The sequence below is a fragment of the Callithrix jacchus genome, chromosome 12 (assembly GCF_049354715.1).
Source record: "Callithrix jacchus isolate 240 chromosome 12, calJac240_pri, whole genome shotgun sequence".
Taxonomy (NCBI): domain Eukaryota; kingdom Metazoa; phylum Chordata; class Mammalia; order Primates; family Cebidae; genus Callithrix; species Callithrix jacchus.
The window spans coordinates 92,604,403-92,727,715 of NC_133513.1; the positions used below are offsets into that span (position 1 = coordinate 92,604,403).

Here is a 123,313-nt window from a genome sequence, read left to right on the forward strand (position 1 = left end):
CAGTTGGAAATATTCATGAGAAGATCTTGGAGAGGATTTTAGGCACTTGAATTAAGCACCCCTAGTGACTAATTGGATGGAAAAGGAGAAAGAAAATTAGAAGAAAGATATTCTAGAATGACTCCCATACAGGTTCCTGCTCTGGTGAATCACAGGATATTTTGTCAAAATGGAGAATATATGGACAGAGGAGATTTGGGTTGATATGATGAGAGTAGAGAGATAATGAGTTTACTTGGGACAATGGGGTGCCTGAAAGGGAAGTGAAGAGAGATGGGTAAACTTGGAAGGGAGAGTATAGACCACATGACACTCCTCCAAATTCCTTTAGAGGATAGGGTAGGATGGAGTGTGGAGGGAAGGAGAATTCACAATGGGTAATGAAGCAAAGCAAACAACTGGCACTTAATATGGGACCTGTTGGGCTGACTTTGCTCTGGGCTGGGTATCAAGCACTCTGGAGAAAATTGCAAATGTAATTGTAAGGCAAGCCTTTAAAGAGCAGTTAAAACCCTGTTTTGAAACATAGGTTTATATAATTTGTTTCAACACGTTGAGTTATAGCAAATGAAATAGAGAAGTAGTCTCAGTGCTTTTTAATTTGCCCTGCTGACTGGAAACCGCAGAACTCAGCCCTATGAGCTGTTAACCAGATAAGCATTGCCGGTTTTTGTAAAGAATCATGTTTTACAAATGCTTGAGAGCATATGGATTTATTGAAGGAAGTATCATCCAAACCAGACTGACAAAGAAAGCTTTACAAAGAAAATACAATGAAAAAATGTTGAGATTAAAATGTAGGTCTTTTCTGTTTTATGATGTAGTTATAAAATGTAAATTAGAGGATGTTTCAAAGAACTTTTGAATTATAAATTAATATAGTTCATACACCATGTGAATTAATTACTATTTTAAAAAATAGATAGGAATTATACTTTCACTCAAAAACACCTATTTTATGGAACACTAAAGTTGGAAATTAGATTAGACTTAGAACTCACAGAAGGCAACCGCAAGAAATTTAAATAAATTACTCCAAAACATTTTTCTAGTTCTTTCCATGTCTATTTTGTTCTAGGAACTGAACTGGGTTCTGAAATAATAAAAGTAACTGGTATCTGTATAATTTTTTGCTTAATCCCAACTTTATGCAACTATTCTACTCAATGTGGTTTCTGGGGGTCCAGATAAAATATAACACTTGAAGCAGAGTGGGGATTGAGGGATAGAGAAAAAAAAAACTGAGAACATAGAATTGAAGAAGAAAGGTGAATTAGGAAGTTCAACAAGGTTAGGAGAGTAGTGGAGCAAAAAAAAAAAAAAAACCACAAAAACAAAAACAGTAGTCATGAGAACTGAATATAGAAACTGGACAATGGCCAGATCTTATATGACAATTAGAACTCTGACACACAACCTCAACAGCAACCAGCCCAGAATAATCAGGCCTTGGTCAATGACTGTCAGTTTCCCTGGTTTTTTGCACCCTCCTTTCTTCAACTCAGGACCCACTAAAGACAGCCAAATATGCTACCCAAAATCAATCACATAAGGGACTCTGCTTTTGTTAGTCCACCTCCAGCTTTCCCATGCTAATACCCTAAGTCAGAGCACGCATGAAACCTTCCCTTTTTGTTCACTACTAAGCTTTCCTGGCCAGCTGCTCATGCCTATAATCCCAGCACTTTGGGAGGCTGAGATGGGAGGACTGTTTGAGCCCAGGAGTTCAAGACCAGCCTGGATAATATAGTGGGACTCCATCTCTACAAAGAATAAAAAAAAAAAAAAAAATTAGCCGGGCATCGTGGCATGTGGCTGTAGAGCCCAGGTGGGAGGATCACTTTCCCAGGAGGTCAAGACTGCAGTGAGCCATGATCACACCACTGCACTCCAGCCTGGATGACGACAGAGTGAGACCCTGTACATAAGTAAGTAAATAGTTTTCCTGCTGTCCTGACAGGCTTCGAGTTGGCCAAATGTAAGTGATGGTGACTGACTCCCTTGTCATAGAAAGCTTTGGATAAAAGCATTTGGGTGGTCTTCTTCCCCCTACATTCATTTATTTGTTTATTAATGATATATTAGTTGTGTTTTATCTGCCAGACAGTGTCCAGTATTGGGAATATTGGAAGCAGATTGTCCCTGCCTTCAACGGTATTCTGTCTAGTGGAACAGACAAATACATACGTTTAATTGTAATTCAATGTGCTAAGTGAAACAATAGCCATGTATAAGGAAGGTGTAATAGATCAAGTAGGGCTTTTAGGGGAAGGTGACCCTTAAGTGTGCTAAGGATGAGTAGCAGGTGATTTGGCTACGAGTCAGAGACAGTTGTTCAGGGCAGGTGGAGGGGCAGAATGAGCAAAGCCTGAGGCCAGAAACCACAAGGCACATTGCTGGATCGTGGTAAGGAAGTCGAGTAGCGCGAGAAGATGCGGTAGGGCGGATCGTGGACTGAAATGGATGTGCCACGTTGGAAAGACCTTGGACTTTATGCCGTCCTCCTGGAAATTAGATAACGGCTGGTTTAAGCAAGAAACACACACACATACACACGTGCGCGCGCCGTTGCCTTTGTGTTACTGTAGGGTCCAGGAGGGCAGCCACACAGAAACTCATAGTCGGCATAAGTAGACCTTCAGTGAATGAATGAATGAACGTAAGCACTTTGGTGTAAACGTCATTGTCTTCAATTTATGTTTTTTAAACAGGACAAGACAAGGAGTTCTGGGCATCGGTTGGGAGGTGATAGGAAAGGTTTAAGGTGGGAGAACTGCCCTTCTGGTGGGGAGGGTTATTGGGCACGAAACCTCCAATAGGTTAAGGGCAAGGGATGCGCTTTGGTCGCGAACACCCGGAGACCAGCCCACCGGAGCTACTCTGTCCCGGGAACGGCCGCAGAGAAAGTAACCAGCCGAGAGTTGGCGCTCCCGAGAGAGTAGCGGGCGCAGGACCGCCCAGCACCACTCACCTGTGCGCTTACCGTGAGCCCTGCAGGCGGAGCCTCCGTACGACGCCTTTCCGATTGGGCGCGGCTCGAAATCCCGGGGCGGGCATTAGAGGCCGAGCGCTCTAGGGGATTGGCCACCCTGGCGGACGGACGTGCTGCTGACGGAGCTGGTTCGCCCCCGGCTCGGCTCGTGGCGGGCCAGCCCCTCTTCGTGGGTACTCTGTCAGTCATTGGCTCCCTGCGGTTTCCTTGGGGACGTGGCGCCGCCGCCGGCCCGGGCTCTCCTTCCGGCTGGGCTAGGGGCCGCGGGGAGCAGCTCGGGACTGAGCCCAGCGCTGTCGAAGGAACCGGCGAGCCGCTTGATCCCGTGAGTGTGGGCGCGAGAAGGCTGTGGGACCCCGAGGGACGGGGAGAGGAAGCGGGACCCACACCCCGCCACCTGGGGACGACTAGTTCCTAGAGGACAGAGCTGGCCCACGAGAGCGCCCCGCTCCCAGGATGCCCGGGTAGGGTCCCCTGGGCCTGAGGAACCAGAGCAGACCGAGTGGGAGCCTGGGGAGGAGGTGGGAGCCGTGGAATTCCCGTGGTGGTCTCGTCTCGTGGGCTCAGTCGGACGGAAGCCTGAAATCAAATCTTTCTAGGCTGCAGACGTAGGAGATGCCTGGAACAAGGAGGCCACCTTCTCAGGGCAAAAGAAAAAGGTGACAGGCGTTGAGCCTACTGAAGGGAACCCATGGCTAGGTAAGACTGCACACTTTCCGGTTGGGAGCACAGCAGAGGATGGCAGGCAGGTTGGGGGATCCTGGGAGGCTTCACAAGTGAGGTTTACTCTGGAGCTGTACTTGGACTTTGTACCCTGGTCAACTGGATGCAGAGACGATCAAAGTTGTGTTCTTGTGAGGGCTGATAAAATAATATTTTCCAGCCCACAGTCCAGGGGTGGCAGAGTGAGTCCGCTTGCTCAGCTCTGTGAAGTGCAAGGTTGTAACGTTCTTTAAGATTTGCATCTGAGCGAGGGGAGGTGCCACTTGAGAAGGTTAAACAAAGAGGTTTTTTGTTTTTTGTTTACAATGAACTTTAAAAGCAGACAGACTGAGGTCCTTTTGAATCAATATAGAAAGTGAACTTCACAGATGAATACACTTATGCATATATTAGAATACCCTGAAGCTTTTAAAAAAGATTAATGTGGATCTACTTGTACCAGTAAGGGACAATTATCAAGTACAGTGGGGGAAAGATGCAGAAGAGTAGGTATGGTGGACTACCATTTGTGTAAAACCAAGGGAATGGACACACACACACACACACACACACACACACAGATATAACTGTAGATTTATTGGTGTATATGTATGCTTGTGTATCCGTAGAATATCCTTGGAAAAATACACAGCAACGGCACAGTGCTGTGGCTCATGCCTGTAATCCCAGCACTTTGGGAGGCTGAGGCGGGTGGATCACCTGAGGTCAGGAGTTCGAGTCCAGCCTGGCCAACATGGTGAAACTCCGTCTCTACTAAAAATACAAAAATAGCCGGGCGTGGTGGCAAGTACCTGTAATCCCAGCTACTCGGAAGGCTGAGGAAAGAGAATCACTTGAATGTAGGAGGCAGAGGTTGCAGTGAGCCATGATCACACCACTGCACTCCAGCCTGGGCAACAGAACAAGAATCTGTCTCAAAACAAACAAGCAAACAAAAACACACAGCAACTGGGTAGCAACGGTTGCCTCTAAGAGTGATTGTGGGGTAAGGGCAAGAGTCACTTTTCACTATGCAATACATCCTATTAAACTGTTTGATTGTCTTTTACTATGCACATGTATAATCTGGTAAAACATTTTTAAAATCAGTTAAATAAATTTTCGGACCATCCCGTTTCTTTTTTTTTTTTTTTTTCTGAGACGAAGTTTCGCTCTTGTTACCCAGGCTGGAGTGCAATGGCGCGATCTCGGCTCACCACAACCTCCGCCTCCTGGGTTCAGGCAATTCTCCTGCCTCAGCCTCCTGAGTAGCTGGGATTACAGGCACGTGCCACCATGCCCAGCTAATTTTGTGTATTTTTAGTAGAGACAGGGTTTCACCATGTTGACCAGCGGACCATCCGGTTTCTTACAGCATTCTTTGCTGGGAATATTGTAGTTACTCTGATTCTTCAATGTTATGAGGTTGCCCAGGGAGACAGTGATCTTTTCATTAACATGAGATTAAGTCTTTAAATTGCACTCAAAAGTGCAGTTTGGAAAAAGGGCAGATAAGGCTTTTCTGATTTATATAGTAGAAGCACCATGAACGTCTTCTAAAATTAGAGACTAAAATAACATTTAGACTTCGGTTGGCATGGATTTTTGCCTTTATTAGGGGGCCTTTTATCCAATTTAAAAATGATTTTTAAGCACTCAATTGTAGACATGTTTCAGACTTACTAATGTTTGTCTAATTTCAGGATCAGTTTTTCCTACCTCTGCCCAGCCTCCTGGTACTTCACTGTGCCCACAGTGAGTCCATTTCTCCGTCAGCGGGTGGCATTCCTGGGACTCTTCTTCATATCCTGTCTCCTTTTACTTATGTTAATCATAGACTTTCGACATTGGAGTGCCTCATTACCACGAGATAGGCAATACGAAAGGTGAGTCAGCTTTAGATCACTTTGATCAGCTTTGGCACTGAAGTCATAAATACTTTCATAAACTGTTTAACATACTACTAACTTTGACCCTTTTGGGGGATACTGTACTTTTATTAGTAAAATTACATGCCATTGATTACATAAAGAAGATCTCAAGCCCCATTTTGGCAATGTTCAGTTTTGGTACAGGAATACTTAAACTGCATTTTAACCATGAAAGGCAACTTTCTGTTTTCTTGTTTTGGTGTGCTGAGACTTATTGTGTATATAAATGTTTAGGACTGTAATATACCTTTATGAATTGACCCCTTTATCATTATTAAATGATTATTTTTATCCTTGACGATATACTTTGCTCTGAAATCTAGTCTGGTATTAATATAGCTATTCCAGCTTCCCTTTGATTAACATTAGCATGACAGAGATTTTTTTCTATACTTTTAGTTTTAGCCTATTTGTGTCTTTATATAAGTGGGCTTCTTATAGGCAATGTTTGGTCAAGTCTTGTTTTTTATCCAATCTGACTATCTCTGTGGTTAATTGGAGTGTTCAGGCTATTTACATTTAATCTAATTATTGAGTATGTTTTGTTTTAATCTTGCTATTTGTTTTTTGTTTGTCACATTTCTTCTTCTTTTTCCCCTTTTCCCCTCTTTTCAATTGAGTACAATTTTTATGATTCCATTTTATCTCTCACGTTGGGTTATTAGATACAACTTTTTCTCTTTTTTTCGTGGTTACTTTAGGGTTTATAGTACCATCTTTAATTGTCACACTCTCCTTCAAGTAATATTACCCCTTTTCACATCTAGAACAAGAACCTAAAATCAGTATACTTTCTTTCTTCCCTTCCCTGGGTCTTTGTGCTATTGTCATATATTTTATTTCTACATGTTTTAAGTTCCACAATATATTGTTATTTTTGCATTAGTCAATTATCTTTTGAAGAGGTTTTCAAAATAAGGAAAAAAAGCTTATATATTTAACCATATTGTTGCATGAAAGGGTGATATAAGCAAAGTGACCCTTGAATGCTGAAGGGACCGAGAAACCAGAGGCGCAGGCAAATTGTTCATTGGTATTGATTGATTTATTGAGAGAACTTGCAGACAGGTGTTAGCAGACAGGTGGGTAGCTGCAAAACAGGTGTTACTTCACAGTGTTATTCCTGACACCTGTGGAGACAGGTGTTAGTCCACACTGTTACTCCCGAGACCCAGGGCTTATATACTCCAGGGAGATGGGGTATGCGCCCTGTGCAAGACAATTAAAGACAGCCCTCCAGAACAGGCAAGAATGCTGCATGTGCCATATTCTATCATTTGTGTGCCGACACCAAGTTTGACATGTTCTTACACTAGTAAATAAAGCAGGAATCGAGGCATTCACGAGACTGGGGCTAGTCAGAAGTCAATGTGGTGGGTTAGCATCCAAGATGGAGTCACTTTTGTCTATATTTACCATTTCTGGGCTGCTTCATTCCTTTGTGTAGATCCATATTTCCATCTGGGCCCATATTTCCATATTTGCTTTTACTTCAAGAACATTCTTTAGCATTTCTAGTAGAGCAAGTATGTGGGTGATGAATTCTTTCAACTTTTGTATGACTGAAAAAGTCCTTATTTTGCTTTCCTTTTGAAAGAAATGTTCATTGGGTATAGAACTCTAGGTTGATCATTTTTTCCTTTCATTACTTTAAAGATGATGATTCACTGTCTTTTGGCTTGCTTTCTTTGAGATGTCTCCTGTGTTTTTAATCTTTGTTCTTTTTGTATAGAATGTATCTTTTTCAGCTGGGTGCAGTGGCTCACACCTGTAATCCCAACACTTTGGGAGGCCATGTGGGTGGATCACCTGAGGTGGGGAGTTCGAGACTAGGCTGACCAATATGGAGAAACCCTGTCTATATTAAAAATACAAAATTAGCCAGGCATGGTGGTGTATGCCTGTAATCCCAGCTACTTGGGAGGCTGAGGCAGGAGACTCACTTGAACTCGGGAGGTGGAGGTTGCAGTGAGCCAACATCATGCCATTGTACTCCAGCCTGGGCAACAAGAGTGGAACTCCATCTCAAAAAAAAAAAATAAAAGAATGTTGTATCTTTTCCCTCTGAATACTTTTTTTTTGAGATGGTGTCTCCTTCTGTCGTCCAGGCTTGAATAAGTGGTGGGATCTTGGCTCACTGCAAATTGTGCCTCCTGGGTTCAAGTGATTCTCCTGCCTCAGCCTCCCAAGTAACTCCACACCTGGCTAATTTTTGTATTTTTAGTGAAGACGAGGTTTCCACCATATTGGCCAGGCTGGTCTTGACCTCCTGACCTCGTGATCCACCTGCCTCAGCCTCCCAAAGTGCTGGGATTACAGGTGTGAGCCACTGCGCCCAGCCCTCTCCTCTGAATACTTTTAGAATTTTCTGTTTATCACTAGTTTTAAGCAATTTGACTGTAATGTACTTTGATGTTTTCTACATGATTTTTTTTCCCAATACTGTCTCTCATCTCCCAGGCTGCAGTGCAATGGTGCAATCATAGCCTACTGCAGCCTCAATCACCTGGGCTCAAGCTATCGTCCTGCCTCAGCCTCCTGAGTAAAAGAGACTACAGGCATGTGCCATCATACCTGGCTAATTTTTTTTTTTATTTTTAGTATGGGTGAGGTCTCACTGTGTTGCTCAGGCTGATCGTAAACTGCTGGGCTCAACCTGTCCTCCCGCCTCGGCCTCCCAAAGTGTTGGGATTACAGGCATGAGACACCAAGCCCGGCTTGCATGATTCTTGTGCTTGTGATTTGTTGACTATTGGATCTATATGGCTTTGTAGCGTAATGGCTCAGAGCTCATTGTTACTCCATGAAAGGTTCTGTATATATTGTCAGAAATGACCATTTGTCATTAAACTTCACTCAGGGCAGCCTCCGTGAGTCATTTAGGAGGCAGACGTTTGTTGAAGGTTTGCTGCGTCCATGACACTATGATAGCACTGGAGTACAAAGATGACTAAGCATAGGCCCCGAACTCAAGGAGTTCATGATCTATCTAGGTAGAGAGGCAGACATAAAGGAAAAATTATCTCCCAGTAAGATAATAGTTTATGTACAGTTGTATAGAATCAGGAGTGAAGGATCAGGAATTATATACAAGGTTAAGAATTAGGAACCAAGTTAAAAATCAGAAATTAAAAAGAAGTTCTTGAGCAACCAAATTTGATATCACTAAGTTCATGTGCTAAAAGTGCCTGTACTTTACTGATAAGATAGACTCTCACATAAAGCCTGTTAGCTTTTATTTTATACACTGTTCCAATTTGCATGGTTCTCTCTTGTCTCAGAACACAGTAGATAACAGCAAATTGGAATGGTGGGTGGGGTGTGTTGTGAGATGTGGGCATATTATGACAATAATCAGTTATATCTGACATCTTGACAGTGAAGCAGGAGAGAGCAAATTTAATAAAAATAGACTCAAGTCAAAATTTCTACATTTTTATAGTAGTAAACAGTTCTACATATGTTGTTAAAACTGTTTTATTATATAGTTGAAAAATTTATGTTAAAGATTTTTTTTTTTTTTGAGACAGAGTCTCACTCTGTTGCCCAGGATGGAGTACAGTGGCCTGATCTCAGCTCACTTCAACCTCCACCTTCAGGTTCAAGCAATTCTCAAGCCTTAGCCTCCTGAGTAGCTGGGATTATAGGTGCGCACCACCATGCCTGGCTAATTTTTGTATTTTTAGTAGAAATAGGGTTTCACCATGTTTGTCAAGCTGGTCTTGAACTCCTGGCCTCATGTGATCCATCCACCTCAGCCCCGCCAAGTGCTGGGATTACAGGTGTGAGCCACCACGCCTGGCCATTAATGATAATTTTAAATCAGAGGTTTTCAACCTTTGTGTATCTCAATCACTTGGGGACCTTTAAAAAAATGCAAATAATTGGGACTCTTCCTTTAGGTGAATCTGATAGGCCACCTGGCTTAAGAAAAACTGCTCTAAGATTCAGTTACATTTACTGAAGATATTGTGATGTAAGAGAAAGAGTATTAATTTTAGAGTTGATCAGCCCATTATTTGCTAATTGGGTAATCTTGGGCAGGTTTCTTAATATCCTGGAATTACATTTTATTTATATATAAAGTGAGTAAAAATAGCTGTCTTGTAGTGTAAGAAGAGTAGAGCATCTAGGAATGTCAGGTGCATGGATTGACTAATCAAATGTCAGTCTATTATTATTTGAAATAATCTTTATTTTTCTGTTTTCCAATTCTCTTCTCTGCCCTGAAAATACACACTGAAGATAATGGGCATTATAATCTCTATTTAAAATTTTGCTTTTATTTGGTTTTTGTAGCAGCTGCTACTGCTTAAGTGCTGATGAGCACTACCTAATGATGAAATGATTAAGCAAGTAACTAGGAATCAGTAGAAACAATTACCACTTAGTTTAACAGCTTAAAAAATTTTAAGACAAGTGTTTGTAGTTGTGATTTATTCTATTATATTCATATATAGACATATTTTTTCTATTAAAATATTCCTAATTCACACAGTGAGATTATATCAGTGTTTTGTGGTGTCCCTCTGAAAGTGTATTGGCTTCCAGGAACCCACTTAACACTTGTCTTCATGGGAACAAATTTGGAAACCTTTGATCAGGAAAATGTGCCTAGAGAAACAGTACATTCATTCTTTATTTTATTTAACTTTTTTTTTTTTTTGGTAGAGACACGGTCTCCCTCTGTTGCCCAGGCTGATCATGAATTCCTAGGCTCAAGCAGTCAACCCACCTCAGCCTCTCAAAGTGTTGGGATTACAGGCATAAGCCACTTTGCCAGGCCCATTCATTCTTTTTACTTTATTTATTTATTTATTTTTGAGAATAAGTCTTGCTCTGTTGCCCAGGCTTGGCAGTGGTGTGATCTTGGCTCACCGCAACCTCTGCCTCCTAGGTTCGAGCAATTCTGCTGCTGCAGCCTCCCAAGTAGCTGGGACTACAGGTGTGCAGCACCACGCCCAGCTAATATTTTGTATTTTTAATAGAGACGGGGTTTCACCATATTGGCTAGGCTAGTCTTGAACTCCTGACCTCATAATCTGCCTGCCTGGGCCTCCCAAAGTATTGGGATTATAGATGTGAGCCACCGCACCCAGCTCCATTCATTTTTTTATGGTCTTGATAAATGAGGCATTGCTTTAGTTAGAAATGATAGTCTCTCTTGCACAGTGCATCTTTGTATTTTAGTATGTATGAAAGCAGTTAATGTTTAAAAATATTTTAATTACTTTTGCATTGAAAACAGATATTTCAATTTGAATTTTTTTCTAGCCATTGGTAGAATTTAGCATATCACTTCTCAGGGGATATTAAACAGGACTTTAGAAGCAAACTAAAGACTTATTTTTTTTCTTTATTTTCAACACGTATCCATATTGTTTCTGGAAAGAGAAAGTAGGAGGTTTGCATCAGAACTAGAATTTATTTGATGCAAAAAAAGTAAATTTAGAGAGATGGGGTGTCAGTAAGGATAGAATCCAAAGCTGTGGTTTTTAATTTTAATAAACTTTTTTTTAGAGCCCGTTTAGTTTTACAGTTCATTTCAGCTGTAGGTGTAGAGATTTTCCACATATCCCCTGACCCTACACACACACAGCAGAGCTGTTTTTGAGAATAATACATGTGTTAGATGTGTGTTTTTATCCACTATTTTTTCTAGCATGTGTCACATAAGATATGTTCCAGGCCGGGCGCGGTGGCTCAAGCCTGTAATCCCAGCACTTTGGGAGGCCGAGGCAGGTGGATCAGGAGGTCATGAGATCGAGACCATCCTGGTCAAAATGGTGAAACCCCATCTCTACTAAAAATACAAAAAAATTAGCTGGGCATGGTGGCACATGCCTGTAATCCCAGCTACTCGGGAGGCTGAGGCAGGAGAATTGCCTGAACCCAGGAGGCGGAGGTTGTGGTGAGCCAAGATCGTGCCATTGCACTCCAGCCTGGGTAACAAGAGTTAAACTCCGTCTCAAAAAAAAAAAAAGATATGTTCCAATATTTTCTTCAGACTTAATATGTGTCTATACTATAGTGTGAAATAGGGTAGTCACTACCCACAAGTGGTTAATTAAATTTAAATTAGTTAAGATTAAATGAAACAAAATTAAGTTCCTCACTTGCACTGGGCATGTTTCAAATGCTGAGTGGCCGGCCACATGTGGATATATGGGACAATGCAGATAAAGTATTTTTATCATTTCACAAAGTTCTATTGACATTGCTAAGTGTACCATGTTTGAGGTTCTGCTGTGGATACTGGGTAATTGTTAAAATTTATTAACTTTTTGTATAGTCATGTGTTATATGATGATGGAGATATGTTCTGATAAATGCATCATTAGATGATTTCATCATTGTGTAAACATCGTAGAGTACTTACACAAACCTAGATGGTCCACCTACTACATACCTAGGTTGTATGATGTATATGCTTCTAGCCTACAAACCTATACACATGTTGCTGTACTGAATACTGTAGGCAGCTGTAACACAATGGTAAACATTTGTATGTCTAAACTTATCTGAACATAGAAAAGGTACAATAAATATGGTATAAAAGACAAATTGGGCCTGGTATGGTGGCTCAAGCCTACAATCCCAGTATTTTGGGAGGCCAAAGTGGGCAGATCTCTTGAGCCCAGTAGTTCCAGACCTGCCTAGGTAACATGGTGAACCTCATCGCTACAGAAAATTTTAAAATGAGCTGGGTGTGATGGTGTATGCTGTAGCCCCAGCTACTTGGGTGGTGGAGTCGGGAGAATCACTTCAGTCCAGGAGGTCAAAGCTACAGTGAGCCATGATTGCTCTGTTGTACTCCAGCCTGGGCAACAGAGCAAGACTCTGTCTCAAAAAAAGAAAAGAAAAATTGTATACCTGTATAGGGCGGCACTTACCATGAATGGAGCTCATAGAACTGGAAGTTTCTCAGAGTGAGTGGTGAGTGTGAAGGCCTAGGTCATTACCGTAGACTTTATAAACACTATATGTTTAGGCTACACTAAATTTATTTAAAAATTATTAAAATTTTCCTTTTTTCAATAATAAATTAACCTTAACTTACTGTAACTTTTCCACTTTCTAAGCTTTTAAATATTTAAAACCTATTTGACTGTTTTGGACTAACACAACTTAAAATACAAACACATCGTACAGCTGTAGGAAAATATTTTCCGTATATTCTTATTCTATATGCTTTTTTCCATACATATTTTATTGCACTTTAGGTTCTGGGGTACATGTGCAAAACATGAAGGATTGTTGCATAGGTACACACATGGCAATGTGGTTTGCTGCCCCCATCCCCTCGTCACCTACATCTGGCATTTCTCCCCATGTTATCCCTCCCCAACCTCCCTACCCCCCGCTGACCCTCCCCTATGCCCCCCTAACAGACCCCAGTGTGATACTCCCCTCCCTGTGTCCTTGTGTTCTCATTGTTCAACACCCGCCTGTGAGTGAGAACATGCAGTGTTTGATTTTCTGTTCTTGTGTCAGTTTGCTGAGAATGATGGTTTCCAGGTTCATCTATGTCCCTACAAAGGACATAACCCCATTGTTTTTTATGGCTGCATAGTATTCCATGGTGTATATGTGCCACATTTTCCCTGTCCGGTCTATCATTGATGGGCATTTGGGTTGGTTCCAAGTCTTTGCTATTGTAAACAGTGCTGCAATGAACATTCACGTGCATGTGTCCTTATAATAGAACGATTTATAATCCTTTGGATATATACCCAGTAATGGGATTGCTGGGTCAAATGGAATTTCTATTTCTAGGTCCTTGAGGAATCGCCACACTGTCTTTCACAATGGTTGAACTAATTTACACTCCCACCAGTGGTGTAAAAGTGTTCCTATTTCTCTACATCGTTTCTAGCATCTGTTGTCTCTGGATTTTTTAATGATCGCCATTCTAACTGACCTGAGATGGTATCTCAATGTAGTTTTGATTTGCGTTTCTCTAATGACTAGTGATGATGAGCATTTTTTCATATGTTTGTTGGCCTCTTATATGTCTTCTTTTGAAAAGTATCTCTTCATGTCCTTCACCCACTTGAATGGGTTTGTTTTTTTCTTGTAAATCTGTTTTAGTACTTTGTAGATTCTGGATATTAGCCCTTTGTTAGATGGGTAGATTGCAAAAATTTTTTCCCATTCTGTTGGTTGCCAGTTCACACTAATGATTGTTTCTTTTGCTGTGTAGAAGCTGTGGAGTTTAATTAGATCCCATTTGTCTATTTTGGCTTTTGTTGCCAATGCTTTTGGTGTTTTAGTCGTGAAGTCCTTGCCTACGCCTATATCCTGAATGGTTTTGCCTAGGTTTTCTTCTAGGGTTTTTATAGTGTTAGGTCTTATGTTTAAGTCTTTAATCCATCTGGAGTTAATTTTAGTGTAAGGTGTCAGGAAGGGGTCCAGTTTCTGCTTTCTGCACATGGCTAGCCAGTTTTCCCAACACCATGTATTAAACAGGGAATCCTTTCCCCATTGCTTGTTTTTGTCAGGTTTGTCAAAGATCAGATGCTTGTAGATGTGTGGCGTTGCCTCCGTTGCCTCTGTTCTGTTCCATTGGTCTATATCTCTGTTTTGGCACCAGTACCATGCTGTTTTGATTACTGTAGCCTTGTAGTATTGCTTGAAGTCAGGTAGAGTGATGCCTCCAGCTTTGTTCTTTTTGGTTATAATTGACTTGACTATGCGGACTCTTTTTGTTCCATATGAAGTTTAAGGTGTTTTTTTCCAGATCTGTGAGGAAGGTCATTGGTTGCTGGATGGGGATAGCATTGAATCTATAAATTACTTTGGGCAGTATGGCCATTTTCATGATACTGATTTTTTCTAACTATGAGCATGGAATGTTTCTCCATCTGATTGTATAGGAATATTATCTCACAATCTTATGTGATCACTGTTGTGCATGTGGTTTGCTGCTGACTGAAACATCATTATGCAGTGCATGACTGTGTAAGAGGAACTTCTGGCATGTATACTTAGTGTGCAAGATACTATGGTAAATGGTTCTTTCATGTTTTATTTAATACCTTTCCTTTTTCACATTTGTGTTTAATGTTGTTCACTTTTTGGTAACCTCACTATTATCTTCATTAGTGGGTAAAATTTTGTTTGGTTGAACTATTATCTGAAGAATGTCTTTTGTAGCTATTGAAAGGTGGTGCTTTCATTTTCCTCTACCTTCTGGAAATAACTGAATGAGAGTTTCTATGTCAGCAATTGGCACGGTACTGGCCTTCCATAGGTGTTTCAATTCCGTTTAAATAAAGCAAGTCAAAGAGAGGCATTACTTTTAGTTAGAATGCTCTTCTTATGTGTAATAGAACAGAGATTTTTGATGGTGAAATTTAAAGCATTTATTCACATTTATTTTATTTTTATTTTTTAGACAGGGTCTCACTCTATTTTCCAGGCTGGAGCATAGTGGTGTGATCATGTCACTGCAGCCTTGGACTCCTGGGCTCAAGATATCCTCCTGCCTCAGCCTTCCTAGTATCAGGGATTACAGGTGTATGCCACTGTGCCTGACTAAATTTTTTTTATTATTAGTTTTAGAGACAGGGGTCTCACTAGGTTGCCTAGGCTGGCCTTGAATACCTGACCTCAAGCAGTCCTTCCAATTTGGTCTACCAAAGTGCTGGGATTACAGGCATGAGCCACTGTGTCTGTCCCACATTTATTCAGTTACTTGATTTTTTTTTTTTTTTTGAAACAGGGTCTCACTTTGTCACCCAAGTTGGAGCGCGGTGGTGCAATCATAGCTCACTGCAGCCTCAACCTCCCAGGCTTAAGCAATCCTCTCACCTCAATCCCCCAAGCAGCTGAAATCAAAGGCACATGCCACCACACCCAATTAATTTTTATATTCTTTGTAAAGATGGGGTTTTGTCATATTGCTCAGGCAGGTCTTAAATTCCTGAGTTCAAGCAAGCCACCCACTTTGGCCTCCCAAAGTGCTGGCTCACAGGTGTAAGCCACTACTCTCAGCCCATTTATTTGGTCTTAATGGTGTTTGTAGTGTTTTGAGCAGGACTTTAGATTATAGATGTTCCTGACTGCTCTGATTAATCCTGTTAGGAGGTAAGCAGTAACCTTACAAAATGCTTTTCTGGGAATGTACTACTATCATCAGTCATGCACAGCTACTTAACTGTAGTGTCATTATATTTGGTTCTGAGCTTTGAACAGAGTTGAAGAGTATGATGACATTCAGCAAAGAATTAATAGCCCCATACTTATGGGGCTACTTCAATTGACTTTTTTCCCATCGCTGAGCTCTGTTTGAACTTTAAAGTGGTATAATTAGTTTTGATTTTGTAAGCTAGGTAATGGTTTTCTCAGTTGCAGCTCTAATGGTGTTAATGCTTTTAGGATAATGGCAGTGAAAAGCCATTGTCTTCCAGTTCTACCTTGGGTGATGTATTTGTGGGTAACTTTCTTTTCATTGACTCAGCAGTGACTAGAAGGAAATCATGTTTCTCAAACAGAGGGGGTGTGTGTATGTGCGATGGTGAATCAAACCTCTTTCCCAAAGCTTTTCAGACTTTTCTCTTGGGCTTTTGGTCCTCTTTAGAGATTGGCTAGCGTGGCATCAGCAAAACAGGATGGTCCAGCAATGTAAGTAATTGACCATGATGGCTAAAGTCAGGACTACAAATTATATATGACAAAAAAGAAACTATATATGAAAAAAATGCAGAGAAGGTCTGGTGATCCATTCATGTTAGGAGCCTAGATAGAGGAACGCTCTAGGTGGTTGAAAGTTTAAGAAGGCTGATTAGGTCATAAGAGGTCAGAGTTCCAGAAAAAGGTAATATGGTTATTGCCCAGAGGGAAAAACTGTTCTTCAATTATTTGTTTGTATGCAAAATAAGAAATAAGGAGACTTTATACTGCACAAATGCTATTTAGGCTTACCTTCCTCTCTAGTCATCTAACATCAGCTGACATTTTAGCCATCTTTCAAAGCATGAAGACTTCTAAAGATAAGTTTAGTTGCACCAAAACCGGAGCTGTAAAGTTGCTTATTTTGGTAGGAATCAGAGAGGATAACAAGGTACTTTGCTTGGAAAGCAATTAAAACTTTGTAAGAAAGAGACCAGTTAATTTTGGGTACAACTGTACAAAGACATGAAGGAGTTAACAGACCAACAGCTCCATTTTGTGAGTTCTAGGATCAAACCAGTCAATATTGTTTGATACATGTTTTGGGCAGAGAAATATGAGAAGCACCGTGACAATATCAAGGTACTACAGGAAACATACTTGTTCTTGAGAAACTTATAGTCTCAACGGAGAGGTACAGCAAGGAAATAGGAAAGAAATCTTAGGGGCTCATACTGAAATATAAACAAACTGCTTAAAGGAAATATTGACATCCACATTTTAGAACAGAAGGAAAAGAAATCATTTCAAATCATTGTGGATACTACCAGAGTCAGCAATGTTGAGTAGAGGCTTCTGAAGAACTGAGAAGCCATGTCCAAGGAGCCGGGAGAGGGGAAGGAGTAGGCAGAGAAGCAGGTGGATGTTAAAGAGGGAAGGAAGGTTATATTAGAGCAGTGGTTCTCAGAGTGTTTAGTAGCCCTTCGGGAGTCTGTGAGGGTGAAACTATTTTTAAAATACTAAGATGTTATTTTGACTTTTAAAACTATGGTTCAAAATGTATAAAATTTACCATTTTTAGTTGTACAGTCATTAGTATTAAGTATATTTACATTGTTGTAAAATAAATCTCCAGAATTTTTTCTTCTTGCAGATCATAACTCCACCCATTAACCAACTCTCCTTTCTCTCTTTCGAGCCAGCTGCTGGTAATTACCATTAAATTTTCTCTTTCTACTTTAGATACCTCATATAGGTGGAATCATATACAGTACTTGTCTTTTTGTGCCTGGCTTATTTACTTAGCATCATATCCTGAAGATTCATCTGTGTTGTAACATATGACAGGATTTCCTCCTTTTTAAGGTGGACTAATATTTCATTGTATGTATATACCACATTGTGGATCCATTCATCTATTGATGGACATTTGGGTTGCTTCCATCTCTTGACTGTTGTGTTATTTGCCTTTTTCACTGAGTTGATTGGTATTTGCTTTGGTGGTGCAAAAGCAATGGCAGGTAAAACTGCTAATAATGCTTCAGCACAAATTACACAAATGTAATCAGCATCACATTGTACTAGTAGTTACTATATTCTTCATTGTCACACAATTGCATTGGAAGAAAATATTCAGTTCCACTTATGAATATCTTTTTAATATTCTAAGTGATGAAGGGGGAAATAGGCATTAAGCACTTCTGCTGTATACTGAAGTTGTCTAGAGTAAAAACACTTGGGCAGTTTTTTGAGTTATGAGGTAAACCCAGCTGCTTTTATTGTGGAACACTATTTTACTTAAAAGAATGACTGCCAGAAAAGCTATGGTTTCAGACTTGGGTATTTTATAGACATTTCCTTGAATATGAATGAAGTAAATCTGTTACTTCATGAAAAATAGTTTTCAATATTTATTGCCAATGTTAAAATTTGAACTTCCAAGTGAAAATTAGTATTTTGGAAAACTGTATCTGCTGTTGTGAATTGGATAGCTTCCCAATACTTAAAAGACTTTTTGAGTAAGATTGGCGGTGATATTAATGAATATGGGGTTTTTTTTAAAGTATTGTAGAATGAAATGTGTCAATGTTAGGAATATTTGCATAACTCAGTGAACCAATATTTTCCAATATATGATGTTATGAAATCATGCTTGGATAAAAGCCATTCAAAGTACATGGTAAACCTATGGATTTTAATAGAGTATGAAAAGTTTTTAGATAGGGTTTTAGATTCTAATTGCAACTAATCTTGAAGAAACCATACTTGTTGAGTTTTAGTATACTATCAAAGAAGAATATTTGTAATCTGAAAGGGCTGTTTAATAATCCTCCTGTTTCCAACAGTATGTCTGTGTGAGGCTGAATTTTCACACAAATGCTTCAACCAAAACAACATGATTGTAACAGATTGGATACGGAAGTAAATCCAAGAATCTAGGGTCTTCTTTTAGTTTGCCTACTGAAGATATTTGCAAAATTATAAAACAATGCCACTCTTCTATTTTTTTGTTTTAGAAGATATGTGTATTTTCATAAAAATTATTAATATGTAATGATTTTGTTTTCTTTAAATGCAATGATAAATATTTAACATTTTTATGTTTTATTTTCTAATATAGTAATTATAGATAGATATAACCTATGTCTACGAAAGCTCTCTGGGGCTTAATAAGTTTTAAGATTGTAAAGGAGTCTTAAGGCCCCCAAATTTGAGAACAAGTGCACTAGAGAAAAGTTATTTATTATGCAGAAGGGGATGGGATCCAGAATCTTGCAAGAGACAAGCAGAGTGGGTGGTTTTCAGAGAGGGAGAGCAGGAAGATTTTGTGAAGCATATGAAATAGAAAGATTGCTATGATGGGAAATGAAAAGTCACTTTGGAATGGGGGTGGATTATCTTGCCTGTTTCTTTTTTATCTGTGACCTCTTGTGAGGTCAGTATTTGCAGGAGTTCTGTGACTTGAACCCAGACTTTTGCCCAGCTCTCAGGTGATATAAATGAGCTGTTACTAGTTGATTGGTGGATTCTAGCCCAGTTCAGCCCAGTGATTTGATTAGAATGGGAAAGTATGTGGTGAAATGGAATCTTTAGGATTAGAAACTTTCTGTTATATAACAGATTTTTACCATCTGCTTCATTTCCCTTAACTGACTACCATTTCAGATCCAGGAAAAAAGTTCTCTGAGAGAGAGTACCCCTACTCTGAGTAATAATTTACAACATTATATTGAGGCTCAATTCTGTGTTCTTCTCTTTTTTAAAAAAAAAAAAAATGCATTTTGCATTGTAGTATAGGAAAGCTACTCTACTTTTTGATTTCAGAATTATTTCTACATGTTCTTTTCATCAAGTTTGCTTTTTTGCCCAGATAAGGAACTGTGTTGTCTGTATAAAAATGTGAAATCACCAGTAAACACTGGCTAAATTGGTTTCAGGAGTGTGATGTGTGGTTTATTGTTCTGATTGGAGGTGGGTTTACTAATGATACCTATACCTTAAAGCCCCTCACTTAAATGGGCTTTTTTTTTTTCTCTTTGTAATGCTGAATCTTGTTTTTAAAAGAAGGCTTTCCAAATTCTGTTCGCTTCAGACATCACAAAAACTGGTTCTGAGGGGTTCTGAGTAAGAGCCTTGGAGATCTAGGAGTTGGCTTTAAAAACAATGTTGGATGTGCGGGGCAGATATCTTTTAAAGAAGGGAATTCAGCTATAGTGCTTGAAAAGATCACAGCTTTACTCTCAGGGGATTTATTTAGATAATGATTAGCTCAGTCTATAGTAACCACAAAATTTTAAAGCATTTAATAGACAAGATGTTAATGCCTACCATGCAGTATGCATTCTTAGCCCCAGTAAAGAGCTTTTCTTTTCTGGATAATAAACTAAAAGTCCTTCTCACTGGGCTCTGCTTCAAGTGAAGCCTGTGTAGAGAATTTAGTAATGTTTCTATTTTTCAGACCCTTGATTATGAGGGAATTTTAATATTAAAGCCTCAGTGCTCAGAAGGTTTTTTTTTTTTTTTTTTTTTTTTTTTGAGATGGAGAGATGGATTCTTGCTCTGTCACCCAGGCTAGATTGCTATGGCACAATCTTGGCTCACTGCAGCCTCTGCCTCCTGGGTTCAAGTGATTCTCCTGCTTCTTATTCCCAAGGAGCTGGGATTACAGGTTTCTGCCACCATGCCAGGCTAATTTTTGTATTTTTAGTAGAGATGGTGTTTCACCATGTTACCCAGGCTGATCTCAAACTCCTGACCTCAAAAATCTGCCCACCTTGACCTCCCAAAGTGCTGGGATTACAGGCGTGAGCCACTGCACATAGTCAAATGCTCAGAAGTATTTTAATCAACTCTTAGTCTTTTTCATTTTCTGAACTTTTAAGCCTTTTTCCTCAGAGAGTGTTCTACCATTTGCTTTCCCAATAAGTATTCTGTTAACAGCAGCAGCAGCACAGTTCTGCTACATGTATGATCTCTGTGAGGGTAGTTACCCTTCACCCTCCTTATTTTACGAATGAGGAAACAGTCTGAGAGAAGTTTATTAAGTTGCCTAAGGTCACACAGCATAGAAAGCAATAGAGCTGAGATTCAAACCTTGATGTGTTTGATGGAACACCTTTACTTGTTTTATCTTCCTGATGTCAGCCAGCCAGATATCTTGGAATGAGAATCTGAAAAAGTCCCAACATGAAATACTAATGTCCTAGGACAAAGAAGCATTTTTTTAAAAGTATAGTTTATTTTTTAAAATTGATGGTAGGTACACAGGCATTTGTTTTATTGTTATTCTTTATACCCTATACATATTTTATGAACATTCTTTTTATATTTATAAAATATTTTAAAAGATTATAGAAAAGAATAATTATTGTTTTTATGAAGTACATTTTTAGTTACTATAATTCTAGCAATATAGATACAAAATAAAAAGCAGAAAAGCAAAACCAAAAAGCCCAATCAAAAATATCACCACCCAGGCCAGGAGCAGTGGCTCATGCCTGTAATCCCAGCACTTTGGGAGACTGAGGCAGGAGAATCGCTTGAATTTGGGTGGCAGAGGTTGCAGTGAGCTGAGATCACACCACTGTGTTCCAGCCTGGATGACAGGGTAAGACTCTGTCTCAAAAAAAAAAAAAAAAAAAAAAAAAAATCACTACCCAGAAACACATTCAGTGAGAAATCATTCTATCATTCCACAATATTCTGGATGCAGCTATACAGAAAGGAAAGATAGAAAAGAAGTGATTAAGATTGTCTCAGTTATCTAGTGGGCATAACAAGCTACCCCAAAACTTTGTGGCATATAACAAAAACCAGTTATTTATTCAGGCCTACAAGCTCTAGTGCTTGAAGAAAGATTGCTGCCTCAGCCAGTTTCAGAGCTGCCCCCATACTTGGGGACATCTTTCAGTCATCTAATTTCAGTGGCCTCTAGACAAGCGAACCAGCTGTTTCAGGCACTAAAACATATCAGTAAATATGTCAGTATTACTTCATTCATTAGTTAGGACTGGTAGTCTCATGTGCTTGGCACATGTAGGCACTTAATGAAGATTCATGAACAGATGAAGTAAGTGAGGGTGCCTTTCAAGGACCTGACTGCTTAGCACTGATTTCTCTTTTGGCCTAACTTAGGTATTTGGCTCGAGTAGGGGAGCTTGAAGCTACTGACACTGAAGACCCAAATCTGAATTATGGACTCGTTGTTGACTGTGGCAGCAGTGGTTCCCGGATTTTTGTTTATTTCTGGCCAAGACATAATGGGAACCCCCATGACTTGCTGGACATCAAACAGATGAGAGACCGCAACAGCCAACCAGTGGTTAAAAAAATCAAGCCAGGTACTAATTAGAATATATTTTGTTGTCAATCTCTTTTAAGGCATGAAAGAGGAAAGAGAAAAAGGAGAAAGCAAGCTACCCTTTTTTTCTTGAGAGTCTGGGTAATGGGAGGGATATTTCATTCATTGTCACCCCCTACCTCTCAAATAAATGTTTAGGACCTTAAGGAGACCCTAATAGGGTATCAGTTTCCTGAGTCTTATGTAATCTGCTTTTTAAAGAAAGTTTTCTTTTTGTTTTTTTTTTTTGTTTAAACTCAAGGAATCTCTGCAATGGCAGACACTCCAGAACATGCCAGTGATTACCTTCGTCCTCTGCTGAGCTTTGCTGCTGCTCATGTGCCTGTGAAGAAGCACAAGGAGACCCCCCTTTATATCCTCTGCACAGCAGGCATGAGGCTTCTCCCTGAGAGGTGAGATGCAGGGTGCAGGGAACATAGGAAAACGGTGGCACAAGAGATGAAAGGCCAGTTTCCTGCACTGTCCTCTGTGGTTCCCTGGTCTATACCCCTATGCCAATTATGACACAATCTGTCATTCCCAACTTCATGTCATTTGCTGCTTTGGGATCAGTATCTATCTGAGGTGAGTATAACAACAAACAACAAAAACCTCAGCTATATATGTAGGACTTCACTGCTTACATCAGATATGCAGACAACATAACATGTAACAGCAATGCTTCTTTCAGTGGACTTTTTTTTTTTTACAGTTACTGGTTTACTGTCAAGAATAAGACTATTTATATAGCCATTTATCAACACAAGAGGCTTTTTTTTTTTTTTGAGCCAGAGTGTCACTTTGTCACCCAGGCTGAAGTGCAGTGGTGTGATCTCAGCTCACTACAACCTCCACCTCTTGGATTCAAGCAGTTCTCCTGCCTCAGCCTCCCAAGTAACTGGGATTACAAGTGTCTACCACTGTGCCTGACTAATTTTTTGTATTACTAGAGATGGAGTTTCATCATGTTGGCCAGGCTGATTCAGAACTTCCGACCTCAAGTGATCCACCTGCCTTGGCCTCTCAAAGTGCAGGGATTACAAGTGTGAGCCCCTGCACCCAGCTAACATGAGAGGTTTTTTAGTTCCTTATTACCTCATACATTTTGGTCTTTAAAAATTTTTTTTGTTTTGTTTTTACTTATTTTTAAAACCACACTTTAAATATTGTTAACTGCAACTTTACCTCATTAAAGGAAATTTTTTAAATGAACAAAACCAAACAATACGACTTAACAACCCTGCTACCCCATCAAAACTGCTTCACGTTATTGTATTCCCTTCTCTCTGTTCACATATATGTAATGTTCACAAAGTTGAAATCATACTGGGCATGCAGTTAAGAATTTTTACTTGACATAGGTGATATTGTTCAAAAATTTTAGAAACCATGGGAAGAGTATAGATGGCACAAGAGCAGGTGCCACAGCATAAAGCCTATGAAAGGCCAAGGAAAGGGGAGGGAGGCCAGAGAAAAAGCTGACTTGGAGGTTAAAAAGGCAGAATTGACCATCTGAGCTGGGCAGAGGAACCTGCTTGGTAGTTTGGCTCCCGTTAGTGTGTTTTGAGCAAGAGACTGTTGCCTCCCCTCCTGGCACTGTTCAGCATTACACCTGTCAAAGAAGTTTCCATCCAAACAAAACCCACTGTGGAGCTCCACCTTATTTGTCTAAGATGTTGTCCTTGTGGAAACTCTGAATACTAGTATTTATTGCATTTTAAGAACTTTTAAAGAAATTTGCCTTTTTTCTGTCTTTCAACTTGATTTCTGGTCACCTCTCTAAATAATGCATACATCTGTTCTGGGCTTATAAAATCATTGCTGCCTCAAGTCCAAGCTAGTTGTTGGCATAAATGTGACTATCAGTATAAGAACCTATTTTGTATGATTAATGCTTTGCTAATTTATTAGCATTTGTAAGCAGATTCAAAATAGGGTTGAATCAGTTAGACTATATTTTGAATTTATTAGCATTTGGTTTTATTTCTTTGCCAAAGGCCTGGACTAACAGACTTTTTTCTACTTCCCTTTTATTTTGTAGTTAAAAAAAAAAAAATCCCTTGAAAAATTATAGGATAATACAAGGTGGTGTTTAATAAAATAATAATTTTTATTTTAGGAAATTGCACATGTGTATAAAAGTAAAGAGAACAGGCAGTGAATCCCCATTTACCCACCACTCAGCTTTAACAATTATCAACATTTTGCCATTATAAAAGCATTTTAAATAAAGAAATTATATTGAATTTTAGAAAATGAAAGTTTTATCCTGTCCCTATGTATACATGAATGATTTGAGTTTTTTTTTTAAATTTTTTATTGGATTTTAGGTTTTGGGGTACATGAGCAGAGCATGTAAGACAGTTGCTTAGGAACACACATGGCAGTGTGCTTTTCTTTCCTTCTCCCCTTCACCCACATTTGGCATTTCTCCCCAGGCCATCCCTCCCCACCTCCCCCTCCCACTGGCCCTCCCCTTTTCCCCCCAATAGACCCCAGTGTTTAGTACTCCCCTTTCTGTGTCCATGTGTTCTCATTTTTCATCACCCACCTATGAGTGAGAATATGCGGTGTTTCATTTTCTGTTCTTGTGTCACTTTGCTGAGGTTGACGTTCTCCAGATTCATCCATGTCCCTGTTTGCGGATTCAACGAGAGCTCCCTTGAGTTTTTTTTTAACATAAATGGAATCACATTATACTGTTTTGTAAAATATATTGGACATCTTTTCTTTTCACGTCTATATATGTAGATATAAATTGACTTCATTTCCTTTAACATCTGTATAGTATTACATTGCATGGCTGTGCCTTAAGTTATTCAATCAATCACTATGGTATGGTATTTCCAGTTTTTTATTGTTATAAATAATTTTTATTGTTACAAATAATGCTGCAGTATTTCTCTTCTTTATTTTCTTGTCTGGCGATTTTCTTGGAATTAATTTCTAAAAATCTAACAGCTGGATCAAAGGTCAAATACATTGAAAATTTTTGAAACACAGTCCTGGATTGCCCTTTCGAAAGGTTGTACTAGTAATTTATGTATTTGTTTGATGGAGATGGAGTCTCCCTCTATCGCCCAGGCTGGATGGAGTACAGTGGCATGATCTCGACTTACTGCAACCTCCGCTTTCTGGGTTCAAGCGATTCTCCTGCCTCAGCCTTCTAAGTAACTGGGATTACAGGCACCCACCACCATGCCTGGCTAATTTTTGTATTTTTGGTAGAGACAGGGTTTCACCATGTTGACCAGGCTGGTCTCAAACTCCTGACCTCGGGTAATCCACCTGCCTTGGCCTCCCAAAGTGATGGGATTACAGGCATGAGCCACTGCACCCAGCCTGTACTAGTAATTTACATAACTAACATCAACGTAAGTTGGTGCCCATTCTTCCACATAATTGCCAAAACCAGCAAACCCTTTCTTTGAGGAGTTTAGAAGCATATCCAATACAGAGAGAAGAATACCCCTTCTTGGTCCTCATGTGAAATTCTTATTGCAAGAATTTAATATGTGTAACAACAAACTTCTTAAGAAACTGTTCTTGACATTATATTGGAAGATTATTACTTCAAATATAGATCTTCACTTTGAATTGCTAACAACATTCTTCAAGTCATACTGACAATTGTCTGAGCCAGTAGAATATTTTTGTAATGAATAATTTTTAAAATCCAAGATAATTTGTTTTATTTTAACTAACATTTTCTCTAGATTCATATTATTACTTCTAGCTGTGTTTCTTTGCTTTCCTTTGCTTCCTAATATTGATGACATACTTAAAATGTTAGAGGAAAGATAACCCTATAGATGTGAAATTTCATATGTTTTCCCCAAATGGGAAATGTTATGTCCTCTGTATTTTGATCCTGACCTGGGCTTTTCAAATGGTAAGATTTTTACAACGAAAAAAATCAGCCCTTGAAATATGGAAAGGGAGATTAAAAAGTTAATTGTGGCTAGGCACAGTGGCTCACGTCTGTAATCCCAGTACTTTGGGAGGCTGAGGTGGGTGGATCACCTGAGGTCAGGAGTTTGAGACCAGCCTGACCAACATGGTGAAACCCTGTCTCTACTAAAAATACAAAATTAGCCAGGCATGTGTGGTGGTGCACACCTGTAATCCCAGCTACTTGGGAGGCTGAAGCAGGAGAATCGCTTGAACCCAGGAGGCAGAGGTTGCAGTGAGCTGAGATCATGTCATTGCACTCCAGTCTGTGCAGCAAGAACCAAACTCCATCTCAAAAAAATAAGTAAATTATTAGCTTATGTAAGGATTATATTAAAACTTGTGGAACCAACAGTACATCTTGTGTGGTAATGTGAAGCCTTGTTTCTGTGTTGTGTAAGATTTGAGGATGAAATTGTGTTCCTGCCAGGCGCAGTGGCTCACACCTGTAATCCCAGCACTTTGGGGGGCTGAGGCGGGTGGATCACAAGGTCAACAGATCAAGACCATCCTGGTCAACATGGTGAAACCCCGTCTCTGTTAAAAATACAAAAAATTAGCTGGGCATGGTGGCACGTGCCTGTAATCCCAGCTACTCAAGAGGCTGAGGCAGGAGAATTGCCTGAACCCAGGAGGCGGAGGTTGCAGTGAGCCGAGATCATGCCATTGCACTCCAGCCTGGGTAACAAGAGCGAAACTCCGTTTCAAAAAAAAAAAAACCATAGTCTCATCTTTTAACACTCCTTTAATAATAACATCATATAAGGAGAAAGCATTACTATTACCATGTTGCCTTTTAAGTAGGAGGCTATACCTGCAGGCAGTTTAAACTTTTAAAAATCAAAGGCAGTACCAAATAGAAGCAGGGCTAGACAAGTAGATGAGGTAGTTGAACAGTGAGATCATGACAAGGCTAAGTAGAAGGGCAAGTTGAGGCAGTTTATGAAAAGAGAGTTTAGTGACTAACTTTGGGATTTTCTGTTCTTTCTTGCAGAAAGCAGTTGGCTATCTTGGCTGACCTAGTGAAAGATTTACCACTGGAGTTTGACTTCCTCTTTTCACAGTCTCAGGCAGAAGTGATCTCTGGGAAGCAGGAAGGTACTGGGTCTTGACGGGTGCAGTTGGTTCACCCTTAAGCCAACCATGGCATAGCCTCTCTAATGGGTGTTTAGAATTACTCTATATATCTGATTTTAATTTTTCTGCCAATAATTTTCTTGATTCTGCCACATAGTTGTTTTAATTATTTGCATATTTTGCACCAGTATCTGTTTTAGAAATCTGCTTCTGGAAGTCAAAAATGTATGTCTCTTTTGAACTTAGTGCTAAGCACTATGTTTGTAAGAATGCATTAGCATTTAATGATTTCACCTGGATATTTGGTTAACTATACTTTTGAAAACATACAGTTCTAGAAGTTGTACTGAGTTTTTGTCAAAGTCATATGTAAGGTAAATTATTAAAATAAGGAGAAACTTTAATTTCAGGAGATGATCAGAATGAGTTACTTTTCTTTTGTTACGGTCTCTGCCTTTATTACAGTTACTGTGCAGTACTGATAATTCCCTGAAATCTCACACTATTGGGTTTGTACTTTTAGAGTGACTATGTGTTCTCACACAGCCAAATGTGGCCAGTTTGATGAATTATATTTCCATTTCTTATAAAAGAGAAGGAGATCTTATATGTCTTCTAATTGCAGACATATACATGAGAAAAGATTTACCTTTTAAAATTTCAGTATTGGATTTTTAGTCTTAAAATTTCTATTTCGATCTTAATTTTCTGTTTCTTTTCTTTTGGGTTTCTTTGCTGAGACCTTCTGTCTTTCCATTTGTAAGACTGCTCAAATTTCTTGGTTATATGGCTGCTCTAATATCTTTGATAATTCTAATTATGTGTGTCATCTCAGAGTTGGCATCTTTTGATTGTCTTTTATGAGTTGAGATTCTTCTGGTTCTTTGTATGCTAAGTATTTTTATATTCTATCTTGGACATTTTGAATATTTATTATCTTATGAGACTCTGGGTCCTTTTTTAATAAAAGAGAACATTGATTTTTTTTGTTTGTTTGTTTTAGGAGGCAGTTGATCTTAAATTCTGACCTACCTTCTGTGGACCATGATTCTTTTTTTTTTTTTTGAGACAGAGTTTCACTCTTGTTGCCCAGGCTAGAGTGCTATGACACAATCTTGGCTCACTGCAACCTCTGCCTCCTGGGTTCAAGCAATTCTCCTGCATCAGTCTCCCAAGTAGCTGGGATTACAGGGATGTGCCACCACACCCAGCTAATTTTGTGTTTTTAGTAGAGATGGGGTTTCACCATGTTGGTCAGGCTGGTCTTGAACCCCTGACCTTAGGTGATTCACCCACCTCAGCCTCCCAAAATGCTGGGATTATAGGCATAAGCCACTGCACCCAGCCCGTTATTCTATTAGCTCATTTTTCAAAGCCTTGGCCACTGCTATTTGGATTTGTCTTGTGTGTCAGCCAGTGGCTAATCTGGATCCTGGGCAGTGGCCTAGCCTGTAGGTCAGTTCTCAGAGCTGTTTAGGGTCAGATCTATGTATGTGTAGTGTGGAAGTGAGCCCAGGGATTCATACACAACTTTGCTCCCTACTGTCTGTGATCCCCCTGACACTTTCTGGTTCCTTGGAGCTCCCTTTCATGGTTCTCTGTCAAAATACCAGGCTTTAATTTGCCTACTCTCTGCCATGCACTTCTCATGATTGTATCTGCTTCCAGGGCCAAGTGTTGGGAAGACAGAGGCAGACAAAATAAGCAGTAGAGATTTGTCTCACACTCTTGAAGCTACAGCTTCTCTGGTCAGAGAAAAGACCAGACATATAAGACCAGACATCTCTCAGAATTTTAGGTACCTGCCCAACTTTTACCTCTGTTGCTGGAGGTTAGAGAGAACAAAATAAGAAAAAAAAATTAAAAGTAGGAGATTTATCCTATTTTCTCTGAACTTTTGACTTTCTTTTTCTGTTCTTTGGACCAGAAAGTGAGTTGAAGTTCTTCTGTTCACACCTGGTGTGTACTTTCATGTTTCAAGCTGCTCTTGAGTCTAGACCAGGTAATCTCTGAGGGGGAAAAATGGGACACTCACTACTGGCCTGTGGTAGTTTAAATCCTGGTCTCTCCTGGTGTGTTCATTATCATTTACTTTCAAAGTTTCTGGGAAGCTGCTCCATGCATTCTACCTAGAGTCTATATTTGCATGCAGTGGGGAGACAAGATTGCCCAGAACTAGAACTCCAAGATTGACATTTTTTTCTTTCTTTTTTTTTTTCAATCTTCATGACATTCAGATGATTTACATTTTTAAAAACATTTGTTATACAATTAATTTCTATTCATTGAGGAAATTTAGAAGATGCAAATAATTTTAAAAGGGGAAAAAAATCACAAGATGAAAGATTTGAAATTTATACATTGATAGTATAGAATAAAATACTATGATTACTTTTTTCCCAAGAAAAAGGGGAAAGAGAAGCCCTAGGGAGAGGTGTATACATGGCATAGCAGTAGAGAACTAAGTGAGGACTTTTATATTTCTTACTTAGGGGTTTATGCATGGATTGGAATCAACTTTGTTTTGGGAAGATTCGACCATGAGGATGGTGAGTAATACTGTCTTCTTATGACAATTTACCTAAGGGCTGAAGGTTTAAGTCATAACTTATCAGTAGCATGTAAATGCGATCTTTGAGTTGTTTTTCTTTTTTCAAACATAATATGCTTCATTTTCCAGTCCAAATATACTTTCTTTTATTTCTTTTTATATGGAAAGTTTAAACATTCTTAAAAGTAGAATAAATAATTTTTTAAAACCTTTGATATATTGAGGGAGATGGGGGAGAAATGACAAAATGTTAGTAAATATTGAGTCTGGGTAATGAGTTCATGGGGGTTCATTTTTTCTTTTTTTCCTCATTGGATTTTTTAAACAGCAAACCCCAGACATGTAATTTTTATTTTCATGCGTGTCAGTATATATCTACAACAGATGAGGAGTTTCAAAACAAAAAATACATCCATAATGCCATTTTTAAACTTAACAGAATTAACCATTTCTAATATTATACAATACCCATCCTAATACCCATCCTAGGTAGAGATTTTCTTGATTTTCTGAAGAATGTTTATTTGTGGTGGGCTTGTTCAAATCAGAATCTGAACAAGGGTCATGCATTGCATTGGTTAATACGTCTCTATAGTCTCTTTTAATATATGATGGTTAATCTTACCACCTCACTCCCTTGCCTTTTGAAGCAAGAAAAAATTGGATCACCTGGTAGAAAGAATTTGCCACATGCTGGATTTGATTGACTGCATCTTTGTGGGTTCACATGTTTTTTTTTAACATGTTTCTTATCCCCTCATATGTCCTTTAAACTGGAGGTCAGATATAGATGTTTGATTAGACTCAGATTCAATTCCATCTGCAAGACTAAATCACAGAAAGTGCTGGGTGTTTCCCACTACTCACATCAGGAGTTTTGTAATGGCTGGTTGACTCACTTTTTGTTGTGTTCAGACTGATCAGGTATTGAGGGTTCAGGTATTATCAGCCTGATCTAATTTAGTATTAAAATTCCTTATCTGCCTTTCACAGAATGGTTGTAATAACCAACTGTGATCATTGCTTAGATGTTTTTTCATTAGAGATCGCAAAATGGTGATATTTCTAATTCTGTCATTCCTTATGCATTTGACAGCTAGAATTTTTGTATAATGAACTTTCTTGATCAACTCTGGATATACTGACATGTAGTTCTTATGGGAAAGACAGAATAAATCCTTGATTCTTATTCTTTATGTATCACATTTCTGAATAATGAGTTGGTGACTGAATAACTTCCAAAGGTAACCAGTGGGGAAAAATGTTTTTTATTTTGTGTATGTGTTTGCTTGTGTGTGTTTTTTTTTGTTTTGTTTTTTGTTTTCTTGTTTTTGAGACGGAATCTTGCTCAGTTGCCCAGGCTGGAGTGCAGTGGCATGATCTCAACTGTGCGATCTCGGCTCACTGCAACCTCCGACTCCTGGGTTCAAGCGATTCTCCTGCCTCAACCTCCTGAGTAACTGGGATTACAGGTGCCCTCTACCCCCCTGGCTAATTTTTGTATTTTTTAGTAGAGACAAGGTTTCACCATGTTGGTCAGGCTGGTCTCAAACTTCTGACCTCGTGATCCACCCACCTCAGCCTCCCAAAGTGCTAGGATTACAGTTGTGAGCCACTGTACCTAGGAAAAAAAAGTTTTAATTATTTTTATGAACTCATGGATTTTAACATATTAGATGGATGAAAGGCCCATCACATCATTACTAGGAGCGTCTTTAGGTTGGCTCCTATATCCTTTTTGTTTTTTTGTTTTTTTTTTGAGACAGATTCTCATCTTGTCACCCAGGCTGGAGTGCAATGGTACAATCTCAGTTCACTGCAACCTCTGTCTCCCATGTTCAAGCAATTCTCCTGTCTCAGCCTTCTGAGTAGCTGGGATTATGGGCACCCACCACTATGGCCAGCTAATTTTTGGTATTTTTAGTAGAGACAGTTTTCACCATGTTGGCCAGGCTGGTCTTGAACTCATGACCTCAGATGATCCACACACCTCAGCCTCCCAAAGTGCTGGGATTACATGTGTGAACCACTAGGCCTGGACTTGGTTTCTTTTAGTAGAAGATGGTATTTAGAGATCATTGGTCCAGATACCACTGGTGCTCATTACTCCTGGGATATCATTGCTTCTAGGCCTTTCAGTGAACAGAGCTAAGAAATATGTATTTTTTAGAAAGAGAAAAATAAATCATGAGTTTGTAGTCATATTTCTGATTCACATTTAAGATTATAGGGTTGTTACTTAATTTATTTGATTTTTATACCTATATTCTTGTTTTTTCTGTTATGCTGAATCTTTATTCCTAAAGATATTGACATAAACATTTGTTTTATTCCACAATATATTTCATAATTTTTAAATAATAAAGCCAGGCCAGATGTGGTGGCTCATGCCTGTAATCCCAGTACTTTGGGAGGCCAAAGCAAGTTGATCGTGAGGTCAGTAGTTTGAGACTATCCTGGCTAACATGGTGAAACCCCGTCCCTACTAAAAATATAAAACTTAGCTGGGTGTGGTGGCACGTGCCTGTAATCCCAGCTACTTGAGAGGCTGAGGCAGGAGAATCGCTTGAACCCAGGAGGCAGAGGTTGCACTGAGCCGAGATCGCGTCACTGCACTCCAGCCTGGAGACAGCAAAACTTTGTCTCAAAATATAGTAGTAGTAGTAGTAATAATAATAAAACCAACAATATTGTTAACAAATATAAGACTACTTGAATGTAGCTTAAGATATTTGTTTCTTTTGTTCTTAGGCTGTATCCCACTAGGAATATGTAGTCCAAAATGTCATATTTAAGTAATTTGCAAGAATTATTCTTTGTGCAATATACAGTTGATTCAGTTAGTATATTTGTTTGCTTTCTTTTTTTTAATCTTAAGACAGGTTCTCTGTCACCAAGGCTAGAGTTCAGTGGCATAATAATAGCTCACTGCAGCCTCAAACCCCTGGGTTCAAATGATCCTCTGGCCTCAGCCTCCTAAGTAGCTGGGACCACAGGTGTGCACCATCATGCCGAGCTACTTTTTTGAAAAAAAATTTGTGGGAGTGTCTCACTATGTTGCCCAGGCTGGTTTTGAACTCCTGTTCTCAGGCAGTCCTCCCACCTTGGCCTCCCAAAGTGCTGGGATTACAGGTGTGAGCTATAGTACCTGCCTGCTTTCAATTTTTTAAGGGATTGCTGTTTTGGATGTTTGACTTAATTTTTTTTTTTTAATTACTAGAGCCTTTTTGTTCCCTTATTTATTTCAGAATCAGATGCTGAGGCTACCCAGGAATTGGCAGCAGGACGGAGAAGGACAGTAGGGATACTGGATATGGGAGGAGCCTCTCTCCAAATTGCTTATGAAGTTCCTACCTCAACCTCTGCCCTTCCCGCAAATCAGGTATTTTACTTTTAGGGAAATAAATAATAGCTAGGAATGCTAGTATTTGAGAAGGAAGGACACTGTCTTTGGACTTAGAGCAACTTGCCTGGCTCTAAATATTTGTTATCTTGAGTAGGTTACCTCTCTGAGTCTCAGCTTCCTTGTGTGAAAAAGAGATAATAATAGTATCTACTTCATAAAGTTGTGAGGATGAAATGATCCCATGTTTGTAAAGCATTTAGCAAACTGCCCAGCATACAATAAGTGTTTGATACATTTTAACAGTTACAGTTATACTAGGTATCTCCTGCCATTGCCTGAGGATAAACATAATAATGCATTTAAATTCTGGAGCACAATATTTGATACATATCTATTGTTCAATAAATGTGATTCTCTTTCCCTTACTGATGATTCCATTCTAGGGCTTCTAATAATCTTTACCCCACTAGAATGTAAAGAATGTCTTTAGAGGAAGAAGTTTCATCCTAGATAGACACTTTTTGTACACCTACTATGTGCACCTATTATGTACACCTATTATGTGCAAGGAATAGAGAATATTATATAAAGGAATAAACATGTTAGTTACACTGTCCCTAAAAAGTTATAATTTATGTGTCAGTGGAGACAGCTTGTGACATCAGGCAGACCATAGCGGTGCTCAACTTGATCTAAACCAGGGCTTTTCATCCTTGGCACTATTGACATTTTGGGTCAGATAATTCTTTGTTGTCAGGGGTTGTTCCATGTATCATATGATATCTCTTTTCTCTATCAGATGTCAGTAACAACCCTCCCCCTTCCAGTTGTGGACAATAAAAAGTGTCTCCAGACATTGCCCGATGTGTGAGGCAGGGTGTAAATTGCCCATAATTGAGACCATCTCTTTTAAATAGCGCTTGGGCAGTGTGGGGACTGGCAGGGCCAACTCAGTTTGCAAAGTTGAATGGGAGCCATTGTGGCTTCATAGAAGGTAAAGTATTTACCTGGGCCTTGGATAAGAATAGGCTTTTGCATAGTGGAGGCTGAGGGAAGGCCACCTGTATGGAGGGAACACAAAGGCACAGAAAAAGCAGCAGAGAGGTCAGAATGCCCAGGGAATGACAAATAGCCTGTTGCAGTCTAGGATTTTCAGGCATGCTAGATAAGGCTGGGAAGATAAGATGGAGCTAAATCATGAGCGATATTGAGGCCTATCATAGGGGGACTGGCTTTTATTTCCATAGATAGTGGAGAACTAGCAAAGGTTTTTGAGTAAGGCAGTCACATGGGCCTCAGTTTCATCATTTATAAAATAATTAAACTGTGAAGGTCCTCCCCAGCTCTGAATTTTATGATGATGTTAATTATGTGACTGTTATCTGATCTGTTTTTTGTAGGGAAAGAATTTTTGTGTCAGTAGGAGAAAGAATATAGGTCAGGGAACCTTGAGTGAGAAGTAATAAAGGGCTAAATTAGACAAAGTGGAAATGAAAGGGAGGGGATAGTTTGGAGTGAAAAACCAATATAATTGAGCAATTGATTGTGGTAGTGTGAGTAGGGTGGGAGGATGGCCAGCAGTGCTGAGGATCTATCCTAGTTAACCATTAACCAGAAGAGTGAAGAACCCAGTCACTGAGAGAAGAGCCACAAGGGGAAAGGGCAGTGGTGATATTAAGCAAGCAGTATTGTCCTGAGAGATCTGGATGAGAGCGTCTATCTGGTCTTCTAGTTCAGAAGTCGTAAAACTAATGACTTCAATTTTGGGTATGTAGATATCCAAGGAACATATGTGTCAGAATATCCACAGGACTATTGGAAATGTGAGTTTAGCAATCAGCAGAGAATTTCATTCTGGGGTTGGAAATTTGGGGGACTAACTAGGTTGTGAGACTTTTTAGTCTATATTTGTTAGTATGTATTCAACAGGTAAAAGAAAGGCATGGTTCTGATACTAAGAAATAGGTGACAAGTGGCACCTTAAATGACTTTTTCGTGTGTGCAGATTTAGAAAGCGACTTTGTTATGGAAAGCAACACTGGTATAGGATGCATACTTGCAAGCAACAAATTAGATTTACATAGAGCAGGCTGGGCATGGTGGCTCACGCCTGTAATCCCAGCACTTTGGGAGGCCAAGGCAGGTGGATTACTCAAGGTCGGGAGTTAAGTCCAGCCTGGCCAACATGGGGAAACCCCATCTCTTAGTAAAAATACAAAAATTAGCCAGGTGTGGTGGCATGCACCTATAATCCCAGCTATTCAGGAGGCTGAGGCAGGAGAATTGCTTGAACCTGAGAGGCAGAGGTTGCAGTATCACACTACTGCACTCCAGCCTGGGTGACAGAGTGAGACTCGTCTCAAAAATATTACATGTAGCAATATAATGGCTCTTCAAGATGAATCTTAGTGCTTGGTAAAAGTGAATGAAACTGTAAGATAATGTGATAGCATTTTTAAAATTTTGAGTAATCCTAAATGCCTAATATCTTTTTTTGTACAACTCACAAAGTTATTTACATTCACAAAGTTGTGCAACTATCACTATTGCATTCCAGAACATTTTCATCACCCCCTATATTCACTCCCTATATTCACTCCCCACTCACCGTTAGCAGTCACTCATCATTCTGTCTTCTCCCGACCCCTGACAACTATTAATCTACTTTTTCTCTCTAGTGGATTTGCCTATTCCAGACATTTTGTATAAATGAAATCATACAATATGTGGTGTTTTATATCTGGCTTCTTTTGTTTAGCAAAATGTTTTCAAGGTTCATCCATCTCATGGTATGAGTATTTCATTCCTTTTTATGGCTGAATAACATTCCATCGTATGACCAACCATGCCATATTTTGTTTATCCATTTATCAGCTGATGAACATTTGAGTGGTTTCCCTTTTTGGCTATAATGCACAATACTGCTGTGAACATTCATGTACACATTTTTGTATGCACATAAGGTTTTTTTTTTTTTTGAGATGGAGTTTCCCTCTTGTCACCCAGTCTGGAGTGTTGTGGGGTGATTTTGGCTCCTGCAACCTCTGCCTGCTGGGTTCAAGCAATTCTCCTGCCTCAGCCTCCTAGTATCTGGGATTACAGGCATCCACCAACATGCCTGGCTAATTTTTGTATTTTTGGTAGAGATGGGGTTTCACCATGTTGGCCAGGCTGTTCCCAAACTCCTGACCTCAAGTGATCCTCCCACCTTGGCCTCCCAAAGTGCTGGGATTACAGGTGTGAGCCACCATGCCTGGCCCAGTTTTTGGATCTCTTGTTATATACTTTGGAGTGAAATTGCAGGGCACAATGACATTTTCACAAATTAAAAATTAATTGAAAACAAGAATCTTCATTTTATAACAATACATATATACAGTAATTATACATAAGCACATTACAATGGTTGCCTATGGCAGAGAGTGGGAATGGGAATAAGTATGATGATAAAAGGGAATAAATAAAGCAAAAGAGAGCCTTTGCCATGATAAATGTGGCATGAGCTGAGGAATATAATTAATTCAGCCTCTGCCCTTGGGGTTCAAGAAAAAGATATAACACATTTTCATTGGAGGTACAATGAAGTGGAACTTTCTCAATCCCCAAACCTGTCACAAGGAACCTTACGGCTTCTTGGATAATTTTAGAAAAGGCCACAGAACTGGGCATGATGCTTCACATCTGTAATCCTGGCACTTTGGGAGGCCAAGGTGGGCGGATCACGAAGTTGAGAGATTCAGACCATCCTAACCAACATTATGAAACCCCATTTCTACTAAAAATACAAAAATTAGCTGAGCGTGGTGGTATGTGCCTGTAGTCCTAGCTATTCAGGAGGCTGAGGCAAGAGAATCGCTTGAACCCAGGAGGCAGAGGTTGCAGTGACCTAAGATCACACCACTGCACTCCAGACTGGCAACAGAGTGAAACACTGTCTCAAAAAGAAAAGAAAAGGCCATAGAATAGATCTGATAATGATCCATGGAATTCCTTAAATGTGTTTTTATTGAAGGATTTTTTTTCCTATTTATTAAAATAAATTCCCATTGTGGGGAATTGGAAAATACAGAAAAATACATGTGAGAAAATGATATCTGTAGTAATTCTACCTCCTATATAACTGCAGATAGTGTTTTGGTCTGTAATTTTATATTTAGTTTTTAATTTAGTGTGTAATTTGTACCTTTTGGTGCAGTCTTGTCATTTCGTGTCTTTGTTTAAAATATTGCCATGAGGATGAATGAATGCTTAAGATATTTTAAAGAGTAGTCATAGAAATGAAGCCTGGTATATTAGCAATGTCATAGCTTTCTAGAAAGCACCCAAAACTAAAATTCTCTTTTTTCTCTTGGTGTCTTATTACAGGAAGAAGCTGCCAAGATCCTGCTGGCTGAGTTCAACCTGGGCTGTGATGTGCAGCACACTGAACATGTGTACAGGGTTTACGTCACAACTTTTTTGGGTTTCGGAGGCAACTTTGCCCGGCAGCGCTATGAAGACCTTGTTCTGAATGAAACTCTTAACAAAAACAGGTACATTTGACATGGAAGCTGAGTTTCTGAAATACAGTGTCCAGCTGCAGATATTAGGAAGAAATATTCACATCATCTAAGATAAGTCCTTGCTTCCTCCTCCTTTCTGACCACCCCTGCCAATGGGGTAGCATCTCTTAAAGACCTTTCCTGGTCTGGGTGAGGGTACATTCTGAGCTTTGTTAGGACTCATAATGTACGGCAGCTTATTGTGATCTCTTGCTGTTTCCCATATTCAGACCTGGCATCACAGGATAAGGGAGATGAATTAAATTGCCAACTTAAAATATACAATATGTAGTGTAGCTGCTAACAGTTCCTTCTGCATGGAAGTGTTCATGACATGTTTGCAGAATCACAGTGCAGTTGCATCTTTTGTGGGAGTTCAGTTCTGTAGTATGTCTAAAAGATAAAAAGCACCCGTAGTTAAAATTAACTTTTAAAATGGTCTCTCGTCAAATTCAGAATAGTTCGTTTTGCCTTTAGGATTCGACAGATCACAGATTCTTCATTCGAGTACCAGATGAAGTAAAGTAGTTAGACCATAATATTACAAACAGTTGTGGGGTTTCTTCTTTTTTTTTTTTTTAAGTATGTAAAATTATTTATTTTATCATATGCACATTAAAGGAAAGCATAAGAGAAAGCAGAGTTCTTTTCCACCACAAAATTTACACAGAATTTTGGAGTGAAATAACAGTGTAATTGGGTGATAGATTGTGGTAGTATAGGTAGGGAAGGGAGGATGGCCAGCAGTGCTGAGAGTCTAGCCTAGATAACCAGAAGGGTGAGGAACCCAATCACTGAGAGAAGGACCACAGGTGAAAGGGCAGGGCTGATATTAAGCAAACATGTACACTTAACCATTTAGCTAGAAACACTAGCTTGAAGAGATACTGGTATATCCCATTTGTAATAATTTATCCACAGCAATCAGTTATCTTACATTTATAGCATGTTGAAGAAAATATTGTCCCATAAGTCTTTTTTGTTTTTGTAAGTCTTAGTCTCTAGAAGTTCAAGGTGCTTTGGGAGAATCCTGGTGCCCTGGATGATTGACAAATGCATTAAAATCAAGTGAAGTGGCCATTTTGTGAAGAGTCGAAGACTGAGCGGTTGTCTCCGCATTGCCGACCTCCAGCAGCAGTCGGCTTCTGCACGTAGAACCAGGGAGTAGGAGACTCAGAATCGAATCTCTTCTCCCTCCTCCCTCCTGTTTTCGGCTTTGTGACAAACCTTATCATCAAACACAATGGCCAGCAACGTTACCAACAAGACAGATCCTCGCTCCATGAACTCCCGTGTGTTCATTGGGAATCTCAACACTCTCGTGGTCAAGAAATCTGATGTGGAGGCAATCTTTTCGAAGTATGGCAAAATTGTGGGCTGCTCTGTTCATAAGGGCTTTGCCTTCGTTCAGTATGTTAATGAGAGAAATGCCCGGGCTGCTGTAGCAGGAGAGGATGGCAGAATGATTGCTGGCCAGGTTTTAGATATTAACCTGGCCGCAGAGCCAAAAGTGAACCGAGGAAAAGCAGGTGTGAAACGATCTGCAGCGGAGATGTACGGCTCCTCTTTTGACTTGGACTATGACTTTCAACGGGATTATTATGATAGGATGTACAGTTACCCAGCACGTGTACCTCCTCCTCCTCCTATTGCTCGGGCTGTAGTGCCCTCGAAACGTCAGCGTGTATCAGGAAACACCTCACGAAGGGGCAAAAGTGGCTTCAATTCTAAGAGTGGACAGCGGGGATCTTCCAAGTCTGGAAAATTGAAAGGAGATGACCTTCAGGCCATTAAGAAGGAACTGACCCAGATAAAACAAAAAGTGGATTCTCTCCTGGAAAACCTGGAAAAAATTGAAAAGGAACAGAGCAAACAAGCAGTAGAGATGAAGAATGATAAGTCAGAAGAGGAGCAGAGCAGCAGCTCCGTGAAGAAAGATGAGACTAATGTGAAGATGGAGTCTGAGGGGGGTGCAGATGACTCTGCTGAGGAGGGGGACCTACTGGATGATGATGATAATGAAGATCGGGGGGATGACCAGCTGGAGTTGATCAAGGATGATGAAAAAGAGGCTGAGGAAGGAGAGGATGACAGAGACGGCGCCAATGGCGAGGATGACTCTTAAGCACAGTGGGGTTTAGAAATCTTATCCCATTATTTCTTTACCTATGCGCTTGTCTAAGATCAAATTTTTCACCAGATCCTCTCCCCTAGTATCTTCAGCACATGCTCACTGTTCTCCCCATCCTTGTCTTTCCCATGTTCATTAATTCATATTTCCCTGCGCCTAGTCCCATTTTCACTTCCTTTTTGACGCTCCTAGTAGTTTTGTTAAGTCTTACCCTGTAATTTTTGCTTGTAATTTTGATACCTCTTTATGACTTAACAATAAAAAGGATGTATGGTTTTTATCAAAAAAAAAAAAAAAATCAAGTGAAGTGTTTGTACTCTGACAGTACTCCTAAATCTATACAAACATTGCTTGGGTTGAGGTGCTCAGATGTCTCCTGCAGCCACTGTGATGTCTGAAGAACATCTGTTGTGAAAGTTTCACACTAGTTTTGGTTTTCCTTCTTCATTAGCTGCTGTGCTTCTTTTCTATTTTCTCCTTTAGTTGTTCTGCTGCTCTTTTTTCTATCTGTTTTCTTCTGCCCCCAAACTACTTCTTGCCAGACTGCATCTTCTTCTTCCCATGCATTGGTATTTTCTTGCCAAGTAGCTAAGTTACTTCACGTGATTGATGAATAAAAGGCATATCTTGTGTAGCTGCCAGTCTACTAAAGAAACCCGTTTCCTGGGGTGGTAAAACGATCATTCTCTCTTCTCAATAACTGTTTTCTGAGTTTTCCTTACAGTTGGTGTCGCATCCTTAAAATACTTGGTTCCAGTTGTTCTAAGGTGTCCTACTGTACTCGCCTTCAGTCTTTACACTTGTGGGTGCATCCTCATTCTGAGAACTCCACTCTTCAATATCTGTTTAGGAACTGATAATTAACTGCAATTGGCAAAGTTGTTTGGAGCCCAACTTAATTTCTGTCCTTGGCCAGATCTTCATAGTAATCTTTTTGAGGAATGAGAATATGGTTGCTAGGCAAGTATAAACTCGAAATAACTGGAACTGTGTTATGGCCATGGTGGGAATTAAAGCTTTCTGCTCTTCTCCCCGTTTTGAGGTTCCAGGTGGCTTCCTGCAGCTGGTGCTTTGCCTGTTCTGTTCCAGCACTGCTAATTCAGAGGCAGGCATGGGCTCCATCACCATTGCCAGCCATTGCAGATGAGCCACTGCCATGGTCCACTCTTCAGGAATCTCTCCTCATAGCCCTTCCCACCTCACCCCCTACCATAAAGCAAACATCAGACTTACCTATGTACTTATCTATGTACACTTAAGCTAGAAACACTAGCTTAAAGAGAGATTGGTATATCCCATTCCTAATAATTTATCCGCAGCAATCAATTGTCTTATATTTACAGCGTGTTGAAGAAAATATTGTCCCAAAAGTCTTTTTTGTTTTTGTAAATCTTAGTCTCTAGGAGTTCAAGGTGCTTTGGGAGAATCCTCGTGCCCTGGATGATGACAAATGCATTAAAATCAAGTGGTGTGTTTGTACTCTGACAGTACTCCTAAGTCTATACAAACATTGCTTGGGTTGAGGTGCTCAGATGTCTCCCACAGATACTATGACGTTTGAAGAACATTGTTGTGAAAGCTGTATATTTAAACATTAGAACCACACTCTGCATGATAAGGTCCTTGCACTTTTAAGAGGTATGTGGGAATGAAGACCAGATAGAGAACAGCAGATTCACATCTCCAATTTCACTACACCCTAGGAAATGAAATACACATGTTGACTAAAAGGTAGAACAGAACCGATCACCATGTTCCTCTTTTTTTTCCCCTAAATTTAATTTGCTTAAGTTAAATGTGTATGTGATGAATTTCCATGGTAATACTGCACTCCATCCTCATTTCTAGGAATATCATAAAAACCAGTAGCAAGATATTTATGAAGCACATTGTGTTTCTTAGACTACGTTGAGTACAGGCATGAATATTTTCTTTGTTTTTGTCATTGTGGCAGATTGCTGGGTCAGAAGACAGGTCTGAGTCCCGACAATCCATTTCTGGATCCCTGCCTGCCTGTGGGACTCACAGATGTGGTGGAGAGGAACAGCCAAGTGTTGCATGTCCGAGGAAGAGGAGACTGGGTGTCTTGTGGGGCAATGCTGAGCCCCCTGCTGGCTCGCTCCAACGCCAGCCAGGCCTCACTCAATGGCATCTATCAATCGCCAATTGACTTCAACCACAGCGAGTTCTATGGCTTCTCTGAGTTTTTTTACTGTACAGAGGATGTGTTGCGCATTGGTGGCCGCTACCATGGGCCAACATTTGCCAAGGCTGCTCAGGTAAATTATTAACGATAAACATGGCTTATGCTGGCTGCAGCCATTTATTGAATGCCTCACTCTGTGCCAGGCGCTGTACAAAGGGCTTTGCATACAGAATCCCACTTGTTCTTTGCTGGAGCCCTTTGAACCCTCATTTTACAGATGAGGAAGTGGACTCACAGAACTTAAGGATCTAGCTATGCTGTACTGCCTTCTAATTAACTAAATGTAGTTTTCATGGATGTCATATCACCCAAATTGTTACCCAGGTGTGAAATTTTTGTGTTGGCTAATGGTTTTTCTTCCAGCTTTCCAGTAGTCTTGTTTAATGCTTATGGCCAAGAAATGTCACCTCCAGTATTTTTCCCCTTGCTGGCTATTCTCTGTTGTAATGTGCTTTTGGAGGAGTAAAATTTCACTTTGATCATATAGACTTAAGCATCATGTAAGGCTTAAATCATTGGTTACTTGGACAGGTAAAAGTTTAGCCAGCTTTCTATCATTCTCTGCTTAATTTAGGGCCATCTCTTTGAATTGTTGTGTATCTCTCTAATCTGTCTTTTTCATAGAGAAATTAATGGGAGAATCTGTCCTCATTTTTCTTTTTCTTTTTTCTTTTTCTTTTTTTTTTTTTTTTGAGACAGAGTGTTGCTCTGTAGCCCAGGCTGGAGTGCAGTGGCAAGATCTCGGCTTGCTGCAACCACCACCTCCTGGGTTCAAGCAATTCTCCTGCCTCAGCTTCCCGAGTAGCTGGGATTACAGATGCCCACCACGATGCCTGACTAATATTTGTATTTTTAGTAGAGACAGGGTTTCTCCATGTTGGCAGGCTGGTCTTGAACTCCTGACCTGAGGTGATCCACCCACCTTAGCCTCCCAAAGTGCTGAGATTACAGGTGTGAGTCACCACGCCCGGCCTATCCTCATGTTTCTTATTCTTTCTTTCTTACAATTTTCTAGAGTTCTCTTGGTGTAAGACTTCCAATTGAATAATATCTGCAGTATCTGTACTTTTCTGTTCCCAAAAAGCAGTCCTTAAGAAATATTGCAGAACACCTGGTTTGTATTTACTCCTTTCTCTCCAGCCTCCAGGATGACCTTCATGCTCCCTTTTTTTCTGTAGCCCAGAGCTCCCTAACTGTCCATGGCCTGAATCTTTCTCTTATCTCAGAACTTCTTCAAATTCTATCCCTTGAATACCAAAAGGCTCAAGTTATTGCTTGCCGACATTGCTAGTGGCTTAATGTGTTATCTTTCCCAGGTAAAAGAGATGATTTTGTTCTTTTTAATTTTTTGACTCAAACGTTATCTTCCCAGAGCCACTTCTGGGACCACTCTCTCCAAAATGACAACACTCTCCATATTACCTATTGCCCTTTCCTGCTTTATTTTTCCCCAAGCATTTATGTCATTCAGCATAGTGTGTGGCGGCGGGTGGCGGGAGTGTCTGTCTCTTACCACTAGAATGTAAGCTTCCTTGAAGACAGGAATTTTTGTCTGTTTTATTGACTGCATGATTCCCTGGCATCTAGAACAGCACCTGGCACATAGCAGACATTCAGTAAATGTTCGTTCACTGAACAAACCAAAAGGAATGATTCTTCTGGTGAGAATTAGAACACCGAGGGAGGCCAATGACAGGTTTATAACCCTCCTCTTTCATCTGTTCTCCCTGCTCATGTCAGTCCTATGTGGAGTAGAATGAAGCTGTCTTTGGCTTTTGACATTGCTATTCCTTAGTCCTAACCTCAGCCCCTCTGAAGCCTAAGAGGCTCAGAAGCCACATCAGGCTTGCTTGGTACTAGACCAACCTGAGGTGACAAGAATAAATGGGGGTATGTCACAGTGTTTATAAATATGCCGTTTCTGTTTTCCTTTGTCAGTTGGTAGCCCACAAGTAACTTTAGAAATAGAACAGCTGTGACTGAGGGGAAGGTAGAGAGTTTGCCTCCAAACTCATGTTGCACTATTTTCTCTGCGGTTGATCCAGGATTACTGTGGCATGGCTTGGTCGGTACTAACTCAGAGATTCAAGAATGGCCTCTTTTCATCACATGCAGATGAGCATCGACTCAAGTAAGTCATTTTCCTTTCCTCCTTAGATGTGGCCTTAAAAATCTAGATGGCAGATTATAATGCAGGAGGGACAGTGAGCAATAGTGCAGATTAGATTTCATGTTGAGGGGGCATTTGATTAAATTTTTTTATTTTTTGAGACACGGTCTCCTTTTGTCGCCCAGGTTGGAGTGTAGTGGCACGATCTTAGCTCACTGCAACCTCCACCTCCCAGGTTCAAGTGATTCTCCTGCCTCAACTCCCCAAGTAGCTGGGACTATAGGCATGTGCCCCCATGCCATTTGTAGAGATGAGGTTTCATCATGCTGCCAGGCTGGTCTTGAACTTCTGAGCTCAAGTGGTCTGCCTGCCTTACTCTCCCAGAGTGCTAGGATTACAGTCATGAGCCCCTGTGCCTGGCCAAAAGTGATGATTGTTTTTCAACTTTTATTATAGAAAATATCAAACATACAGAAAAGTAGAGAGAATAGCAACATAAACCCTCATGTAACTATCACACAACTTCAACAAATAACATTTTGCCAGTTTGATTCATTGGTCCTTTCATTTTTTAAATGTTTTAGTTAAAAACTGTTTAACATAAACAAAACTAGAATAGTGTGATAAACTCCAGTGTACCTGTCACCCTGCTTTCCTACTCTCAGTTATTGGATCCTGGCCCATCTTGTTTTTATCTGTTTTCCCACCCACGATCCCCTTCTTGCTACAACTAGGTTATTTTGAAGTAAATCCCAAACATCATCATATAATTGGTCTCTGAAGATAGCAACTCTTAAAAAAAAAAGAAAAAGAAAAACACAGCCTCAGTATCATTATTGCCTTTGTGATAAACACAAGATAAATAGGCTGACTTAGAAGTAACCCACTTAGAGGTGAGGAAGGTGAAGCGGGAGAAGGTAGGTTTTTTAATAACTGGCAGGAATATGGAATGGCTTATTGTAAAGGAAAGTATTATAATTCTTTTTCTTTTTTAAAAATTCAATTATTTTTGTTACACAGATATCAGTGTTTTAAATCAGCTTGGATGTATCAAGTCTTACATGAAGGATTCCACTTTCCCTATGACTACTCAAACCTGCGGACAGCCCAGCTGGTGTATGACCGAGAGGTTCAGTGGACGCTGGGAGCCATTCTATATAAAACACGATTCTTACCACTCAGGTAAAGTAAGACTGACCAATCTGGAATCTTGAGCTCAGGGTATCAGTTGATGTCTCAGAACAGGTTTTGTTTTTTTTTTTAAACTGGCTTAGAATAGATCTTAAGTGACCTTCCTCCCCACCTCCTCACAAGAACAAATTCCTATTACTTCCATGTGAGCCAGTATTACTATCAGGCATGCTCAGAGAAGGTTGAGCATTACTGATTTGGAGTTTGTTACTCAGCTTTGCTACCTCAGAAATCCAGCTTTATTTGTTTACCCAGCTTTAGGACTGAGCTCTTACTAATCACTTCCAAGATGCTGACAAGCTAAAATGTCATTCTTGGGTAACCCTGGAAAACACATCTGACTAAAGAACAGGGGTAGGATGTCTAGAGCAATCTTTCGTAATGGAGAGAGGCACTCCAGAAATTGTGTCGTTGACTTTGAAGGCTCTTTTGGTGGGTCAGCATTAGAACAAAGGACGTGAGATGTTTTTAGTAGGGCTACTTTCAACAAACTCTGGTAGCCTGATGCCTTACTTCCATGTACTGTAAGATATTTGGGACAGTTTTTAGGTACTCTGTACCCTGGACTGTTTCAGATAAACTCAGATGAATTTTTCATCTTTGATGTCTGTTTCTCTAAACTCAATACTGTCAGGAGCCAGGGAAGTGATAGAAGTGAGGGAAGTGGGCTAGGTGAGGGTTGCCCACAACTAGAAAGTATACCCCAATTAATGGGCTGGTTATTGTCACGCACAAGTGCTGTCCCAGCATTGCCAGTTCTCATCAGTCCAGAAAAGTTGGAGATCCATATTTTTTATGAAGTCTTTCAGTTTAGAGATTCACATTATAAAAGAACACTGCAGGTCAAACAAGACAAAACTAGATCTGGGATCCGGATCGCTGAAGAGTGGCTTCTGTTCTAGCCAAGTGGACCATTGCTCTTGGTTTTCATATCTTATCGTTATTTTTTCAGACTATAATATAGTTGATCAGGTAACTGCTTTATTTAGACATATCCTAGATCCTAAGAAAACACAGTAACTTTATTATTATTTTTTTTTTGAGACAGGGTCTCGCTCTGTTGCCTGGGCTGAGTGTGGTGGCAGTGCCATGTTCGTAGCTCACTGCAACCTTAAGCTCCTGGGCTCAAGTGACTCTCTCGCCTTAGCCTTCTGCGTAGCTGGGAGTACAGGTGCTTACCACCATGCCCAGCTAATTTTTAAATTTTTCTTCTGGAGAGATGGGGTTTTATTATGTTGACCAGGCTGGTTTTGAACTCCTGGCTTCAAGTAATCCTCCTGGCTTGGCCTCCCAAAGTGCTTCGATTACAGGCATTTGCCACTGTGCTCAGATGCATAGCAACTTTAATAAAAGGATTCAGACATACTCTGATTTCTCTATTGGATTTAGGGGAAACCATATTCTCATTCATACTATATTTATAAACCATATTTTAAGATAAATGTTACAGAGGGCCAATCTAGCCTTTCTGTTAATTTTTTGAGCTTCAGTTTCAAAGGCCTTCCCATTTTACCTTAGATTCTGGAGGGGATAAGCCTGCAGGTCCCTTTTGGAGGCCGTGGGAAGGAAGACACAGGAGGGATCTTGTGGCAGCCCTGGGGCTGGGGATGTTCTTCAGCTTTGCCTGCTCTGTGGAGCTGGTGTCATAAAATGTTTATGTGGATGGAATAAAACTACAGGGCCTTTCAAATCAGAGTAAATGTCTCTCTCTGAAACTAACAGTTTTTTCCACCTACAAATTCTTAATTCTTCCGTAGGGATCTTCGGCAGGAAGGTGTCCGACAAGCCCATGGTAGCTGGTTCCGTCTCTCATTTGTATACAACCACTATCTCTTCTTTGCCTGTATCCTGGTGGTGCTACTGGCTATCATCCTATACCTTCTACGGCTACGCCGAATTCACCACCGACAAACGCGAACCTCAGCTCCATTGGACTTGCTGTGGCTTGAAGAGGTGGTGCCCATGATGGGAGTACAGGTGGGGCCGTGAGGCTGGGCCAGGACTAGAGAAGCTTGAGCACCCCCAAGTTGCTGCTCATTCAATTCCTCCACTTTCTTGTTTGGCCTCAGATGCTGTGATGCCTGACCTTGTGGATATCTGCCCTTGGAATTTCTACTTTACTTTCTACCATGATTCCTTCTAAGTACCCAGGTCTTCTCTGAGAGAAGCTATAATTTAATCTGTGAGGAACTAAATGACAGGAGATTGGTGCTAATATGGGGGACCAAGCTTTGTCCAATTGAAGCAGGCTTTGACTCCTTCTTCTGAGAGGTCTGGTATGTTCCTGGGATCTCATCTTTTCTTCCCTTGCTGAAGCATGAAGTTTGGCATTGGGCACACTGGAAGCCTGGTTGAAATAAAACTTGTAGCATCTGACTGATAGAAAGCCAGAGACATTCTAGAAAGTGCAGCAGCACCTTCCTTCTCTGTAACAGAGATATCATTTATGTGGAGATCCACAGACTTTAATACGGATCCAAGATCTTTGCAGTTCAATGGACCACATAGGAATTTCCAGGCACCAAAATGATATAACTTCCTTGCTTACTTGACAAAGAAGCCATCATGGGTGTGATTCAAGATCCCTGTCAGAGTATTGATGTTAGAACATGATTTTAAAGGTTAGAACCCCTTCTAAATGAATGATCGGTAGAAGATTTTAGTATCTTATCTGATGCCTGGTATGACCAGGATAGAACATTTTTCCATGTCTATGTGCCTCACAGGCTGTCTGGGCATTAATTTTGCTTTTTGAGCCTTAAGTGTGTTAGTAGGATGGAGAAGCTGTGATGGGGACTGGGAACCTGGATTTGTCTGATTTTCGGTTACCGCCCCCTAGGCCTGTTTTTGTGAGCCTTTAGACAGGAAGATTCAAAGACAGTTTTTTCATTTCACTGCAAGATTAATATGTAGTTTGGGGAATGTATTTGGGTTGTTTTTAAAAGAAGGAGAACAGAATCAGGAGAGTGGGCAAAGGCAATAAAATCAAAGTTCTTAACTGTTTTAAGAAATGGAAGTTTTCTTAATTTCTGACTCTCGGAATGTCGGAAAGGGAGCAAATTCTAAACTTTGGAATAGATCAATCTGTTCATAAGCCGCCTGGCAAGTTTCAGAACCTCTATTAAGAGACTGCTCAGTCATAAGCAGCACTTCCATTAATGAAGTGAGAGGAAAAGCCATAATAATTACATTTTCACCCACTACCCTTCAGGAGCTTTGCTTCTCCTCTACATTTAGCCATTAAATTGCATAAGGATTTCTCTTCATTAGCTCTGTATGGCGTCTGTCTTATATTTTACCCTTTCCTACATGCAGCCTTGAATGTCCTGTCCACGAATTTGCTCTCAGGGCTAGGAGCATTTTCTTTTCTTTTTGTCATCTTTGATTTCTGAGATTAGATTAATAGGGGGAAAAGTCCCTGGCTTTAAAGAAAAAAAAAAGTAGAACTCTTCAAACATAAATTTTACACTGGGAACAGAAAGGAATCAAATGCCTTATAAAACAGAGAAAAAGAAATTAAGATCTTCCTAGAAATAAACTAAGATAAAAATAAGTATACTGACCCTTGGTTGGTAGATAAAAAGATGCCCAGTCTTGTATTGTTTTAAAATGAGATAAGCATGGACTAAACATACGGACTCTGTTCCCTTTTTTTTTTTTTCCTTGTTGGCAGGGCCTCATGCTGTCGCCCAGGCTGGAGTGCAGTGGTGCAATATCATGGCTCACTGTAGCCTCAACCTCCTGGGCTCAAGCAATCCTCCCACCTCAGACTCCCAAGCAGCTAGGACTACAGGTATGCACCACCACACTCAGCTAATCTTTTATTTTTTTGGAGATGGAGCCTCACTATGCTGGTCTCAAACACCTGGGCTCAAGCAATCCTCCCACGTTGGCCTCCCAAAGTGCTGGGATTATAGGAATGAGCTACTGCACCTGGCCTCTGTTTCTTTGGAAATATATTACCTTTTATTAGGGCTTCTTTCATAGCAATTTCCTTTGGTTTTTAGGACTTCTACACTGCTTTGATTTTCTTTTAGTACCGGTGCTCCATGAACCTTATGAATGCTGCTTAAAAATAATGTCAAGGCCAGCCATGGTGACTTTGGGAGGCCAAGGCAGGTGGCTCACGAGGTCAGGAGGAGTTCAAGACCAGCCTGGCCAAAATGGTGAAACCCCGTCTCTACTAAAAATATTTAAAAATTAGCATTAGCTGGGCGTGGTAGCACCCGCCTGTAGTCCCAGCTACTCAGGAGGCTGAGGCAGAAGAATCGCCTGAACCCATGAGGCGGAGGTTGCAGTGAGCTGAGATCATGCCACTGCACTCCAGCCTGGGTGACAGAGTGAGACTCCACAACAACAAAAAATGTCAAAATATGTTTTAGCTAGCTATTGCCTACTCAGTTAACATTTTTCTTTTGCCCTCATCTTGGTTTCCAAATACTATCTTTGGTTTTCTTGTTAGAGCTAATCAATGATCTAGTCGGAAACTACTTGACTGGCTAACGGTGATCATATTCATATGCTAAAAATGAAGTTGAAACAGGGAAGTAAGGAATTGGCCCAATTTGAAAGCTCTTATTAGTATTCTTCATCCTGGCTGTAATAATAACCATTATTTGTTAAGCCTTTGTTATGTACCAAACACTGTTAAGGATTTTATGTGTATTATTTAGTCATTACAACAACCTTTCAAACTGATATTACTCTGTTCTTTTTATAGTTGAGAATCTCAGGATATCTAGATTTATCACTTTTTCAATATATACATATTTCTTATTTTATTTTGCAGTATTTAATGTGTTATATCCGGTTCATTACTTTAATATTATGGGATCTAGGCTTGTCTTTATTACCATGAGCAAGGCTTCCAGGAGTTCCACAATACTGAAGGAAAATTTTATCATCCCTCAGAAGAACTGAATATTTACTGTTGGTATTGGCTCCTATGCTGCTTCTCTTCTCCCAATTAATAGATTTTAAATGAAATCTCATTAGCTAGAAACAAAAACCACTTATTCCTTGCTAAGGGCCAATTACTTAAATATATTGCTTCCTTATAATAAAATAGCTTAGAGGAGCAGAAATCGATCTTGCCTTACCCTTTGGTTTTTAAAGATTTCTATTTGCATTTTTGCACTTTGGTGATTCTCCCAGTGAAGATAATTATGGTGTCATAAAATTCACATTCCACTGGTCCTTTGAATCTTACCAACCACTCTTGTTAACAGAAGCAATGAACCTGAACTGTTTTAGTAGGCTTGTTATTACTGAGACAGGCCACAGATGTCAAAGCAGGAGTCAGTGGCTTGTAGTGATGCTTTTTAGCATAATCCATCACTTTCCCCAAATTCTTGTTACTAGAACATAATGAATATATGTAAAATATCCATTTATGTAGCATTTCATTCACTTAAGTTGCAGTTAACTCTAAGCCAAATTATATTCCAAGCCATTTTTTCTTCTCAGTACTTTAGTTCCTTGAATTTCCTTGGCCTGGGAAATTTTTGTTGAGATTGTTGTTTTTGTTTTTTATAAATAATTTCAACTTATTTTAGATTCAGGGGGTACAAGTGCAGGTTTGTTATATGAGTATATTGAGTGATGTTGAGGTTTGGGGTATACAGATCCCATCACCCGGTGGTGAGCATAGTACCTAATAGATAAGTTTTTCAACCCGTGCTCTCCTCTCTCCCTCTCTGCTCTAGTAGTCCAGTATCTCTTCTGGTCTAGGAAATTTTCATCGCTCTCCACCAATCTTCTATTTATTCTCCCAATAACTTCCAAAGTATCCTGCCCCACCCCCTCCTCATCCTAATAGATTCCTTTAACTTTAAGATCTTGGCCAGCGATTGCTGAAACGTGGCTGACTAAATGCCTGCCATGCACTTGCTAAGCTAGTCTTTTTAGGCATTAACATTTATTATCACATCCATATTTACATTTTTGAAATAAAATAATTTAACACTTCTCACTGGTATCATCTACACAGATGCTTCTCGCAGTTTTGTGTTTTGCTTTTTGTCAGGGATGGAAGACAAGTGAGTGGTATCACTTAAGGGAAAGAACAGTAAGTAGGCTTAATGAATGGGTTCTAGCTTTGTCATTTACTAGCTCTGGTACCCCATGCAAGTCACTTACCATCTCTGGTTTGGTTCTCATCTATACAACAAGGTGGCTAGACAAGATTAGAAACTAAAGGCAGAAGACAAGGTAGAAAAGTCATATGGATTTGGGAAGAGCATTTTGTCCTTTGGTTTAGAAGACCAGGCTGCCCAAAAGAGCCTCCTATTTTATCCATAACCCCTGATAAGGTTGGTAGAAATGGAGTTTCTAATACCAATCATAATAAATTTCAGAAGAGTTTTAAAGCTGGGATTTTAAAGGTCTTCTGGCCAACCCCCTTGATTTGTATGGATGATGAAACTGAGGCCCAGAGCAGTTGTAATATGTGTAAAGTCACAGTGACTGGCCTCCTAGGCCCCAGGTTTCTCTGTAACACAGACACCCCAACTACTTTGTCAGCTACAGTGAATGCTCATTGAAAGAATCGTTCTGCAAGTATATGTAAACAGAATCTATTCTTTATAAAACAGCTGGCCACAACTAACCATGCCCAATCTTTAGAACTGCTTCTGACATTCATTTATGACTGCTTTGCTCGCATTTAGGAATAAACTCTGAAAAAAATGCTTTGTTTGAAATAGTGCCAAGTTTTCACTACATCTATTCTAGTTTCTGTATTTTAGTACTTTTAAATTTCATACATCTTTTTAAAACAATTAATTTTACACAATTTTCTTTACCAAAGCATCCAAGCAATTAATTAGATGACTACAGCCTAGATGAAGGTATAAATGCCTATTACATCTACCTCGTTAAAGAACTTCGTTGTTAATTCTTGGACAGTTTCCAGACTGTTACAGGAACAGAGGGCTGTTTCTTTTTGTTGTCTTTAAACATTTCAAATTAATTCAAAACTAGTATCTAGTTGTCCTTTTCGCTGTGGTATGTGATGTAAATGTTGATTGGGAATAAGAATTATGGTAGAAGTAGCAGATGTTTCAAATTCTTCCATTTTAGTCTCTTAGGAACACTAGCTCCAGAGTGCAGCCCCTGAGGCAATATGCTCTGTCAAACTTGTGAGGATTTTGTTGGTGTTACAAAAAATATTACTGTTAAAAAAACTAAGACTCAAGACCAAAAGTTTTGATTAATAATAATAGGATTGTTAGTCAATATTTTGATTAATACTATAAAATAGCAAACTGAATATACCTCAAATCGAACACTTAATAGGTTGTGTTCTTCGCCTGCTCTCTCTCATAACATGGATCTAAGTTGAAAAGCTGTGGCACCTTGTTTGTGTGTCCCATCTACCCTGTTTTCTGTTTCTGCAGATGGCTTGTTTAAGCTTCATTTTAAGCCTGCTCTGTCCACTTACTTATATCCTAATAGACTTCTCGTGTTATTACACATTTCTCTTTTGCTCTAATATTTCATTATTTTCCAGTTTGTCGGTACTATTATTAGAGGGACAGGAAAGGAATAACACACTAGTTGACCATTTTGTTTCTCTGGAAATCTGAGCAATAGGAGATCCTTTTAATAAAACTGAATCATTACTAATACTACAAGGGCTTTCACTTTTGAGATGTAATCCATCATTTCTTGCCATTTTTATGAAAACCAAAGTTGAAAAATTTTTCTAAATCACCGGCTATGTATAGCCACACATACATGACTTCATGTTAGCATAAAGATATGTATGTTAGTTGGCTCCTGATCCTCCCTTTTAAAGTAGGGCAGCCACTGGTATACCCTCTAGTGGCCCACTCCTCCTTCTCCACTCCAAGGAAGTTCTGGTACTTTCCTAAGTGGCCCCTCCTACAGAGCACTTGCCAGCATTTGGCTGCTGCTGGTGAAGACTGCCCCGAATTAGCTTCATAAGTGTCTTTCTACAAGCAGGAATCCCAGACACACACTTTGGTTTCTAGTATTCTGTTACTGTGTTGTATTTGAAGTTCTCATTCTACAATTCCCTTTTAGTTGAAGCCCTGAAGTACAGGCCGTGTCTTCCCCATTATTTCTACCTTGATCAATAGCCTCTGTGGGGTGTGGTGAAAGACATCTTTTGATTATGATCCACAACTAGACACACCACACTTTAAAAAAACCAAAGGCTGCCTTTATTACATTGCTTTGGAGAGCTGTTACGACTATGTTTTTTTACTGCTTCACATTAAACAATAATTTTGCATTCTTAACATTCTCACTGACAAAACATAAGTCAGTGTTGAGGAAAATGTGCAATAGAGAGGTGATGCATTCTCCCTTATGCAGGGACATGGGTATATGTGTTACATATGCTGATATATAACCCACCATTCATCCCAGGACCACAAGTGTGGCTATAGATAAACTGGTTATCCTAAAAATGATCATCAGTGTTGTTCTCTGCAACCAACATTGCTTTAGGGAGTTGCTAACCATTACCCCTGCTACAAGAGATAGTATTTGTCAGTCTAAGTTACAGACAAAATATTCTAAGTTGACTGATTTAGAAAGCCATGTGTTTTAATTTCCTTCATGTTTTAAAAACAATGGACAGAAGCGTAGATAAACTTTTGAAAATACTAAGGGAAATTCATTTAATCCTATAGGTATATAATGACTTTTTGGGAAAAAGATATTTGGGACATCAAACATCAATCTGTAATTGTCCATTTTCCATTCATGCATTAACTCATTCAATGTTTGAGATGTGTCTGGCAGTGCTGGGAATAATAAATATAAAAAATAAGATAATCATTCACTGGGAGCTCATAGGTGGCATAATACAGTTATATAAATAAATAAATGCAACCAGTTGTTTTTCCAAATGTACGCATCATCTGTAATAAAGAAAAATGAAGTAAAACATCTGAAACTTTATTCACCAGTTGCTACTTCCTTGGAGGGAACTGTAGAAGCATTAATAAATAAATGGTTCTTTGGGTTGGGTCACACTGCCCTCTGCTGACTCACTTATTAACTAAGGACAACCTGGGTTTGAGGATCAGGAGAGGATGGTGTGGGAACCTGCCTCAGGAACTAAAGTTCCCTTTCTCTAAAGGAGTCTATCCAGAAGAGACCATATCCTACTAACATACTAACAGGATCAATATAGCAGATCAAATGATAGGGTGGGGTGGAAATTAGAAGGGAATGGGCATAAGCTAGTCAGAACTTTCTAAGGTAACTAGTCTATTAGGACCTAAGCCAGTGGTCCCTAGACTTGTCTGCACATTGGATACCTGGGGAACTTTTAAAATATGCCTTTTATTACCTCCAGAGATTGTGAGTTCATTGGTCTTAGATGAGGCTTGGGTTTTGGGATTTTTCTGACATTCAAATAAGAGAGAAGTTGGGAATCTCTTCTAGGCAATAGCATAAGCCCATCAGGGTCTAGGATTTATGAAAAATTGACAAACTGTTTTGCTAAGAATCACCTGTGTTAGTCTGCTTGCATTGCTATAAAGAAATACCTGAGAATTTTTATAAAGTAAAGAGGTTTATTTGGCTCACAGTTCTGCATAGAACTGTACAGGCGGCATGGTGCTGGCATCTACTTCTGGTGAGGGCTTCAGGAAGTTTACAATCATGGTGGAAGGTGAAGGGGAGCCAGTGTGTCACATGGTGAGAGAGCAAGAGAGAGAGGAGGAAGTTCTAGGCTTTTTTTGTTTTGAGACAAAGTCTTGCTCTATTGCCCAAGCTGGGGTGCAGTGATGTGATCTTGGCTCCCTGCAACCTCCACCTCCTGGGTTCAAGTGATTCTCCTGCTTCAACCTCCCAAGTAGCTGGGACTACAGGCATGCACCACCACGCCCAGCTAATTTTTTATATTTTTAGGAGAGATAGGGTTTCACCATGTTAGCCGGGATGGTCTCAATCTCCTGATCTCATGATCTGCCTGCCTTGGCCTCCCAAAGTGCTGGGATTACAGGCGTGAGCCACTGCGCCTGGCCCAGTTCCAAGTTCTTTTAAACAACCAGCTCTTGCATAAACTACCAGAGTGAGAACTCACTCATTACTATGGGGATGGCACAAAGTCATGCATAAGGGATCCACCCCCAGGACCCAAACACCTCCCACTAGGCCCACCTCTAACACTGAATGTCACATTTTGAACATGAGATTTGGAGGGGACAAAACATCCAAACCACATCACCACCTGAGAATGGCACACTACAGGTCACACAAACTTACGGAGTACTCGAGTTGAAAAAAATGAGATCACCTAGTTCAGAAATTAAAAATGGGAAATGTTAGGTCATAGATCATTTATGGCTCACAGACATGTTGAGCCTGTATAACATTTTTAAAAATCTTGAAATTAGTTCCCAATACTTAATTGAGAGCTTTCACATAAAAATCTAGATTTTTTAAATCTTTAAAAAAAAAAAACAGATTTGGTGACTTAAATGCTGTAAAATTAAACATTTATATCTGAATCCAGCATCTCTTTTTGCTTTGTAAATGAGGTCAAGGATGAAATCCAGATGTTTGTTTTCACTTTGTATTTGTATTGTTACTGTATGGAATAGAAGTATATCCAAGGATAACTAAAGATAAACTTATTTTCCTTATTTCAAAAAGCAAAACAAAAACCCAGAAGATCTAACAACCCTGGACCTGTAGAGTGGCAGCAACAGACCAGAACTCAGCAGTAGTTTAGCTTGAACTGGCGCACCTGCTCGCCAGTGTTACAGTCTCCACTAGCCGGACCCCAGCGGTCATTTGATTTGGTCTACCTACTCTTGCCTTCTACAGAACTAAAACTAACTTCCTGCAACTTTCACCCATTGCTCCCAGCTCTGCAGCACAATGGAAGCTCATTCCCTCTTCTGCATGAGAGGGCTTCAACTTCTAAGGAAAGGAATCTTGCTCTCTCCCCAAATGTTCTCTTCTCCAGTTAAATATCCCTAGTTCCTTCAACTACTCCCTGTGTGATAGGGGTTCTGGACTCCTCACCATCCTGGTCTCTTCTTCTGGATATACACTTAATGTTAGGGGTATTCTGGCTATGGCTGTGACACGTCTACTGAGAAAACCTGAAGTACCACTAATTTTTCTGTTTCCATATAATAATAACATGAATTCTAGCTGGTTCATTTTGAATCTGAAACCAACTGAAATCCCCAAGTCTTTCTTATATGAAATGATATAAAGCCCAAACTTACACAACTTATTTAATTTAAATGAATGTTACATTTCTAATCTGTTTAATTTCATTTTGATGGGGTCACTCTGGGACTGTTTTCAGTTGCCACTGTCATCTATTATATTAGCAACATTGGGTTGCTCCATCCTCAAATCACATATTTCCAATGCCTTCATCCAAATCACTGATTTAAAAAATAAAGTTGAATAAGACAGAGCCTTATAAAATATCAATAGAGACCAAAATCACACTAATTCAGCAGTCAACAATTTGTTTAAATATCTGGATAGATGTCCACGTACTACACCATCAAAGCCATCTCTTTCTTATTACAAGGCTGTTAGGAAACCCTCTCCGGAACCAATTCATACTGATTGCATTCCTCTGACTTATACTGCTATTTTTTTTTTTTTGTCTTTTTTTTAATAAGACGGAGTTTCACCATGTTGGTCAGGTTGTTCTTGAACTCCTGACCTCAGGTGACCACCCGCCTTGGCCTCCAAAGTGCTTGTAAGCCACCACGCCCGGCCTGACTTAGTAATGTTAACAGCCTTATCAAAAGAGGAACTAGCCAGGCGCAGTGGCTCACACCTGTAATCTCAGCACTTTGGGAGGCTGAGGTGGCTGAGGCAGGTGGATCACTTGAGGTCAGAAGTTCGAGACCACCCTGGCCAACATGATGAAATCCCTTCTCTACTAAAAATATAAAATTAGCTAGGCTTGGTTTGTGCCTGTGGTCCCAGCTACTTGGGAGGCTGAGGCATGAGAATCACTTGAACCTGGGAGGCAGAAGTTGCAATGAGCTGAGATCAAGTCACTGCACTCCAGCCTGGGCAACAAGAACAAAACTCTGTCTCAAAAAAAAAAAAAAAAAGAAGAAGAAGAAGAAGAAGAACTAGGCTGGGCATGGAGGCTCACATCCATATCCCAGCACTTTGGGAGGCCAAGGGCAGATCACAAGGTCAGGAGTTTGAGACTAGCCTGGCCAATATAGTGAAACCCCATCTCTACTAAAAATACAAAAAACTAGCTGGGCTTGGTGGTGGGTGCCTGTAATCCCAGCTACTTGGGAGGCTAATGCAGGAGAATTGCTTGAACCCTGAAGGCAGAGGTTGCAGTGAGCCAAGATTGCGCCACTGCACTCCAGCCCAGGCAACAGTGCAAGACTCCATCTAAAAAAAAAAAGAAGAGGAACTAGGTTAGTGCTTGAGAAATCCAAGTGGGTTTTGGTGATTACCTCCTTTTCCAAGTACTTACAAACCATTTTGCTACATATATACATTAAGCTTCTCAAAGTCTGTAACTTCTCCATTTTTGAAAATCAGGATATTAGAAGACATTACCTATTTTTTTGCTGAAGATCACTGGCTACTTTGGGGTATGCTAATCCTATCCTTTCAATCTTCACCTAAGTGAAGTTAAGATCATAAAGAAATTCTATTTAGGCAGAATTAAGGACTCAGGAGAACAAGGAGATAGAAATTATCCATGTAGAACCAAGAGCTTGCCAACACTGAAAACCTGACACAAAACCTGTTAAACAGCAAATGGCAGACATTTCTCTCTACATTAAAACCGATTTTCAACATGAAAAGCAGATTTAAAAAGGAACCTTTAGGATAACCATACTTAATGCATTCTTGATCCAGTGACGATCTCAAAATAGGAAAAGATTTTAAAATAAGTTGACCATTTGGAAACCACTTGGTATGTCAAGGTCATCTCATACAAAAGCCCCAGTTCTTATGCTCTCTGATGAGTTCTCAAAAGCACAGTTACAGTCCCAGGAAGCTGGTCCTCTGAGAATCATTTTGGGACTCTTCGGAGTTCATTCATCAGCCAAAGAGCACCAGTGAGCAAAGCCAAGGATCCTGACTGGTGAGTGGCAGCCAGAGGAGTCGGGACGTACATCAGCAGTGTGCTAATGCCCAAGCCCACCTGTCACAAAGGAAAGAAGGCAATAGGAAAGGCAGTAGCCAAAAGTTCACACTGAAAATCACCAGGCTCCGATAACCACACCAACCTCCTCATCCTCCCATCAGGGCAGTGAAAATATACACATTTTTAATTTCACAAGCAAATATGCTACAATGAAAGAAATTTGAACAAAATTGATAAACCTAAAATTCCCCTTAATTATCCTTCATTCCATCCCAATTCCCCAAAATAGTCAACTGTTACAAGTTTTATACTTATACTTCAATATGTTCACAGAGACATACATAGTTTTGTGCTTTTGAAAAAACACATTGTTCTGTGTCACTTGTTTTTTTTTCCACTTAACAATATACAGTATGTTTTGAGATCTTTTTTTTTCTTTTCTTTTCCTTTTTTTGTTCTAAGAACTAGAGATCTTATTATTTAAACTGCTGTACAGTATATTCCACAGTATGGATATACTATAGTTGTTTAACTAAGTTGTTTCCAATTTTTCACTATCACAATTCTATGATGAATTTCCTCATACAAAAGATCTTTGTGAATTAGACTGTTTCTAGGACAGACACTAATAAGTCCATTTGCTGGGCCAAAGGATTATCCATTTAACTTTTAAAAGATCTTGCCAAATTCCTCTCTGAAAAACACTGTACCAACACATGCTGTCACCAAGAATATTTGAAAGTATCCATTTTCCTATGCCCATGGCAATACCTAATTATCATTTTTTTCCAATTTGACAGGAACAAAATGGTACTCATTTTTAAAAATATGCTCCTCTCTGATTATCAGTGAAACTGAACAGCTTTTCATGTTTACTGGCCATTCATCATTCTTTTTGTGGTAATTGTGTACTGATGTCCTTTACTTATTTTCTGGTTATTAATCTTTTTTGTTTTTTGAGACAGAGTCTCAGTCTGTTGCCCAGGCTGGAGTGCAGCGGCACGATATTGACTCACTGCAACCTCTGCCTCTCGGGTTCAAGCAATTCTTCTGCCTCAGCCTCCTGAGTAGCGGGACTACAGGTACACACCACCACACCCAGCTAATTTTTGTATTTTTAGTAGAGACGGGGTTTCACCATATTGGGCAGGTGGGTCTCAAATTCCTGATTTTGTGATCTACCCACTTGGGCCTCCCAAAGTGGTGGGATTATAGCCGTAAGCCATCGCACCTGGCCTAATCTTTTAATTTATTGTAAGTATGGAAAATATTTTCTCCTAGTCTGTCACCTTTTCTTTCTTCTTTCTTTCTTTCCTTCCTCCCTCCCTCCCTCCCTCCCTCTCTCCTCTCTCTCTCTCTCTTTCTTTCTTTCTTTCTTTCTCTTTCTTTCTTTGTTTTTAACAGACAGGATCTCACTCTGTTGCCCAGGCTGGGGTGCAGTAGTGTGATCTTGGCTCACTGTAACCTCAACCTCCCTGGCTTGGGTGATCCTCCCACCTCAGCCTCCCAAGTAGTTTGGACTACAGGCACACACCCACATACCCATCTAACTTTTGTATTTTTGGTAGAGACAGGGTTTTGTCATGTTGCCCAGGCTGGTCTCAAATTCCTGGCTCCAGTGATCTGCCCACCTAAGCCTCCCAAAGTGCTGGGATTACAGGCATGAGCCATTGTGCCCAGCCTCTTTTTAACTTTGTACTGGGGATACTGTCAGACCAAAAAGAAGTGGTTTATACCTGTGTATACGCCAAAGCCAGCAGAGTCATTGCTGCCATCTTGGTCCTTCTAGGAAGGGGAATTCTCCGGGAAAAGAAGTACAGCACTGTAATGGCAGTGACTGAAGTGATTCCCTGCAGGAAGAAAGATTCTAACACATTAGAAAGAAGTGCCAGGTTTCTATTCACCTTACATGTATCTCCTCTAGAAACCACTCAGCAACCAAGAAGTACCGTCCTGTACCAGTCACAGAGAAGATCCCTGCAGTTCCACCCTGATTCCTCCACTGCAGACTGTCTCTTCCACTGTCCTCTTCTGCTTGCCACTTAAATGTTGGTGTGACCCAGGGCTCCACCTAAGTTTCTGTATGTACCTCTTTATATACCCTCACTCCCAGTGATCTCATCCACCTTCCAATGTGGGTGTTCCCCTCATATGTAAGTCATTCTTTGCATGCTTATCCCTAACTGTAGCTCTAATTCTATATTCTTAAAGCAGGGCTGACCCCAGCAGATGAGGGTTATCTTCCTGGGCTAGGAGTGGAGAAAGTGGTGGTGCCACCTGCTGGTGCTAAAAATGACCTAATATCTCATTTTCATTCCTATCCCTTCAGAACAAAGGTCCAGGACTGGCAATAAGGTCCCCTTCCTCTCCCACGATATCAGGGAGAATGTTTTCTATCATATGTCTACATTTATTTCACTTTGTTTCCTTTTCAGAGCTTTCCACACTGACAATTTCAATCAGGCTTGCTTATGCCAAAAACTGTGTGCAGGTGGGGACTCAGTCCACAGCAGGTAATGGTGCCTCTGCCCAGTCCCTGTTGCACAGCTGAATCCTCTGGCCCTCTCTCTCTGTATGTACTCTCTTTCATCTCACACTCAACATGCCTCCATCTGATGACATCCTCCCACCTCTAGCTTCACACTCATTTCGATGGTCCCATTCCTGTTGGTCATGTTTTAAGCATGCTGCAGACAGCCAATCTATTAACTCACTCCTCTCTCTCTCTCTCTCTCTCTCTTCTTATTTTTAAATTTAACTTTTTAAGAGACAGGATCTCACTCTGTCTCCCAGGCTACAGTACAGTAATGTGATCACAGCTCACTGCAGCCTCAAGCTCCTGGGCTCAAGCAATCTTTTCACTTCAGCCTCCAAAAGTGCTGGTATTACAGGTGTGAGCCACTGTGCCCAGGCTCTGTGTTCCTTTAAATTCTCTCTCAGATGTATCATTCTTCTCAAGTTCCATTCCCACCATGTAGCCCCCATATCTCTCACCCTCCTCGGCACTGTGCAGTGGCACTATGCTTTTCACAGTCTCCTTACTGCTGATCTTTCCCCACTCCAATTCATCACACCCAGTCCTCCAAGCCAATCTTTACATGGCCCATAGCAGACCCTCACTACATATTAGCTTAAATAGAATAAAAAGTACTGGTGAAGCTCCTGGCTCCTGGCTCCTTGAGGTTCTGGTTTAGCTGCAATAGCTATGTGCTCAGCAACTATGGTCTCCACATTCTTCTCTCTACTCAACCTCATTTCTGCTGAAATGACTTTCTAGGTATGTGCAGGATTGAGGGAGGTTATCACTTGCCAAGTGGTAAAAGGCATATTTGAACTTTAAGAAGCTGGTAATGCCCTGAAAGCTAGAATTTGGCTGGGGTGGGTGCTGAGGGACAGGGGTGAGTAATGAGGACAAAAACATTACATCGGAGAACTAGTCCCAAAATTTCTTCCAAAGAGAGCAGGAAATATAGGTCCTGCTCTACCCTGTCACTGTTGCCATCAGTGCTTCACCGATGACACCCCAAAGCCTATGATAGGCTCCTGTGCTCTCTGGCAGGTAACCACCAGCTACACTTACCAGAATCCGGTGATCAAACTGCACCATGGTGGGATTCTCAAAAACATTCCTCAGGATGGGGGAGAAGGTAAAGAGGTCCTCCGGGATCCAGGATTCTCCCATTTTGGGAAAGGAGTTGTAAACAAGCCCAGCATCTAGCCCTGCCACAAAAGCCCCTGCATTCCAAGGTAAGTGGTATTTATTAAAATGAGAGGAAGAAGAGACCAGATATTAGTTCTGACATAGAAAAGTTCTGTTATCCCAGAGTTAAACTAAGGGAATAATCAGAGAATAATAGAAAGATCTACAACAGGAGTTCTCCAACAGGGAAGATCCATCTCAATCACCATAGAAACTTCAAATCTCTGCATCCTTACCTGCTCCCACCCCAAGATTCTGCTTCCTCTAGAGAAGTGGAGTAGAGGCTCTGGTGTAGCAGGAGGAGGAGAGGCTTATTAGCTTAGAAAAATTCCCTTAGTGATTTTGATGCCCTCCTCACCCCCGACTGAATGCTACTGATTTATTTTAGAAATGCTCTCCCACAGATGTCTACATCTTGGACATCTTGTCTACATCTTGGAAGTAAGGGAGATGACTCCCTTACTTCCTCAGCTTCCACTCAGATGTCCTTATCAAAGAGATTTCACTTGATGATCCCATGTAAAATGGCACTCCCCTAGCCCATTTTCTCTCTCCTAACCCTAATTTATTGTTCTTCATGACATCTAACACATTATGTTTCTATTGTGCATTATCTGTCTTCCCCAAATGCTCAATAAATGTTTTTTGACTGAACATAGAAGTTAGAAAAATCCCAAAACTTATAAATGAAATCCTGGATAAACAAATAAAGAGGGTATTCATGAATGAATGGATGACTGATCCATTATTTATTATCAAAGAAAATCCAGAAATGTTTGGGTCACCCTCCCTTTTTTTTTTTTTTTTTTTTTTTTCCTGTTTTTGAGTCAGAGTCTTGCTCTGTCACCCAGGCTGGAGTGCAGCGGCATAATCTCAGTTCACTGCAGCCCTGACCTCCTGGGCTCAAGCAATCTTCCCGCCTTAGCCCCTGAGTCGCAGGGACTACAGGTGTACAACATCACACCTGGTTAATTTTTGTATTTTTTGTAGAGACGAGGTTTCACCATTTTGCTCAGGCTGGTCTTGAACTCCCTGGCTCAAGCAATCCACCTGCCTCAGCATCCCAAAGTGCTGGAATCACAGATGTAAGTCACCATACCCAACCCACTCCATATTTTTAAATACCTCTTATGAAGTAAAAATTCATGCTCTTATGCCAAAAATAAAAGTGTTGAGTAGCTCATTGGTTTGAATCAATATTATTTTTATTCCAGAGCAGTGCTGTCAATAGAACTTTCTGTGAGAGTGGAAGTGTTCTGTATTTGTGTCGTCCAATATACTAGCCACTAGCCACATGTGCCTATGGAGCATCTGAAATGTGGCCAGTGTGACTGAAGAACTAAATTTTATTTAACCTTAAATTAATAAGTTTAAATATCCATACGAGGCTACAGATTCCTCCACTAGATAGTGCAGTTCTAGAATGAGAGCAGCAGAGGTGCTGTGGTTTAAAGAATGAAAAAGGCTGGGCTTCTGGCTTATGCCTACAATCCCAGCACTTTGGGAGGCCGAGGTGGGTAGATCACTTGAGGTCAGGAGTTCCAGACCAGCCTGGCCAAAGTGGTGAAACCCCGTCTCTACTAAAAATATAAAAATTAGCTGGGCGTGGTGTTGTGCACCTGTAGTCCCAGCTACTTGGGAGGCTGAGGCACAAGAATCGCTTGGACCCAGGAGGCAGAGGTTGCAGTAAGCTGAGATCATGCCACTGCACTCCAGCCTGAGCAACCGAGTAAGACTCGGTCTCAAAAAAAAAAGAATGAAAAAAATCCTATGTTGGTCTCTCTGTGCCAATGAACTCTCCACCTGTAACCATCTGTGAGGGCAAGTCTTTTGTCTGACCCATCTTGATGTAATGTGATAACAATAATGTTTATATAATAGTAACAGCTAACACTTATATAGCCTTTGCTTCATACCAGGTACTGTTCTACACATTTCACATTTACTACTCATACTGTTGTCATAATCTCCATTTTACAGATAAGGTCTCAAAGTCCCAAGAGAGGTTACAGAGCTTGCAAAGGTCATACAGTTCACAGGTGGCGAAGCTAGGATTTGAACCTAGGCAGTCTGGATCTAGGTACATGTTCAAAATTTTTGTTCAATTGACAGGAATGTAGAATTTTTGGAAGAGAGAAAGGAACAGGAAACAGGGTGAAGATGGTGGGAATGTGAGAAGCAGATGTGAAAAGGAAATATAAAGATGCAGAAGGAAGGGGCAAAGCATCAGGCAAGAGGTCCCACCTTTGAGTACAATGCTAACAGGTCATTTCCGATGAGCTGAGTCCTACCTGAGAGAGCTGTAAGGAACACCAGACCTGCTGTTCCATGAGCAAATCGTCTCAACCGTAGGAGCTGACGGGTTTCAGGCAACTAAATAAGAAAAAAAAATCAGTTAAACTGTGTTGCAGGAACAATGAGAGGCAGCAAAGATCTCCAATGCCAAACCCAAGTGACAAATTAGGATCAGATCTTCTCTGACTCCTAGACTAGGTTTAGTATTCCCAGCAGATATTCTGTTCCAACGTGCGCTGGACTTTATTATAATTATATGTTACTATCTGTTTTCCCTGATACCCCGTTAAGTTTTGTGAAGGCAGGAACTGCCATCTTTCTTACAACAGCAATCTTAGCTTAGTGATTGGCGCATAGGTACTCATTACATATCTGTTCAAAAACTGAATGATTTACATTATTCAGGAAAAAATGCTTCATCACAGCTAAAAGGATATAGCTTAAGATCAGGACTGGATTTTTCATGTGTGTCATATCAGTGTTTAGCAAATACAGTCAGAATCAAAATTGCATAAAATGCTTAGAGATTTCTGTGTTTAGTGTTTTTGATAAAATCAAAATTTGTTTTTATTCTTACTACAGCCAACTTCTAATACTAATCAATGAATCATCAAATATTTATTAAGAGCTTTATAAAAAGGTGACTATAAAGATACAAAGGAGTTATGTCAGAATGCTACCCTCAAATAGCTTACAATCTACTATATGAAAAGTTAGATATCATTGCTAACATATCATAGAACTTGCTGTGATGGAAAAGGACTATCATCTACCTAAGAAGAGCTTGAAACCTGGCTAGTATGACTGAAAATTAAATAAAAAATTAATTTAAAGGTTAAGTAAAAAAAAGTTTACTTAAATAAAGTTAATTTTATTAAATTAATTAAAAAAAATTTTTTTTCTTCCTCATTCTGTCACCCAGACTGAAGTGCAGTGGTGTAATCTTGGCTCACTGCAACCTCCAACTCCCACATTCAAGTGATTCTCCTGACTCAGCCTCCCAAGTAGCTAGGATTACAGGCGTGTGCCACTATTGCCTGGCTAATTATTTAATTTTTAGTAGAGATGGGGTTTTAACATGTTGGCCAGACTGATCTCGAACTCCTGACCTCAAATGATCCATCCACCTCAGCCTCCTAAAATGCTGGGATTACAGGCATGAGCCACCGTGCCCAGCCTTAATTAATTAAAATTTAAATAGCCATATGTAGCTAGTAGCTAATGTGTTGGACAGCACTGCACTATATGGCTCATTGGCTAGCATCTCAAATCCTTTTTGTAATTAGGTGAATCTAAATATACAGAGAAAAACAATTAATTGATAAAGTTATCAGTAACCTTTAAGAGTACAATTTCAGCAGTGAGAGTATGTGGGTTTATGTGTGACTGTGGGTAAATGTGTGACTGTGTATGTATTGGGTAGGGTGGGGAAGATAATTACAGGGATTGAAAAGAAGGAATAGGTTGTCAGGAGGCAGCAGCTATATATGCAGGCAATTCATTTTAGAAGTTTGGCTTTGACTGGTGTGGTGGCTCACACCTGTAATCCCAGCACTTTGGGGAGGCAGAGGCAGAGGCAGGTGGATCACCTGAGGTCAGGAGTTCGAGAGCAGCCTGGCCAACATGGCAAAACCCCATCTCTACTAAAAATACAAAAAAATTAGCTGGGCATGATGGCTTGTGCCTGTAGTCCCAGCTACTTGGGAGGCTGAAGCAGGAGAAGTGCTTGAACCCGGGAGGCAGAGGTAGCAGCGAGCCAAGATCACGCCACTGCATTCCAGCCCGGGCAACAGAGCGAACTGGAACAAACAAACAAACAACAAAAACAAAAGAAGTCTGGCTTTAAAAGTCAGGAGAACAGGAATTATTCAGACGTGGTTTTCTAGTACATCGATATTTCAACCCAATTGGCTTGTCTGTGGGAATGACTGCCCAGACAACATCTTCAGTCCTTATCGGGATCAAGCTGCTTGTTCCAAGTACCTAACAGATAATTCAGCTCAAAAGTCCTGCTGTCATCTCAAACTTTTCTCCAGGAACAGCTTACTCAGGTCAACCCATGATTTCAATACCTAATATAAGACTCTTTTTTTTTTTTTTTTTTTGAGACAGAATTTCACTCTTGTTCCCCAGGCTGGAGTGCAATGGTGCAATCCGGCTCACAACTTCCACCTCCCAGGTTCAAGTGATTCTCTTGCCTCAGTCTCCCAAGTAGCTGGGATTACAGGTATGCGCCACCATGCCCAGCTAGTTTTGTATTTTTAGTAGAGATGGGGTTTCTCCATGTTGCTCAGGTTGGTCTTGAACTCCCAACCTCAGGTGATCTGCCTGCCTCGGCCTCCCAAAGTGCTGGGATTACAGGCATGGGCCATTGCACCCAACCAAGACTCATGTTAAAAACAATTCTCGGGGAAAAAAAATGTCCTATAAGGGTGCAGTGTCTTGAGACCTCTATTATTAATGAAGGTCTCAAAAAAATGTTATACCTTGCTTTTAAATCAAAGCATAAAATGAAAAACTAGCATTCTCCTTTAATCAGCATACAGAAAAATACTTCAGACAAAATCACTAAGGTTTCCTATATTATTAGACTTAAGTGGTAGGTCCCTGTTTAATGAACAATACAATATGGCTCTTATACACCCCAGAAATTCAGAAACACCTCTGTTCTGATCTTCCTCACCTTGCCATCTACCATCCCTTCTGGGAGTCGAAGGTAAAGTGACAGGGATATCTCTTGTTGTTGGTATTCCCTCCCACTCTATTTTTCAATTTGTGTTTCACCTTTCCCAGTAGAAAATGTTGGCAAAATATTCAGCTCCCATGTGATCCAGTAATTCTACTTCTAGATACATATCCAAAAGAATTTGAAAGCAGGGTCTTGAAGAGATATTTCCACACAACTCACCTTGTGTGGAGGCAGTAGCAGTGAGAGTGAGGTCCATAAGCTGGCACAATAAAGAACCAGGGCTGATCCCAGGTGAGCAGCGAGGCGGTACTGACTGACCCGAGGGATGTCATGGGCGTCTGGTTTTTCTTCTAGTCCGCTTTTCACCATATACCATCCCAACAGACCCTAGAACCCCCAAGTGACAAAGCAAACAAAACCAGGTTAAAATGATCTGTTCAACTTTACTGAGGAAGTGGGCTATCAGGAGTACTCGCTACCCTCCCCCTTCTCTTTCCATACCCTCCCCAATATGCACTGTCCCAAGATTCATGACTTATTCACAATTCTTCATATATCACCATTAATACTTAACTACTATTTAGATAAGAAGTATCCAATCTTTTGGCTTCCCTGGGCCAAACTGGAAGAAGAATTGTCTTCAGCCATGCATAAAATACGTTAACGATAGCCGATGAGCTTAAAAACAAAAGGGTCCATGCATATGTCTTATAAAACTAGACCGAATACTTTGGAGAAACTTAATAAAGGTAAATGCTTAAAAATAACTACCATCAGAGCCGGGCGCGGTGGCTCAAGCCTGTAATCCCAGCACTTTGGGAGGCCGAGGCGGGTGGATCTCGAGGTCAAGAGATGGAGACCATCCTGCTTCAATGAGGTGAAACCCTGCCTCTACTAAAAATACAAAAAATTAGCTGGGCATGGTGGCGCGTGCCTGTAATCCCAGCTACTTAGGAGGCTGAGGCAGGAGAATTGCCTGAACCCAGGAGGCGGAGGTTGCGGTGAGCAGAGATTGTGCCATTGCACTCCAGCCTGGGTAACAAGAGCAAAACTCCATCTCCAAAAAAAAAAAAAAAAAAAAAAACAACTACCATCAAGTTAGGTTGGAGTAAGACAATTATAAAAGTTTCAGGGGGAAATCATAAAAATCAGTAAGGTTTTACATGCAGATTGCTTTGCAAATATCTGTTCCCACTCCTCTTAAAGCAAAATCATAGTTTATGGGGATATAAGAAACCTGCAGTTGAATGCTAACCTGGGGATGCATAGCCAAAGAAAAGGCTTTAGCCCTTATTTTTTAAAAGTTGGTAATGAAAATACAGATTTAAGTTTAAAAGTTTACGGTATGTATCATATTCTATGATTCTCTGCTTTTTTTTTTGAGATGGAGTTTCCGCTCTTGTTACCCAGGCTGGAGTGCAATGGCACGATCTCGGCTCACCGTAACCTCCGCCTCCTGGGTTCAGGCAATTCTCCTGCCTCAGCCTCCTGAGTAGCTGGGATGATTCTCTGCTTTAACTGGTTTTTTCAATTAACCAAACAATTATCAGTTCCAATCATACGAGATAAGACATAGCCCTTTCACCCCCACCTGCCCAACTCAATAGAATCAGGCCAAAGAGGTGGATTCTGCTACTTCTTCTAAATACATACTCTTCCGGAAATCCTTTTGCGCATTTCTCTCCCTTTTCAAGATTACCCTGTATATTCTAATTACCTTGATTTCACCTGCATGAGACACTGAAAGATGAAGACGTACACAGTGTGATTCACTAGCCTACTTTCTTCTCCCATAGCTTATCTGACATCTTCAATTTCTGCCTCCAAATAGTCTGTTGTCAGTGTTAGTTTTTCTAATTCGAAAATGTTAACTTTCATTTTGTTCTATGTGCCTTTCTCTGGTTACTATTAGACTGATTAATGTCTAATGATTACCTGTTTCTGCTGCCTCATTTCTTCTCTCTCATCTCCCTCCTTAATTCCTTCTTTCTCTCTCTTTTTTTTTTTTTTTTTGAGATGGAGTCTTGCTCTATCACTCACGCTGGAGTGCAGTAGTGTGATCTCAGCTCACTGCAACCTCTGCCTCCTGGGATCAAGCGATTCTCCTGCCTCAGCCTCCCAAGCAGCTGGGACTACCGGACCATGCCAGCACACCTGGCTAATTTTTGTGTTTTTAGTAGAAACGGGGTTTCACCATGTTGGCCAGGCTGGTCTGGAACTCCTGACCTCAAGTGATATGCCCACCTTCACCTCCCAAAGCGCTGGGATTATAGGCATAAGCCACCATGCCCGGCCTTAACCCCTTCTAATTGGCTCATTTTCTTACTGCTTCTGACTTAAATTAACCAATTAGCTTCTTCCTAGTCAAATTTTGATGATGTTTCTTTGATGCTCTGATAATCTCCTTCAGGATCTCTATACCTTGACCCAAATACTCCTATGTGTCTTCTCCCTTAATTCCTGGCTCTCAGTTTCACCCAACTTTTTTTTTTCCATCATCCTAGCAGCACTAACCTGTTAACTGTGGGAGTACTTCCTTAAGCGGAGCTCAACTTACATGATTTTAATTGCCATTTATATCTGACTATCTCTCAGCTACATCTGTATTCTACAGTCCTTCATCCCACAAAATGCTTCTCTTTTGGAATCTTCCTGTATGCTTCTGTAGCATTCTAGCACAGGGATCCCACTTTCCTACAGCAGGTGAGTTAGAAAAAGGGAAGAGACAAGAACTTAGGGAGATACCCATGATGGGAAACAAACTCTACTTCTTGCCACACATGAAAATATACTACTGAGTGCTTACTGATTCCAGGCACTAAACTAAGTACTTCAAATATGGATTATCTCATTTAATATTTACACAACTGTACATGCTGAGCACTATTATCCCCATTTACAGGCAAAGAAATCATAGCTTTCAGAGGTTAGGTTATTTGCCCTACTAAGTGGCAGAGCTGGGGCTTGAAGCGAGGCCTGTGACACTAAAATGCATTCTCTTACCTACTCTATTAAAAGTGCCTCAGAGATTATTTCCTTAAAAACAATGTCAACTAGGAAGCTCCTGGGAGCATTTCTGGTTTCTCAGCCTTGAATAAATCTTACCTGGAAGCAGACTAGGCCACAGAGGGCAAGAACACGTCCTTTCATGCCACGGCTGAGCCAGCCCTTTCTCCAAAAGTAGGCAGCAGGCAGGATGTATGCAAGGCCTACAAGGCGACCCCACATTCGGTGTGAGTACTCCATGTACCAGATGAACTTGAATTCTGCCAATGTCATATCATGATTCAAGCTGGGTGAAATGGGAAGTCAAAAAAGAAGAAAGAGGAAACATCCTTCTGATTTTTATTTTTTTATGGAATGCAAAAACTCTCAGTCCTGCAACTTGGTAGGTCTGCCCTCTTCCTCATCAACGGCCTCAGAATGACTTTAGATTTAGAGGCTTAGAATAGGAGCTCACTAAACATAACTGAACCAAAGATCATGAAATAACCTAACCATTCTGAAGGGTTTAAGTGCAAAAGATTAAATAGGCCTACTGGGATGTTTACCTAATTTTCTCTAACACTTACATTTTAAATTCTGGAAATTGCTGGTATCTTTGGAATTCTGCTTCCCATTCCTCTTGGCTTGTAGGTGGCTTCATCTCCTTTATTAAATGCCAATCTACCATTGAGAGGCCAGACTCTGTCAACCTTAGGATAGGAAAAAAATTTTGGGGTGTGTGCATGAGGCTGGATTACTCACAAAAGGTTTACAGCAACAAGTGGATCTGAACTTAACGTCATTCAAGGTAAACACATTGTTTCCTTGTTTCCTCTTTTGAGACATTTCTTTCTCACTGCTTATAATTTTGTCAGAAACAGCTGCCATCAGGTGCAAATTTATTTACCCTTACATTCTCTCAATCCTTTTATTCAAGTCTCCCCAATTACTTTTTTTCTTTTTACTCAATTCCTAGCATTCCCTGACAGGCAAAATCAATCCCTACAGCCAAAGAAATGTGTTCTAAATGCATAACCAACATTCTTTACCAGGGAAAAGAGATCTGTTTATATGTACACAGGTTTAGATTCTTGGGTAAATTTATAGACAATAAAATTCAAATTTGTTGCACTTGCTCATAACTTATATAACACATAAGGTATTTTTAAATAAGGGACGTGGAATGTGAAGAGAATCTGAGGAAGACACATTTGATTAAAATCAGAAACGTTTTCACCAAAAGGAGTTAGGATTCCTAAAGTAAAAGGCTGATTTTAGGCCTGAGGCAAGAAATGTACAAGGTGAGCTTGGAACATCTTGTCATACTAGAAAGGAAGCTATCAAAGGTAATTAGGGCCCTGCCAAAAAGTCACTAGAGCCAATTTCAGGAGATGCCCACTGACTCAAGATGGGACCATTTGAGCAAATCATTAACACCATCATCACAATGGAATAAAACATATCAAGTGTGTTTGAACCTATGAGCTCATAATGAGCCTTAAAAACTCAAATGCTTTATTTGTTGCTTTTGGAGGATTTGGGGGACCAAATTATTATTTTGAAAATGGTAAATAAAGGGAAAGAAGAATCAAGTATTTATCCTGCCTTTCCTATATAAACTATAGCTTGAGACATCCAAATTGTTGATGAGGGAAAGCTTTTTAGAGTTGAGCTAATAAAATATTATAATTTTGCTATGCTAATGAAATAATGGATCTAGGCAATAGTAATCAATGGTTGTTAACATCTGTAATAGACACCAGATATTCATGAATGTTCTGTTCACCTATTGAAGTATTTTGCTCCCTCATCCCCAATTTGAATCTGATCAAGCAACCGTCCAGTCACAGGAAAGAGAGGGGACAAAGGGACATGTTAAACATCAACAGTTATATAATTGGCAAAATCTAGACTGTGCAAAATCATAGGACAAATGATTTATGTTTCCTCAGCAACTAAAAGAGGGAGATGGAAGGAGTATCTAAATCTATAGTCTCCTCATAGATTTAAATAAACCTAAGAAACATGAACCAATTGTGATGTACGGAACTTCTTTAGGTTTAATTCAAACAAACTGTAAAAAAAGTTTTGAGACAAACTTGAACCCTGATTGGAAGAAAAAAGATACATAAACAATGCACAGGTACTAGTTAAGATGTAAACCAGTGTTTCTAGAAGGCTCCTACTAACAAAACACTCAACTGTTCTATGGCAGGGCAAGCCATCAGACATGTTCCTTCTTTAAGGCCTCGGTTTCTCCATCTGTACGATGAGGGAGCTAGACTAGATACTCTGTAAAATTCCTTTAGCCAGCTGCATGCAGTGGCTCATGCCTATAATCCCAGCACTTTGGGAGGCCGAAGTGGGCAGATCACCTGAGGTCGGGAGTTTAAGATCAGCCTGGTCAACATGGTGAAAACCCATCTCTACTAAAAATACAAAAATCAGCTGTGCATGATGGCGGGCACTTGTAGTCCCAGCTACTTGGGAGGCTGAGGCAGAAGAATCACTTGAACTTGGGCGAAGGTCACAGTAAGCCAAGATAGCACCACTGCATTCCAGCCTGGATGACAGAGCAAGACTCTGTCTCAAAAAAAAAAAAAAAAAAAAAAAAGCCTTTCTCCTCAATCATCCTGTGTTTCTACTAATGATCCTAATACTCAACTCACTATGAGCAAATTACTCACCTAGTTACTCCACCAAGAATAACTGCTCCAGCCACTGTTCCACTGCAGACAAGGAGCCATCGGCCCACCACCCGCTCAGCAGCCTTTGAGGGAAGGGACACTGTACCCCTTCCAGACTGCAAAGCTACTTCAGAGATGGTGCTGTATTGCTCTGGCCTCAAAGGGCATCTGATGCAATCACACTAAGGATCAAGATAGACAAATTACAATTGGAGAAACGGAATGGCTGCTAACCACACTCAACCCCATTCTGATTAGGGTGAAGTACCCTGTACGGCTGCATCCCCACAGCTACGCCTTGGTAAGTCATGATCCCTTATTACTGCATCAACCTTTCAACTGGTTTTCCAATTGGTTTTCAAGTCTGCCTCACTCAAGCCTATCCCAAACTACATCAATCTTCTCATCTCTGCATACAGACTTCACTCTGCTTACAGATATGAATTATTTTCTTTCACATCTAGGTCATTAAACATTTCTCTCTGGCTGGTACACTTCCTGTCCCCTGATTGATAATACCTACTGCAGATCTCTGCTTACATGTCACCTCCTCTGGAATGTGTTCCCAGGCTTCTCATGGTCTGCAATAGGTCATTCCCACAGTATACTGAATGGCCCTTAATACACTAACATACAGTCAAGCATCCCTTAACAACAGGGACATGTGTTCTGTGAAATGCATTCTTAAGCACTTGCATCATTGTGTGAACCTCATAGACTTACACAAATCTAATGGCTGGGTGTGGTGGCTCACACCTGTAATCCCAGCACTTTTGGAGGCCAAGGTGGGCGGATCACTTGGGTCAGGAGTTCAAAACCAGCCTGCACAACATGGTGAAACACTATCTCTACTAAAAATACAAAAATCAGCTGGACATGGTGGTATATATTTGTAGTCCCAGCTACTTGAGAGACTGATGTGGGAGAATCACTTGAACCTGAGAGGCAGAGGTTGCAGTGAGCCATCGCGCCATTGCACTCCAGCCTAGGCGACAAAGCGTAACTCTCTCAAAAAAAAAAAAAGTACTTATAGAAATCTAGATGGTATAGCCTACTATATCCCAGAGCTATATGGTATGGCTTATTGCTTTTAGGCTACAAATCTGTATGGTGTGTTATTGTGCTCAATACTGTAACACAATGGTAAATATTTGTTTATCTAAACATAGAAAAGTTACAGTAAAAATACGGTATAAAAGATTTTAAAATGTGGCCAGGTACAATGGCTCATGCCTGTAATCCCAACGCTTTGGGAGGCCAGGAGTCTGAGACCAGCCTGGGTAACATAGCGAGACCCCATCTCTATTTTTTAAAAAATTAGGCACTGGGCCAGGCATGGTGGCTCACACCTGTAATCCCAGAACTTTGGGAGGCTGACACAGGCGGATCAGAAGGTCAGGAGTTCAAGACCAGACTGGTGAAGATGGTGAAACCCCGTCTCTACTAAAACTATAAAAATTAGCTAGGCTTGGTGGTGGGTGCCTGTAATCCCAGCTACTTGGGAGGCTGAGGCAGAGAACTGCTTGAACCGGGGAGATGGAAGTTGCAGTGAGCCGAGATTGTGCCACTGCACTCCAGCCTGGGTGACACTGTTAGACTCTGTCTCAAAAAAAAAAAAAAAATTAGGCACAGTGGCACATACTTGTAGTCTTAACTATTTAAGAGACTGAGGCAACAGGATGGCTTGAGACCAGAAGTTCCAAGTTGGAGGCTGCAGTGAGTTATGATCATGCCACTGCACTCCAGCCTGGGTGACAAAGTAAAACCATGTCTCTAAAAAAGAAATTTAGAGAAAAAGATTTTTTTTTAAAAAAAGGTACACTTGGAAGGGCAGCTCCATTATAATCTTATGGGACAACCACTATATCTGTGGCTGTTGCTGATCAAAATGTTATTATGCAGCACATGACTTTGCAGCACATCTGTCTGTATCTCCCACTAAACTATGAGCTTTGGGATGGCAGTGTCTTGTCAGTCTTGCTCTTTCTCTCTCCTGCTACTTTGTTTCTAACATCATTTGTTTATATAATGAGACCATGATAAGGATTTCATAACTGAATAAACGGTGACTTCCTCCAGGGCAGGAGTCTTGTAATATTTATCTTTCTTTTTCCAGTACCTAATATATAATAATAACCACTCAATAATTACTAGTTAAGCAAGATACATGCCCTCTTCTGACTATACCCCTACAAGTCCAAAGATCCATGCTCGGTTTCCTAGTTCTGATTAAATGGTCACCTTTAGAAAAGTTAACTTTAGGCCTCAATTTCCTTCTCTATAGAATGCAGTTATACTTCCTCACCTGACTACTTGGAACTTTTTAAGCAAAAATAAACTATACGGGTAAAAATTACTCAGCTTTTACCATGTGCTAAAGGTCTGATGTATATTAAAGAATGTAATCCCCATAACAAACCTTAAAGTAGTATTGTTATCCCCATTTTACAGAGAAGGAAATTGAAGAACAAAGTTTAAATCACTTGGCCAATACCACACAGCAGGTCAATGGTCCAGTTCTGAACCTAGGGGCTCTGAACACAAGGAAATGAGTTGTGAGTACACTGTAAGGAGCTCCGGAAACGTGATGTGGGGGCTCTCCATTATCTTTATCCTGGCCCTTGCACTCCATCCCCGCTCCCGCGACTCGGAGTCTGCTGCAGTGCTGTACCTGTGCTCGAGGCGCCGCCCTACGAGCCAGGAGCCGCAGATACTGCCTCCCCATCAAGGCTTTCAAGGGCGGAAAGAGCAATCGCTGCATACTGACGACAGTGCACGGCCACCTCTTCCGCAACCCAGGGATCCACCGTCTCCTTTCTCCGCCACGGATAAGAGAAGCACTTCCGGGTCGGATAGCGGGAGCCCTGCCTTCTCCGGGACTGGGGCAAACAGTAACTGCGTCTGCGCTCCGCGACTCGGCTTTCGCGGGGGCTGCTGGGGCGTAGGCGTCGGGGCCGCGCGCAGAGTAGCGCGCAGCTGTTGACGCGCTTCTCTGCTCCTGCGCTCCGGAGCCCAAACTCCTAGTGCAAACTGCAGGCGCACGAAGGAGGAACGCGTGGAGTATGAAGAGGCAGGGGGCCTCCTCTGAGCGGAAACGGGCGCGGATACCGTCCGGGAAGGCCGGTGCGGATGGTGGCGGGGGAGGGGATGGTCGGCCGACTCGGCTCCCCGGGACGGGCTGGCGGGAGTGGTGGTCAGTGGTGATTTGCCCTGGAGTCGTTTCCTCAGCTCCTTCTAATCCCGTGGGCGGCACCTTCTATCTTTGAGGCTTTAAAGATGTGAAAACCGAGGGCGTGACGAGGTGCAGGTAGCGAGAATGGCTCAGCCGTGAAGCCATGGTTCGAGTTCCAGGGTCCCGACTTAACGGCCGTGCGACCTTGTGCGAGTTGGTTAACTTCAGCTTCATGTTTTTTCTGTCACCACTCGAGGATGCCAGTATCCATCCCCTCACCTGGCACCAGCAGCCGGTACCCCGCTGGGATGGTTAATTGTCGAGCGTGGAGCCCAGTTCCTAACCTGCAGTTACCTGTAGTTGCCACGGCAGAGACCGGGCTTATCCCCAAAACCACGCAGCTACCAAGTGGCCGAGCTTGTGGCTGCTCCAAGTCCCGAGTTCTTCCTTGGTGCCAGAGAATTTGGCAAGTCCCTCCTCTTCCTCTGTGAACTCTTGGATCCTCCAAACTTTTATCTCAGTACTCCTTTACCTTCCTAAAAGTTATCGAGATCCTCACAGATCTTTTCTTTATATGGATTACATCTATCGATTTTGACTGTATTAGAAATTAAAACAAATTTTTCTTTAGGAGGCTAAGGTGGGCGTATCACCTGAACTCAGGAGTTCGAGACCAGCCTGGCCAACATGGTGAAACCCGTCTCTACTAAACGTGTAAAAATTAGCGGGGTGTGGTAGCACATGCCTGTAATCCCAGCTACTCGGGAGGCTGAGGCAGGACAATCACTTAAACCCAGGAGGCAGAGCCGAGATCGTACCACTGCACTCCAGCCTGGATGACAGAGCAAGACTCCGTCTCAAAAAAATAAATAAAATTTTAAAATATTGATTGATTAGAAAATAACCATAGTAAACCCATTACATGTTGACATAACATTTTTTATGAAAAAGAAATGTTCCTAAACAACAAAATAGCAAAAGAATGGCAAATTTTATATTTTTGCAAGTTTCTTCAATATGTTTTATTGGAAGACAGCTGGATTCTCATACCCGTTGCTTGTTTCAGTCTAACGTGTCAAGTAGCCTCTTGAAAACGCCTCTTCATGGAGGTTGCAGTGAACTGAGATCCTGCCACTGCACACCATCTTGGGTGACAGAGTGAGACTCAGTCTCAAAAGAAGTAAAAAAATAAAACGCCTCTTGTGAGAGATCAGAATGAAAAAGGCAAATAAAGTCTTAGTATTATTATGAAAATGGTTGTTACCGTACAGACTCTGAAAGAGTCTCAGAGGCCCCCAAAGCTACCTGGACTGCTACACTTTGAGAACTGCTGCTGCTTCTCCTTTGGTCTCTATAACTTTGTTGCTTGGGACAACTGCCTATTCTGCCTTCTGTCATAGCCGTTTTTGTACATCTCTCCATCTTCTGGCTGGGGTTCTTTCTTGTGTGAAGCAAATAGTCCCCCTGCAGCATGGGCCAGTGCCACTGATCTGACAGCTGGTCTGGTAGCTATCAGGAAACTCATGGAGTTAACAGTGCAGTGCTGTTGGTTAAGAGCATAGATGGACGCTTTACTCTTTCAGTTTGGAACTGATAGTCTTAAATGGGCAGTTGCAGTTTGATGTTAGCAGATGATAGGTTTTTGTTTTGTTTGTTTCTCAAAGTAAAAATTCATTTTTTAAATTATAAAAGCAATATTGGGTAGGAAAAAAGCAATAAAGAAAAGTAAAAAGAAAATAAAAATAATTTCAAATCACACCCCACCAGGATTGACCATTACCAGTATTTGAGAAACATTCTATTAGGTCTCATTGCATGAAGTGTGCATTGTTTTAATTTTTTTTTAATTTTATGCTTACAGAAAAAACTCAAAACTCTGTTTACATCACATTTTGTAATAGAAATACATTAATATTTATGAAGTTATAATTATTCAGACTTTAGTAATATTTGATTATTCTGTACCATGGTAGATACTGTTCTTGGTATGGGTGATAATAAAGATTTCTCACATGAATACCTTACTTAGGAGACCAGGCGTGGTGGCTCACACATGTCATCCCAGCACTTTGGGAGGCTGAGGCTGGTGGATCGCTTGAGTCCAAGAGTTTGAGACCAGCCTGGGCAACATGGCGAAACCCCATCTCTACATGAAATACAAAAATTAATCAGGTCTACTGGCATATACCTGTAGTCCCACCTACTGAGGAGGCTGAAGCACAAGAATTGCTTGAGCTTGGGAGATGGAGGTTGCAGTGAGCCAAAATCATGCCACTGCACTCCAGCCTGGGTGACAGAGCAAGACTCTGTATTAAAAAACAAAACAAAAACTAAGGCACTCTAAGTCAAGTAAAAGTGATCAGACATTTATTTGCATAAATAATAAATGGTAGAAAGTAATTCATGTTTTAAGGAGGAACAATTGGGGTTTTATAACTCACGAAGAGTTAAATGAGTTCAAAAGAAGGACATAAAATATTGTACTTTGGGAGAGAATAAAAATCATGGAAATATTCCTTGGGAGATTTTATTCAAAGATGAAGCCACAAGGAATTCTGGGTGGAGGAGAAGGCATTGAGGAGGGACTGGGGAGATCTGGAGACATAAGAAGGAATGACATCGAGTCTTGCTCTGTCACCCAGGCTGGAGTGCAGTGACGTAATTTCGGCTCACTGCAACCTCTGCCTCCCAGGTTCAAGTGATTCTCCTGTCTCAGCCTCCCAAGTAACTGGGATTACAGGCACACACCACCATGCCTTGTTAATTTTTGTATTTTTAGTAGAAATGGGGTTTTACCATGTTGGCCAGGCTGGTCTCCAGTTCCTGCCTCATGTGATCCACTTGCCTCAGCCTCCAAAAGTGCTGGGATTACAGCCATGAGCCACCATGCCCAGCCAAATAGCTAATATTTTTTGTTTCTTGAGACTATACACTTTACATGCATTATCCCATTTAATCCTCACTACTCTGAGGTAGATATTAAAATCTACCTTGTTTTATAGATAACTAATCTAGGATCACACAATAAATAGTTGGTGAGACATGGAGTTGAAGTCTGTCCTACTTTTAAACATATATTCCTTATAAAGAAGTTTAAATATATTCTGCAGGCATTGAGATGCATTGTAAAAATCTTAGCTGGAATGTGATGATGAGGTCTATGTTATAGGAAGATTAATTTGGCATTTAATGTACATTTTCCCAGTATAATTTCTTATATATATGTGTGTGTACCTATTTGAGTCTAGAGGCATCAATTCAATAATTAATGTGGTATTTTATTGCATTCATGGGCGCTAGTGTACTTATCTATTTACCTATTATTGAACATTTGCATTTTGGCAGCAAAATGTAAACTATTTGTGGTAAATTGGTCTGGATAGATAGAACCTTTATGAACTCTCTTTGTTCTCCATGTATTTTAGGAGCAGCAAATGGATTTCTAATGGAAGTCTGTGTTGATTCAGTGGAGTCAGCTGTGAATGCAGAAAGAGGAGGTAAGAGAAATTAGAGAATGAATGACAGTTGGCTACCCTTTTAAAAGTCTGAAAATTAATCCTGGGAACTTATCTCAGAAGACCTTGTGATCTCTAAGGATCCTCATAATGCTTTCAGAAACAACCAATTAGAAATCCTACTGGAAAATTATGTCCCTCCCTTCCTCTTCCCAAGTGGGTCACATTTGAAGTCAAGTGTGGACAATAGTGCTTACTCACTGACTTCATTTTTTTTGTTGAACTTAGCAAAATTTTAATTTTTTTAAACCATTGACTTAAAGATGACTTCAGAGACTTCATGAGGAATTTTATTACCTTTTTTACTTTTGAACATTATCTATTTTTACCTCAAAATTTCTGTTGTACTCTGAACTCGTTTTAATAGGAAGCACAGACTTTTCCATCATCTCAGGTTCAGAAAAATTTTTTTTTAATTTTATTATAAGCATACACAAAAGTACAGCAAATAAGGTAAACCCCAGGTACGCATCACTAATCTTCACCCATTTTCATCACATGGCCAGTTTTTCATTTATTTCAGGGGGCGACAAACTTTTTCTGTGAAGAGCCACATAGTATACATATTTTCAGCTCCGCTGAACACATTTGATCTTTGTCACTTTATTTTTAAATCTTTTGAAAATGTAAAACTTGTCTGGGTCCTTTGGCTTACATTTGTAATCCCAGCACTTTGGAAGGCTGGGGTGGGTGAATTGCTTGAGCCCAGCAGTTTCAGACCACCAGCCTGGGCAAAAGGGCCAAGCCCTGCTTCTACAAAAAAAAAAGGAAACATTAGCCAGGCATAGTGAGCACCTGTAGTCCCAGCTACTCAGGAGGCTAAGGTGGGAGGATCACTTGAGCCCAGGAGGCAGAGGTTGAGGCCAGTCACACACCTGCATTCTAATGTAGGCGACAGAGCCAGATCTTATCTAAAAAAAACAAAAAAGTAAAAGTTCTTGCTTTAGCAAAAATCCAGTGAAAGAAAATAAAACATATGTTTCCATTTATGTGAAGTGCCTAAAATAGGCAAGTTTATATACATAGAAAGTAGTTTAATAGTTCCTTAGGGCTGAGAGGCATGAGAAGGGTAGGTGACTGATAAAGGGTGTAGGATTGTTTTGGGGGTGGTGAAAATGTTCTAAAATTACTTGTGGAGATGGTTGCAAAACTGTGTATATACTAAATACTAAAGAGTACTAAATTGTACACTTTAAATGGATGATTTACATGATGTGAATTTTATGTCAATAAAGCTGTTGTTTCTCAAAACGAATACAAAAACATTTTAGTTTACAGGCCAGGGCAAAAACAAGGTGTGTGCCTGTGGCCTGCAGGTCATAGTTTGCTGACCCCCGATCTATAGTACTACCTTCCTCTCCTATCCTCAGCTTACTCTGAAGCAAATCCCAGACTTCGCGTTATTTCATTTTAAATATTTCAGTGTGTGTCTCTAAAAATAAGGAGTCTTTTTTCATTGTTTCAGTTCTTTATTGTTTTCAAAGGCCTAGTATGTATCCATATATAAGAAATCCATAAATAATGTGGAATTAATGTGTGTGTGTACACATAACACACATATATATATATATGTGTACACACACACACACATATTTTGGAGACAGAGTCTCACTTTGTTGCCCAAGCTGGAGCACAGTAGCATAATCTCTGCAACCTCTGCCTGCTTTGTTGCCCAAGCTGGAGTGCAGTAGCATAATCTCTGCAACATCTGCCTTCTGGGTTCAAGTGATTCTCCCACCTCAGCCTCCCAAGTAGCTGGGATTACAGCCACCTGCCACCATGCCCAGCTAATTTTTTTTGTATTATAGTAGAGTCGGGGTTTCACCTTGTTGCCCAGGCTGATCTTGAACTCCTGACCTTGTGATCTGCCCACCTTGGCCTCCTGAAGTGCTTGGATTACAGGCGTGAACCACCGTGCTTAGCCTATGAATGTATATTGTTTAAGATAAGGTCCCTTTTAAAGAAGAAACACCACAGTTATCACTAACACACCTTTTAAAAAAATCATTTTTTAATATTATCAAATAACCCAGTCAGTTTTCAGATTTCTCCAGTTGACTCATACAGGGGTGGATGTGTGCATGCATGTGTGTTTGCATGTGTGTGTGCGTGTGTGTGTATGTGTGTGTGTGTGTGTGTGTGTGTGTACAGTTCTCTGAATCAAGACCCAAATACTTTGTTTTATATGCCTCTTAAGTCTCTTTAAATCTTTAAGTTTCTCCTGCTGTTTTCTTTGTTTACTTTCTTATGATTTGTTAAAGCAACTGTGATATTCATCTTTTACAGTATCCCATAGTCTCAATTTTGCTAATTATATGTGTGGTGTCATTTAACATAGTCCTCTGACCACTGTATTTCCTGTAAAGATAGTTAGCCCAGAGGCCTAATCAGATTCAGATTTCAGTTTTGAAAACTTCTTTATAGGTAACATTATGTACTTCCTGTTGCTTCGCATCAGGAGGACATAACATGTTGGGTTTTTTCTGTTTTTGTGATATTAAGATTGATGAGGGAGTTGTTCAGGTATTGCCAGCCTAGTCTGTCCTTAAGGTTTTCTGTCAGCTTTCACCTAATAAATTTAGCAATCCATATTTTAATAGGAGTTGCAAAATTGTGACATTTATTTTTCACTTATGAACTAGAATACTTCTGTAAAGAACTTTCCCTCATCATCTGTTTGGTTATGGAGAAGTTCAGTTTGTACAAGAAAGGCAGAATAAATGCTTGCTTCTTTTCTCTTATTTGTCATAATTTTTAGAATAATGCATTTTAATCCATTGTAGTTATTCTGCTTATTGATGGAAAAAATGTTCTGCCTTTGGCTAGTGAGAACTTCTTCAGACTGGTTCCTGAGATCTTTTGATGTGACCTTGGTAGCCCAATAATTCTTTTGCTTTCAGCATTTTCTTATTCTTGAAATTATCTTGGTTTAGCTACTCAAAAGTAGCATTGTGTTTTTTAAAGCTTAGAATACTAAAGACCCTTTTGGAAAAGATTATGTTATTTTCTTATCACCAAAGAATCAGTATTTCACTATTGTAGTCAGTTTTAAGAAATGTTTTTATTCTTTGTTACTTTCTTGTACATAAAGAGGCAACCCTATAATACAAAATTTTAAGAGAACTAGCTTAACTTTAATTAACTCTTTTTTTTTTTTAATTGCATTTTAGGTTTTGGTGTACATGTGAAGAACATGCAAGATAGTTGCATAGATAGGTACACACGTGGCAGTGTGATTTGCTGCCTTCCTCCCCTTCACCTATATCTGGCATTTCTCCCCATGCTGTCTCTCCCCAACTCCCCACCGCCCGCTGTCCCTCCCCTATTTCCCTCAACAGACCCCAGTGTGTAGTGCTCCCCTCCCTGTGTCCATGTGTTCTCATTGTTCGACACCTGCCTATGAGTGAGAACATGCGGTGTTTCATTTTCTGTTCTTGTGTCAGTTTGTTGAGAATAATGTTCTCCAGGTTCATCCATGTCCCTATAAAGGACACAAACTCATCGTTTTTGATGGTTGTATAATATTCCATGGTGTATATGTGCCACATTTCCCCTGTCCAGTCTATCATCCATGGGCATTTGGGTTGGTTCCAGGTCTTTGCTGTTGTAAACAGTGCTGCAATGAACATTCGCGTGCATGTGTCCTTATAGTAGAACGATTTATAATCCTTTGGATATATACCCAGTAATGGGATTGCTGGGTCAAATGGAATTTCTATTTCTAGGTCCTTGAGGAATCACCACACTGTCTTCCACAATGGTTGAACTAATTTACACTCCCACCAGCAGTGTAAAAGTGTTCCTTTTTCTCCACATCCTCTCCAGCATCTGTTGTCTCCAGATTTTTTAATGATCGCCATTCTAATTGGTGTGAGATGGTATCGGACCTAATCAAACTCCACAGCTTCTGCACGGCAAAAGAAACAGTCATTAGAGTGAATAGGCAACCAACAGAATGGGAAAAAATTTTTGCAGTTTACCCATCTGACAAAGGGCTGATATCCAGAATCTACAAAGAACTAAAACAGATTTACAAGAAAAAAACAAGCCCATTCAAAAGTGGGCAAAGGATATGAACAGACACTTTACCAAAGAAGACATACATGAGGCCAACAAACATATGAAAAGATGCTCATCATCACTGGTCATTAGAGAAATGCAAATCAAAACTACATTGAGATAATTAACTCTTAAGTTTGAGTATCAGTAACACAATGTGGCTGCAGAGTATAATTGAGTTAAAAACAGTTTTACTCTAGTTTTATAATTTGATTTCTCTGAGATTATTTATAAGACTGTTATATATATGGAAAAAATATGTATAAACAGGTTGCTGTTTAATAAGAGCTAATTTTTTAAAAATGTGTTGAGCAATGCATTTATATTACAGGTGCTGATCGGATTGAATTATGTTCTGGTTTATCAGAGGGAGGAACTACACCCAGCATGGGTAAGTGTCCATTTTTTCACAGATTTTCTGATTCGAGTTCATAGAGCCTGGAAGCAATTTATAATCAGTTTCACTGGGGTCCTTTACTAATGCCATGTTAACTATGTTATGGATGTTGTATCAGAAATGTTTATGGTTGTAAAAAACAAAATCAAAGATTTGATCAAACACATTTCTTTCTCACATTGAAAAACTGAAAGGTAGGTAGGTAATTGTTAATACTGGTTCAGCTGCTCTGCAGTAACATCAAGGATTAGGCTTTTTAAAAATGTTTCCATGCTGGCTTCCTCAGTATATTGAAATCCCCTCCTGGTCTTTGTGCTATTGTTGTCATACATTTTACTTATACATATATCAAAAACTCCATGCTATATTGTTATTTTTGTTTGAAAGGTCACTTATCTTTTATTAAATAAGAGATTTAAATAATAAGAAAACAATCATGTATTTACCCATATGCACCCATATTTCTGGTGTTCTTCATTCCTTGTGTAGATCCCTTATTTCTATCTGGTTTCATTTTCATTCTGCCTGAAGTACTTCCTTTAACTTTTTGTTGTTAACAAGTATACTAGTGATGCATTCTTTCAGCTTTTAGATGTCTAAAATAGCTTTCTCCTTTATTTTTGAAAGGTATTTTTGCTGGGTATAGAATTCTAGGTTGACAGGTTTTTTTCTTTGAAAATGTTTTTCCATTGTCTTTTTGCTTGTTTTGTTTGTGACAAAAAGATCTACTATCAACCATATCTTTATTTTTCTCTGTGTAATATGTCTCATTTTTCTGCCTACTTTTAAGATTTTTTCTTTACTACTGGTTTTAAAAAATTTTCTAATGCTGTACCTGAGTATAGTTTTTTTCTTGTTTCTTGGACCTGTGCATTTATACTTTGCATCACATTTGGACAATTTTTAGCATGTAGTGTTCTCCACTCCCTCCTTCAGAGACTTCAGTTATATTTAAAATTAGACTGCTTGAAATTGTCCCAAAAGTCACTGGTGAGCTTCTCTATTTTAAAAAATCTCCTTTCTGTATTTCATTTTGCATAGCTCCTATTGTTTTGTTCTTGAGGTTACTGACCATTTCTTCTGCACTATCTAATCTGCTATTAGTCTCACCTAGTATATTTTCTTCTCATACATTGTAGTTTTCATCTTTAGAAATTTGAGTTTTTTTTAATATCTCTGATGTCTCTTAACTTTTTTGAACATATGGAATAAAGTTATAATAGCTGTTATAATGACCTTGTCTGCTAATTCTAACATCTGCATCAGTTCTGGGTTTGTTTCATTTGATTTATCACCTAAGAATATATCTTATTTTCTTGCCTGGTAATTTTTTATTAGATGCAAGACATTATGAATTTTACTTTATTGGTTACTAGACATTCTTGAATTCCTACAAATGTTCCGAAACAGTTTGATCACTTTTGGGTCTTGCTTTTAAGATTTGTGGGGCGGGCCGGGCACAGTGGCTTACGCCTGTAATCCCAGCATTTTGGGAGGCCGAGGTGGGTGGATCATGAGGTCAAGAGATCGAGACCATCCTGGTCAACATGGTGAAACCCCGTCTCTACTAAAAATACACAAAATTAGCTGGGCATGGTGGTGCATGCCTGTAATCCCAGCTACTCAGGAGGCTGAGGCAGGAGAATTGCCTGAACCCAGGAGGCAGAGGTTGCGGTGAGCCGAGATCGCACCATTGCACTCCAGCCTGGGAAACAAGAAGGAAACTCCGTCTCAAAAAAAAAGATTTGTTGGGCAAGTCTGGGGCAGTGGTTAATACAGAACTAATTATTATTACTGAGTCAGGATTCTTCTGTGTACTCTACCCAGTGCCCATGAATCTTGAAATTTTCCTGGCTGGCTGGTGGAACAGGCATTATTCCCAGCTTGGTATGAATGACAGGCACATTATTGCTAATCCTTTTTAGTGGTTCTGTCCCAGGTCTTGCATAGTTTCTTTGCATGCATGCACCAGTCAGTACTCAGCTGAATATTAAAGGAGGTTCTCTGCAGACCTCCAGAGTTATCTTCCTTCCTTTCTTCTATTTCTTCCTTCTTTTCCTTTTTCTCCTTTCCTTTCCCTCTCTCTCTTTTCTTTTCTTTCTTTCTTTATTTTTCCTTCCTTTCTTCCCTTCCCCTCCCCTCCCCTCCCTTCTCTTTTGACAGGGTCTCACCCTGTTGTCCAGGCTTGACTGAAGCGGCGTGACCGTAGCTCACTACAGCTTTAAACTCCTGAGCTCAAGCAATTGTCCTCCCTTAACCTCCCAAGTAGCTAGGATTATAGGCATGTGTCACCACGTCCAGCTAAATTTTTTGGTTTGTTTGTTTTGGTAGAGATGGGATCCCACCGTGTTACCCAGACTGATTTTGAACTCCTTGGCTCAGGCAATCCACTGTCTCATCCTCCCAGAGCACTGGGATTACAGGCATGAGCCACCATACCAAGTCTAGCTTTAAAAAAAAAAATACCCTTTTATAACCATTTAGTTTTTGCTACTCCAGTGTTGTCTTTCTGTCATCCCTGTACCCTCTCCTACAAACTCTAGCTACTTCAGTCTTCCTGAACTCTCAGCTTTGTCTCAGGGAATTCTTTTGTTTCCATGTAGGTCCCCCATCCCTGTGCTTTGGCTTAGAAATTCTCAAGGCAGTAAATTGGGTCAATCAGAATTGACTTATTGACTTCATTGTTTACCACTTTCAAGGATCATTGCCCTTCACTGTCCAGTGTTGCAAACCACTGTGTCATATATTTTGTCTTTTTAAAATTTTAATTATTATTGTTATTGGTGGGAAGGTAAATCCAGTCACTGTTACTCTGTCTTGGCCAAAAGCAGAAGTCCCTATATGAATTTTGGTCTCCTAAGTTATGCTACTCTGTGGTAGATAATAGCATAATTTAATGTAAAAGGTTTGTATCTGCAACAGCCTTTTGGAATCTTCCCACTAAAAGAGGGCATTTCTGGCCATTCTAAAATCCCTAGAGCATGTCTGTAAATTTGAGTACAATCTGTTTTTATAACACCAACTATAATTCATTGCTTCTTATTGGACAACTGCTATTCTATGCAAAATTGGGGTTCTTTTAGCAAGAAAAAAGGAAATCATGCTGGGTAAACAACTGATGGAGGTTGTCACAGCCTTATATTATTGATGGTTTATGAGCTAGCCACATATTATGGCATGGTTAGGTGCTTTTATGCATAGATCTCTACATAAAATCACAAGTAGAACTTTGCTCCTTTTCACATATCTTGTTCAAAAAAAAAAGGTTTTGCTAAATCTCTTTGTCTGTTAAAGGAATATGAACTTGGAAGCTATTTAACCATCTCTCTAGTAGGTTTTAAATAGAACTGTAATGAATTAGAAAGAAGAAATTGAATCTTGGGGAATAATGTACTGGCAGAACATTGAGCCTGGTAGTTATTGCACTTTCAAATGTCACATACCAATAAAAGGGTTCTGAGTCATAAGGATTTTTGTTGAGTCAACTGACAAGTGCTTTTAAATTATAGTATCTTCTGTTTTCAAAATTGTTCTTTTTAACCCTTTGCTATTACTTACCTTCTACCATATATACATTTTTCTTCTCAGTGTCCTCCTTCCTTTTAGAGCTGTCTTTCTCTAGTTTCCTTAGTCAACTCTACCTTTTTCTTTTGGAGGTAATATACAAGAGCAAATATAAATGACCAATAATATACCATTGGCTTCCTTAAGCTTTTAGCTCACATAATTTTAGTCTGCTTTCTTTTCTTGTAGGTGTCCTTCAAGTAGTGAAGCAGAGTGTTCAGATCCCAGTTTTTGTGATGATTCGGCCACGTGGAGGTGATTTTTTGTATTCAGATCGTGAAATTGAGGTGATGAAGGCTGACATTCGTCTTGCCAAGCTTTATGGTGCTGATGGTTTGGTATTTGGGGCATTAACTGAAGATGGACACATTGACAAAGAGCTGTGTATGTCCCTTATGGGTAAGAATTTGTATCTAGGACCTAAAAGCCTCTAATGATAATTGTATTTATGCTCCCAATATAGAAAAATATCATCACAAAACTGACTTTGCAGTCATAGCTACAGGCACTGATACTAACCTAAGTATTTCAAATAGTAGTTATTTAGAGGTTTGGGGGGGGTGTATGTATGGCAAAGCCTTCTTAACTCACCTTAATTGCTATAGATTAGGTTCTGCTACTGTTCTCATAGAGTAGAAATTTAAGGGAAATTTACCATGGTTCTTTTAATTACTGCACCAAGAACTTCAAAAGCTATTATAGCTGATGAATGGACCACCAAGTTGGCACATGTGAAGAGGACAGAAGCAAACTACCTATATTACTAGGCCAAAGTATTTCTTAAATGTCCTCAGAAGGGCATGTAATAGATGTAATGCTGTCTTTATGGTTATCAGTTTAAATTATTTTCATTTGGTGCTAAGGCATAACCATTTTTTATGTAAAAATCAGAGATTTGTGGAAAGATAAGACATTTGAATTTTTAAGGCTGCCATTTTATTATTATGTGTTTACTCTTTTGTTAGGAGAAGTTATTAAAAAGTTTCAGCTAACATGGAGAATTCTGTATGTAGTAATCAGTGATGGCATCTTCATTCATGTTGTTATGTGACTTTCTTTTTATAGCTATTTGCCGTCCTCTGCCAGTCACTTTCCACCGAGGTGAGTCATTTTCATTTTAGAAGTTCTATTGAACAGTGTTAGTTTTCTGATTTCAATAACTGCCCCTACCTTTGGGAACACAATTCTGTAGTGCTCCAAGGTTACCAACTGGTTTTTTTAGATTCTGGGACTAGAAGTTATAAAAGTAGAGATGTGCAATTTCTAGAAAATTTGAAGCCTTGGTTATGAAAAGTTGTTAAAAGTGGATGGTGGTGGTGGGATGTAATAGAGAGAGGGATGGAATAAGTATTGCCTTCAAGTGCGTGTACCTATCACAGCATTCCAAGCAAGAATCCTGAGATTCATTTTAACTAAGATTGTATTAGGTCATGTGCAACCCCAAAAGAATAAATCATTGTCGCTGGTGAAATGAAATGTACTACCTATCTTAAGCCAGGCAAAATTATCCCTAGGGTTAGCAGTGACTTGAAGTTTCACAGATATAAACTTCCTAAGGGAAGGGAAAGTTGGGGATCTGGAGAAAAATTGGATATTATTAGGAAGGGAGAAAGGAGAAACAGACGATGTCTAATATAACAGATGTCCACTATGATATACAAATTGTTTTTCATTATAGTTTATCTGCGTCACAATGATTTTTTAATGTGACAGTTTCTTATAAAGAAATACTTCCTATAAAAAATCAGTTAGTTTTAATTTCTTTTCTTTTCTTTTTTTTTTTTTTGAGATGCAATCTTGCTCTGTTGCCCAGGCTGTAATGCAGTGGCACAATCTTGGTTTACTGCAATCTCCACCTCCTGGGTTCAAGCAGTTCTCTGCCTCAGCTTCTACCCCTGGCTAATTTTTGTATTTTTAGTAGAGACAGAGTTTCACCATCTTAGCCAGGCTGGTCTTGGACTCCTGACCTCATGATCCACCTACTTTGGCCTCCCAAAGTGCTAGGATTACAGGTGTGAGCCACCGCACCCAGCCAAAAAATCAGGTAGTTATAATTTCTATGTCCTTTGGCTACATCTTGGTTAAACAGAAGAACAAATGTCTATTTTGCCTTCAGAGAGTACTGCCATTGCACATGAAAAGAAGTCTACAGTAAAAAAAAAATTTTTACTTCAAATTTCTATTCTTTTCTTTATTCCAATAGGTTTAGCAAAAATATTTTCCTATTTTCAAAATTTGTAGAATTTTTGGGTTCCACATTTTTTTCACTCATGTATTTAATGATGTAGCATAATAATATTGTTATAGTGGTGAGACTGCCACCGAAACAGGTAGATCCTCTGTGGTAGATTTAGTTGCCTACATACACTAAAGGGTGAAATGAAGGGGTCTATCTCAGAGGACCACTACCACCTAATCCACCACAGGTTAGAACTTCTATATCATGTAGCGATGTGAGAACCAAAGCAGAAGGAGGTTTTCTGTTTTCGGTTTCCTGGTACCACTTTACTCTTTGAGGGCTCTGAGGAGGGTAGAAGTCTCTTAGAAAGTAGGATGGAATTGAAACTTCATATAGTTGTTGAAAACAGCTATCCTTATGCTGTGAACCTTGAGTATGTGGGGTTAATAGATTAGTCCAAACTATTAGTCAGTAATGAGAATGTGAGCCAAGGCTTTTTCTAGAACTGCTGAGTACAGTGTTTCATTCTACCTAGTCCAGTTTTTCTGAAGCCTTAGAGCAGTTTCTTAAATTGGACTCACCTGCTTATCACATTTAAAATTTTACCATATATGAGTGCTACCTGTGCACATTTATTTAATGATTTTCTTTAAATAAAATCTTAAGTATGCACCCATAAAAAAGAACAAGATTATGTCCTTTGCAGAGGCATAGATGGAGCTGGAGACCATTATTCTTAGTAAATGAACACAAGAACAGAAAACCAGATACCACATGTTCTGACTTATAAGTGGGAGCTAAAAGGTGAGAACACATGGACACATAGAGGGGGACAACACACACTAGGGCCTTTTAGAGGGTAGAGGGTAGGTAGACAGAGAGGATCAGGAAAAATAACTAATGGGTACTAGGCTTAATACCTGGGTGATGAAATAATCTGTACAACAAACTCCCAAGACATGGGTTTACCTGTATAACAAACCTGCACTTGTATCCCCGAGCTTAAAAAGATGTGAAAAAAAACTTAAGTTATTTTCAATAGAAACTTTCATAACTACTGTAAATTGAAAACGTTTCCTTTCTTATCTGCATTTAAATAAATATACCTCTTTAAATGTGTACCATTATTAAAATCATCGTGCACAGTGGTGGTATGCAGACTGTGGTGTGCTGATAAACTTGCTCTTAGAAAAAAGAGCCCTGATTTGTAGCATTTTAAAATTTCTGTGGTTTAAATACTCTACCTTCACTAATTTTTTAAAATTAATTTCTATTTTTCTTTTGAGACAGGGTCTTGCTGTGTCGTCCAGGCTTGGGTGCAACGGTGCAATCTCAGCTCACTGCAACCTCAAGTCCCTAGGCAGTGATCCTCCCATCTCAGCCTCTCAAGTAGCTGGGACTATAGGTGCACACCACCATGCCTGGCTGATTTTTGTATTGTAGATATGGGATCTTGCCATGTTGCCCAGGCTGGTCTCAAACTCCTGGGCTCAAGTGATCTGCCCACCTCCCAAAGTGCCAGGATTATAGGCATGAGCCACGACACCTGGCCCTACCTTCATTAATTTCAGGCTGCCAGTAGGTTAACAATCTGACTTACAGAATTATTGAGTGTTTAATAATTGGCCTTTGTAAGCCACACAAGCTAGGTCCAGCCTGCCACTGCATGTAAGCTACATTTTGGGAAGCAGTGCATTAAAGGATATCTGTTCGGAATTCACATCAATTTTATTTATTTCAGCCTTTGACATGGTTCATGATCCAATGGCAGCTCTGGAGACCCTCTTAACCTTGGGATTTGAACGAGTGTTGACCAGTGGATGTGACAGTTCAGCATTAGAAGGGCTACCCCTAATAAAGCGACTCATAGAGCAGGTACATGGAATTTCTTTTTTTTCCCCTAAGACTCTGTTGTGGTTACTCCTGACATTCTGTTTAGCCAGTTTGTAATACTATATATTACTGACTTTGTGGTTACTCTGTAGGAAAGAACAAGTAGGCAATAATGTGTATCATTCTTACTTCTTTCACATGAGCCTTTTTAATAATCAAGGCTTTTAATATCAAATTACACATCAATAGTGCCTAGAGATCTGATCTAACTTGGATAAGCAGAGCAGATTTTACCTTTCCTCTCCCATTGGCATTACAGTTACATTTCTTAGTTTAGATACAAAGTCTTGCTATGTTGCCCAGGCTGGTCTTGAACTCTTGGGCTCAAGCCTTCTGCCAATCTTGGCCTCCCAAAGTGCTGAGATTACAGGTATGAGCCACTGCACCCAGCCAGCATTGTAGTTTTAAGCCACATCTTTTCATTATACAGCCCGTGTATATTCAGGGGATCCAATATGAAATTATCATCTGGAGATAAATTCCAAAACTAAAATTATAGTCTTATTTCTTCCTATCTGTCAATAAAAAAGGAAATATATGTTTCTCTTTTATGAGTTCTCCTGGTAAGCTGGCATCATTTGTAGAACACTCAGAGGGTGACTTTATAATTATAGTATGTCTGTGTTTTTCTGACATCAGTCCAGAGGCATTATAAATTAGTGAATATAGGCTTTGAGATAAGAGAGTCATGTGTTTGAGACTCAGGTTTGACACTTGCTATGTGATGTTGAGTTGAGTAGGTTAATCTTTATGCCTCTGTTTCCCCTGTGTGAAACTGAGATAAGTTTAATACTTCTTTTGTAGAGTTTCTCAGAAGATTGCTAGAGATGAGATATGTAAGAGGCTTAGCACAGTGGTTGGTATATAGTAGGTCTTAATAATGTTAGTTTCTATTATTGCTGCTTTTTTTTTTTTTTTTGGATTATCAGGAAGCAAACATACCTTTTAATTATTCTTTCCCATGAAGGTCAAGAAAGAAAACATTACTAGCACCTCTGAAGTCCTGCCTCTTCCATCTTGCAAAACTGTGCCTCCCTAGTCCCCCAAAATAACCACTTTCCTGATTAATACTATCATAGATTAGACTTGCCAGTTTTTGAATTTTATTTAATTTAAATAAAATCATATGTAGTATTTATGTCTAGCTTCCTTGGCTCAATAGCAAACCAGTGGGAATTATCCATGCTGTTGAATGTGACTATATTTCATTCATCTTCATTGCTGTATACTATTTCATTGTATTGCTGCTATTATTAATAATAGTATTAATGTTCCTGTGTAGACATCTTGTTATTTTCACTTTTTATAGCCACGAAAATAATTTTCAGAAATTTCTCCCAAAGAGCCAACGTGACTTTGCTATTCTGGGTTGTAATGGTTTGACAAACATTTATTAAACATATATATTAGATGCAGGACATTCATACTGTGGTAGTAACCAAGGGGCAAGTGTCTGTGTGTAGTCACTGCCCTTACCATTTAGTGTAGAACAGGCACTTCTAATAGAGCAGGCAATTTTAATAGAGCTCTATTTTTAAAAGGTACTGTAGGAATACATCGGAGAGGAATTAACCCCAAATTTAGGGAAATGAAGGTTGGCAATAATTAGAGGAAGCTTCCCAGAAGAAAAGATATTCAGACTGCAGTGTTATACTCATTTGAAGGATGTTTGAGAGTTATCTGTGTAAAAGTTGGGGCAGTGGGGAGTGAGGGTGAAGTTGGGTGTTGGAGGAATTGTTTCATACAGAAGAAATAGTATAAGCAAAGGCTATAAACAAAAGCAAGCATAACTTAAAATACTGAGGAATGGACGGAATATTGAATGTGGAGATAATGATATCCAGAGCCTTGAAAACGTTATTAAAGTATTTATTTTCCTGGTGCAGCTGGAAGGCCTAAAGTGTTTTAGAAGAGCTGATGAATTCGTTTTCCAGTTTTAATAGGTTACTCACTAAGGAGTAAAGAATAAGATATAATTGCAATAGTTCAGTGTGTGTGTGTTTGTGTGTGTGTGTGTATTTGTATGTTAATCATTGGTTAGTAGGAAGAACTACTCAAATATTCTCATACATTAACTTTACTGAAGTCACTACCTGACAGTGTAACATACTAGTTAAAGCATAGGCTTTGTGATTAGACAGTCTGTGTTTAAGCCCTGGCTTTGACACTTAGTAGTAGTGACCATGGACACATTACTTGACCATTCTAAACCTCAACTTGCTCTTCTGTAAAGTTAGGATAATAATGGCACCTACCTCCTAGAATAACTAGGAGGAATTTCTTCAGGTTATAGCACTTAGTAATTGTTCTGTATTATTAAATCTGACACTTAGTAATTGCTCTATGTTATTAAATCACTTTGATAGTCTTAGGTAAGCATATACTTCTAAATAATATTGTGTGGAAGGCAAAAAGAAATGATAGAGTTTATTTCTTTTTTTTTTTTTTTTTTTTTTTTTTTGAGACGGAGTCTTGCTCTGTTGCCAGGCTGGAGTGCAGTGGCGCAATCTCGGCTCATTGCAACCTCTGCCTCCTGGGTTCAAGTGATTCTTCTGCCTCAGCCTCCCGAGTAGCTGGGACCACAGGCACGTGCCACCACGCCCAGCTATTTTTTTGTTTGTTTGTTTGTTTGTTTTTAATAAAGACGGGTTTCACCATGTTGGCCAGGATGGTCTAGATCTCTTGACCTCGTGATCTGCCCACCTCGGCCTCCCAAAGTGCTGGGATTACAGGCGTGAGCCACCGCGCCCGGCCAGAATTTATTTCTTTAAAAATATTATTTCTCTCTGTTTTGGAAAGCCTTGATTTGGAAGAAACGGGCAAATGTGACTTTTTTCCATTCTGCAGTGATTTCAGCTTTTTAGGTAGTCAGTGTTTTGTTTTAAGGATGCTTTGTTCATATCATTTGAGAATATGAAGCATCCTTGTTCCACTTATTTCTTTAACAATTACTAAATTCTGTGAAATATCCACTCCCCTCTTTCACTCGCTTTCATTACCTTGCTTTATTTTTTCTTTGTTATACTTATTGCTACCTGGAATTTTATTGTATAAGTATACCTGTGTATTGTCTCGTCTGCCTTGAATGTGTAAGCTCCATGTGAGTAGGAACTTTCTCTTATTCACCATGTCAGGGCGGAAAAACTTTTCTTCTATCCTCAGGGTTTGTTATTTGGGGCCTACAAATTAAAACGACTGAAGGCAGAATAGCAGGAGCAAAAACAGATTTTATCACATACATAAGTACATATATATATATATATCAGTACATACAGATGTTCACAAAGAAATATGATTTAGAATTGGGGGCTTATATACCATTTTAATAGGTGAAGGGAAGGGAGAAAATGGCACTTACTGGGAGAAAGTGACTTTTCCGAAAAGATAACTTTCTAGGGACAAATTTATTATGCTGGACATTTTACTTGTCCAAGATCCCAAAGGAATAGAGAAGGTCTAGTGAAAATTAAGCATTTATAGTAATTTTAAAAATTTAATATATTCTGACTCATGTTTCTATTCTCACTGCCTTATTATCCCATTCAAGAGAAAGATATTAAAATTTATTTTTTTTTCTTTTTTCAGGCAAAAGGCAGGATTGTGGTAATGCCAGGTATTTATTTATCTATCAATTCACTAGCATAACACTGAACTGTAGTGGAAGAAGAGCAAACGAGGCAGGAAAATGTGAGAGAGAGTATTAGTACATTACATATTAGTACATAATCTTCAGAGAGAATATATAGCTTGATTAAAATACTTAAGACTGGGAGATCTGTGCTTGAATTTAAAAATTTAGATAAGAAGGAAAATGTTCTAATAGGGATTAGCTCGAAGAGGAGCAGATAAGGAAGCAGATAGAGATTGTGGTTTCTCCATATTTGCTCTCCCATTATATAGAATTTTATGAATTTAGATGTTCGTCTCTGGTGAGGCACATCAAATTTGATGCTGCTATACTGTGTTTGAGACAAATGTCCTAATGAACAGGTTTAAGCAAAACTTTAGGCAACATTCTTAGGTAAAATATAATACTCTCTCAGTTCCTGAAAATCTCTGATTGCCAAATTATTTCTTGTAACCAGAATTGAATGTGATCCTGATGATAACCGTAAGATTAGTTAAGTTCATAATGGCTAACTAGAAATGAACAGTTGGAGCAGTTTCTAAAGAATTAGAATTAAACAATACAACCTAGAAGAGTGAGACAAATATAAAGACGATCTTAATTTTTCTTTTTATTAAGTTTCTCAAACATATAAAAAAGTAGAAAATAGCATTATGAATACTCATATGCTTGTTCCCTAGATTTAACATTTTGCCAAATTTGTCCCATCTTTTTCTATCCTGAGTATTTTATGAAAGTTAAATTGAAAGCATCATAATATTTTATCTTTAAACATCTCTAAAAAGGGTGGGATTTTATGATAACCACAGTCCATTGTCACACCTATCAAAATAAACATTTAATACTCAACTTTCTCCAGTTGTCCCCACAATGGTTTTTATAGCTGATATGTTCAAAGTAGGATCCAGTCAAGAAACAAGCATTACATTTTTGGTTATCTTTTGTTTGTTTGTTTTTAGAGATGAGGTCTTACTATGTTGGCCAGGCTGAACTTGAACTCTTAGCCTCAAGCTATCCTTCCACCTCAGCCTCCCAAATAGCTGGGACTAGTTGCACACTGCCATGCCCAGCTCTATTGTATTTTAAAATATCTTTAATATAGACGTTTTTCCTTTTATTTTTCTTGCTTTTAAAAAAGTTACATTTACAAAGTTTGGGCTGGGCCCGGTGGCTCACACCAGCAATTTGGGAGCCCAAGGCAGGCAGATCACCTGAGGTCAGGAGTTCAAGACCAGCCTGGCCAACATGGTGAAACCTTGTCTCTACTAAAAATAGAAAAATTAGCCAGGCATGGTGGTGTGTGCCTGTAATCCCAACTACTTGGGAGGCTGAGGCATGAAAATGACTTGAACCAGAGAGGTGGATGTTGCAGTAAGCCGAGATTGCACCGTTGCACTCTAGCCTGGGCGACAGAGCAAGACTCCATCTCAGAATAAAATAAAATGAAAAGTTTGGACTACTTACCCTGTAAAATGTCCTACTTTCTGGGTTTATCAGATTGTTTCCTCTTGATACTGTTTAGCTTGTTCCTCATGCCTCTGTATACCCTATAAACTAATAGTTAAATCATAAGGTTTGAATAAGTTAAATCATAGCTTAGACATTTTTGATAAGAATACCTTATGGGTGATTCTGCATACTTATATGACATCACATCAGAAAGTATTCAGTCTGATCATCTCACTACTAATGATGCCAAGACCGACCAGGGTTCAAAATAGTGACACCTAGATAAAGAATAACTTTTTAAAAGAGGCCTGGGCAATATAGTGAGACACTGTCTTTATCAAAAAGTAAAAAAATGAGTTGCGCATGGTAGTGTGCTCCTGTAGTCCCACCTACTGTGTTGGCTGAGGTGGGAGGATAGCCGGAGCCCTGAAGTAAAGGCTATCATCATACCACTATACTCCAGCCTGGGCAACAGAGCGAGCCCCTGTGTCAGAAAAAAAAAAAAAAAAAAAAGTCTATGTAAAGGGGTATTGTCAGATATTGAGGAAGCCTTTGACCTGTAGCAAGTCCTTAAAACAGGAACAGATAGAAAGTATATATTATCTGTCAAATCGAGGTCCTTTTTGGTTTATCAAGGAGTATTCAAAAGACTTTCTGAGTGTTGATACTTTTCCATTTAGCACGAAATGTATATAGTCTTGACAAATAATACTTAGACAGTTGTTGACATTAAGAGTACCTTTGTTTAATATGCAATTGTTACCTGCTGTGTGCAAGGCATTACCTGGGATGCAAAGCTACACAAGAAACTACTTTCTCAAGAAGCTGACTCAGGTCAGAAGATGTTACATACAAAAATATTTGTGATTAATTTCTTTAACAAACCTTACTAAGCAAATGTTAATTATATGACAGTTATGTATATTATATACTAATTGTGTAACAGTTATGAAAACAGAAATTAAATAATCAGTCCTACTTGGGGAGCTCACAGAATAGACTTATGAACAAATTTATTAGAATTTCATGTGAATAAATACCATCAAGTAAACTCTTAGGTAAGTCATTCTGAATGCCTAATAAGTATTCATCACTGGGAAATATAAAGAGGTAGTTACCCTCTAGGAACTTGCATAATGAAGCCTACAACATACTTAAGCTCTGGTTTCTTCATCTATAAAGAGAAGAATATTAAACTAGTTCTGTGGGGTTCTTTTTAATCATAAAGCTGTGTTAGTCTGTGTCTGGAAAAATGTATTACCTATGTACTTAAGTTGCTAACTGAGTAACATGTGTTTCAGTGGACAGATGTTTTGTTATTTGTTAGAAGGAATAGAAGGAAATAATATATTTATCTTATAATCCTTACAATAAGCTTATGAGGTAGGCAGTATTACCTCTTTTATTGGCGAAAATATTAAGGTCAGTGGATTTAAGTAGTTTATCTGAGATCACATAGCTGTGAAGAGCTACAGTGATAAAGTCAGGATTTCAGTCTAAATCTACTCAGCTTTTGTGTTTTCTCTTTGTTTCTTTCCTTCCTTCCTTCCTTCCTTCCTTCCTTCCTTCCTTCCTTTCCTTCTTTTCCTTCCTTTCCTTTCTTCCTTTCTTCCTTCCTTTTCTTTCTTTCTTTCATTCATTCATTTTTGGAGACAGGATCTCATTCTGTCACCCAGCCTACAGTGCAGTGGTGCCATCTCAGCTTACTACGACCTCTGCCTCCCAGGCTCAAGTGATCCTCCTCCCTTAGCTTCTTGAGTTGCTGGGTCTACAAGCGCCCACCACCACATTCAGCTAATTTTTGTATGTTTTTATAGAGATGGGGTTTCACCATGTTGCTCAGGTATTGAACTCTTGAGCTCAAGTGATCCTCCCACTTCACCTCCCAAAGTGTTGGGATTACAGGTGTGAGCCACCACACCCAGCCTTTTTTCTATTTCTTAAGGCTGAGTGATATTACTGTACCACTAAGGAAAAAAAGACAAGTTAATGAGTCACAAAGAGTGTGTAAAGATAGTTTATTTCAGCAACTTTAAAGCTTGAGATACAAAGTACATATATTTAAAATATTGAATACATCCTGTAGTGAGATAAGGATATAAAGATGAGTAAACCAATTTCGTATTTATAATCTGGCACCAATTCAAAATATGATTCTTTATATATATATATATTTAAAAGATTGTTCATCAAAACAAATGTCATCATAAAATATTTGGTGGTACAGTTTTAATAAAGTAGAATTAGATTCTTCTGTGAAATAAAGTATAAAGCTGATATCATAACTCATAACCTGTATAATACCTTGCATTTTTCTGTTTCCAATGAAGTCAGTGTACTCTTTAAATCCTGGGCTAGAGACAGAGGAGAGGTTCTCTTTCAGGCACATCTCTGAGGTTGTGCTTTTGTAGATTTTTTTCCTCAAACCTGTACTTACCTTTCATTTTAATTTGATTTTGCTTTAATTGAGGGGCGAGCAGGGATAGCATTGTTATGTTACCCAATGGACAGACAAGATTCTATCATACATGTTCTATAACCTTAATGGTACTTCCCCAGAGTCTATATCTCTTTTATCACTTTTCTAATGTCATTCTAGCTTGATAGGGAGAGACTAATTTTTGAATCAATGAGAGATTCAGTTTGGGGATTCCAAGCAAAGCAAGCAATCATTATTCATTAAATGTTATGCAAAATACTATTTTACTTAATGTGTTACTTATTTTTTCCAACAGGAGGTGGTATAACAGACAAAAATCTACAAAGGATCCTTGAGGGTTCAGGTGCCACAGAATTCCACTGTTCTGCTCGGTCTACTAGAGACTCAGGAATGAAGTTTCGGTAAAAATGTATTCTGTGATTCCAATAAGAAGAATGAGATTAATTTTCACCTTCTCCGAAATAGGAAAAGATGGTGACATTATTAATCAATGGAATGTTGTGACTACTACATAAGTATTGTAGTTGTTTTTGTAGTTGAAAAACATTTCTGATATGGTTCTTGTCCTGTCTTAAAGAAATAGGCTCTTTTGAACATAGTTGAACCTTGCATTATAAAGGCATTGCTGAACTTAGACCAGTTATAATAAACAAATTTCACAGTTGAGCTTCAAATGAGTCAGCTATGAACATGTGCCCATTTGTGTATGATTTCCTGTAGCAAAGTTAATAACTATGGTGTAAGGATGGAAGAGTCATAGTTATTTTTCTCCCTCCTACCTTGAATACTTAGTCTTCCCTCATATTTTTCTCTGTTTTTAGTTATTTTTAAATTACCTTAAGAAATCATAACTATTATGTGGGATTTTTTAAATACTTAAGAGGATTCTTATAATTTAGTAGTAGTTGAATGTTTCTGTTTATAAACTGGGAAAAATACAATGTAAAAGAAGCAAGATGGCTGGGTGAGGTGGCTCAAGCCTATAATCCCAGCACTTTAGGAGGCCAAGGCTGGTGGATCACTTGAGGACAGGAGTTTGAGAGCAGCCTGGCCAATATGGCAAAACCCCATCTCTACTAAAAATACAAAAAAAGTTAGCTGTGTGTGGTGATGCACACCTGTAATTTAAATTTTAAAAAAAGCAAGTGCCTTGGAATTTTACAATTCCAGATATAAAATCAAGTATACTGCCTGGTGGATTCAGCTACTAGATGTTTCAAGTAATTAATTAATTAATGAAAATTAGAGAATATAGTAGTCTAGCATACTTGACCTACCCTTGTATAATGAAATAGTCTATAAAATGAAGTGGCAGTAGGAGGACTCATTTAATAACGTGATTGATTATTCCTTTATTATTTCTATTACAGAAATTTATCTGTTGCCATGGGAGTCTCACTTTCTTGCTCAGAATATTCCCTAAAGGTAGCAGATGTGACCAAAGTTAGGACTTTGAATGCTATTGCGAAGAATATCCTGGTTTAGCCAGACGTCTCTGAGAGACACGGATATCACAGGATGAAGGTAGAAGTATAATCTGCAATTCTCTGTGACACAGCTTTAACCTTCTCTGGCCAGGACAGTCACAGTCTTTGTTTTAAGTTTCACATGGCCACGGAGAATGTACCCAAGAAGAAAAAAGAGTTTGAAACAGAGATAGAGTCACTTCCTTAATTTAGTCTTACCAGCAATTGTCATCATGGTTAAAGCTGGTCTGTACTTCTACAGACAGAAGCTTTGTCTGTTTTCAGTGGAATTAATTGATGAACTGGGAAAATTCAACTGCATGGTATGAATTCACAGTGTGACTTAAGGGTCAATTCAGTAGCAGTATTTTGCTTTTTAATTTGTAAAATAAAAATTTCCACTCTTAAAGTATAGTCTCTTATTCTTGAACTGAATACAGTCTGTAGCCTTCAAGTATGAAAGGAAAAATGCTGTCTTACTTTTTTCTTCACTTTCTCTTTTTATTATGTGCTCGTTGGATATGCTGCTTTGGGCAAGATAATAAGGGTACAGAGTAAAATGGTGCAGTGTGAAAATTCCCAGACTTGGGAAGCAGGATATCAAAGTTCCTAGACTTATAAAGACAGAAGTGGTCTCTGGCATTCATTAGGTTACTTCTCCTGTAATCGGAAAGAAATGGCTTAACTCTTAAGATCCATCTGACAATTTACAAAGACCTATAGTAAAAACTGTAGGGGGTTAGGAAAGTTATCAAAGTAGCAGTTTTTTCCAACTGAAGTCACAGATGGGAAAGATGGATTTTTTTTCTTATGAGTAGGTCCCAAATGTTCATCACTACCTGTACCTATCACTTTCATGTTTGTAATCTCATTTTACACAAAGAACACACTGGTAATAGAACTGCTGTTTCTATCCTAGCAGAGTAACTGAAGCATGAAGAGCTTCCTCTTGGTTAGGAAGCCTCTGAATAACATGCACAGATTGTGTACTAATGAATGTTTATGTGAAGAGTCTTGCCTTTATTTATTTATTTATGAGTGTTTATATGAAGAGTCTTGCCTTTATTTATTTATTTATTTATGAATGTTTATATGAAGAGTCTTGCCTTTGTTTATTTATTTATTTATTTATTTATTTTTGAGACAGTGTCTGACTCTGTCATCCTGGCTGGAGTGCAGTGGTGCAGTCTTGGCTCACTGCAGCCTCTGTCTCCCGGGTTCAAGTGATTCTCCTGCCTTAGCCTCCTGAGTAGCTGGGATTACAGGCATGCGCTGCCACGCCCTGATAATTTTTTGTATTTTTAGTAGAGACAGGGTTTCGCCATGTTAGCCATGCTGGTCTGGAAATCTGGCATCATGTGATCTACTTGTCTTGGCCTCCCAACGTGCTGAGATTACAGGCTTGAACCACCATGCCTAGCCTAGATTTTAGGGACTTGGATCTTTCAGGATTTCAACATTCAGGATTATGGCATTCAGGATTGCGTCTTTGGGGATTATGATCCAAACCCCTCTTTATGCATAAAGCACAGATATACATACAGTTTGTAACAAATACACAGTATATCCAGGGCATTAAAATTTCAGTAGGGAAGAGGGTTTAGGGAAAAGCAATGGTGGAAAAAATCTCCTGAGATATAATGGTCAAGAAACACTGAACCTAGGATAAGGTACTGAGGCAGGAGAAAGTCGTGGTTAAAGGAATAGTCATAGTTAAAGCTAAAGAAGTAAACGTGATATAAAATGGATTTAATGTGAACTTATTTTGCTTAAAATGTGTAGTATTAAGGAATACATCATTGTATGAACATTATCCAGAAGTACAAACATAATACAGGTGTTTTAAGAAATCCAAATATTGAAATAGGATGGTATTCACATCTTTTCCTGCCTTATAAAGAATTATTTATATTAAATATATATTAATCTTTGGGTGTTTTTTGGTATAATGAGGACAGTGGCTGGAGAGAGGAAAATTGGAAAAAGTATAGAGAGGCTACTTGATTTATTTGAAAAGGGCATAGAGCTACCTTGGGAGGAAAAGAAGAGACCTAGGAGTGATAGGGGTGGGGAAGTAACCACAGGTGAGCTCAAATGGGCTCAGATCTTTTAGGAAAAAGAAAGGAGATTCAATGATATGAGAACTTTGGAGAGAATGGCAAGCAAGTTTTACGGACGGTTTGTTTTTGGTTGACATTATCAGATGTTATAATTACCTATTTGCCATCTCTTCAAAATACTTGAATAAAAATTTTATAATATTTGCAAAAATTTTGGAGTGTGACAGTGTTGAAAGTAAACATGAATATATCATTATATAAGAGCAGTGATTTAGAAATTAAAAGAACATTGATTGCAGAGATCTCTAAATAGAGCTAAAGATTTTTTTCTAAAGTAATGTTTTTGTTTTCTATTTCTTAGATCAGCTATTTTTCCCCCAAGTAGTAGAAAAAGCCCATGTAACGTGTGTGGGCTTGTTACTTTGCAAATTATTTTTTCTACATACCCCGGCTGACAGTTTAAGCAGAACATTATGTTTGATCTTATATTTTGCCAGCCAACTGTTCTCCTTTACTATTTGTCATTCCATTCTTCTGCCAGGAAACTACAAAGTATCCTCATTTATCAGCCTTAAATCCTAATTGACATGCATTCACCATCTTTTTTGTTTAATCTTGGTAAATCAAAAATCAATCTGTCCCTGGATAATTGTATCTATTACAACAACTAACAGGAAATATATTCTTCTGTCTTTGGAGAAATACAAGTTAAGATTACAACTTAGCACGGGTAAGTACAGCTAATCTCTGAACAATGAAGGCATTAGGAGTGTTGACCCCCTTATCCAGTCTAAAACTTATGTACAACTTTGACTCCCCCAAAACTTAAGTTAAATCCTGTGAAGTCATGTACAACATCTGGACAGTTTTCTTTAGCAGGAATTTGTTTTGAGCTTGATGGCTTTTATGAGTTTTTTTGTTAACAATAGTGACATCTTCAGTGATGTCACACCTTCAGATTTTCATGATGTTCTATCAGGGTTCTCTTCCATAGTGCTGAGAGGACCATGTGTAATGATCCTTAAAGGTTCTTAAGACCCCTTGATCTTGAGGCTAAATTAGAGACATTGTGTTTGGAAGCATGTAGACCACTTTGATGCCTTCGATGTTGAACTCTTGGAGTTCTGCATGGCCAGGGCATTGTTCAATATCAAAAGAACTTTAAAAGACAGTACCTTATTGGCAAGGTCCTTCTGACTTAAGGGACAAAATGTCTTAGTCCATTTGTGTTGCTGTAATGGAATACCTGTGGGAATTTATAAAGAAAAGAGGTTTTATTGGCTCTCGGTTCTGTAAGCTACATGTTCCATGAAAGGGCCATATATTCGAACCCACCCCCCAATGCTGAAGGAGTCAAGAAAACAAACAAGGCAGACAAATCCAATTTGTCAGTATTGTGTGATTTATTGAGAGAACTTAACAGACAGAAGCATGGTTTTGGGGGGCTACAAGACAGGTAGATCTCTGCCCCATAACCCCCCAGACCCAGGGATTATATCTTTGGAAAAAGCATAGGTGCTCTGGTAAGAATGAATAGGTGCCTATAGGAATCACAGCATATGATTTCTGCAACACAAGGATTGTTTTGGAGGAAACTTGCAATGAATAGATGTTCCTACATAAAGAATAATAAATCAACTAAAATTTTGGAGGTATTCTTGGACTCAGGGTTAGCCAGGAGGATTAGCATTTAAAATAAAGTCACTTCTGTCCCCACACTTTACAAGGAGCATGGTACCAGCATCTGCTTCTGATGAAGGCCTCAGGAAGCTTCCATTCATGGCAGAAAGCAAAGAGGAGCCAGAGTATACAGATTGCATGGCATGAGCAAAAGCAAGAGAAGGGGGAGGAGGTGCTAGGCTCTTTAGCAATCAGTTCTGGGGAAACTAATAGGGTGAGAACTTAGTAGCAAGGAAAGCACCAAGATATTCATGAAGAATCTGCTGCTTTGACCCAAACATCTTAGGCTCCCACCACTAACACTGAGAATCAGATTTTAACGTGAGGCTTGATGGGGTCAAACAAACCATATCCAAACTATAGTATTCTGCCCCAGGACCCCCAGTCTCATGTACTTCTCACATTGCAAAATATAATCATCCCATCCCCAAAGTCTTCACTTGTTCTAGCATCAATTCAAAAGTCCAAAGCCTCATCTGAGATTCCAGATAAATTTCTTAGAGCTGTGAGCCTATGGAATCAAACATATTGTTTACTTCCAAGATACAGTGATGGTACAGGTGCTGAGTAAACATGCCCATTCCAAAAGGGAGAAATCAAAGAAAGTGGGTAATAGGCCCCATGTAAATCTGAACCCCAGCAGGACAAACATTAAACCTTAAAGTTCTAAAATCTCCTTTGACTCTACATCCTACAACCTGAGTGCGCTGGCATAAGGAGTGGGCTTCCAAAGCCTTGCGCAGTTCTGTCCCCACAGCTTTTCTGGACACAGCCAAGTGAGCTGCTCTCATGGGTTGGAGTTGAATGCCTGTGACTTTTCCAGGCTGAGGGTGCATGCTGCTGATGGTTCTACCATTCAAGGTCTGCAGGGCAGTGGCCATATTCCCACAACTCCATTAGGAAGTTCCCCAGTGGGGACTCTGGGGGGTTCCAACCCCACATTTCTGCTTTGCAATGTCTTAGTAGTCTCTTTGGGGACTACCCCTGTGGCAGGCTTTTGCCTGGGCACTCCCGGCTTTCTAGTACTCCTGAAATCTAAGTGGAAGCTGGCACATGCAAGCCATGACTCTTTCATTCTGTGTGCCTGCAGACTTAAGATGGAATTCACCAAGGTTTACAGCTTACATCTTCCCGAGAGGCTGGAGCCAGAGCAGCTGGGTTGCCGGGAGCAGCATCCTGAGGCAAGAGCAACACATAGCAGCGGAGCCTAGGCTTTTCTATTCAAACTATTCCATCCTCCTAGGCCTCTGGGCCTTTGAAAAGAGGAGTAGCCTTGAAGATTTCTGAAATGCCTTTGCAACCTTTTCCCCAATTGTTCTGACACCTGGCTCCCTTTTATTGTTGCTAATCTCTCTAGCAAGTTATTGTTCCTCTTGGCCATAGTCTTGGATTCCTCTCCAGGCTTCAAATTATCTAAGTTTTTATTCTCTGTTTTCCTTTTAACTTCCAACTTTAGGTCATTCCTTTGTTCCCATATTTGACTGCAGGTTGTTAGAAGCAGATGAAGCAGCCACACCTTTTTTTTTTTTTTTTTTTTTTTTTTTTGAGACAGTGTCTTGCTCTGTCACCCAGGCTGGAATGCCGTGGCAGAATTATGACTCACTGCAGGCTTGATCTCCTGGGCTCAAGTGATTCTCCCACCTCAGCCTCCCAATAGCTGGGACTACGGTCACATACCACCACACCCAGCTAATTTTTTTAAAAAATGTAGAGTTGGAGGTCTCACTGTGTTGCCTAGGCTGGTCTCAAACTCCTGGGCTCAAGTGATCCTCCCGCCTCAGTCTCCCAAAGTGCTGGGATTACAGGCATGAGCCACCATGCCTGGTCTTGCCACTTATTGAACATTTTGCTGCTTAGAAAGGCCTTTACTGTCTATATTTCTGTCAGCACTGTGGCCACAACCACTCACAGAGTCTGTAATAAATCCCAAACTTTCCCTTATCTTCCTGTTTTCTTCTGAACCTTCTAAACTCTTCCAACTTTTGCCCATTACCAGTTCCAAAGCCACTTCCACATTTTCAAGTATCTTTATAGCAACCACCCTATCCTTGGTACCAGTTGTCTTCCTTAGTTCATTTGTGTTGCTAGGAATACCTGAGGCTGGGTAACCCAAAATTTTATTTGGCTCACATTTCTGCAGGCTCTGCAAGAAACCTTGTGCCAGTATATCCTAATCACAACATCACTGATTGCAGCAATCCAGAAAAAGGGTTCTGATTGTCCAGGCCCTCTTATGCAGTCAAAAGACTGGCAGCTAGTGTTTATCTTTTCCCTTCCAGGCTCAGGGGTAGCTGCTATGTAGATAAGGTCTATCCTGATAATAAACCTGACTGCGTTTGCACAAAACAGTAGAGTTAGCTTCTCTCTCTCTGCCTTAAATCTTGATGCTCAGTTCTCTTCCTTACTAAAAAATGTGTTTTGTGGCATTTCTTCTTTACTGAGAAATGTGTTTTGTGGCTTTTTTTTTTTTTTGTACAAACTGATGCAGACAGAAAACCAAATACTACATGTTCTTATAAGTGGGAGCAAAACATTGGGTACACATGAACATAAAGATGGGAACAATAGACAATGAGGGGTACTAGAGTGGTAGAGAAGGAAGGAGGGAAGGGCTGAAAAACTACCTGTTGGGTACTGTGCTATCTACCTGTGTAATGGGTGTAGTCATACCCCAGACCTCAGCATCTTGCAATATATCTTTGTAACAAGCCTGCACGTGTATCCTGATTCTAAAAAGTTGAAAAAGCCCTTGTAGGCTGGGCATGGTGGCTCATGCCTGCAATCTCAGCACTCTGGGAGGCCAAGGTGGGTGGATCGCTTGAAGTCAGGAGTTCAAGATCAGCCTGGCCAACATGGCAAAAGCCCATCTCTAGTAAAACAAACAAACAAACAAACAAAAAAGAAACCCACAAAAATTAGCCAAGTGTGGTGTGGTGCATGCCTGTAATCCCAGCCATTCAGGAGGCTGAGGCAGGAGAAATGCTTGAACCTGGTAGGTGGAGGTTGCAGTGAGCCAAAAAAGAGAGGAAAAAAAAACCCTGTATTAAACTGGTAAACATGTTTCCCTGAGTTCTGTGAGCCACTCCAACAAATCGATGAAACCCGAGGAGGGGGTTCTGGGAACCCAGATTTATACTTGGTCAGTGAGGAGTACAGGCAAAGTAATCTGGGGCTTGCAATTTATGTTAGAAGCTGGCTGCTGGGCGGGGAGTGGAAAGTGGGGGGACAGTCTTGGGGACTGAACCCTCAACCTGTGGGATCTGATGCTATCTTCAGGTAGATAATGTTGAGATTGAATTATGGTACACCAATCTGGTGTCTGCTGCAGAAGTGATTGCTTGCTTGTTGTGTGTGTGTGGGAGACTCCTCACTCCCCGCATTTGGTAATAAAAGTCTTCTGTGTTGACTGTTGTGAGAATAGAAAAAACACTTTGAGTTTGAGTTCTCCAACTCACGGAAAGATCAGTATATGAAATCAATTGTATTGCTTTATAGTAGCAACAAACAATCTTAAAATGCAGTTAATAAAAATTCAATTTATAATAGCATAAAAAAGGATAAAATGCTTAGGAATAAATTTAATCAAAGAAGTGTAAGACAAGCCAGACGTAGTGGCTCAAACCTATAACCCCAGTACTTTGGGAGGCCAAGGCAGTGAATCATCTGAGGTCAGAAGTTTGAGACCAGCCTGGGCAACATGGTGAAACTGTGTCTACTAAAAAATACAAAAATTAGCCAGGTGTGGTTGTGGGCACCTGTAATCCCAGCTACTCAGGAGGCTAAGACAGGAGAATCACTTGAACCTGGGAGGTGGAGGTTGGAGTTAGCCAAAATCACACCACTGCACTCCATTGCACTCCAGCCTGGGCAATGGAGCAAGGCTCAGTCTCAAAAAAAAAAAAAAAAAAGTAAGAAAGTATACTGTATACTGACAACTACAAAGCATTGTTGAAAGAAATTTTAAAAGACTTAGCAATGAAGAAATAAATGGAAAGACATCCCATGTTCATAGATTGGAAAACTTCCTACTTTTAAGATTCCAACATTCTTCAATTAATTTACAGAGTCAATAGAATTGCTAGCATAATTCCAACTGCCCTTTTGTGTAAAAGTTGAAAAACTGATCATAAAATCCATCTGGAAATGCAAATGACCCAGGAGAGCTACACAATCTTGAAAAAGAAGAACAAAGTTGGAAGACAAACTTCCTGATTTCAAAACTTACTCCAAAGCTATGGAAATCAAGGCAATGTGGTACTGGCATAAAGATAAGTTATTTAGCTCAATGGAATACAATTGAGAGTCCAGAAGTAAGCACTTACATTATACTCCATTGATTTTTGACTAGGATTCCAAGACAATTCAGTGGGGAAAGAATGGTCTTTTTAATGGTACTAGGACAACTGGATAGCCACATATAAAAGAACAAAGTTGGACCCTTACACCAAAGGCAAAAATTAAAGGATCATAACCTAAATTTAAGAACTAGAAAATCTTTCAGAAGAAAACAGGAATAAATCTTTGTGACCTTTGGATTAGGCAAAGCCTTCTTAAACATAACATCAAAAGCATGACTGACAAAAGAAAAAATTGGATTTATCAAAGTTGGAAACTTATGCTTCAAAGTGGCATGATAAAGTGAAAAGACAACCCTCAGAATGGAAGAAAATCTGCTAATTGTATATACAATAGGAGTCTTGTATCTAGCATATATGTAAAGAACACTTACAACTCAACAATAAAAGATAACCATTTCTCCAAAGAAGGTACACAATTGACCAACAAGCACATGAAAAAATGCACATCATTAGTCATTAGGGAAATGCAAATTAAAGCCACAATGAGATGCCACTTCATACCCACTAGGATTACTGTAATCCAAAAGTCTGACCATATCAAGTGTTGGATAGAACATGAAGGAACCACAACCTTCATATGGCACTGATGGGAATGTAAAACGGTGCCACTGCTTGGTAAAACAATCTGGGAATTACTCAAAATGTTAAACACAGAGTTGCCATATGACCCCCCAATTCCACTCCTAGGTATATACTCCCAGATAATTGAAAATATATGTCCTCACAAAAAATTGGTACAGCTGAGGCAGGCAGATCACTTGAGCTCAGGAGTTTGAGACAAGCCTGGGCAACATGGTAAAACCCCATCTCTACAAAAAATACAAAAATTAGGCGTGATGGTGCACACTTGTAGTCCTAGCTACTGGGGAGGCTGAGGGGAGAATCCCTTAAGCCCAGGAGGTGAAGGTTGCAGTGAGCCGAGGTCACACCACTGTACTCCAGCCTGGACAACAGAGCAAGACTGTCTCAAAAAAAAAAATTAGAAAAGAGTTGTATAAAATATTTATATAGGTGTGTCATTGGAGCCCTAGAGGAGAATGTTTTTCTTAAGTGTGAACAATTGATTTGTATACAGAATTATATAATTATAAAGACATTATTATTATTATTTCATCTGCGTAGCTCTTTTCCTTTCTGAAGCTGCCCCTGAATAATGACGCTTTCCTGGTGCGATTGATAATCACATAGCTTCAATTCCCCTGCCCATGGGAAAGGGCACAAGACCCAGGCTAGCCAATCAGATTGCCTTATTCCTTTGTCTCTATTCAGTGGCCCAGAGCTGGGAACACAACTCAAACAGGGCTGTTCAGAATCCTACCAAAGACTTCTTGGAACTGTCAGAAAACAAACACTCTTTTGGCTAGGATTACTGCTCATAAGGACCACGTAAGTCTAGAGCCTTTGTGGCCATTTTTATCATTAAGTGGGAAGAGCCTACTTGAGAACGAAACCAACACAGTTGCAAATGTCCTAAGGATGTTGTTTGAGACTCTGTACCCATCTGCGCCGAAAAATAGATCGATTCATGAACTTTCTATTAAATTAGCCAATACATTTTCTTTTTCATCTTTTGTTTGTACCCGTTTGATTTGGATCTCTGCCCCTTGCAACTAAAAGAAGCCTGACTGATAGTTTCTGATTAAGTTTCCTTCCTTTTATTGATACATAAGAAGGAAGCTCAAAGTCAAATTTGCAGCCCACATGTAGCAAGTGGACAGGTTCATATTGAATGAATTTTGTAAAATGGGCTTGTCCCTCATTTTATCTTCTTTTTTTTCTATTCTGTTTTTCTTCACTCACATTTTATCTTGTTATAGTTTACATATTTTTGTAAGCCATTACAAATCCTTTTTACAACATGACGGTAAATAGTAGAGATTGTTTCCCATATTGTCCTGAGTCTGGACTAGAATAAAACTAAGGTTTCCTGTCCAAACTTCATCTCTCCCTTCTTCTCCAAACCTGATTTTGTCCTAGAAATCACTCTTCTTTCATGTAGGCCATGTTCTTTAGGGAAGGCTGACCTCACCCACAGCTTCAGGATGGGCCTGATTAATCCAAGAGATCCAAGAGTAACTTCATCCTTGTAAGAAATTGATTCAGAAATTTACTGAGATGCCAGGATAAGTTTGCTGGTGGGTTCTACTTCTGGAAGACCTTCTGAAAATAACCCTTTCCCTGTTTTACTGTATGTTACAGTGTGTGGACCTAAGTCCTGAAACTGCTGCAGCCATCTCATCCACCTATTTGAGGATTAAGCTGATGGTGAACAAGAACAAAACAAAGAATGAGGAGGAGATGGAGCAGAGCCACTGGAGTAGGTCAAGCCTGAGAACTGCTCTATCTGTGGGTTCTGGCTATTTGAACCAATAAGTATTTTCATTCAAGCCACTTTGAGTTGAGTATACCCTTTTTTTATTTTTTATTTTTCGAGACAAAGCCTCTGTCACCCAGGCTGGAGTACAGTGGCATGACCTCAGCTCACTGCAGCCTCCATCTCCTGGGTTCAAGTGATTCTTCTGCCTGCCTCCCAAGTAGCTGGGATTATAGGCACATGCCACCACGCTCAGCTAATTTTTTTTTTTTTAGTAGAGTTGGAGTTTCACCATGTTGGCCAGGCTGGTCTCAAACTCCTGACCTCAAGTGATCTGCCCGTCTCGGCCTCCCAATGGGCTAGGATTACAGGTGTGAGCCACCATGCCTGGCCAGAGTTGAGTATACCCTTTAGAATAATTTTAATAAAATTCAAGAATGAGTTCATTTTTCTTCTGGCAGTTGCTAGCAGCCTTTGTTAGTAGGGTTAAGAACCTTCCAAAGCTCTTTTACAGTATAACAGTCATTTGCAAGAGATATCCGATCTTTAGAAAAACTATCTTATTAGAATAACTATCTTACTAGTTAAGTCACTTGGCAACTTCATAAAGTACTTTGTACCTTGAAATTGTTCAGAAGTCAGTTCTAGTTCCTATGAAGATAAGGCACCTGTAAATAAGTGATCCTATTTGGAGCTCTTTCAGCACCTTCACAAAGGTCCACTTATAAGATACCGACGTAATGGCCCTTCCCTTCTTTATAGGCCAAAAGGAACAGAATCTCCTTCTCCTGGATAAATGATACAACACAGTTGTCTCATATCGGAAGTCATGATTATGAGAATGGCACACTTTATTTAGCCCATATCCTTGTCTCCAGCACTGTACTTGATGCTTTGTGGATGCAACCTAGATAGTAAAATAATTTAAACTCAAAGTAAGATATCCTTTAAATAAGATATAGGCCTCTTACTGCAAACTCCTTTTGCAGATTACCACTAGGTAATCTCTCACAAATATGTTCCAAAACAACAAGTTAAGAAAAAACTAGCTAAGGCCGGGCATGGTGGCTCACACCTGTAATCTCCGCACTTTGGGATGCTAAGGTGGGTGGATCACCTGAGGTCAGGAATTCAAGACCAGCCTGACCAACATGGAGAAACCCCGTCTCTACTAAAAATACAAAATTAGCTGGATCTGGTGGCACATGTCTGTAATCCTGGCTACTTGGAAGGCTGAGGCAGGAGAATCACTTGAACCTGGGAGGCGGAGGTTGTAGTGAGCCTAGATCAAGCCATTGCACTCCAGCCTGGGCATCAACAGTGAAACTCCGATTCAAAAAAAAAAAAAAAACTATCTAAAAAGCTAAGTGCTAATAAAAGCACTCTCAAAATTTCTACTTATATGTCTGAACATATATAAACACACAGAGAAATACATATTTTACAGTCTTGGCAGTAGGCTTAAAGATATTAGTTCAGCAAATTTTCTTGGGCCCACTAATTTGACCATTCTCAGGTTCTCAATTCACAAAACTGTCTATAGTAATAGTCCAACTATAAATTATAAGAATAAATTTGTTATTGTGCATTTTAACAAGTTCACAGTAAAAAGACCAACTTATGTCAAGTTAGTGTTTTTCCTTACCATGATAAAAATAAACACAGCTTTGTGTTATCAACAGATTGTTTTGATCAACAGATTGTCTTGGTGATGCTTTCAGGGAACTAATATGCTAATATCCTACAACATTCAATATCTTTTCTTTCTTTCTTCTTTTTCTTTCTTTCTCTTTCTCTTTCTATCTCTCTCTCTTTCTGTCTTTCTGTCTTTCTTTTTGAGAGATAGAAAGAAGGTGTCTTGTAAGGTTTGGGCCTTCTGAAAAGAAAAAAGAAATAGACAGGATCTCGCTCTGTCACCCAGGCTGCAGTGCAGTGGCACAACCAGCTCACTGCAGCTTCAAACTCCTGGGCTCAAGCAATCCTCCCCCTTCAGCCTACCAAGTAGCTGAAACTACAGGAATGCACCACCACACCTGGCTAATTTTTTTTTTTGGTAGAGTTGGGGTCTAGCTATATTGCCAATGCTAGTCTCAAATGATCCTCCTGCATAAGCGTGAGACACTGCGTCCAGCTCTTATATGTGTTTTTTTTAACTTATTTTCTTCAGTCTTTTAGCTCTCTTGCAATTAACCACTATTAACAGTTGCTCTCAGAAATGTTTGATAATTTACTTGTATCTAATTGCGTGTAAAGCTATATGTTTTTCCATATGATAATTTACTGTTTATATTGTCTCTCATGTTATTTATATCAGATATATTTTCAGTTTGGCTGCTTTCAATATTAATATCTGTTTTATAACATTCTCTTTAAAAATTGTATATACAGGCCAGGCACGGTGGCTCATGCCTGTAATCCCAGCACTTTGGGAGGCTGAGGCAGGTGGATCACAAGATCAGGAGATCGAGACCATACTGGCCAACATGGTGAAACCCTGTCTCTACTAAAAATACAAAAATTAGCTGGGTGTGGTGGTGTGCGCCTGTAATCCCAGCTACTCAGGAGGCTGAGGCAGGAGAATTGCTTGAACCCAGGAGGTGGAGGCTGCAGTGAGCTGAGATTGCGCCACTGCACTCCAACCTGGCACCTGGCGATGGAGCAAGACTCTGTCTCAAAAAAAAAAAAAAAATTGTATGTACATATTTCTCTTTTATAATACCATCCTTCTTTTTTTTTTTTCCAGGACCCAGAAGAGGATTTTTTCATTTAGTGCATCTTTTAGTGTTAGTTCATTATTTTCTGGTGTTTTATGAACTATCAAGGATATACTTTATGGGATGATATGAAGTAAAGACCTAAAATAATCACTTATTTTCCTTTTTTTCTTTCTTTCTTTTTTTTTTTTTTTTTTTTTGAGGCAGGGTTTTTCTCTGTCACTTAGGCTGGAGTGCAGTGGCACAATCTCAGCTCACTACAACCTCTGCCTCCCAGGTTCAAGCGATTCGCCTGCCTCAGCCTCCTGAATAGCTGGGATTACAGGAGCACACCACCATGCCTGGCTAATATTTGTATTTTTTAGTAGAGATGAGTTTTGCCATGTTGTCCAGGCTGGTCTGGAACTCCTGACCTCAAGTGATCCACCCACCTTGACCTCCCAAAGTGCTGGGTTTATAGGCGTGATCCTCCGAGCTCGGCCAATCGTTTATTTTCTATGTTGATATCCTGCTGCCCAAAAAATATTGAACAATTCAGCCCATTTGCTGTAGTTTGTCACAAGTTAAAAGTTTATCCTTTGAATATACAAGCAACATTATTCTGTACCATTGATAACTTTCATTATTTTTAAAAGCATATACTTTTTAAAAATTATCTAAAACTTTTAGTAGTAAATTTTTTTATAGAATTTAAGTCTAATTCAATGTGTTCATTATCTAATACATTCTTTGTAATTTATTCAGAAGAATTTCACTGTATTTCAAATTTTAATAATTATAGGAAGAATAGTCTTACAATAAAAGAAAATGGTTTTTAGAACTCATGTTAATTTCATTATCTGTATGTCTTTTTTGGTCCCTGAATATCCTAAAAAGATTTTTGTTTGTTTTAGAAGTATAAAAATGTTAATATTATTCTTGGGGGGAAAATTTGGGAGTAATTATTTTATTATTTCATAGTTAACAGTTTTTAATTTTTTTATAGGAACATGAATTACTAGGCTCAATTTAAAAAATTCGAAGGGAAAACAATGTTTTTACTGTTCCCACTTAAATTTGGATATGTTATAAGATATTACACAAGCATGAAAACACTCATTAAATTGAACTCTAATGATTAACCAAAAGTGTACAGCTCTATGCTTATCTTGAACATTGAACTTTTGTAGACTTTTCAAAGTTATTTAAGTGCAACACTTAGCATTTGTTTGCTGAGTAGAAATGATACAGCATATTTCCTCCTGAGTCAACTGATGAGACATTCTTTTCTGCTGAATTATCTCTGTGTAATCAATGATTTACCTTGAGGCACACCCACATTGATTCATTAAGAAAAGATGTTTTGAGACCACTAAGAGGAGATTTGGGATACATCATTTTACATAGGACCAGCAGAGCTAAGGCTAGAACTCAGGTTTCTTGACCCCGTTATTTATGTTTTGCAGTGTTTCATTCTGCAGCCTTCCTATGTCTATTAATAATATCAAGGCATTTGTCTCATCCAGTCTTTTGGTAGTTTTATTATTCTCAGTTATTCCAGAAGATTACAGATCATGATTCTGCAATGCTTCTGTAAGTTCTTTTAGAAACCAATTTGGGCTGTAGGAACTTTCATATTCATTCATTTCATTTTCTTACATTCATTAATGTAAAAAACGAAATATTCAGAAGCCCCTACTTTCCCCCACCCCAAGAATAACCACTATTAACAGTTCATTTGAATCAACGTTTATATTGTTTGAATCTGTTAAGTGTAAATACATAATTTTTTTATCAAAATGGAATCACTATTCTACCACTTGCTTTTTAAAAATAGATTCTATTTTTTTTTTTTTTTTTAAGATGGAGTTTCGCTCTTGTTACCCAGGCTGGAGTGCAATGGCTCAATCTCTGCTCACCGAAACATCCGCCTCCTGGGTTCAGGCAATTCTCCTGCCTCAGCCTCCTGAGTAGCTGGGATTACAAGCACGCACCACCATGCCCAACCAATTTTTTTTTTTTTATTTTGTATTTTTAGTAGAGATGGGGTTTCACCATGTTGACCAGGATGGCCTCGATCTCTTGACCTTGTGATCCAGCCGCCTCGGCCTCCCAAAGTGCTGGGATTACAGGCGTGAGCCACCGCGCCTGGCCCTAGATTCTATTTTTTAGAGCAGTTTTAGGTTCACAGCAAAATTGAACAGAAAGTATAGAGACTTCACATAATGCCGTACCCCCATTATGTATAGCCTCCCTCATCATCAGTTTATCAGCAGCCCCCACAAGAGTGGTACATTTGTGTCAATTGATGAACCTACATTGACATAACACTATCACCCAAAGCTTATAGTTTACACTAGGGTTCACTATTGGTTTTGTATATTCTCTGAGTTTGAACAAATTTATAATGATATCTCTTCACCATTATAGTATTATACAGAACAATTTCACTGCCCTAAAAATGTTCTGTGCTCCACCTGTTCTTTCTTCCCTCCCTGCTAACCCCTGGCAACCTCTGATCTTTTTACTTTCTCCCTAGTTTTGACTTTTCCAGAATGTCATCTAGTTGGAGTCATACAGTATGTAGCCTTTTCAGGTTTACTTCTTCCACTTAGTAATATGCATGTAAGTTTCCTACATATCTTTTCAGGGCTCAATAGTTCATTTCTTTTTAGCACTGAATAATATCCCATTTTCTGGTATGTTACAACCATTGAGGTTTAATACAATGATTGATACAGTTGGATTAGTATCTACCTACTATGTTTGTGATAATTATTTCTCTTTGTTGTCTTTGTTCTCTATTACTATTTTTCTTCCACTCGTTTTTCCCTTTTGTGGTTTAGTTGACTATTTTATATGATTATATTTTCTCTTCTTTCTTAGCATATCAGTTATACTACTTTTTTACATTTTTAGTGACTGCCCTAGAGTTTTTAACATACATTTATAGTGTATCCAAGTCCACTTTCAAAGAACACTATACTGCTTTACAGGTAGTGAGAGTACATTTTAATAACAAAAGAATTCTAATTCTCCTTCCCATTCTTTGTGTCTTTGCTGTCATTCATTTCTGTTATACATAAGCATTTAAAATTTGCACAGAAGTATGCATGATTGAATTGAATTCATTGTTCCTATTATTTAAGTGAACTGCTATTTTTTAGGTCAATTAAGAATTTAAAAATGTAGGCCAGGCACAGTGGCTCATGCCTGCAATCCCAGCACTTTGGGAGTTCAAGGCAGGCGGATCACCTGAGGTCAGGAGTTAGAGACCAGTCTGAGCAACATAGAGAAACCATCTCTACTAAAAATATAAAACTAGCTGGCTGTGGTGGCACATGCCTGTAATCCCAGCTACTTGGGAGGCTGAGGCTGGAGAACTGCTTGAAGTGAGGAGGCAGAGATTGTGGTGAGCGGAGATTGTGCCATTGCACTTCAGCCTGGGCAACAAGAGCAAAACCCAGTATCCAAAAAAAAAAAGTATTTTACCTTACTTATTTCTTCTCCAGTGCTCTTCTTTTCTTCCTGTAAATCCAAAATTTTGACCTGTATCATTTTCCTTCTCTCCTTTGCAAGGGTCCCCAGCCCCCAGACCGCAAACCGGTACTGGTACATGGCCAGTTAGGGCTGCACGGCAGGTGGTGAGCAGCCAGCTTCTGAGCTTTGCCTCCTGTCAGAGCAGCAGAGGCATTTGATTCTCATAGGAGTGTGAGCCCTATTGTGAAGTGTGCATGTGAGGGATCTAGGTTGGTACTCCTTATGAGATCTGATGCCTGATGATCTGAGGTGGGACAGTTTCATCCTGAAATCATTCCCCACAAAATTAGTCTCTGGTGTCAAAAAGGTTGGGGACTGTTATTCTAAAGGAATTTTTTTTTTTTTTTGAGATGGAGTCTCACTCCAGCCCAGGCTGCAGTGCAGTGACAAAGTCTTACCTCATTACAACCTCTGCCTTCTGGGTTGAAGCAATTCTCCTGCCTCAGCCTCCTGAGTAGCTGGTACTACGAGTGTGTGCCACCATGCCCAGCTAAATTTTTGTATTTTTAGTAGAGATAGGGTTTCATCCTGTTAGCCAGGATGGTCTCAATCTCTTGACCTCGTGATCCACCCACCTCGGCCTCCCAAAGTGCTGGGATTACAGGTGTGAGCCACTGAACCGGCCAGAAATTCGTTTAACATTTCTTGCAAGGCAGGTCTACTGGCAACAAATTCCCTCAGTCTTTATTTGTCTGAGAAAGTCTTTGTTTCTCCATTTTAAATATGTAAGGATAACAACTCTCATAATGAACTGACTTCTACCTTAGAGAATTCCCTGTAAGAATTTGAATCTGTAAATTCTCCACTGATCAAGGGTTGGTTTAGATGGGAGGAGGAGGGGAAGACCCACACTGTGAGTGCCAATTAGTTCAGCTTTTCTGGAGGACAATTGGAAATAGTTACAGAAGTTTTAATGAGTATACTAATTGGTGGAGCAATCCCCCAAGAATCTGGAGCAATAGCAATACAAATAGGGGAGAATATTTGTATATCACTGTCCAAATTTATAAATGGAAAAAAATTATACTCCTGGAGATAGGTTGAGTGCCTACCGTTTTGAATGTCCACATGAAGAAATCCTTTACATATGTAGAGAGAGTGTCTCACTATGCTGCCCAGGCTGGACTCAAACTCCTGGGCTTAAGCAGTTCCTCCAGCTCAGCCTCCTGATTAGCTGGGACTATGGGCACATACCACTGTGCCTTACTTCTCTTTACTTTTGAAGTATAATTTTGCAGGGTGCAGAATTCTACTGGTGGCTTTTTTTCTCTCACCACTGTAAATATTTCACTCCATTCTCTTCTTGCTTGCATGCTTTCTGAGGAAAAGCTGGATATAATTTTCATCTTTTCTCTTGTATAAGTAAGGTCTTTTTCCCCTGTCTTCATTCAGAATTTTTTATCTTTGATTTTATGCAACTTATATATGTATGCCTGGTTGTAGGGCTTTTGTTTGTTTGGCATTTGTTATACTTGGTGTTCTCTCAACTTCCTGGATCTGTGATTTGGTGTTTGACATTAATATGATGAAAATTTTCTTTCATTACTGCTTCAAATACTTATTCTGTTCCTTTCTCTGGTTATTCTCTTCATGCTATTTCCATTACACATATGTTGCATATACCCTTTATAGCTGTCCCGCAGCTACAAGGAGATTCTGTTTAGATAGTCTTACTTATTTTTGTAGTTTTGCAGTTATTTCCAAGCTCAGAGACTCTGTCTTCAGCCTCGTTCCATCTACCAAAAAGTCCATGAAAGGCATTCTTTATTTCTATTACAGTGTTTTTAATCTCTAGCATTTATTTCTTTTTAGTTCTTTCTTAGAGTTTTACCTCTCTGCTTACATTGACCCATCTGTTCTTGTATGCTGCTTACTTTATCCATTAGAGCCCTTGGCATTTTGATCATAGTTGTTTTAAATTTCTGGTCTGATAACTGTCTCTTCAAAGCTTTTCTTTCCTTTTTTTTCCTTTCTTTTTTTTTTTTTTGTTTGCCTTTTAGTATGCCTGGCAATGTTTTCTTTATAGCAGGACAGGTTATATGGGGTAAAAGGAAGTGCTGTAACTAGAACTTTTAGTAACGTGGTATACAGTGGGGGAGGGGGCGAGGAAGAGTTCGATAGTTCTATGAAGAAGTCTCAGTCTTTTAGTAAACCTGTGTCTCTAGACTGAATTTCACAAGTGCTTCTCAGTTCCTTCTATCTGCCCCCGATCCCCATTAGGTTGGACATGATGGCTACAGTGGGCTGCAGTTGGGATTTTCCGTTTTCACGTGTAAGGCTAGAGGAGACTGGAGTTGTTAATTCCCTTCTCCTGCATCCTTTAGGCTCCTCTAAATTACCAGCATTAGTCGCCGGGCACGGTGGCTCACGCCTGTAATCCCAGCACTTTGGGAGGCGGAGGTGGGCAGATAATGAGGACAAGAGATCGAGACCATAGTGAAACCCGATTTCTACTAAAAAATACAAAAAATAGCTGGGCGTGGTGATGCGCGCCTGTGGTCTCAGCTACTCGGGTGGCTGAGGCAGGAGAATTGCTTGAAACCGGGAGGCAGAGGTTGCAGTGGGCCGAGATTGCACCACTGCACTCCAGCCTGGCGCCTGGCAACAGAGCAAAACTCTGTCTCAAAAAAAAAAAAAAAAAAAAAAAAAAATTACCAGCATTAGGCTCTATTTAAACAGTTTTTCCCAAGGGCAGATTTTGTTTAGAAGAGAAGAACAGAGTGTCTGGGTATATTTCAAATGGTTACTTTTCTTATCCCCTCTGCCAGGAGTATGGAAGCAAGAGCAGATTTTTCAATGATAAAAAAAAAGAACAAACTTTGAGAACCTCTTTGAATTCCTCTAGGTAAACACATGAAAGTGTGGAGATCATCCCCTCCTTCTGACAGAGTCATTCTAGAATTTTTCTCTCAAACTTGTCGACACTGAGCCTCGAGCAAGTCAGTTACAGTTCAGGTTTTCCTGCTCTTGCACTGGTTCCCACTGAGATTTCTGCTCCAGTAAGTTGTGATTTTTGATATTCACTTGTTTATCTCTTCAGTTTGCCCTATATATCCTCATCTATCTATAGATCTAAGAAGAGTTATTAATTTTCCTGTTTATTCAGATTTTTACTAATTGTTAGGAAAGATTCATGACTTCCTTGTTCCTTATTTGCTTTTTTATTCAATATTCCATGTCAGTACATATTTTATAATTTAAGCAACTTGTTTTGATGAATATTTAGATTCTCCGCCCTCTCTTTTTTTTGATTCTGGCCTTAGAATGTTTAGGCCAGACACAGTGGCTCATGCCTATAATCCCAGCACTTTGGGAGGCCAAGGTGAATGGATCACTTGAGCCCGGGAGTTTCAGACCAGCCCAGGCTCCAAAAATTTAAAAAAAGAAAATTAGGTGGGCATGGTGGTGTGTGCCTATAGTCTCAGATACTCAAGAGGCTGAAATAGGAGAATCCCTTGAGCCCAGGAGTATCGGGCTGTAGTGAGCCGTGATCACACCACTGCACTCCATCCTGCCTAGGCAACAGAGAGAGAGATTCCATCTCAAAATAAGTAAATACATAAACAGAAAAATAAAAAGAAAGTTTTAAGCACAAATAATAAAAATCTTGCTTGTTTTAAAATGACTTTAATTTCTTATTTGTATATGTTTAAGGGTTACAGTAAATGATTTAAATTTCTAATACAGATTTTAATTCACTTTATTAATTTCCTTCTGAGGTAGATGCTCAGAAAACATTACATATTCACAAAATGAAAAAAGTATTAAAGTAAATAACAATAAAAAACTCTCAAACTATGATTTCATATCCAGTGAAAATAACCTTCAGAAATAAGAGTGAAATAAAGATATTCTCATGCAGGCAAAACCTAAAAGAATGTATCTCCAGTAGACTGCACTATAAGAAATTCTTTTTTTTTTTTTTCTGGTATTCAATGTGTTCTTTATTCTATATCATCCTATTCGAGTTTTATTGTTTTACACAAATGGGGGGAAATACTTAAGGTACAAATTAATACATTTTTAAAAATCTCAGTATGGAAAATACATTTAATAAATTAAAGCAAAAACCAAGGATGTGAGGAGATCCAAGAGATCAAGACAAGCTGTAACCAGTCTGAAGTATCTAAGGAGCTACTCTTTTTAAGCTATATTCTCCTCAGCTTCCAGTTATCATTTGATAAACACGTTAGCAAAAGTTTCAATGTTTTAAAATATAAACAAATGTAGACTTTATTTTGTACTGTACAAAGTGCTAATTTCGGTAGATCCATTAAAATAGAGTATATTTAAGAAAGATCATTAATAAAAGTAATGATCACTCAAATTAATGTTAGACACAGTTTACAGCATTTTATTGCTAGAGTTTTAAGTCAGCATGTGCAATATCAAAGTATTTATGTAGCTCATTTCTAAAATTTACAGAAAACCCAGTACAACTCCAAGTGCTTACAGCCAATATGAAATATGCTTATATTACAAATCATTATGTACATATTAACAAGAAACTCTTCTTGTTGCATTGATCCCTGTACCATTATGTAATGCCCTTCTTTGTCTTTTTTCTGGTTTAAAGTTTGTTTTATCAGAGACTTGGATTCCAACCCCTACTTTATTTATTTTTGCTTTCCAGTTGCTTGGTAAATATTCTCCCATCCCTTTATTTTGAGCCTATGTATGTCTTTGCACATGAGATGGGTCTCCTGAATGCAGCACACTGATGGGTCTTGACTCTTTATCCAATTTGCCAGTCTGTGTCTTTTAATTGGGGCATTTAGCCCATTTATATTTAAGGTTAATATTGTTATATATGAATTTGATCCTGTCCTTATGATGTTAGCTGGTTATTTTGCCTGTTAGTTGATGAAATTTCTTCATAGTGCTGATGATGTTTACAATTTGGTATTTTTGTTTGTTTGTTTGTTTGTTTTTTGAGACGGAGTTTTGCTCCCATTACCCAGGCTGGAGTGCAATGGCACAATCTCAGCTCACCGCAACCTCCGCCTCCCGGGTTCAAGCAATTCTCCTGCCTCAGCCTCCTGAGTAGCTGGGATTACAGGCACGCGCCACCATGCCCCGCTAATTTTTTGTGTTTTTAGTAGAGATGGGGTTTCACCATGTTGATCAGGATGGTCTCGATCTCTTGACCTTGTGATCCACCCGCCTCGGCCTCCCAAAGTGCTGAGATTACAGGCGTGAATTTGGTATGTTTTTGCAGTGGCTGGTACTGGTTTTTCCTTTCCATGTTCAGTGCTTCCTTCAGGAGTTTTTGTAAGGCAAGCCTGGTAGTGACAAAACCTCTCAGCATTTGCTTGTCTGTAAGGGATTTATTTCTCCTTCATTATGAAGCTTAGTTTGACTGGATATGAAATTCTGGGTTGAAAATTGTTTCTTTAAGAATGTTGAGTCCAGGCATGGTGGCTCATACCTGTAAAGCAGCACTTTGGGAGGCTGAGGTGGGCGGATCACCTGAGTTCAGGAGTTTTTGACCAACATGGAGAAACCCAGTCTCCACTAAAAATACGAAATTAGCCAGGTGTGGTGTCACATGCCTATAATCCCAGCCACTTGGGAGGCTGAGGCAGGAGAATCGCTTAAGCCTGGGAGACGAAGGTTGCGGTTAGCCAAGATCATGCCATTGCACTCCAGCCTGGGCAACAAGAGTGAAACTCCATCTCAGAAAAAAAAAGAATGTGGAATATTGGCCCTCACTCTCTTCTGGCTTATAGGATTTCTATAAGCTCCGCTGTTAGTCTGATGGGATTCCCTTTGTAGGTAGGTTGGGGAAGTTCTCCTGGATAATATGCTGAAGTGTGTTTTACAACTTGGTTCCATTGTTCCCATCACTTTCAGGTACACCAATCAATCAATAGGTTTGGTTTTTTCACATAGTGCCATATTTTTTGGAGACTTTGTTCATTTCTTTTCATTCTTTTTTCTCTAATTTTGTCTTCATGCTTTATTTCATTAAGCTGATCTTCAATCTCTGATATCCTTTCTTCCACTTGATCGATTCAACTATTGATACTTGTGTATGCTTCACAAAGTTCTCTTGCTGTATTTTTCACCTCCATCAGGCCATTTATGTTTTTCTCTAAACTGGTTATTCTAGTTATCAATTCCTCTAACTTTTTTTCAAGGTTCTTAGCTTCCTTGCATTGGGTTAGAACATGCTTCCTTAGCTGGAGGAGTTTGTTATTACCTACCTTCTGAAGGCTACTTCTATCAATTCATCACACTTTTTCTCCATCCAGCTTTGTTCCCTTGCTGGTGAGTTGTAATCCTTT

The 123,313-nt window shown here is 39.6% G+C and overlaps 3 protein-coding genes, 1 long non-coding RNA gene and 2 pseudogenes across 21 annotated transcripts; 4 read left to right on the forward strand and 2 right to left on the reverse strand.

Annotated features, from left to right (window-relative positions):
• Positions 1-3,201: 3,201 nt before the first annotated feature.
• On the forward strand, positions 3,202-63,145 carry ENTPD7 (ectonucleoside triphosphate diphosphohydrolase 7). 9 transcript variants are annotated; one of them, XR_013525058.1, is made up of 15 exons: positions 3,202-3,317; positions 3,592-3,691; positions 5,398-5,580; positions 21,874-22,079; positions 22,341-22,491; positions 27,024-27,127; positions 29,034-29,108; positions 29,599-29,655; positions 32,906-33,039; positions 37,369-37,535; positions 41,630-41,954; positions 43,927-44,012; positions 45,012-45,173; positions 59,229-59,345; positions 61,823-63,145. XR_013525058.1 is itself a non-coding variant. In XM_078346248.1 (14 exons), the coding sequence occupies exons 2-14, from the start codon at positions 3,684-3,686 to the stop codon at positions 61,824-61,826; spliced, it is 1,662 nt and encodes a 553-aa protein (XP_078202374.1). In that variant the 5' UTR covers positions 3,202-3,317; positions 3,592-3,683; the 3' UTR covers positions 61,827-61,960. The 9 variants fall into 9 exon arrangements, 6 of the variants coding, with proteins under 6 accessions (XP_078202374.1, XP_078202373.1, XP_078202372.1 ...); XR_013525057.1 differs by lacking the exon at positions 61,823-63,145 and adding an exon at positions 60,188-60,348; XR_008475633.2 differs by lacking the exon at positions 29,034-29,108.
• Positions 37,857-75,458, reverse strand: COX15 (cytochrome c oxidase assembly factor COX15). Of its 3 annotated transcripts, none has more exons than XM_054243235.2 (9): positions 75,291-75,458; positions 72,620-72,801; positions 70,520-70,642; positions 70,053-70,239; positions 67,167-67,334; positions 64,255-64,336; positions 61,844-61,998; positions 60,000-60,113; positions 37,857-37,937 (listed from the first exon to the last, which is right to left on the reverse strand). In XM_054243235.2, exons 1-9 carry the CDS (start codon positions 75,378-75,380, stop codon positions 37,872-37,874), a joined length of 1,167 nt encoding a protein of 388 aa, XP_054099210.1. In that variant the 5' UTR covers positions 75,381-75,458; the 3' UTR covers positions 37,857-37,871. The 3 variants fall into 3 exon arrangements, with proteins under 3 accessions (XP_054099210.1, XP_002756562.1, XP_054099211.1); XM_002756516.6 differs by lacking the exon at positions 37,857-37,937 and adding an exon at positions 53,346-58,320; XM_054243236.2 differs by lacking the exons at positions 37,857-37,937; positions 61,844-61,998 and having other exon boundaries at positions 60,004-60,113.
• Positions 38,623-39,971, forward strand: LOC100410621 (heterogeneous nuclear ribonucleoproteins C1/C2 pseudogene; annotated as a pseudogene). The gene has a single exon (XR_013525059.1). The product of XR_013525059.1 is annotated as a heterogeneous nuclear ribonucleoproteins C1/C2 pseudogene (transcript).
• LOC103796782 (receptor-binding cancer antigen expressed on SiSo cells pseudogene) lies at positions 39,955-40,954 on the reverse strand (annotated as a pseudogene).
• A 108-nt stretch (positions 75,459-75,566) lies between the features above and the next one.
• Positions 75,567-100,790, forward strand: CUTC (cutC copper transporter). Of its 7 annotated transcripts, none has more exons than XM_078346250.1 (10): positions 75,567-75,742; positions 79,217-79,288; positions 83,697-83,756; positions 87,496-87,725; positions 88,392-88,427; positions 91,247-91,380; positions 94,984-95,011; positions 97,253-97,309; positions 99,211-99,316; positions 100,286-100,790. In XM_078346250.1, the coding sequence occupies exons 3-10, from the start codon at positions 83,716-83,718 to the stop codon at positions 100,398-100,400; spliced, it is 747 nt and encodes a 248-aa protein (XP_078202376.1). In that variant the 5' UTR covers positions 75,567-75,742; positions 79,217-79,288; positions 83,697-83,715; the 3' UTR covers positions 100,401-100,790. The 7 variants fall into 7 exon arrangements, 6 of the variants coding, with proteins under 6 accessions (XP_078202376.1, XP_035124648.1, XP_035124649.1 ...); XM_035268757.3 differs by having other exon boundaries at positions 87,516-87,725; XM_035268758.2 differs by having other exon boundaries at positions 87,516-87,710.
• Positions 100,791-109,736: 8,946 nt separating this feature from the next.
• LOC144578722 (uncharacterized) lies at positions 109,737-114,331 on the forward strand. Its single transcript, XR_013525060.1, has 3 exons — positions 109,737-109,865; positions 110,679-110,876; positions 113,537-114,331. It is a non-coding gene; the product is annotated as an uncharacterized LOC144578722 (long non-coding RNA).
• Positions 114,332-123,313: the final 8,982 nt, after the last annotated feature.

What these genes read in the sequence shown, in the direction of transcription:
- ENTPD7 (XM_078346246.1), top strand. An exon ending in CGAGATAGGCAATACGAAAG is followed by an intron (nt 5,581 to 21,873) that starts GTGAGTCAGCTT and finishes GGCCTAACTTAG; the next exon opens with GTATTTGGCTCGAGTAGGGG. An exon ending in GCAGATGAGCATCGACTCAA is followed by an intron (nt 44,013 to 45,011) that starts GTAAGTCATTTT and finishes TTTGTTACACAG; the next exon opens with ATATCAGTGTTTTAAATCAG.
- CUTC (XM_035268757.3), top strand. Translation starts at nt 75,682, where the DNA reads ATGAAGAGGCAGGGGGCCTCCTCTGAGCGGAAACGGGCGCGGATACCG. An exon ending in AGGAACTACACCCAGCATGG is followed by an intron (nt 83,757 to 87,515) that starts GTAAGTGTCCAT and finishes CTTTTCTTGTAG; the next exon opens with GTGTCCTTCAAGTAGTGAAG. An exon ending in CAGGATTGTGGTAATGCCAG is followed by an intron (nt 95,012 to 97,252) that starts GTATTTATTTAT and finishes GCTGTGTGCAAG; the next exon opens with GCATTACCTGGGATGCAAAG.
- COX15 (XM_002756516.6), bottom strand. Translation starts at nt 75,380, where the DNA reads ATGCAGCGATTGCTCTTTCCGCCCTTGAAAGCCTTGATGGGGAGGCAG. An exon ending in GGGCGGCGCCTCGAGCACAG is followed by an intron (nt 72,802 to 75,290) that starts GTACAGCACTGC and finishes CTTGATCCTTAG; the next exon opens with TGTGATTGCATCAGATGCCC. An exon ending in GTGGCCTAGTCTGCTTCCAG is followed by an intron (nt 67,335 to 70,052) that starts GTAAGATTTATT and finishes TGGGGGTTCTAG; the next exon opens with GGTCTGTTGGGATGGTATAT.